The sequence below is a fragment of the Felis catus genome, chromosome A1 (genome assembly GCF_018350175.1).
Source record: "Felis catus isolate Fca126 chromosome A1, F.catus_Fca126_mat1.0, whole genome shotgun sequence".
Lineage (NCBI taxonomy): Eukaryota > Metazoa > Chordata > Mammalia > Carnivora > Felidae > Felis > Felis catus.
Genome location: NC_058368.1, coordinates 23,121,331 through 23,265,509, shown reverse-complemented (window position 1 = coordinate 23,265,509; position 144,179 = coordinate 23,121,331). Strand labels below are relative to the sequence as shown.

The window sequence follows — 144,179 nt, the reverse complement described above, 5'->3', positions numbered from 1 at the left end:
TATCTACACAGTTAATCACATGATATGAACACTGTTAACAGTTAAATATCAACTGTTCTAAGCAATGAACAAAAGCCTGATACATACACACACAAGGACACAAAGGAAAACATGTTTGTGTTTTTTTTTTTAAAGAAAGTACTAGATGATTCACACATAAATATCAGAATTCAAGGGAAATATTTGTAGGTAGCTCCATAATATGTAATGTCATGCCCCAGTACGTGATCTACAAATCAGTTCCTTGGAGATGTTTAGTGCAATGATGAACACATCACCGTCTACTGTGTTTACTTAGAAAAGGAAAAAGAAAAAAAAAAAACATTAATCCGAGTTACACTGAGAGATTTTTATTAACTTAAACTGACATTATTAATTTTGTCTGCCAAGTCCTTAGTGAATATACCTTTTATTTGATATAAACCTACAGGTTCTTATCAATACCACAGGATCATGAAAACATACAGTAATCAGTGTTTTGTAATGGTTAAAACAATGTTCAAATAACAAGTTACTTCACTGAAATACTTAAAAAGAATATTTTGGGGAGTGTTTGAAGGCTCTGTTTATAAATAGTAATTGATATATTTAGATAGGTATTTGGTTCTGAAGATAAACACTTCTTATATAAAACATTGTTTTAATACATTGCTCTACTAATGAGGCTAAATTACATATATTTCTAGAGCTAAAGAATAAAGCTTTATCTTCATATTTATTTTATTCATAGGACTCTTATCAATGAAGAATGTTGTATCTAACAATAAACTGGCATACTGCAAGTGACATTCCATAGAAGTAAAAAAGAAGGTTGCAACAAAAAAAAGAGATCACTGCGTTACACATTCTTTACACAAAGAGCCCACTCTGAACAGAGAATTAAATGCAGAGCAAATGCTTTTAAAAGTTTTTGTGCCGAGCTGGCAATTACAATCTCCACACAATCAAGAGAAAAGGAACAATAATAATACAGAACACAGTATTTTTAACGATTATATCACATTTAAAACCTTCAGCCATCCTCTGGGTTCTCGGATCAGATTGGCAACTGAAATTTCACGTCCACTTGGGCTTGCTTGGCTAAGGTCACTATTTCAGAGAGCTTTACAACCTGAAAGGAAAATACAAAGCATCTTTTATCTCTTCACGAAACCATAAAATGAGAACTACTGATGAATGTGAAATTAATGCACATTAAGTCTTTTTCATTTAAAACATCTGGGCTATTCTGACATTGTTATAAATCACTTCACACTCTTACAAGCATTTGCCACTCTTGAAGGATAGTCAAATCTGACACTATTCACAACTCATGCCTCAGTTCAATACTTACTGATTTTATATATATTCTAATTGAAGATGTATATATATTTTATACATATTCCAATTGAATATATATGTGTGATATATGTATATAAATCTTTTTTATTGCTTAAATTTTTTTCTCTTTTAAAGATAGAAACTGTAATTGTCTTAGCTGGACGCCACACAGTGCAAAGCACATCTCAATAAAAATCTGTTTAAATAATATGTACACACCTTAACTTGCAATATTGGGATAGGAGCTTGGGTTTAGGGAGTTAGTTAGTATTTTACTTTTCATCAAGCTGAATTGCAATGTTGTCTCTATAATCTAAGACTAACCAGCTGGTACCATACAAAACATTACACAAAATAAACATGTCAAAAAACAAACAACAAATTCAGCTTCTCTCCTGCCCAAGAGAGTAGTAAAGAGAAGGTTTTGAAGTTAGGCCCCTTGGGTTCAGATCCCATTCCGATACGTATGATGTGATCTTGATGAATAATTTATTTAGCCTCTGTTTCCACATCTATAAAACCAGAAATTATATAACCACATTTGTAATGAGACAATACCTGTAGAGGAAGCTTAGCATTGCATGCACAAAAAGCAATAAATGGCAGCAGCTGCTACTATCATCATCATCACCATATTATCATCTATATTATTATAACCTCCATAATCTCATAGTCAGAAGAAAAACACTAGTCACAAATTAAACCACCTGCTCACTTTTATCTGTCAGGGGTCTATTTAATCAAGATTCTATTGATTCTTCTACTTTCTTTCCATGTCCACAAAGCTTTCTGGAACACCTTCTACCATTTCTTTGCTCAAAATCTTAAACTCAAGATTAAGTGTAAGTCCCTGTGTCACTAAAGTGCAATTGATTTTTATTTACCAGTGAGTACTTTCCCAAAGTATGTCCCAAAGAAGGACAAAAGACCTTTATTATTTTTACAAAATGGTAACATACTAACTTAGCAAATCTCAAAAGCCTATTGCTGATTAAACCATATAGCCCCAGAGTATTCCGTAAAATGTCTATAAACAAAGGTAGCAAAGAATCAAAAGTTCTCATTTTCAAAACACCTTTATGTCTACTATGGAGTGTGCTTCAAGATAGGTTATTAAGTAAAAAAAGTGAGGTAAAATACATATTACCATCAAATAATGTGAGAAATGTAGACAGACAGATAAACACACACAGATACATACATACACACACACACACACACACATATACACACACATTATTTGCTTATCATTTTAAAAATTGGAAGGATGAACTAAAGACCTCTTTTAAAAAGTGGTTATGTGTGGGGAAAGAAGAAACAGGGAATGAGTATAAAAGCTAGATTCTCTGAATATACCTTGTTTTATAGTTTTGACTTTAGAACCACGCAATATCTATATAATATAAAACAAAAAATCCTTTAAAAATAAATTAATTATGGGTGCCTGGGTGGTTCAGTCAGTTAAGCATCCAACTCGACTTCAGCTCAGGTCATGAACCAGTGCTGTGGGATTGAGCCCTGGGCTGGCTGAGGCTCAGTGCTGAGCGTGGTGCCTGTTTAAGACTCTCTCTCTCCTGCTCCCTCTACCCCTCCCCACCCCCACCTTCCACGTGCATATATGTGCGCACTCTCTGTCAAATAAATAAATAAATAAATAAATAAATAAAACTTAGATTCTAAAATGAACAGGCTAATATTGCTAATAATGAGTGTTTTAGCTGCATATTAGGAGCACTGGACCCCTTACACCTATCATCCATCTTACACACTTCGCAAATCTGTCCCTAGATTATCATAGCCTGCTTACCATTTTAGCAGCTTCATCCAAGTCATCACAAGCAAGAATTTTAAGTCCACTGTCTGTTATCAGGGCCTTAGCATCATCAACTCTTGTACCTGGAAATGATTTATGCAAATATAAAGATGTTTTCAATATTTACACAAAATCATTTAAAATGTCTGTCACAATATGAAATTTCAACATAGGAGTACTTCCATTATTTAATATAAGTGCTTCTAAAACCAAAGAAAATACTGTAAAAGTCCAGAGTTACCTCATGAAATATCTTGGTTTACCATGTCAATGGTAACTCAGGAAAGTCAGAATTCAAAACAAAGCACAACGAATAAATCATGTGCCAAATTATACCAAGCAAAACTACAAATATTTTTGCCCCAATGTCAGAATTTTTTTTAAACCCACATTTAAAAAAATTCCTATTACATAACATTTTTATTTGAAAGACATAGCTATTTGAAAACTGTATTTTAAATGAACTGAACTCCTTGGAATTAGGAACTTTTAAACAATTCGAGTTCAAGGAACAACTGCAAGATATCTTTTACACTCACCTTGTAACCGTACCACGATTGGTATTTTAATTTCCAAATCCTTTACTGCCATAACGATACCCTGTGCAATAACATCACACCGCATGATTCCTCCAAAAATGTTAACCAGAATAGCCAGTACCTGTGAATAAAATGCTTTTTGTAGATTAAAACTTAAAAACCAAGGAGTAGGTATCCTTCCTTCCCAAGAAAATACTAGTGTCTGTGCCTTAGGATACAAATTAATTCCATGGTAACATTTTCAGATCAAACCATCATACTCTCCGTACTCTCATCACTAAAATTTATGCAGCCCACCACTCACCAGAACTTATTCTCCCCAAGCTGGGTAATTTCAATGCCTGGCTCATATTCTCTAGTCTCCTCCCATATGACAAAGACTTCCGGACTGCATTTACTCGTTTTCTATTAAGCATAGCCATACACCACACCAACAAGACTGCCCCAGATCATGATTTAAGATAATGTCACATGCAAGATCTCCAATTTAGTGTTCACTACCTGACTATCATTCGTTCTTCATTTATCCCCATCAACTCCACCAATTTCTCACACAAAGCAGAACCTCAAAATCACTCAACTTCTCCTGAATACCCACTCCTGGCTACACTTCACATCCAAACCTCAAGGCCCGTCTGGATCAGCATTCTTTCATCATCCCTGATAAGTCTGAATCACTGTTCTTTGATCATTTCCTCCCCCCAAATCTTTTTTATTTCTTAAAGAGTCTTAGTTCAGGAATACCTGGGTGGCTCAGTTGATTGAGTGCCAGACTCTTGGTTTCAGCTGAGGTCACGATCTCACAGTTCATGAGTTCAAGCCCCCCATCGGGCTCGCTGCTGTCAGCATGGAGCCTGCTTCAGATCCCGTGTCCCCTCTCTCTCTACCCCTCTCCCACCCATGCTCTCTCTCTCTCTCTCAAAAATAAAACATTAGAAAAAAAAAAAAAAAAAAAGTCTTCATTCACCTATACCAGAGCTTCCCACTAGCGAGCTACAAATGATACAAATGGGTTACAGACATACCAAGATATTGTTCCCCTCTACCCTTTGGGCAGCTAGGAAGGTTCTGGGACAGCTACTGCCTCTGGGCCAGTGGTCTCTGACTATAAGCAACCTTCTCTATTTATCGCCTATACCCCTTTGAAATATCATCTTCTGTGAATGACAGGACATTAAAAAGGTTGAAAAACACTGAACAATGCTATCCATTCCTTATCTTTACCACTCTTATTTCTAGACCTTTAAGAAATGAAGAAACAGACTAGAATTCATAATGACCTTGGCACCCTCTTATCTCCCTCCCTCCCACCTCATCCTGCATAGCTTCATTGCATACCACAAGCATCATCTAACACTCTGGACTTGAAGTTATTAGATCTCTACCATGTCACTTTTACCTCCAGTCCATTTCAACTAATTACCACCAAAGCCAAATCCTTGACTTGACCAGAATGAATGTTTCTAGAATATCAGCTATGTAAATCACACTATGCTTAACCTCCTCTCCTTGTGCCTATTATCTCTAACTCCATCAAAACCCAGTCTTTTCCTCTTAAAAGCCTCTACTCCCTGAACCTTGTTCTAATTCCCAGACTCTCAGCAGATCTGACTTTTCTTCACTACCGAGCCCAGAACCTGTGGCTGAGCAATACAATGATACTGTTAGCTGCATGCTTAATTCCTCCATACCCTACCTCTGTTGAGACCAGTATGCCTCTGCCATCCCTTCAAAGAGTGCACCATTGGATGATTTCAACCAATCAGTTTACTCATTCCAACTTCAAGGAAAAGCAAAAAAATGAGAACAACAACAACAACCCCGATACACTAGCATAACCTGAAGGGCGGCACAATCATGACTCTTCATCAGCAACCCTTTCTCTAGTGGTCTGTCTCATACATCTCACTTCCCTCATAAGTCTCCTATCCCACTTCAAGGACTCTAATTTTTAACATGTGATCTTCCTTTCTCCAATGACACCTCAAGGAGAGAGTCGAAAACTAATCTCATCCCCTAATTACTGTGTTGTATCTCCCCAGGCCTTCACTCTGTTGACTATACTCACTCTCTTCTTCATCCTCAAATCTCTTCTCTCTCCAGCTAGAAACAGCTCATCTTCCTGGTCTTCTAAACAAACAAGCAAACAAACACACACTAAATAGCTCTCCTCGACCCCACCTCCATTCAACTGCTAACACTATGTTCTTCTGTGCCTTCAGAAAAAGTACCCTGAAAACGTAATCTCGCCTGGATGTCTCCATTCCCTCAATTCCTGACCACAGTTCAACCCATTACAACCTGGTCTCTGCCCCCTTCTCCCCTACTGTTCTTGCTAGGGTTCCCAATCATCAGTTCAATCCTTACTCTGCCTGATCACTCCTACAGATGGACACTACTGCCCATCCCTTACTTCTCAAAACCCTCCACCTTGCCCTTGGATGTCACCGCTTTCTCCTGATCAGCAACTATCTGTCGGTTTCTTTTTTCTCTTTTATTGGGTCTTCCTTCTCTATTCAATCCTTCATCCAGGAGGGTAGGGAGGGGAGGAGAAGGGGAGAAGGTTCCACTCTTGGTTTCCTCATCTCACTCACATGGGTCACGTTACCAACTCCTAACACTTCAACTTTTCTCACAGTGCTGAGGACTGTCAAATATACATCCAATCGTTATAGGAAGTATAGTATCCTTACCACTGCCTGCTAGATACAGTCATCACAACCCAAACTTAACACATTCATTCAGAAATACCTATTTCTCTACTTTGCCTCTGACAGCACAAAAGGTATCACCACCCAATGATTCCCTCCAACCAAAAGTCCTAAAGTTAACCTAACCAACCCTTCTCCATGGCCTCCCAACACAAAAAGGGGGAAAAATGAATTTAATGATTCTATTTCAGAAATGCCTCTAAATCAGGTTTCTTTGCTGTATTCTTACTGACACTGCCTTTGTCCAGGACTTCTTAATATTTTTGAACAAGTAGGTATAACAACCAAATTGATCTCTCCTGACAGTGCCTCTCTTCTCTCCATTTCACCCTATAGTAGCAGAGTTACTTTCTTTTAAACATATATTAATATTACATGTTTAATATAATTATTACATATTATATAACTATAACATATAATATATAATAATTATATAATTATAATTAAATATATATTAAGTCATATATACAATTAATAAATAAAGAGGAAGGGGACGGAGATATATACATACACACACACACACACATATATATGATATATATATGATATATATGGACTAGGGTAAGGGGGTTAAAATCCAAATTCCCTAACTACAGATAACAGAGATCTTTACAGTGTGGTCTCAATTGCCAACATTAATCATTCATTCCAATAATGCTATATTCTTATGCATAAGCATCTTCCCATTCCATAAACACAGTGGTCTTCTTTGGACTCTACATGCCTTTGTATATTCTTCCTCTTGCCTAACTCATTCAGTTTCTCAAGACAGCTCAAGGAATCATTCATTCAGTGAAGGCCACCCTGATTCTCCCAGTTACTGGCTCAGTCTTCTGTTCTTCCACAGCACTACACTCACTTTATCACCCCAGTCAGACTATAAATGCCTTGAGCAAAGTAACCATGTATTCCCAAATGCCAAGTACAGTGTCCAACACAAAGAGACATGGTAAGTATACAGCTACTTCAATGCTATCTACATTGTCTCCCTAGGTTCCTGGCCTGTTTCCAACTCCAATGCCCTTCCTGTCAGCCCACAACACTGGAAGTCTTCATATGCTTTATTCTTGTCCCTAGGCCCTAAAAGCCATACCTAGAAAAGTAATTAGAATTTTAGTTCACGTTAGTAAGTATTCAACAGTTAAATAATTAGATAATACTCTGCTTTTTAGAGTTTATGCCAAAAGAAGCTACAGAAATATAGTTCTAATAAGATTTGTTTACTTTTTTGAACAGTTATTAAACAAGGGAAATAAAGCACTTTTATTTCTCATTTTAGTTCAATGCTTTTTGTAAAACTAAATATGGCAAATAATTCTATAGGCTCAAAGAATGGTAAATTAAATTTTTAAAAACAATTCTAGAGTCTAACATCACAAGTAAAATGTACATTGTCGGCATCATCAATAACAAATATTTATCAATGACCTCTGTGTACTAAGCATTATTCCAGCCACAGGAAAAGGAAAGAGTAAGAAATTATCCTTACCAATGAGGAATTCTCAGTTCTAAATTCAGTAAAACTAGTTCTAAGGTAGCCACTATCTTATTTTTCTATTAAGTCTTACAAAACCCACATTGGTCACATAGTAGATATACTTCTTTAAAAAATGATTGATAATATGTCTATCTTTTGGATCATGTTTCACATCTCTTGTGTTCTGATAATCATTTATAAAGTCAGAGTTCTAACTTATGGCATATCTACATATGACAGATTTATGCAAACATTAAAATGAGTGTTTTACAAGCACACCATAGTAAATGGAAAAAGTGGCTCAAAATATGTTAGCCAAAAAATTCAAAATATGTATTTTGAAAGATATATATGAATGAGTGAACTTGATGGCATGTGAATTATATCTTAATAAAGTTTTTTCTATAAAAATATATATGCAAATAAAGTTGTTTCTATAAAAATATATATGCAAACAGGAAGAGAGAGAAAGGAAAATAGGAAGTGTGTGTATGAGAAATTTTGTGTGTGTGTGTGTGTGTGTGTGTGTGTGTGTGTGTGCGTGCGCATGCGTGTGAAATATACAAAAATTAACAAGTCAAGAAAAAATGATCAAGTCAATAGTAACAAAAATTACCTGTGAATAGAATTTAAAATAATTTTAATTTTCTTGTTTGTAGCTTTGTAGATTTTTGAGATTTCTGGGCTTTTATGGTGAACTAGCATCTCCAGAATTTTTCCACAGGAATGGCTTCTACACCAGATCACTACCATTTATAGTATTACCTAATACCATCTAATATATCTTCATCTTGTTTTCTAAATTAGAGTGGGAATCTTTATCTTTTTTTTCTAGTTAACTTTTATTGCATTGATTTCAGGAGCTTTTTACAAACTAGTGATGTCTTTTTGAATTATAACGGTATACTCTTGTAATGACCACATCTACTAATTAATCAAGTTAGTTCTCGTCATTCGAATTTACCTTTTTATCTGAAGTGATGAGCTTAAATGCTTCTGTTACTTGATGGACTGTAGCACCACCACCAACATCAAGAAAGTTCGCTGGAGTCCCTCCATGAAGTTTTATTATATCCATTGTGGCCATAGCCAAACCAGCACCATTTACTATCAAGAGGGGAAAATGATTTGTATAAGCAACAGACCCAGAGAAAACAAACAAAGCTCAGCCAATCCAACTTTAACATAAAAACACACAGTACCTAGACAGCCTATATTTCCGTCAAGGCCAATGTAGTTCAGATCTGCCTTAGCTGCATCTTTGTCCCTTTCGTCTTCCTGGGTCCAGTCCTGTAAGTCAAAGATTTTCTTCTGACGATAAGCTGAATTAGAATCAAAATTAATCTTTGCATCCATGCACAGCACTGTGAAAGGAAGAAAAAGAAAGTGATCTTAATTTCAAGACAGACACAATAAACTAACCAATAATAGTTCTTAGTTTAGTTAATTAGGTTTTGTTATTTATTGAAAGTATTTCAATTTATGTTCACAATGCATTCAAACTGTTTATTAAAAAAGAATATTTGGGAATTAAAACTGCCCCATCAAAGTTAGTAGTTCCACACCCACCCTAGGCAGATGATAACAGATAAAAGAGAAAAAAAAGTCCACTTCAAAAACACTTAAAATTTGTTTTAAAATTGCCAAAAATTAACCATCCATGCACCTGGCTAACCCCGTCACTTGCACCCTGGACCCCACTCCCTCTCACTTACTCAGACACATTGTTCTGGCAATTCTACCTTTCCTGCATTATAAAGTGCCCCCTGTTTACCTACTGGCTAAATCCCAACAACTTGCAAAAATGCTGTTATTTTTCCCACCTTAAAGAAAGAAAAATATATTTTGCAACCTCTTCCCCCTTACCCTTCACTTCATGTACAGCAAAAGTCCTTGAACAAATTGTCTGTTTAAACCAAGGGTCAGCAAAAAAACAATATGGCCCATGGCCCAGATATTGCCTATGCCTATTTGGTATTGCCTGTAAGCAAAGAATGGGTTTCACATTTTTACATATTTTTAATGGGTTGTGAAGAACAAAGAAGGGAAAAGAAAGAAGGAGAAGAACAAAAATATGAAGAAAAGCACCATTCGTGGCCTACAAAACCTAAAATATTTACATCTGCCAGCCCCTTTGCCTAAACTCATCGTACAAATTTTTCTCCTGCAATCCTCCCTTAAACCCATTCTAATCAGGTTTTACTTCCAGCAGTCTACCAAAATGACTCATATGAAGGTCAATTCTCCCAACTTCACCTTTCAGTGCTTTATCCCTTCCTCACCCCAATATAACTGCAACATTCTCCTTGCTGTACTTGATAAAAGGCTGAAAGCAGTGATCGGTTTCAGCCCAGAAGCCTGCCCAACATGAGACAAAGTTTCAAGTCCTGCTAAGTTAACTACAAATAACAATAAAAATCAACATTCTTCCAGAGGAAAATAAAAGAATTTCGTCTCTACACCATATTTTACAAAATGTCCAGTATGCAACTAAAAATTACTGTATCCATGAAAGAAAAATAGGAAAATGTGACCAATGGTAAAGAGAAAAAGGAGACAAGAAAAACCAAACCCAACATGATCCAGATTTAAAATCAGAGGACTGTGAAAGTTATTTTAAATATGCTTAAGGATTTAAAGAAAAATATGGCCATAATAAAGGACTAGATAGGTACCTCAGTAGCAAATAAAACTATAAAAAAAAAAAAATCTAGAACTACAAAGCACAACACCTAAAATGATAAATTCACTAGGTGGGCTTAACAACATATTTATTAGAGATGGGTCAATGGACTTTAAGATAGATAAACAGAAGTTATCCAATCTGGAGGGGGGTGGAAAGTGACCTGTTAAACAGTATCATGTTATCTAACATGTAATATTGGAAGTAGAAAGAAGAATGGGGCAGGAGAAAGTATTTGAAAGGACAAAAAAAGACACAGCAACCTAGATTTCTATGTCCAGTTTGTAGTAATTTGTTACAGCAACCACTGGGAACTAACACAGCTGCCAAAGGACATCAACAGAAACTTTGCAGTCTACTGAGGAAAATGTATGTCCGATAAACATGAAAAATTCTCAACATCACAAATAATCAAAGAATTGAAAAATAAGATACCATGTCCTGATTAGCAGTTTGACAGAGTTTAAAACCAAGATAACAGCCACTTCTGGCACAAGTAGGCATTGAAATGGACACTCTGTAAGTTAGAACAACTTTTCCAGACAACAATCTGGCAAAATACATCTCAAAATGTTATTATCCTGGCCCAATAATCAAACATGTTAAAATATCATTACTCTTCAATCCCAAAATTCTACTTCTAAGAATCTATGCAAAAGCTAATCAAGGCTGCAAAGACTTATATACAAATAATATACAAGCCTTTAAAAACTGAAAAATATTTAACATCAAAAATTTTATTATGTAGTCTTAAGTTTAAAAAGGGAAAGATATAAACTGAATAGACAATATGATCCCAATTACAGAACAGGCTGAAATGAACTAAAATATTAAAAAGGATGTTTGTGGCAGGGTGGGGGGGGATCTGGGTGGCTCAGTCAGCTAAGCATCCAAGTCTTGATCCTGGCTCAGGCCATAAATTTCACGGTTCGTGAGATCAAGCCCTATGTCAGGCTCTGTGCTGACAGTGTGGAGCCTGCTTGGGATTTTCTCTCCCTCTCTCTCTGTCCCTCCCTGCTTTCTCTACCTCTTGCTCCCAAAATAAATAATAAATAAACTTTAAGGAAAAAAAAAAAAAACAAAAAAACAAAAAAAAACGATGGTAGGTAATGAGGTTATAGGAAGTTTTTCCAACCTACCTATGTTTCTTGGTACTTTGCAAATTTTCTGTAAATACAATGCCCTTAATCAGAAAAGGAAAAAAAAAAAAAAAAACTCCTTCAAAATATATAGAAATGCATACAAAGAAAAGAAAAAATAAACTAAAATACAAAGGGAAAAAAATTAGTTTTTAAGAGAACAAAGACATTCCCTCACCAACAGAATATGGCTGTAGAATTTCACAGCTGAAAGTAATTCAGGAGTCTTGCTTTCAATGTTATTATTACAGAAGCAAAACAAAACAAAAAAACTTTTATACAAATAATTCTCCTTCACTGAACATTTCATTTTGAAAATGTGCATCAGCCTTTACTCTTTATAAAAAATTTTTTTAGTTTTATAAATGACCTCTATGATCACAAGAGAATTTACTCATTCTTCTTTACACAATCAGATAAATGACCAACTAAAAATCCATTTCTATAATAAAGAATGTACCTAATTAAAAGTATACAAGGGAAAGATGATCTACAAATGCTTAAGAGATTAAAATATCCAAAGTGACTTGAAACAAAATCAAGTAATACAGTTAATATAAAGTATCAAGAAAAATTTAGGCTACAATAATGCAACTTATATTTTTAAAATGGCTATACATGGAAGGTATGATCATTCAGAATCTGATTTTCCTTTAAATACATGCAAAAGAAAAGGTGTCAAAGTGAGAAGCTAATCTTACTTCTCTGTTGGATAGAAATATTAAAAGGAAGCAAGTACCAGACTCTACCCTTTGTATAATAAAGACCCATGACAACTCTAAAGTCTGGAACTTGTGGGAGACTAAGAGGGCTAGTTCCTCAAAACTACTGCCATTGACTCACTACCACACTAATTACTCTCATCAGCACTGCCCAAAAGAACTTTCTGCAATGATGGCAATATTCTGTATGTGTGCTATCTGATAAGGTAACCACATGTGGCTACTGAGCAGTTGCAATGTGACTAGTTCGACTGAGGAATATTCTAATAAATTTTAATTGCCACGTGTGGCTGGTAGCCCCCATACTGGACAGTGCAGCTTTAACCTCCCTGTGTGTACATAAATATACATTTTAAGTGTTTGTTTTAATAGGTATTTATCCTTCATATTTGTTCACATTCAATTTATTATAAAATAAGTTTCTACATAGGAAAGAGTTCACTTCCTTATGAATTCAACTTCCTTACTGAAGCATACAATTGGTGGATAAATACAGAATCAGTGTTTGGTAAAAAGGAAAAGATCCCTTACCGGCTCCATCCGAATCCTCTACCATTGGATTTATTTCTACCATAGTTGCATCATATTTCAGGAAAAGGTTGTAAAGCTTGATCATATTTTCTGCTGCAGAGTCCACAATATTAGGTGGAAATCCCATCTTCTGTGCAAGCTGAAATCAATTTGTCTCTTTATTATATGAATGTTGCGTATGTCCAATCAACATTAAGTTACTGTAAATAAAAACCTTCTAGCTTATCACTTAAATAATAAGTATGAATTGTTTGTAGTCAAACATGAATGACTGAAATAGCAGCCACTACTACTAAATGGTTCAATAAAACTTTTTATTCAAAATTCCCACAAGACAAGTAGTATGGCCATTTTACAAATGAGAAAGATTCAGAGAAGTTAAGTCCTGACTAGACTCCAGTTCCAGTGTTTATTCCATTGCCTTCATATTGCCTCTAAGCCGTATGGCAAACCTAAACTGAAAGAGGCTTATATTTTATTAAAAGACATATAAAAGGTGGACTGACAATCCCAATGGTCCAAATGACGGCAAAAATATTAAATCACTTGATTTTACCTTTTAAGTAATTTATGAACAGTGTCTACCAAGCAATTAGGACACATTCAGTCAAACCAGTATAACTGCATTCATTCAGAAATCTACTGAGTATCTAATATAAGACAGGCCCAAAAGATACAGTTACTTAAGCTTCTATTCTAATAGAGGGGTGTATAGTCTTGAGCAGAGATTCCTAACTAGATATATACCTGAAGAGCTTTTTAAAAAATATACATACCAAAGTTCCAAACTAGAAGTTCTGGTTTACAAGTCCTACAGTGGACCAAGCCTTTCATAATTTTTGAAGTTCCATAAGCAATTCTGAACCACTGATATAGAAGCTACATGTCTATATATTTATTCTAACTGCTGCAATTGGTCAAGAACACTATGAAGGAGGTTTTCCTCTTTTCTAACTACTATCTAAGGCTGCAATACATTTGAATTTTAATTACAGAAAATCTTAAATTCTTTAAGGGTGAATATGATTTTTGCAAAAAGTCAAATACCAGTAAGTAAAGAGGATAATCAGCCAAAAAAAAAATGGCATTTTCAATTAAGACTTATTTCATATAGAGAATAATATGAAATAAATGAGAAATAATTAAATATTATTTCATTAAGAAAGATTTTCACTAGGTTATAATCTACCATTTTAGATCTAAATATTTGAGAATTGCAACAGAATTCTGATCAACCCAGAAAGACATTAATTTGCCAAACACTGTGCTAGGTAGCATTTCTGCTCTTCACTCAAAAAGCTATAACCTGAGTAGATTATTCCTTCAAGTGTTATTCGAAATCAAGTATTCTTTCTCATCTAAATTTAACTGTCCAGTCATCATTCTCACATAACTACCTAATGAATCAAGTCTCTCTCTGTCCCCTTTAAACCTTTATACCATTATCTTGCTTCAATGACTTTACCAAGTTAATTGCGCTATCTCCTTTAAACTTTTGTGCTAGTCAAAAATTCTTGCTCTACTGTACTTCAATATCATAAAGCTTATTTTGACAGAGTTTCCCACTAATACACATTAATTTCATTCAAACTTTAACATTCAAACTTTTCTTTTAAGATGAGTCACTTATTTTTCATATCCAAACTAAACAATTTAATAGCAGTATTCCAACCTTACCAGTCAACTCTCACAGGCTATGGTTTTAAACTTCACGGTTGGGTTTCTTTTTGTTTTTTTGTTTTTTTTTTGTTTTTGTTTTTGTTTTTTTTGGAGAAGGTGGTGGACAGAAAGTGGGGAAGAAGCACACAAAAAAGGACAGTACAGAAGACTAAAGTATAGGCAAAAATTATTGTTTATGTGCAGACACTAAAAGCCCATAGCTTTCATCAGATTCTCAAAAGTATCCATCAACCACTTCCCTCCAAAAAAATCAGATTATAGGAATATATAAGACAGGGTCCCTACCATTCCATACAATTTACAGGAAACAAGGGGGAGATTGGAACACATTAAATGCCACCATGGGTATGTAAAATCCAGGCTATGATAAACAATAAACCATAATCACCCCAGTTGCTTCAACAAACGAAAGAAGGATGAAGAGAGTGAGGGAAAGAAAACCTACAAATTAGAAAAAGACCTATGAGACAATAACCAATAGCAATGAAAGACCTTATATGGATCCCAACTCAAACAAATTATAATTCTCATACAAATCTTAAATTCTTTAAGGGTGAATATGATTTTTGCAAAAAGTCAAATACCAATAAGTAGAGGATAATCAGCCTGAGAAATTATATACAAATTACAAAAGAAAAAAAAAATGAAAAACTTAAGACAAGGGAATTTGAATGAATGGGTAGGTAATGATTATAAAGAATTATTAATTTTACTAGGTATGACAATGGTATAGGGGCTAATTAAAATAATCCTTGCCTTTTAAAGACAAGTATTAAGATACTTAAGGAAAATATTGTAGATACTTCTAAAATATTTTTTTAATATTTCTTTATTTTTGAGAGACAGAGCATGAGTGGGGGAGGGGCAGAGAGAGAGAGGGAGACACAAAATCTGAAGCAGGCTCCAGGCTCTGAACTGTCAGCACAGAGCCCGATGCGGGGCTTGAACTCACAAACTGTGAGATCATGACCTGAGCATAAGTTGGATGCTTAACCGACTGAGCCATCCAGGCACCCCTACTGTAGATACTTTAAAGGCTTCAATTTCAAACAAGATATTAACATGCATTGACACTAAAAAAGTTTTTTAAAAAAGTTTTGTCAATCACTTAACTTATACAAAGTTAATTCTCTTTCTTTTTTTAAGTATTACAATTATCCAATAAAGCTAGGTAGAAATTCTTCAGAATACAACATACCCGGACAGCTTGTTCCTTTTTAATGCCTTCTACAATATCAATAGGTTCTTTAACTATGGCCTCAGGAGTCTCAGCAGCAACATCTTCAATGTTGACACCACCTTGAGAACTTCCTATTAATACAGGACCCTGGCAAGAGGAGAAACAGCCAAAACATCTAGATTTTATTTTTGGACCCATCAATAAAATTTTAAAACCTATTTATGCACACTATCAGATTTATGTATCTATCACTCCCCACTCCTATCTTTAAATTTCCTTGAGAATTTATCCTTACATCTCCTGCACAGTACCCCTTTATAAATGTTCAACTGAAATAATGGAAAAGAAGCGAAAAAATAGAGGAAGACAAGAGCTCACCTGTGAGACAAAAAGATTAAAAATATACACAAAACTTATACCAAATTAAGTTAATATAAATATGTACATATAAAATATAACCTACAAATTTTTCCTAAGAACTAAAGGACAACTATTGTTTAAAGGACATTTTTAAAAATCATTTAAAAAGATACTGATATTTTCAAAAAGTCTAATAAATAAAAGTCAATTTTGTAAGCTCTAGCCCTACTGCAAGTCAGTAAAAATTACTTGAAACAATAGTTCTATGATCATGAATGATATAAGATAAAAATAATAAATAATTAACTTTTAAGTCTCTTAAAATCAATCAAGAAAAAAACCTTAAAGCAAAATAATCTAATAGATTTGTTAATTTATGCACAAAACTGGAAACATGCAAAAACAAGGAAATGGTAAAACTATATTACTGAAGATTATTTAAGGTATAGGAAAATGATCTCAGTAGTGTTATACAGGAAAAAATGATATAAAACTCTAGATTCTATTCTCAACTGTGTGAGTTTTTTTTTTTTCTAGTAGATTTACATTTTTAGAGGTTTTATGTAAATCTTTTTTATTTTTATTTTTATTTTATTTTTTATTTTTAAAAATTTACATCCAAATTAGTTAGCATGTAGTGCAACAATGATTTCAGGAGTAGATTCCTTAGTTCCCCCTTACCCATTTAGCCCATCCCCCCCCCCCACAACCCCTCCAGTAACCCTCAGTTTGTTCTCCATATTTATGAGTCTCTTCTGTTTTGTTCCCCTCCCTGTTTTTATATTATTTTTGTTTCCCTTCCTTTATGTTCATCTGTTTTGTATCTGAAAAGTCCTCATATGAGTGAAGTCATATGATTTTTGTCTTTCTCTAATTTCACTTAGCGTAATACCCTCCAGTTCCATCCATGCAGTTGCAAATGGCATGATTTCATTCTTTTTGATTGCCAAGTAATACTCCATTGTATATATATACCACATCTTCCTTATCCATTCATCCATCGAAGGACATTTGGGCTCTTTCCAAACTTTGGCTATTGTTGATAGTGCTGCTATAAACATGGGGGTGCATGTGTCCCTTCTAAACAGCACACCTGTATCCCGTGGATAAATGCCTAGTAGTGCAACTGCTGGGTCATAGGGTAGTTCTATTTTTAGTTTTTTGAGGAACCTGCATACTGTTTTCCAAAACTATGTGAAGTTTTTTAACATAAAGTATGTTTAAATGTGCAACCACTCAATAATCACACAAACTGCAAAAAAAGATGGGAAAACATTAAATGGTAAGACTTTTGTTACCCTATGTGTCACTATTCTCCCCCCTCAAATTTTTTTACAATGAACATAGTATTCTTAATCCAGGAGAAAAGAAAGCATGACTTTCATGGAGAAAAAAAACAAAAGCAAAAGATTATTTTCACTTTTCTATCCCAGGAACTAGTGTGTTTCAGTAACAAACTCATTTCAAGATTTAAAGTAAAGGATTCATTCACATAAATGTATTCATTACTGTTTGGAGAACAAAACAGTCCTTCAAATCGTCAAAATAAGCAATAGCCAAAGGGGGGAAAAACTTACTACTTTTTATGGGAATTAACTGTTACTTAGGTGAAAAAAAAATGATTTAAAAAATAGTACCAGCCTCCATGGAGAAAAACTGGGGGGCTGAGAAACAGGGGTGGGTGGAAGACTGATATTTCCTTGTACATCTTCGCACCCTTTAAATTTTACATTATGTGATTAGATTTCAATATGCATGTGTAATAAAGAATTTGGCTGGCCTTTATCCCCAATGTCTGAAAAGCACCTTTAAACCATCCAGTACAACTTAGAGTTTATGCTAATGAGGTGACTCATGGTAGGCCCAAGTTAATACAAAGGAGATGACTCAGGTAGGCAGAAGGCATGCAAAGGACAGAAAGGCAAACACTGTGATTAGAGGTTTGGAGCTTTGAGCCACATGATATCAGCCCAACCTTCTGGAAGGAAAGGGGTCCTGGTGTTTAAGTTCAACAAAGTAGTCAATGATTTAATCCACCATACCTATTTACTAAAGCACCCCCAAAAAACTGTGGACATCAGATTCACCAAGATGGTTGAACAGGAAGCCCTAGACTCATTCTCCCACAGAAACACTAACTTAATATTATATGATCTGAATTTTTTATTCCTTTTTAGGAGAGTAAATCTCTTTATAGGAATGCCAGAAACCAGTTAGGAAACTGTAGTACCTTAGGTTCAACTGCAATGAAACAGGTAAAAAAAAAAAAAAAAAAAAAAAAAGCCATTTCATTTCATCCAAGTCAGCCCCTCCCCTAGATTGACTGACACAGCTTAAGATCAACAGAAATAGCCCAATGCTGTGCTTCTTCCTTGGGAAGGAAAAGGGAAAGTCAAATATGCATCCAACATTCTTGCTTTTCAGAGGACTATTGAAGGAACTGATTTCTGTCTTACCTAACTTAGAAAACTGACTGGGAAAAGCATATTGTAATTGCCTGTGAGAGCTCAGCAGTTAGGGTACCACCACAGAACATATAACACTGAAGAAAGAAGCCAACATAGCTCTCACAAATTGGGGAAAAGCAGCCAGCTCATGGATTTTTTTTAATAACTCAAGGAACTAGAAAAAGAACAAACTAAACCCGAAGTTAGCAGAGAGAAATAATAAAGATTAGAGCAGAAATAAATAAAAGAAAATAGAACAGAAATAACTAATAAAACTAAAATCTGGTTTGTTGAAGAGATCAACAAAATTTACAAATCCTTAGGTAAACTAAGAAAAGAAAAAACACAGTAACAAAAATTAGAAGTGAAAAAGAAGACATTACAAATGGATGCCACAGAAACAAAAAGGATAAGAGACTACAATGAATAATTACATGCCAACCAATTGGATAACCTAGAAGAAATGGATAAATTCCTAGACACACAAAATAGACCAAAAATGAGTACTGAAGAAAAAAAAAATCTGGATATATTACAAGGAGATTAAATGAGTAATTAAAAACTTCCCAACAAAGAAAAGCCCAGTACCAAATGACCTCACTAAAGAATTTCACCAAATATTTAAAGAACTAATAGCAATCTTTCTCAAACTTTTCCAAAAAATTAAAGAGGGAGGAACACTTCCAAACGCATTCAGCGAGGTCAGCATTGATACCAAAACCAGACAAAGATACCACAAGAAAACTACTAACCAACATCCCTGATGAATATTGATGCAAAAACTCTCAACAAAACACTAGTAACCAATTTCAGTAACACACTGACAGGATTATATATCATGAGCAAATGGGATTTATTCCTGGAAAGCAATGATGTTTCAACCTATAAAAATCAAAATAATTCACCACATTAACAGAATCAAATTCAAAAACCACATGATCATCTCCACTGATGCAGAAAAAGCATTTCAAAAACGTCAACATCCTTTTATAAAAACACTCAACAAACTAGGAATACAAAGAATTACCTCAACATAATAAAGGCCATATATAAACAACCCACAACCAACATACTCAATGGCAAACAACTGAAAGCTGCCTTCTAAGATCAGGAAAAAGGCAAAGATGCTCATTCTTGTCACTTTATTCACTATGATATTTGGAAGTCTTGGCCAGAGCAATCAGGCAAGAAAAAGAAATAAAAGGTATCCAAACAGGGAAGGAAGAAGTAAAATTACCTCTGTTTACAATGTGGTCTTGGATATAGAAACTCTAAAGAACCTCCAAAAAACTGTTTAAGAACTAATAAATGAGATCAGCAAAGTCACAGGATACAAAATCAACATACAAATATATCTTGCATTTCTATACACTAACAATGAACAATCTGAAAAGGAAATTAAGAAAACGATCCCGGGGCTCCTGGGTGGCTCAGTCAGTTGGGCATCCAACTTCGGCCCAGGTCATGATCTCACAGTTTGTGAGTTCGAGCCCTGTGTCGGGTTCTGTGCTGACAGCTCAGGGCATGGAGCCTGCTTCAGATTCTGTGCCTCCCCCTCTCTCTGCCCCTCACATGCTCATGCTCTGTCTCTTAATAATAAATAAACGTTAAAAAAAAAATTTGTTTAAAGAAAATGATCCCATTTACAATAGCATCAAAAAGAATAAAATAGGATAAATTTAATCAGAAAGATAAAAGACTTGTACAAGGAAAACTGTATCACAGTGCTGAATGAAACTAAACAGGACACAATAAACAGAAAGACAGTGACTGGAAGACTTAATATTATTAAAATGTCCAATACTACCCATGGCAATCTACAGATTAAATGCAATCCCTACTAGCACTTTCTCCCAATACGGTATTTTTCCATTGTCCCTTGTTTGAAAAAATAGAAAAAAAAAAAAAAAAGAAAGAAAAAAAAGAAAAGAAAGAAACTTAAAATTCATATGAACTCTCTGAGGATCCTGAATAACCAAAATAATCTTGAAAAAGAAAAACAAAGCTGGAGCCTCATAATTCCCAGTTTCAAACACATAACAAAGCTATAGTAATCAAAACAGTATGGTTCTGGCATAAAGACAGACATATAAACCAATGAAACAGAAAACACAGAAATAAATCCTCATATATAGTCAAACGGTCTCTGACAAATGTGCCACAGCTACACAATGGGGAAAGGATAGTCTCTTCAACAATGGTGTTGGAGAAATTGAATATCCACGTGCAAATTAATGAAGATGATCCTTACTTTACACTATAAACAAAAATTAACTCAAAATGGATTAAAGACCAAAATGGAAGATCTAAAACAGCAAAACTCCTAGAAGAAAACAGGGGGAAGACTTCATGACATTAGATTGGGCAATAATTTCTTGGATAAGACATCAAATCACAAGCAATAAAAGCAGAAAGAGACAAACTGGACTAAATCAAACTCAAAACTTCAACACTGTAAAAGAAACAATCAAGAGAGTGAAAAGGCAACCTACAGAGCGGGAGAATATCTGCAATCCATATGCACGATAAGAGATTAATATTCAGGATATATAAAGAACCACAATTCAATAACTAAAACCCAAACAATCCAATTTAAAAATGTGCAAAGGACTTGAATAGACATTTCTTCAGAGAAGATGCAGATCTTCATCAGCTTATGGTAGCATAACAAAGTACAGTAAACTGGGTGATTTAAACAACAGGCATTTATTTCTCACAGTTCATGGTTCATACTCATACTAATCTCCTTATCAAATGGTTTTTCAGCCACATCCTTCATATTCTTTTCCAAATAGCTTTCTTAGTTTTTGGAGTTTAGGCAGGCTGAGAATTTTCCAAATCTTTAAATTCTGATATCTTCTTGCTTCGCTTAACAATCCCTTGTTCAATTTGTTTCTCTCTTCTCAAAGTTTACTATAAGTAGTCAGAAGGAACCAAGCTGCTTCCTCAATACGATGCTTAAAAATCTCCTCAGCTAAACATTCATCCCTCCCAAGTTCTACCTTCCACAAAACGCTAGAACATAAACACAATTCAGCCAAGTTCTTTGCCAATTGTGAGAAGGATCACCTTTTTTCCATCATTCATCATTTCAGTCTGAGACCGCAAAAGAATGATCTTTCCATATCTATATCTACCCATATTTCTACCAACATTCTATTCGTGACTATTTATATATTCTCTAAGAAGATGGAGGTTTTCTCTATAGCTCTTTTCTTTCTGAGTCCTCACCAGAATCACCTTCCAAAGTCCCTCCACAATAACCCCAGCTTTTTCTACCACATACTTCAAGACTCTTTCAGCTTCCATCCATTACCCAGTTCCAAAGCCACTTCAGCATTTTTATCTATTTGTTATAGCAGCATTCCACCTCATAGTCGCAACGTGACCTCACATAAACCTAATTACCAAAGGCTCACTTCCATATATCATCACATTAGGGCTTAGGGCTTCAAAATATGAATTGGGGTGGGGGGGATAAACAGTCAGTTCATAACAATATACAAATGGCCAACAAGTATATGAAAGGGTGCTCATTATCAGTAATCATTAAAGAAATGCAAATCAAAACCACAGTGAGATATTACTTCACACCCGTTAGAATAACTTCTGTCAAAAAAAAAAAAAAAAAGCATTTAGTGAGGATGTGGAAAAATTGAACTCCTGTGCCCTGTTGGTAGAAATGTACAATAGTAGAACCACTGTGAAAAACAGTATCAAGGTTCCTCAAAAAATTAAACACCATATTACTATATGATCCAGCAATCCCACTTTGAGGTATATATCCAATGGAACTGAAAATGGTATCTCAATAGACATCTGCATACCTACATTAACTGCAACATTATTCACAATAGTCAGAATGAAGAAACCTGAATGTCCATCAAGAGATGAAAAATAAAGAAAATAAGAAAAACTATATGTATGCACATACAATGGAATACATTCAGCCTTTAAAAAAATAGAAATCGGGAGGCACCTGGGTGGCTCAGTCAGTTAAGTATCCTGACTATTGATTTCAGCTCTGGTCATGATCTCAGCAGTTCATGGGACTGAGCCCCACATCAGGCTTGGCACTGACAGCATGAAGCCCACTTGGGATTCTCTCTCTCCTCTCTCTCTGCCCCTTCCCCACTCACACATGTACTCTTTCTTTTTTTTTTTTTAATTTTTTTTTTAATCTTTACTTATTTTTGAGAGAGAGACAGCATGTGAGCAGGGGAAGAGCAGAGAGAGAGGGAAATACAGAATCCGAAGCAGGATCCAGGCTCTGAACTGTCAGCACAGAGCCTGACGTGAGGCTCGAACTCACAAACTGAGATCATGATCTGAGCCGAAGTCGGACACTCAACCGACTGAGCCACCCAGGTGCCCCACATGTGTACTCTTTCAAAATAAACTTCAAAAATATAAAAAATAAAAATAAATAAAATTTTAAAAAGGAAATCCTGACACATGCTGCAACATGGATGAACCTTGAAGACATTACACTAAGTAAAATTAACAAGTCACAAAAAAGACAAATACTGCATGATTCCACTTACATGAGGTTTGACTATATCTACAACAGTCAAACTCTTAAAAACAGAAAGTAGATCTCTAGCCAGCTAGTGGGCATTAAGAGTAACCCAAGGAACCCAAAACTTGAGGCTGGTGTCTGAAGAGAACACAGGCATGTGGAGGACTATACCCTTAACCTGTGAGGTTTGGCCCAATTCTGGGTACTTGGTGTCAGAACTCACTACAACATATACAGCAGACAAATTTTTAATGAAAGAATTAATTGTGCCTTCTCAGCCTCAAGAAAAGTAGTAAGCTTAAGTAAAGAGAAATGTTTGAAATTATACTCTAATTTTTAGTTCTTCTATAAGCTTCAAATGAAAAGGTATTCTTCATATCCTCTCTAGCAAGGCTAGAGCTTTTACAAAGATCTAAAGTGGGAGGGGGAAGACAACTCATTTATGAAGAGCTTGTTCAACTAATACCAAACTAACAGCATGCTACTGAAGTAGAATATAGGTAAATTTAACTATAGATAACCCTAAAATGTAATTTTTTTCAACAAAAGAGGTAGAAACCAACAAACATTTAAAATATTTGAACATTTTATTTTAGTTTTACTTTTTCTTTAATATATACTGATAAGAGAAATAAAAAGCCACATAAAAGTCTGGGGGAAAAAAGATAATATTAAATCCTCATTAAAGTAATGATTAGGTCTCCAAGAGTTAGCTGTAAGTTGGGGGGCGGCGGGGGTAAGGCTAAAAAAAAACCATATGAAATAATAACATAAAATAAAGTGAACAGCCCTTCTCTGTACTAATTCCCAACCAATTAGAAAGAAACCCCCAAACTGTAGACAGCTGGTCAGAAGAAAGCTTACAAAAGTAAATATAAATCAGTTAAAATAATGACTATAGTTTTGCATTTGGTCGTGACTGCTGAATGAATGCTGTTTGTTTAAGTGATTTGGTTTTAACTTTTAAATTTTAGTAATAAACGTTCAGAATAATTAAATTCTAGCAAATAGCTGTAATTTCAAATAAATGAATAATGCTATTTTCTCCTTCTTAACCTAAATTCCTCTTCTCATTAGTACCACAAAAACAATTTTGCCTTAAAATAGGTCTGAATTTTAAATAAGTCACTTAATAAAATAAAGACCTTTTTTAAAAACAATATAAGTATGCGAAATAAAATTTGGAATTCTTGTGGCACATTTTATATCTATTCCAAGGAAAGTAAAAACAACTTGACATAGTTAAATGTGCCATTCATTTACAGCAGATTCCAATATTTTACTAGAAAAATAAATGAAAATATTTTGCAAATGTGATTTGTTAAATTAGATTTGTCTCAGCCCAAAAGTACCCAACAGGCACTGGGTAAATGCTAAGAAATCTAATTTTTAACAAGTGCCAAAACAGAGGAGCTACTTAAATTGATTTTTTGGCATACCAAATCTGGTAAATATGATATATATCTGCCCAAGCTTCCTGATTTCACACATACTAAAGAAGACCAATAGAGCCTATGACTCACTCCTAAAAACAGATAAGGAACAAAATCAATATTTTATAATCAGTTGACTCCTATACACAGAATTTTAATTCAATCAAAAATGCTCTTCTCTTTTCAGTTTAAATAGCTGATTTTTTGTTATTTAATAGAGATTCCCACAAGAGCTTGTCATAACCCAAAAAGTAACACCAGCCAACTCTTACACTGGTCTAATATGACAGCATCAAAGAACATCTGACCAAATGGTTTTACTGGTACTATCAAATTTTTAATCTGAATTGTTACAACTATGTAATATAAATGAAAACATCTTTCTGAATGAGACTCAAATAATTCTCTAAAAATTCAAGTTCTTAAAATGAATTCAAATTTGGTTCTTTTCCCCAATGCTATATCTTTATAAAATATAGTCAGTGTATTATATTTAGATCTTTAATAATACATATTCAGTTTGCTATATTTACTCCAATCAAAATGAGGTACTCTGAATGTGCAACATTATAGGACTCCTATCTCTATAACAAAAAGTAAAAACAAAATAACAAAATGAAAGATGTTGATATAAAACATCAATGGAAAAGAAAACGTAATGAAAATAACTGAATTTATAAAAGTGTAATTTTTATAAATGTGTAAAATATATTAGGTTATTGTCATGAGATTTCTAAAATAACTTACAAATCTAAATTCTACCATATAGAGAAACCTATAATGGTAAACATATTACTTACAAATAAAACAATGTCTTTTATCTTATATCCTGAGTGGGTTTTTACTACCATCTAGTGTTATACCTTAAGAAATACTTTCTTGTAAAAATTAAGTTATGAAAGACACTTTATAGTATCACTCAAACATTACCAGAACATGTAATTAACTATAAGAAAAAAAAATCACAGTATGGAAAATAGCTTTTTAAAAAGATGTTTTATATACAAAAACTAATTGCATTATTCTTAAAATTTTTGTTGTATTACTCATTGTGTGATTGTGTAATTTACATCAAATCCTTACTAGGACTTCCAAATATGTACTCAACTTGCCTGGAAAAACAAGGTATACAGCACAAAGATTCAGCCCATTTAGTGTAACTAATGTACTCAAAAAGCCAAATAATTAGAGTATAAAATGATTATCAATGCTCTCTCCATGGCAACGGGTCTATGAAAGGTCTTCTTCTTCCCCGGGTGCCTTAAATGCTAGCATTTTAGGTTCCATAAAGAGAGGAGAGCAGAGCTAGGGTTATCGCTCCCTAGAATCATATTGTTTGCTAGTGAATGTCACCCTTCAACTTGCCAAATACCAAATCAGCTAGTGAAATAAACCCCAAACTGTAAAAAAACACCAAAAGGTTGAAAAAGAAGATGAAGCCATGGAAACACATTCTTTTAATGGGTTCAGAAACTGTCTTTATTAGATTTTACTCTGCTAGAAATTATTTTCTCAGTCTAGGGAATCTGGAGATGAATCCGAGAGCATTTAAGTTGCTCTTAGCACATTAACAATTTAGAAGTCCTGTGGATTCTATTTCAGCAAAGTTTTGCCTATAGCTTTTATCACCACAATATTATATATTAAATTTTATGGCATTAACCATGCTTTTTTTTAATGACACAAAAATAAAAATTGTGCTCATGACACATACAAATAGATTATGGATTATACCTTTTTTAATCGTTCCCATAGAAATAGCAATAATCAACTTTTGAAACTGAATGTAATAAAATCATCCTAAAGTATCATGTCTACAATTACTCACTTGAAATGACCTTTCCATTGTTATTGCAAAGTAGTATTCTCTCCGGGGATATCTTCGCTCACAAACCAACACTTGATTGCATATTCTGCCCTTTTCTCCCGTTTGCTTGGTAAACAACTTCTTCCCAATCATTTGTGAGGAAACAGCTTTTGCTTCTTCTGGACTGAAATAAGAAAAAGAACTCAAATTCTTTTCCCCTCCAACTGAGGAAAACAAAAGCACATGACAGCCAAATTTTTATCTCATTTAATATTTAAATTTCAGCATTTTCATCAGTTCAATAATAACGGGCAATTTTTACAATGTATCTTTTTCTTTAATAATGATTTTGCTTTAAAAAAACATGACTTACGAGAAAACTATCTTCACTCCTCCTTTGAGGCCACTCTCAAATGTTCCTTTTCCTCTACCACCAGCTAAAACCTGTGCCTTTATCACAACATCTTTTGAACCTAGAAGAAAAACACTTCTGTTAGATAAGCAGCACGTAACAGCATTCAAGACAGTATTTTGTTATTAAGCATACATATTAAGTGATATTATCAAATGTAGTAGTCTCATTTACCCACAGTGTCAAAAAATGAAGTATTCCACGTGTATAAATTTTCTAGATTAGAACATTAAAACATCCATCATCTAAAGATCCACAACTTAAACTAGCCACTCATATGACACCATTCCTTAAAGTACACTGAAAATAATTTTCCTTTTCTATAACACTTTAAGTATCCAGTGCTTTGGAAGATATTAAAAGTACAAAATTGAGACTCAAATGTCTTCCCAACATTTCCTTCCCTTTCTATTCACATGTAAAATTGCTATTCTGTGAACATTTGAGTTAAAAATGCTACTTCGTGCAGAAATACACCATGACTTTAGGGGTGAGTGCCAATATTGATACCACACTGTTCCTCTAACAGAGAGACCTATTAATATACACATTCTTGAGCTATACTATTATGAGGAGTATTATCAGGAATTAAATTATATTTATCAAAAGATTCAGGGGTGTTATGTTTATAACATTAAAAAAATAAATAATCTTTTAAATAAATACTCTGAATTTTTCTTAACAGGTAGATTGATTTCTCTTCTATCTTCCTCTTTCTAAAGTGCTGAAGGAAATCAGCAAACCAGCTGTTTAGCCTAGGTACCACACTCATCATTCATGATCCAGAGCTATAGCTCTTGGAGGGGCAGTCTCAGTCTCCCTGAGAATGAGGGAGAATTTCAGAACCTGCTCATTTTCCCTCTTACAGCATTTTGCCTATAGTAGCAGTGAAACACTAGTATTACATTATGGCAAAATAAGCCTTGAGGTCAGGGTTAGGGACACTTTTATCCTTATTCCTTATAAGCCCAAAGCAGTCTCTGGGATATAACTACCAATCCATGCCCACACCATGCAGAATGAGAGGGGACTCCCACCTAATCAGATAAAGCAACCAAATCAAAGAGGTAACAAATGCAGTTTGTGATAAAACCAGTAAGAAATGACTTAAAGTTTACACTTAAACTATTACAAAAGAATATTTAGAAAATTAATGATGTAAATGAGTGTACATTTAGAAGCCAGAAGATGGCTCTTTGAGTCAGTCAAGGCAGTATTTAAAAGAACCCTCTTTCTCACACTCCATATCCATTCAGTCAGGAAATCATACTGATTCTATCTTCAAAATTTATCCAGAATCTTGACCACTCCTCATCACCTCATTTGGATCCTGGTCCCAGCCACCATTATATCTCACCTAGATTACCCTTGTCCCTGACAGAGCATTCTCAAAGCAGCAAAGTGAGCACATCACTCCTCTATTTAAAACCTTGCAATGTCCTTTTTACTCAGAGTAAAATTCACACTCCTTACAATGGCCTAAAGGCCCTATAGAATCTCCCAGTACTCTTCCTATAACCTCCCCATTGCTCACTCCACTCCAGCAACACTAGTCTCTGCTGTTTCCAGGCATGTTCCTGCCTACAGGACTTGGCTCTAATGCTCCTGCCACCTGGAATATTGGTCATCCAAGTACAAGAATCCCCTGTTTTTCAAAAGTTCGCATTACATCACTTTGCTTTTACAAAAGACCTACATCAGTATGTTTTCACTAACCAAAAGAAATCCGAAAATGATTTTCACTTCTATAAGAACAATGTTCAGTGCTTGTTTTGCAGAGCCATTACAGAGGCAGCATGCACCCCAAACAGCAAGAGTGGCCCCACCAAGCTCCTTACCCAGGAACTAAATTCAGTGCCTCAGCATCAAGCCACCATAGCTTTGAACTGTGTCTCTGAGCGTCTGTGCTTTATCTTGACTTATTTTGTGCATCTCTGTTAGCAAGATGTGTTCTAAGGAATCAGAAAAGCCTAGGAGGGGTCATCTGTTGGGTCTGGGAATGCTTGAAAACATTTCCATATAAATTGTTGGTAGGTGCTCTTTTGCTTTATGCCATTTTGGCTTACAAAATGTTTCACAAGAATGCTCTACCTTCAGATATAAGAAGATACCTATATCCACTTGAGAAAGGTCCTCATTCCCTTCAAGCTTTTTCTTCTTACATATCACTGTCCATGATGCTTACCCTGATCACTCTACTTAATACTATGATCTGCCTGTGACCAATCCCCCTTACCCTGCCCTTTTTTTCCCCATAGAATTCATCACCTTCAAACATAATACATAATTTTCTCATGTTTATCATTTATTGTTTTGCTCGCCCACTAGAATATAGACCAGAAGGGCAAAATCTGGGTTGTGGTTATTGATGTTCTCAAGCTCCTGGGAGGGTTCCTAGCATATATTTTCTGAATGTTGAATAAAAGAACATTTAAAGATGGAACAAATTTGGGGCGCCTGGGTGGCTCAGTCAGTTAAGCATCCAACTTCAGCTCAGGTTCATGATCTCACAGTTCATGAGTTCAAGCCCTGCATGGGGCTCTCGGTTGTCAGCACAGAGCCTGTTTCTGATCCTCTCTCTCTCTCTCTCTGTCAGCACAGAGCCTGTTTCTGATCCTCTCTCTCTCTCTCTCTCTCTCTCTCTCTCTCTCTCTCTGCCCCTCCCCCAACTGTGCTCATACTCTCTCAAAAATAAACATTAAAAAAAAATGGAACGAATTCGTAAAAAATCTAGATTTTCCACTGCTCTTTAAAAAACTCAAAACTGGGGGCACCTTGGTGGCTCAGTCAGTTAAGTGACTGACTTTGGCTCAGGTCATGATCTCACAATTTTTGAGTTCAAGCCCCACATCAGGCTCTGTGCTGACAGCTCAGAGCCTAGAGCCTGCTTCAGATTCTGTGTCTCCCTCTCTCTCTCTGCCCCTCCCCTGCTCATGCTCTGTCTCTCATAAAATGAATACACCTTAAAAAATAAAAAAATAAAAAACTGAGAACTGGAAATACTGGGCCCTGCAACTAAAGCTGATTAGAAGTGCCTTGTTTACACAGATAGACCCTTTTCTATCTGCCACAGTCCCCACCATTCCCAAGTGAAAACAATTTAATATTAGATAAAAAAACTAGAGAAAACTTAAGAAATTTCCTTAAAACTAACAATAATTTTCCTACGGGAAGACAACAGGTAGCCTCAGGGACAAAGGCAAATTACAGAGTTCATGCCCAAACTAAAAGAAGCAGCTACTAGTCATTTTACCTTTTTCTGGTTACCTGCCAAGTCCTGGTTTTCTGGTACTTTAGAAATATTCATTTATATCCAAAGAGGATAAATGTAATCCCAACAGTGTAAATATCATGTAAAAATGGTCAAGAGTTAAACTGATGCTTTGCTGGGCTAAATTCAAATATTCACACATTAAACTGAGGATTTAAAATATTGACCTATTTGAGTAGTAAAGCTCTACTTTTTCAAAAATATTTTATAAGACAGAAGACTCTTCCCCCAAGTGCCAACTTCCTTTCTTCCTTGGGGGAAGAGCCTTCTGTCTTATAAAATTTATAAGAATGTAAATTCCTTAAGGGCAGAGATGATTCTTCAAAAGTTCCTTCTATAAAAGCCTTTCACAACAAAAGAAAAGCCAAAAAAAGTTAATGAATACAGTTTCATCAATTATCAAGAGAAGGAGAAGGATTACAAGAGACATCTGAGGACAATTGATTGAAACAAGATTTTATTCAATTCCATTAATTCATTTAAAAATTACATCTATATACCAGTTACTGTGTTGGAATTGTAGACACAACAATGATCAAAAGGGACCTACCCTGCCCTTAGAGAGCTTACAGTCTTTATTTTATTAGATTTGGCCCTTTGCTCTAGTCAGACAAGAGCTTTTATGGATTCCAAGATTTATTTAAAATATATTCACTATCCCTGCTAGCTTCAGTTATTCACAAACGTTTTAAGCATTCTTCTATATAGTCATCCAACAAAACACTAGGAAGAAGAAAAAAGAAGGCAAAGCACTATTGTCTGCCATTAGAAGTCTCCCTCCAGGCTGGCATTCATCAATTGGCAACCTTTGTACATGTTTATTCAACCGGACAGAAATTCCATCTTAATTATACTAGAATCCTAAACACTAGGACTAAGACATGGAGTGACTGAATAAATTAAAAAACAAGACTCATGCATGCTGCAAGAGACTCACTTTTAGATGGAAGGAAACAGAGTGAAAGTGAAAGGATGAAAAAAGATATTCCACACAAACAGAAACCAAAAGAAAGCCAGAGTAGCTATACTTATTTCAGACAAAATCAACTTCATAACAAAGACTATAATAAGAGACAAGAGTGTTAAATAATGATAGAGGCGTCAATCCAACAAGATGATATATCATTTGTAAATATTTATGCACCCAACATAGAAGCACCTAAATATATAAAGCAAATCTTAACAGACCGAAGGGGGAAAGAGACAGTAATAGAATAGTAGTAGGTGACTTTAACACTCACTTACATCAGTGGATAGATCATCCAGACAGAAAATCAAAAAGCAAACATAAGCCTTAAATAACAAATTCAATCATGGTCTAAATATATATATAACATATACATACATATTTAAATATATATGAATATATATATTGAATGACATCCCATCCAAAATCAACAATATATATTTTTCTCAAGTGCACATGGAACATACTCCAGGACAGATGATATGATAAATCACAAAACAAGTCTTAATAATTTAAGAGGACTGAAATCATATCAAGCATCTTTTCCAAACACAGTGGTATGAAACTAGAAATCAATTAAAGAAACTGGAAAATTCACAAATACGTGGAGATTAAACAACATGCTACCAATGGGTCAAAGAAAAAAATCAAAAAAGAAATTAAAAAAATACACTGAGACAAACAAAATGGAAATACACCAAAATTTATGGGATGCAGAAAGAGCAGTTTGAATTCACAGTAATAAATGCCTATTTTAAGAAATAAGAAAAGTCTCAAACAAATTAACTATGCACCTCAAGGAACTAAGAAAGAACAAAGCCCAAAGTTAGTAGAAGGAAGGAAATAATGAGGTTAGAACAGAAATAAAGGAAAAACAGTGGAAAAGATCAATGAAAATAAGAGCTGCTTCTTCAAAATGACAAACTTTCAGCTAGGCTCACCAAAAAAAGAAAAAAGAGTGGACTCAAATAAATAAAATCAGACAAAAAGATATTACAACTGATAACTCAGAAATGCAAAAGATAAGAGACTATTATGAGCAATTAATGACAACGAACTAGACAACCAAGAAGAAATGAATTCCTAGAAACATACAACCTACCAAGACTAGATCATGAACAAACAGAAAATCTGAACAGATTACTGGTAAGGATATTGAATCAGTAATCAAAAACCTTCCAATAAATTAAAGTCTAGGACCAGATGGCTTTATTGGTGAATTCTACCAACATTAAAAAAAGAATACCAATCCTTCTCAAACTCTTTGGAAAAAAAAAAAAAAAATAGAAGAGAACATTTGCAGTTCACTTTACAGGGACAGAATTACCCTGATACCCAAACCAGACAAGGATGCCAAAGGGAAAGAAAATTACAGGGTAATAACCCTGATCAACACACATGCAAACATCCTTAACAAAATATTAGGAAACTGCATGCAACAACACATTAAAAGAATCAATACCATAAAAAAAAAAAAAAAATCATATACCAACATCAAATAGGATTTATTCCAGGAATCAAAGGCTACTTAAATATCCACAAATCAGTGAATGTGATATTAACAAAATGAAGGGTAAAAAATCATATGATCATCTCAAAAAATGCAGAAAAAGCATATGGCAAAATTCAGCATCTAATTATGTAAAAAACTCCACAAAGCAGGTAGAGAAGGAACATATTTCAACATAATAAAGGCCATATATGATAAGCCCACAGTTAAGATCTTATTCAATAGTGAAAATTTGAAAGCTTTGGCCCTAAGATCAGCAAGACAAGGATGTCCACTCTTGCCACTTTAATTCAATATAGTTCTACCCACAGCAATTAGGCAAGAAAAAGAAATAAAAAGCATCCAAATTAAAAAGGAAGAAGTAAAACTCTCACTGTTTGCATTTAACATAGTGTTATATACAGAAAACCCTAAAGACTCCATCAAAAAACTATTAGAACTAGGGGCACCTGGGTGGCTCAGTTAAGCATGAGTTCAAGCCCTGTGGCCGGCTCTGTGCTGACAGCTCAGAGCCTAGAGCCTGCTTCAGATTCTGTCTCCCTCTCTCCCTCCCCTCCCCCCCACCCCGTCCCTCCCCAACTTGTGCTTTCTCCCTCTCAAAAATAAATAAACTTAAAAAAAAATTATTAGAATAAATGAATTCACTAATGCTGCAGGATATAAAATCAATACAAAAATTGATTACATTTATATACATTCATAACTATCAGAGAAATTTTTTTAAAAATCCCATTTACAACTGCCTCAAAATGAACAAAATACATACGAATAAATTTAACCAACGAGTAAAAGACCTGTACACTGAACTATAAGGCACTGATTAAAGAAACTGAAGAAGACACAAACAAATGGAAAGATATTCTGGACTGTTATAATACAGTTAAAATGTCCATAGCAATCTAAAGATTCAATGCAACCCCTATCAAAATTCTAATGGCAGTTTTCACAGAAATAGAAAAAACAATTCTAAAATTTGTATGGAACCACAAAAACAATGCCAAGTAGCCAAAGCAAACTTGGAAAAGAAGAAAAAAGCTGAAGGCATCACACTCCCGTATTTCAAACTATATTACAAAGCTAAAGTAATCAAAATAGTATAGTACTGACATACAAGTAGACACATAAAACAATAGAACAAAACTGGGAGGCCAGAAATAATCCATGTATATATGGTTAATTTATCAAAAAGAAACCAAGAATATACAATGGGGAAAGGACAGTCTCTTCAATAAATGGTGTTGGAAAACCTGGGCAGGTTTTCCTGGGCAGTTTCATGTGCAAAAGCATGAAACTTAACCACTATTTTATACCATACACAAAAATTAACTTGAAGTGCTTTAAAGATGTGAACATAAGACTTAAAAAACCATAAAACTCCTAGAAGAAAACATAGGCGACAAGATCTTTGACAAAGGTCTTGGTAATGATTTTTTTTAATGTGACACGAAAAGTAAAAGCAACAAAAGCAAAAATAAATAAGCAGGACTATATCAAATTGAAACACTTCTGCACAGCAAAGGAAACCTTTAACAAAACAAAAAGGCAACCTACTGAATGGGAGAAAATATTTGCAAACCATATATCTGATAAGGAGTTAATATCCAAAACATAAAGAACTCACAAAACTCAATTGTGAAAAAGAATCTGGTTAAACAACAAGCAGAAAATGTGAACACACATTTTTTCAAAGACATACAGATGGCCAATAAACACACAAAAAGATGCTCAAAATCACTATTCATCAGGGAAATGCAAATCAAAACCACAATGAGCTATCATCTCACACCTGTTAGAATGGCTATTAAAAAAAACAAGGAATAACAAGTGTTGGTGAGGATGGAAGAAAAGGGAACGCTCATGCACTGTTGGAAATATAAATTGGTGCAGCCACTAGGGAAAATAGTAAAGGCATTCCTCAAAAAAATTAAAAATAGAACTACCAGGGGCGCCTGGGTGGCTCAGTCAGTTAAACACCTGACTTTGGCTCAGGTTGTGATCTCTCAGCTCATGAATTCGAGCCCGACGTCCAGCTCTGTACTGACAGCTCAGAGCCCGGAGCCTGTTTCAGATTCTGTGTCTCCTTCCCCTCATTCCTCTGCTTGTTCCTCTCTCTCTCTCAAAAATAAATAAATAAACATTTTAAAAAATGAAATAATCTCAAAAAAAAAAAAAAAGAAAGAAAGAAAGAACTACTATATGATCCAGCAATTCCACTTCTGGGTATTTACCTGAAGAAAACACTAACTTGAAAAAATACATGTACCCCATGTTGATTGCAGCACTATTTACAATAACCAAGATATGGAAACAATCAAAGTATCCATTGATGGATAAATGGGTAAAGAAATTATGGTATATGCATGTACGTGTGTGTGTGTACTCAGCCATAAAAAAGAATGAAATTTTCCCATTTCCAACAACATGAATAGACCTGAAGGGCTAAGTGAAATAAGTCAAAGAAAGACATTCCATATGAACACTCTTATATATTAAATTAGAAAAAAAACAAAAACAAAACAAAACAAAAACCTAAGCTCATAGATACATAGAACAGATTGGTAGCTGCCAGAGGCAGTGGGTGGGGGAGAGAAAAAAACGGATGAAAGGGGTGAAAATTAAAGAAAAAAAGAAAACAAATGGGACCTAAGACCCATTTCAAACTCCTAACCTCATTAAATGTAAGAATAAATTTATGTTTAAGCAATTAAAAAAAAATGTAGCAGATATAAGTACTATTATCAATGAAATTAAAGTATACTCTAAAAATGGTCATCAAAATATGCAATAAAAAGACTAGTCAGACAACATAAATTTCACTAGGTTGAACAATTTTCAAGCAGCAAAATAATTACATTGTAATCTCAAACATAGAAAGCCAATACAGATGCAATTCTATTTACAGTAATAGGGGAACTAAGATGTATTTGTATTTGAGCTATGTACTAGGGTTTCTGCTCTTAAAATTCTATGAAGCACAGCTTTTTTTTTTAAACATTTATTTATTTTCAAGAGACAGACACAGTGTGAATGGGGAGCTGCAGAGAGAGAGGGAGACAGAATCTGAAGCAATCTTCAGGCTCTGAGCTATTAGCTCAGTGGGGCTTGAACCCACTAACGGTGAGATCACGACCTGAGCTGAAGTCGGGCACTCAACCGACTGAGCCACCCAGGCACCCCTATGAAGCACAGCTTTTATAGTTCCTCTGAAAGTTAGAACAAAAGGGAGAAACTTCCCAAGCCTAAAAGATATTATTCTTGGCAATACAGAACGATGAAATTAATGAGCTGTCTACCAAAGGCCTATCATTAAAAAAGGATATGAGAAAACCAGTCTACAAACAAACTAGAATTAGATTTCCTTCCAACCACTCTTCCATCCCCAACTTCAATTATTCACAACAGGCAAAACTTGCCTCCAGAACAGGTGTTTCCAGCTTTTCTCATATCATGATGTACAAAGAAAATTATAGAACTTGAAGGGAATACTGGGGAAAGAGGCCAGGGCTATTTCAGGAGGAGTCACCAGCTTTAAGGCTCAGTGGCCCCAGTCCCCCTGCCACCCACAGAACTGAGGGGAAGCAAGTTTAGCCCACCTGTAATGCATTTGTATCTCTCTATATTGGTTGGTGATTTAAGAGCTTTTTAATAAATGGAATTAATACTCTGTGAATTTTTCAGTAATGCAAAAAACAAAGTAGCCAAAATCAGCGTTAGGAATTGCTAGCTAGACAGACAGAACCAGGTGTATTTCTAAGGCAATTAGATCCCATAATCAATACCTTTTGATATTAATGACTCCCAACAAAAGACAAAACTGCCCTCAACATCTTCATAGTAGTTACCAAACATGTCTTTAAAAAGTAGCATTTCTGATCCTCTAAATTTAAAAGTCCTCATTAGTCACTAATCCCACTTCCACACTGTAATCATCATCTGCTGTGTTATTTGACAAAAACATACTTTCTAGACGAACAAGACACCTTCTGTTCCAATGGGCTCATAATCAGAGCTGCCTACCTGCTCCTTATTTCATAGAAGTCCTGGTCCCAGAGACCTTGCCAGGTCTCATAGTATATCAATACTCATAGTATATCCTACACATATTAACTATTTTTTCTTCTTTTAATCATTTAAGTGCCATTAAAGATTTTTACAAGGAATAAAGAAATCAAGAAACTGGCATCCAAATAAATCCTACTTGTTTTATGAAAAAGTTTCTACATAGATTTTTTTTTTCTGACAAAACAACGAACTTTGACTAAATGAGAAAATATATGAAGACAGAAAAACCAGTTATAATAATTTGGAAATAGAAAAATATAGCTTTTACTGACCTCATTATATATAAAACAGGCCTTACCAACACTGGCATGAAAAACATTTTATGGTTCAGCATTATTACAAATGAATGAATTGGTAAACAAAAAATCATCTCTCAAGAGATCAGACTAACAAAATTAAAAGAACGAAGTCAAACCGGTCTAAGTGTCATCCTTGAGAAGGGAACAGCAGAATAAGAAAACCTTACACTTTCTCAACTGCATTTCAAAGTCTTCCCTCCTACTTAGCTGGGTCTTCTTTAGAAATTAAAGTTTAGGTCACATAGATAAGATCAATTCTCAAGGGAGTAGTTATTAGAAAGAAATCTTTCCAAGAAATATTACAGAAATACAAAGTACAATCACAAGTTTTGTTTAAACTTGACCTTTAAGAGCCTCTAATATACATTGTTTTGAGGGTAAAATTGAGGCACATTTTTTGTCATGCACAAGTTCAAAGTACAGGTCACCATTAATTAACAAAAATTTCACCAAAATTAATACCATTTTACACAAGGCTTTCAATAAATAAAAAGAAGTTTGCTTATAATCTGAATAAAAAGTATTTTTTTCTGATTAACAAAAAATTAAACTATAAAAAATCATGTTTCCAGGTCAACTTGTCAAAAACATAGCTTTAATATAGGATATACTTCTGAACTTGTCTATGCCCCCACTTTTGAAAGAAAAACCCATTCTAGAAACAAGTACAAAATGAGTAAACTTTAAAATTTTTAAACATTTTTAAATGCTCCATAGCCTTCTTAAAAAACTAATAAAACAGGGGCGCCTGGGTGGCGTAGTCGGTTAAGCGTCCGACTTCAGCCAGGTCACGATCTCAAGGTCCGTGAGTTCGAGCCCCGCGTCAGGCTCTGGGCTGACGGCTCAGAGCCTGGAGCCTGCTTCCGATTCTGTGTCTCCCTCTCTCTGCCCCTCCCCCGTTCATGCTCTGTCTCTCTCTGTCCCAAAAATAAATAAACGTTGAAAAAAAATTAAAAAAAAAAAAAAAAAAACTAATAAAACAAAGTCTTCATCAAAGCACATTTAAAGCTATATTAATCAAGTATACATACAGGAGAGATTGTGCTAATCTCCATAAAATTGCTGGGATCTTAAATACCACTAAAAATAAAATGTAGTGTACAGCTAGTACATGACTATTATGGCCCCATATTAAATCATTAAAAATGTAAAGTGAAGGACTTCTTCTAAAGTCAAAATTTATTTTTTAATTAAGAGATTAATATAAATTAACAGAATTCACATTAACAAAAGCTATTAAGGTTTCTCTTATCAATAAAAGAATCTATTAATAAACATACACAATATTTAGTTCATTTAAAATATAACAACAGTTATTGATTACCTACGTGACAGGTACTCTCCTAAGAGTCTGGAATATATCAGTGGACAAAAGAAGACAAAGAAACCCTGCTCTCATGGAGCTTACAGTCTAGCGCTCAGCTTCTTTTTCCCTCCCTTTGGTTCCATACTTTTCCCATCAAACCATATAAACAGCTAAGATTTCCTTCACCATTTCCTTGAAGAATCATCACAAGCACCAATCTTTTCAGCTTCAGAATATTAAGCAGAACTTCCTTCCTCATAATTATATTCCAACTAAAAACAAGACTTTAGATTCCTAATGCCAATGTAATTGATTCTTAAGTTACTAGCACTATGGGAGCTCATAATAATCTCATAATAATTTTAGAATGCCAACAATCATAAAGTTCCATCTTCTCTTTTAAGTAAAATTTATTTTAAAAAAAATAAAATAAAATAAAAACTGTAAGTTGTTATAAACCAAAAGTTCACATCTTATCAGAGTGCCCATGTCAAAGTGGCAAAAGTTTTTCTTAAGTTAGTACCTAATTTTTTGGCAACTGCATAAGCTTCATCTGGTGACTTTGCCACATGTCCTTTGGGAATGGAGACACCAGCTTCTTGCAACAATTCCATACTCATGTATTCATGTAGTGAGAGATTCCTTTTTTGCTGCTGCTGTATTTGGAGTCCATGGTTATTAAACAATCCAGAACTTCCCAGAACCTAGAGATATTGGAGACATATTATACATGATAGATATTTGGAAGTTATTATTAAAAACACCTTCTCAAAATATGTTTTTATATAGAATATTTGGCTCTTCATAACTATAATAAAACTGTTACATTAAATCATCAAAGTATAATATTCAGGCTACCTAAATTATAACCTAAGAGCTAACCTACCTGCTAAATATCAAACATTACCCTTTAGTTTTAACTATTTCCTCATCATGTCTAGTCCTTATCTTTTATTTGAGCTTTACCACCATATCTCTAATGACCTACAGATTTCTACCTCAGTGCCAAATTCAGCAGATCTAAAACCAACCTCATCCTTCCCTTTCTTGTCTCCACCATTCTTTAAGCACCTAACAAATTGCTTGGCACTAGATAGGCAGTAGTTGAACGATCTAGTACCATTACTCTTTCATACGCTCGAGACTCAAAACCCTGGTTTCACCTGTAGTGGTCACCGTAGTGTGCTGCTCAGATTCTCCTTTCAGAGCCCCAACTGCTGGGAGTGTTGGCTGCTGATAGCTCTCAGCTGAGTTCTTTCATTAGCACTTCCTTGCCCAAAGTCACACCTTCACATTGCAGCCTACATCCATGACTGGTCAATGGAGGTTAAGGTAAGGATATAAAGTCCTAGCACCTCGCCCCAATTTGGGATAATTCTGAAGGACCATCTTAGTTCCAGATCTCCCACAGGAAAGGCAAAGGCTCCTACTGCAACCACATGACAGTTCTACTTCTCCCTCTACTCAACCCTCCTGCCTTCACTCTCCCACAGGGGTTGATCCAGATGTCACTCTCCAGTTGACTTCCTCCATGAAACTCTTAATTTCACAGCCTGCAAATATCATTCAAATTCCTCAATCCTACCAACCTTATATGGTAATATGTAGAACAAATTAAGTGCTATGAAAGCTCTGAAAGAGTGAATTGAAATTACACATTTAATTATCACCCATACATTTCCATTCTCTATTCACAGAAGGCAGAATACTGAAATATGGTTCATATGAAACACAAAATATCGTAAGAATTGAAGTTAAAGGAATTGTATATAAACAGTCTACTTCTTAAAGGGGATTCATGAACTATTTGCATCAAAATGCAAATGTACCTGGGATGTGTCTAAAACTGCCGATTCTGGGGCCCCACTCACATCCAAAAAGTCAGAATCTCTGGAATGGGCCTCAGGAAAGCTGCATTCGTAACAAGTCATTCCCCTGATAGTTAAGCACCCTACAGTTTGAGAACCACTAGTCTAAAAAGCCAATCACATCTAGTAACCACTTATTTCTGATTCATCTGGTAAGCCAAAATCCTAGATAACATTTCACCAGGGTAGCTCAACTCCCTGATTTAGTGTCACTTCAATATTAAAACCCAGCAACATCCCAAACTGCTCAGCACACATCTACTTTCTGAAATCCCATTCCTGGCTATAAAGGCAACAGAAATTAGTGTTCAGTCTACCAAAAGGCAAATATATATTCAGGGACACCTGGGTGGCTCAGTTGGTTAAGCGTCCGACTCTTGATTTCGGCTCAGGTCATGATCTGATTCATGAGATACAGCCGTGCCTGGGGCTTTTGCACAAGAGCCTGCTTGGGATTTTCTTTTTCTCTCTCTCTGTCCCTCCCCTACCCACACTGGCGCTGTGGTGCTCATGCACACTCTCTCAAAATAAATATTTTAAAAACTTAAAAAAAAAAAAAAAAGAAAGCTCATAGCAGGCTTATTCATAATAAATAAAAAATGAAAATGACCCAAATGCCCATCAATAAGATAATAAAATGTTATATTCATATACTAGGATACTACAGTGCAATTTAAAAAAAAAAAAAACACCTATTGCTCACAATACAGGGCAGTAATCTCAAAAACACAACTTTGAGGAAAAGAAACCACACACAAGAACATATACTTGTATTTTTTATATAGTTCAAAACCAGTCAAAATTGGTGATAGAATTAGTGGTCACCTTCTGTTAGGGAGTATTAATAGGGAGAGAGGACATGGGTGTTTTGGAGGGCTGCAAATATGACATACCATGATCAGAATGGTGGCTACACAGATGTATACATACATAAAAATTAATCTAGCTACCCAAATTGTACACTTTATATAAATTATACCTCAAAATAATAATAAAAATAAGGGGGAAAGGGAGTTTTTAGCACAGCTTGGTAAATTAGTTATACAAACATTTTTTGAATGCCTATATACCAGCACTGTGCTAGGGATGCTAAAAGAATAAAGCCAACTTGGCGTCAGCTGCAGAATTCATGTAGTATATATGAACATATAAATGAACAACTATAGCACATATAACAGCATTAACAGACTCATTAGGCAGCACCTAATTAACGAACAGACTAGAAAAAATGCTACAGAGGCGTGATCTCAGTTTAAAAAAAAAAAAAACCTAACAGCTATAAGGAACACTTTGGGAACAACTTGGGAAATCTGAATCTAAATTTCCTAAGTATGATAACTATAGGTTTCCTAAGTATATAATAACTATATTGTGGTTATTTAGGAGAACGTCCTCATTTTTAAAAGGCATATGCTAAAACATCTAGGGATAAAGTGCCATGCTACCTGCTACTTACTCTCAAATGGTTGAGCAAAAATAGACGGAATGGAATTTTATACACACACACACACACACACACACACACACACACACACACACACACACGAATACAATTTTATAAAGATGAAGCAAATGTGGCAAAATGTTACATTTAGGTGAAGGCAATTATGTGCTCACTGTACTACTGCTGGCACATTTCTATCAGTTTGAAATTTTTCCCCAAAAAGTTCAAGGTAAACCAGTGAGTGACACAAAGCTCTGAGTATATTTTTACAGTTTCTTTCAAGTACCTATATTCACAAAGAATCAGTAGTATTCATAAAGTAATGCTGATTGCTTTTATACTACCTTAAAGGTTTTTTAATATGTACGGTATTGATAATCCTTTCCTTGCACCACTAGAAGTTATGACTTGAAATATCAGTTTTTAATTTCACTGGCAATACAAATCCCTGCATAATCACAAGGATTCCCACATTTAAGTCTTTGTCTTTCCTGACATCATCACTCAGAAGATTCCTACTGCCAAAAGGCCACCAATTCCTGGCTAAATTCCTAACCCACCACCCATTCGATGATTTACCTAGTTTAAATAATATGTATTCAAAAGTGGGTAAATGTAGTTACTGGGGAATGTGATTCACGACAACTAAGAAAATATCTTAAATTAGTTCATCTGCTTATAACCTGAACTATTTTATCAGAAATGTACTGATAAGGAAGATGCAGAAACTAGAAGGGGTCAGAGAATTAAAACATTTAAGAGCATTAGCTAAACTCAGTGTGTGACGGTGAACAAGTTTTCTAGGACACTGCACCTCTGTGTTCTCATCTACAAAAGCAAGGGGTTAGACTAAGGGCCTTCCAAATTCTAAATATGTATTATTTAATGTGAGAGTGGAAGAAAAGAGATATTAAGACAACATGCTAGGCATCTCCATATGGAGAGACAAAAGCTTTTAAAACAATTTCCAAAAGGATAAAAATTATGACGAAAACATATTTGTTCACCAAATCCACATTTTCTGAAAACTAGACAGCACTTTTTAAGACTCATAAGAAGGAAGTTCAAGGCCAAAAAAAAATCACTTCTCTTATTAAGAAGCATACTCATAGCATTTACCATCTCCAAGTTTTAAGTATGAACAGCTTCCAAAAAGAATAAAAGTCTAAATCAATTTATTTTTGTCATGTCTAAGGACTTAATTTCTGAACATCATCGAAAACACTGAAATTGACTTATGAAACCAATCATGCCCTTTCACAAGTATGTATCAACTTTGGAAAACACAGGCCAAGTTTTTCCGAAAAAAGCGAAGAAAAAAGTGAAGAGCAGATTCAAGCACACAAGCTTTGGAGCCAGCCAGTCTGGAATTAGGCCTTAGCTTTGACCTTACCTGCTTCCCGACCTGGCCCCAATTACTTGTTCTCTTAGCCACAGTTTCATCAATGATGAGTATATTAGTGACGCCCTTAGAGCGTTGCTTAAAAGCCTAACGAGACGTAAAATGCCTATTTATTTAGCACAGTACCTGGAAACGGTAAACACTCCAAAACAAAACACCAACGAAACAAAAACCCGTGCTTATTATGCTATACTCTCTACAGAAATGAAGTGATCCAAAAGATAACTGTCTTCCCCAGTTGGTAAGCTAACAAACATCATCTTATTCCCACGGTTAACACCAACAGTACACAACTCCTTGGGAGAGGTGGGAAACTTCTTGCCTCGTCCCAAAAAAGGCCAGTCAGCAAGCTGGTCCTGTGAAGTCATTCCCACCTATGACAGCTCCCAAGGGACACGAAAGTACATGTGAAGGGCATTTCCCCCTCCCCACAGAAGGGCCGCAGAAGCCTCGGCCCACCTTGCGGGGCACAGAAAAAGGAGCAGAAACTGCCCAGGCACCTCCACCTCCACTTGGAAGCGCCCTCCACCCGCCTCCCTGCGGCCCCTCGGCAACTGGGTGAGCAGCCGCAGCCAGATGGCCCGGGAGCAGAGCAGCGCAAACATGGGCCCGCTCTCTGTCACGGCAGGCAGCACTCCAGGGCACGCCGCCCGCGGGCCCGGCTGGGCACCCCACGTCACGCAATGTCACCTACTGCGAAGTGACCCCGAGCCGGGCCTCAGATCCCCTCACACCTCGCCCACAGGAACCAGGTCTCCCACCTCGCCCTTTCTCCTGCCGGCCCTCCAAGCGAGAGCCGGCTGGGCCGCAATACCTGGGCGGCGGCCCGCAGCGCCGGCCGGGACCCGCAGCTTCTAAGGGCGGCTGTGGCCAATAGCCGGCTGTAGAACATGGAGGCCGCCATTTCTGAGCCCGACCCCGTCCCCTCGGCGCCGTGCGCAGGCGCAGAGGCGCAAGGCGGCCGGCGACCCAGCTGCTTGCGACGCGCACTCCACCCCTCGCCCCACCCTTCGCGGGCGGGACCTCGGTTAACTCTGCAGATGCGGACTTTCTTAGCAGGGATTACCAGCTCAAGCAAAGTTGGGCTTGGCGGGCACGGAGCAAACTTTGACCCTTAGAAGTCAGCACCGCAGCCTTAATAGCCAACCTGTGGCCAGAAGGCAACCTGACCACTTCCTAGTAAAGTGGTAAGATGTGGTATTGGAAAGACGACCATCGCCACCGTCTGTGAGATCTTAACTTCTCTGGGTCTTAGTTACCTTATCTGTAGGATGGGGTTCATTTAAAAAATAAGTACTCTATGTCTGCGTTCATAGAGCAGTGAGGGGGGAAAAAAGGCGATTCTGCCTTCAAAAAAAAAAAAAAATCAGTCACTACTTACCAATCCAGATGGCACACCAGCATCACCTGGGAAGCTTTAGAAAATTTCCTTCACCAGGCCCATCTGAGGAGTAGAGTCTTATGTGTATCTCTTATGTGTATCTCTTAATGAGATACACACATTGACAATTGAAAACTCTGATGACGTGTGCCCCATCAAGAATTGACCATTGGACGGATGACTGGGCGCTTGTTCACTGGATATCTAGCTATAAAATGTGTCAAAGCTTTCAGTATAAGATGTTAACCCAGGAATGGATGGGTGTGGCTGACAAGTATCATCCAGACTCTGGCACCTGCTTCTGAAGTGCAGTGGCGCAATGCACCGAACAGCGATGTATAAAGAAAAAAGTGAATCCGAAACAAGCAGCCTCTCCGCTTATGGAATGGAAAGGGGCTTTTTGCAGCCCCCAGAATCTCTGAGCTTCTAAAGGCAAGACATTCTCAAGGACTTTTTCATTTCATTGGCACTCATGAAGGACTGTCCTCAAGGCTCCTTTCATCACTAAAAGACACCATGTGCAGTTAGAAGCAGGGAAGGGAAAAACAGACACTGGTAGTTCAAATGTCTCTTCTTCCACCCTTCTACTGCCCATCATTGCCAATCAAATAAAATCTGGGGAATGATCTGGGGCTCCTGGGAGGCTCAGTCTCTTAAATGTTCTACTCTTGATTTCGGCCCAGGTCATGATCTCACGTTTCATGAGATAGAGCCCCCAGTTGGGTTCTGTGCTGACAGCCCAGAGCCTGTTTAGGATTCTCTTTCTCCCTCTCTCTGTTCCTCCCCTACTTGCACTTTCCCCCCGCCCCTCTCTCAAAATACATAAATCAATAAACATTTTTTTAAAAATCTGGATAATCTGTCTAAAAAGCTGTGGCTGGGACCTACCAGTTTCTGTTAGGAACACATATCCCATCAGCTATGAATAGGATGTACTTATTTTCAAGCCATTTCTATTTAATTGCTAGTAACACAGAAGCTGAGCTACCAGATCAAACCAGCCATCTGAGTCTAAGGCCGCTTACTTAAAGGGTAAACTCAGAATAAGTTCCCATGGGTAAACACAGAACAAGTCCATGAACTTAAATAAGATGTAGGGCTAGAATTCTTCTAGGAGCCTTACTGGCTTCACACCCTTCCAGTCCACGTTACAGGTGATCCATTAAACATGTCTCCTGGTGTGTCTTTTTCGATACTAGCTTAAAAACAGGCAAAGCAGCAGCAAAAATATGGGATAAGCCGAGGAATGAGAAAGAGAACATGCAGATCTTGTGGGGCCGGCTCCTTTGGAAGCCTAAGCAAGGGGGCAGAGGTGCACTTCTTCCTCAGCACTCCTTGACTGTGACCAGAGCTCTGTATGTCTTCATACCTCACTAAAAGAATTCAGTGAGGTGAAATGATGGGACTCCTACCTGCTAACCTTGTTTTGTTTTTAGACAATCAGCCTTAAAAAATGAAACTGCTTTACTAAGAAACTACTTTTTCCACAACAAAAACTTTTGTAATTCTTATCTGCAAGGATCTCAGAAACCAGTAGTAGGCGGAATGTAGAAGGTAGAACATGTTAAGGTGGAGGGTAGAGCAAGAGTATATGAGGAAGAAGGGAAAAAGGAATTATTCTTCACATACAATGGCCTGAGGTCTCCCACTGTGTCTATTTCTGCCTTCTACTTGGAGATTAAGGACTGAGGTGGTGTGCAGGGAAAGCGGGGGATGTCCTAAGGAAGAGAAGACTTTAATTTTTTCACAGTCCTTTAAAATAATTAAAGTTTTTTACCCTGCACATTTTATTGCCCAGAGCAAGGCCTATTGGTTAGGTGATGGGGGTTAAGGAGTGCACTTGATGAGCACCGAGTGATATATGGAATTGTGGAATTACTATATTGTACACCTGAAACTAATATAACACTGTATGTTAACTAACTAGAATTAAAATAAAAACTTAAAAAAATTCTTTAACTCAACAAATAACTTTGCAGTATGTGAGTCAAATGTAAATAGAGCCATAGAAGAAAGAGCTGACTTAGATAGGCACTGCCTATCAGTGTTAACACTAACTAGATTTAAGAGACTCTAGATATACAGCCAATTAGTGAGTGCAGACTTATCGACACAGACGAGAAAAGTGGCTGTCGCGTGTGACTTTGAAAATTCAATGGATAAAATGGAGGCTAATTCAAACTTAGAAACAAATATGAAAATTCAACGAGTCACAGAAAAGACGCTTGGTTTGTATTGTAAGTCACGAAAAGAAGGAGGAAAGTTTGAAATGTAGTTCAAATTACTCTTGCTAAATTTTTTTTACAGAGAAATGAAATGTGAAATTCTCAAAAGAAATAATAAACTTTCCTATTGTTAACTATGGAATTAATAGAATTACAAAGTGCTACAGAAACAACTTCCAATATATTTGCTTACCCTGAACTTCTACTGAGGGCTGAGTGAATAACAGCTATTTACTGAACACTTAGTTTTTGCCAGATCCTTACATTTTTTTTCTATCCTTTATGGTGCCATAAGACATTTTCAGAATTCTCTGATTTTCATCTTATTTTATTTTACCCATCCAACCTCTGTCACAGAAACAGTTACCAGATCTATATAGGTTCTTGAACTAAAGTTTAGGGGTGAAGAAAGATGAGTAACAGAGTATGCAACAGCTGTATGTTTACACAGGATTTCTCTTAGTTCTCTTAAAGCCTCAGAAATAATAGTAGAAACACTTATCTAGACCAACCTAGAACGGCAGTGGCAAAGGGCAAAGAGAAATACATCTTCTTAGTAATTCTCACAATCCTGCATTTTACAGAAGGAAAAACAGAGGCTCAGAAGCAGTGAGTAATTTGCCCAGAGTCACAGCTTTTACCAGCACAAAATCTGAACCCAATTCTGTATTGACCAGATGAGAATTTGAGATAATAACTGAGATTCATATCATCTTATCATTTTATTTAACCTTTTACCTTTTACTCCACTTAGTTAATAGTATTCACCACCTAAAGGAAAGAATGATGGTACAGATCATCAGAGGACGGGTTTTGAGATGTAAATGCAAGCGCTTGGAATTGCAAGGGACTGAACTTCAAGTTTCAAAAGCCAGAACCAAGAAGGGCTCTAGGAAAGTTGATGCTTTAGAACTGGAATTATCTTGTCCCTAAAGAAGACAGAGAGAGGAAAGTGGGAGGGAAGCAAGGAACAGTGGTGGTTCCTTGAAGAGGTCCCCTATGTTTTGCACTCTCCAAGGCCACTGTCTCCAGGATAAAGGGTAATTCCACCCCCAAAGAGATTTGGGGATCTAAAACAAGGAGTATTGGAAGGAGACACAAAATCCCTTGAGCACAGTGGCTGCACAGGTGTGGAATCCTCTGGCAGGCCAGTATACCCCTTTAGAAGGAGCTGAATCATATTCTTAGGATAGGTACCCATCCTACCAAAGCTGGGGAAGCCTGCCAAGGCTTGCAGAACCCTCAAGAGCTATTTAGATAAGCATTGAGAGATGACAGGTAGAAACATGGAAGGATAGATTTGTAAAGAACAATGACACAGAGCATATGGGAAGAGGGATGTGACAATAAATGTCAGATAACAATACCAAAGGCTAGATGTTCCCTGTTCATCTGTCACTGCATATATATCTCCTGGATCGAAGAAGGCAGGAGGGGGATAGATCCTGATTTAACAGAGATTAAGATTCTGGCACTTGAGGTAATAAGGTTAATGATGAGAATTCAACTTCAGATATAGAAAAATAGTCATATTTCTCCCACACATGAAAATATGAAATGAACGTGTACCACTGCTCCACTGCTCCATTGTTGAGGTAGAAGAAGATTCTTTTGTCCTGCCCCAGCCTTGTCATACTTCCATTTTGAGGCTCTGAGAGGACATTGACTTGAAGAGTCTCCTGAACCAGTCTCAACTTTGGCTGCACCCAAGAATCACCTGGAGAACTTTTAAAAATACCTTTGCTTAGGCCCCACCACCAAAGAGTCTAATTCAATTGTCTGGAGTGGGACCTAGAGTGGTATTCTATAAGAGTTCCCCTAATGTTTCTAATAAGCACCCAGTAATGACAATCATTCCTGTCTTGCTCCTTCCGCCACTATCCTCTCTGTCTCACTGGAGAACTCAGTAAGGAAAAAGGCAACCACTATGGGTGAGCACTGGATTTAACATCAGTAGACTTGGATTAAACTCTAGTTCTGCCACATGCTAGTTGTATGGTCTTTTTTTCTTTTTTAAGTTCATTTATTTATTTTGAGACAGATGGCGAGAGACAGAATCCCAAGCAGTCTCCTTGCTGTGAGCACAGAGCCTGATGTAGGGCTCAAACTCACAAACTGTGAGATCATGACCTGAACTGGAGTCTAGCTCTCTACCAACTGAGCCACCCAGGCACCCCTAGCTATATGGTCTAAAGCAAGTCGCATATTCTGAGTCCCAGGTTCCATGTTTGTAAAAATAAGTGTGTTCATCTTCAACAGCTGTTGTAACAAATTGCCACAAACTTGATGGTTTTAAAACAACATAAATCGGGGCGCCTGGGTGGCGCAGTCGGTTGGGCGTCCGACTTCAGCCAGGTCACGATCTCGCGGTCCGTGAGTTCCAGCCCCGCGTCGGGCTCTGGGCTGACGGCTCTGGGCTGACGGCTCTGGGCTGACGGCTCGGAGCCTGGAGCCTGTTTCCGATTCTGTGTCTCCCTCTCTCTCTGCCCCTCCCCCGTTCATGCTCTGTCTCTCTCTGTCCCAAAAATAAATAAACGTTGAAAAAAAAAATTAAAACAACATAAATCTATTCTCTCTCAGTTCTGGAAGCCGTAAGTCCAAAATCATTATCACTGGGCTGAATTCAAGGTGTCAACACTCCTTCTTTAGGGGAAAATCTGCTCCTTGCCTTTTCCAGGTGGCTCCTGGCACTCCTTAGCCTGTGGCTACTTCACTCAAATCTCTACCTCCTTCTCTTCTGTGTCAAATCTTTCCATTTATAAGGATATGTGTACATTTAGAGCCTACTATAATCCATGATAATCTTCCCAACTCAAGATCCTTAGTTTAATCACGAAGAGAGAGAAAGACTCGTTTTAAGGAATTAGCTCATGGAATTAGGAAGCCTGACAAATCTAAAATCTGCAGTGGGGCGCCTGGGTGGCGCAGTCGGTTAAAGCGTCCGACTTCAGCCAGGTCACGATCTCGCGGTCCGTGAGGTCGAGCCCCACGTCAGGCTCTGGGCTGATGGCTCAGAGCCTGGAGCCTGTTTCCGATTCTGTGTCTCCCTCTCTCTCTGCCCCTCCCCCGTTCATGCTCTGTCTCTCTGTCCCAAAAATAAATAAACGTTGAAAAAAAAATTAAAAAAAAATAAAATAAAATCTGCAGGATGAACTGTCAGGCTAGAAACCCAGGGAAAAGCTGATGTTGCAGTCCAAGTCCAAAGGCCATCAGGCGGGAGACACAGGAAGAGATGCTGTTTCCTTCAAATCTGAAGCCAATCAGGCTGGAAATTCTTTCTTTCGGGAGAGGCCAGTCTTTTGTTCTATGTGGGTCTTCAACCGATTGGGTGAGGCCCACCCATGTCATAGCAATCTGTTTTACTAAAAAGTTCAATGTTTTAATGTAAATCTCATACAAAAACACCTTCATAGAAATACCCACCATAATGTTTGACCAAATATCTGGGCACCATGGCCCAGCCAAATTGACACATGAAATTAACCATCACAGGTATAAATATGTGTGTTTGCATGTGCTGTCCACCAGGGAGGCCTGGGAGCAGCAACATCCAATAACAATATGCACTAAAGGTATTAAAGGTTCCAGAGGTACTTTTAGCAGTGGCACCGTAATTGTGAAGAATCAATACCTAGTAAATTTAATAAAATGAAAGCTGTTGGGAAAACAGATAACATGCAAATCACCAGGTATTAGCGACTTACTATTGATACTTATCACAAAACACCATCTATATTATATTAGAGGAAAATTCAAGGCTGCAAGAAAGCTTGCTACTATAATGGGAGGAAGACACATTTTAGGAAATCAGCATGGCAAGCTACTAAAGTAGAGGTAACTCTTATTGTCTAATTGTCTCAGAGGGATATTACTTTGAAACTAGATGAGAAACTTTTAAACATAATTGTCCCTTACCTGAAGCATCTACAAGGATATATGCTTTCTTTCAACACAACTAAGAACTAGAAATGTGTATTTGTCTGCTTTAGCTAGACTATGCTGCAGTAACAAACAGCCCCCCAACATCTCAATGGCTTACAACAGTAGTTTATTTCTCATTCATGTTCCATGTCAGGGGTTTCACATTGGCTGCAACTCTGCTCCATATTTCCTCTCATTCTAGGACCCAGATTGAAGGAACAATTCCCATCTGGATATGACATTCTTACAGCAGACAAAAATGTTGACCTTGTGGGAAATAGCAATGGCTCTTAAAGCTTCTGCTAAGAGCTGGCATATTGTAATCTCTCTCTCGTTAAAGGAAGTGAAATGGCTAAACCTAATAATAAGCCAGAGACTTATATTCCTTCCAAGGATGTGCCACAAATCACACGGCAATGGGTAGGGATATGCAATCATTTTTTGTAGGGAAGGGGGTCAGTGAATATTTGGGAATAATAATGCAATCTATCACAAAGTGCATTCACTTACTGAGCAATTACTATGGTGGTAAGCACTGGAAAAATGCAGTGAAGACGAAAGACATTGTATCCTTAGTTGCTTAGGGGATAACTACCAGAGAATGCCTGCTATGGGGCATACACTACACTAGACCTTCTACTTACGGTGTCCCATTTAAGTCTTTTCATAACCCTCTAAGCTATTATAGATACTCATCACTCTCATTTTAAGAGAAAACTGTGGTTGGCTAATGGATCCAAGATCTCTGTGATAGTTTGTAAAAATGGCCACAAATTCTTCTGCTCCCTGCATCCATACTTTGCAATGGAACATGGCAGATCTTCCCATCAAGAAGCAGAAACTATTGCTCCGCTCTTAAATCTGAGTTGGCCACGTGACTTGCTTCGGCCAATGAGACATTAACAAATGTGACAAGCAGAGGTGTGCACACTGGGGCTTGCCCTTTTGCTGTTCCTGAATCGTGCCACTATAAGAACAAGTCCAGGCTACTCTGACCTGCCCTGCCCTTAAGGATAGTTGTAAATAGAGAGGCAAGAGGTGAGTGAAACGTCAGTTTTTCTTTTCTGTGATCTTCAGCCTGGAAAAGGAAGGCTCATAGATGAGCAAGGGCAGTATTGAAGGCAGAAGAAGATTCTTTTGTTCTGCCCCAGCCTTGTCACCCTTCCATTTTGAGGCTCTGAGAGGATATCGCCTCTTAGAGAGTCTCCTGAAGCAGAACACACTTGGTAACATGGTATAGTCAGGCAGAGGTTGGCTAATAGCCAACTTTGGTTGTTACGTGGGGACTCCACATTTCCTGCCTGCCAGATCCCTAGGCACATGTTAAGCCTACATAGATTCAAGGAAACTGTCTTCCAAAAGTGTTACAAGCCACCTATATCAACTTCATACATCTGGACATCTTAAGCAAAAATAAGGAGGAGAAAGGTGACTGAAAGGCCAAGAGAGACTGAATGTGATTTAAGGGGCCTGACTAAATTATTAGACTGGACTCTTTTGAACCAGATTGAATATTTAATAAATTCTCTACAGACCCATATCCCAACTAATGACAAAGAATTTGGGGAGAAAAAATTGGAAGGAGGGAAGGAAGGAAGGAAGGAGGAAGAGAGAAAGAGAGTCATTATTTTTGTACATCTGAGTTATGATGTGAATTAAATTGTGATTCTGCTATAATGCATACAATGCCATACTACATAAAACCATAAGGTGGGTTCTTGAGTTATTTACAACTCTGAATATCAAACACGGATCAGGCTGCGAGGGAAACAGTCCTCTCCTGGTAAAGTCCTGGAATCCGGCAGGGGAAGGGCCCTTGTGTGTCTGGCTACCTACCCTTCAGCTGGGAATCTGGATAAACTAGGAAGGAGATGTGGCAATAAGAAGCTGTGTTAGGTTCTCACGCTTCAATAACTACTAGTATACCCTGTTCAACGAGTAGGGAACTCTCCAAAAGGGAATTGTGGATTCTCTAGAAAAGACTTAAGTATCAACTAAGTGGGTTGATTTACACTTGTTTTGTGTGATTCATAAACATATGAATGGTGTCTTTTTCCCGTCATAACTATTTGTATTTCATGTGGATCATGCCACTGTTTTACATACAGCATAAATGTGTCAGGGAAAACTGTTTTCTAGTTTGCTCAAATACACTGAAATTATTTTGTTATACTGATAATTGACGTGAAATGTTGCAGTTTGGGAGCTAATAATGGTCAAGGAAGAATTCTTGAGAACTCTTTGGTGAAAAATGGTGGTTTTATTAAAACATGGGGACAAGACTTATGAGCAGAAAGAGCTGCACCGAAGTTGTGAAAAGTGGCTGATTCTATACTTTCAAGTTGGGAGGAGGAATTTGGAAGAAGGGTTTCTAGGACCATGAGGGGCTAGCTGCTGTTGGGGAAAGGTCGTTTACTACTGTCTAGTAAAACCTTAGTCATGAGACCCTTCAGATATGTATCAGTGGGCCATATGTTTGAAGGATAATTGCTAACATGTATCTTGGGAGGGTAAGGGGCAGAGATAAAGGAAGTTTCCAAAGGGATTATCACACGTTTAAGTAAACTTACAGGAACCTGGAAATCAGGCTAAGGTCAGGCTAAGGTTCCCTTTTGCCTCTCTCTAGCAATGTATTAACATCGAAGCAATTGAGTTCCCAGAGGAAGGTTACCCTGCCTGTCCCACATACTTGTCAATGGGCTGTAAGTTATAAGAAAATCTAATTTTTTTTTTCTTTTGCTGTTGGTTCTCCACATCAGTAATGAGGAGAGAAGCTTCTGTTTAAGTATTCGTCTATAGGGCACTTACAGGTGAGTCACTGCTCTGAGTCCCCAGGACACCAAGATCAAAGACATTCTCCTTGACCTTAGTGCTTCTCTGGGCTGATGCTATTCTTTTTTCACATCTTTACAAGATTCTTCAAAGTGTAGGCAAGACCAGGCTGTGACATACAACCAGACTTTATTGAAGGCTTCAGGATGGTAAAATGAAATTATAAACCCAAAAGAGAAAACTTTAAACTGGCTACTAAATGTGACTTCTGAATATCACAGGCTGTCCTCACCTACCACTCCTTTAGCCCCTGACTTCCTACTACGTGTTAGGAGTGGCCTACTCTCCTTAACAGGAATGCGTGACCTAGAACATACCCACCCCTCCCCTTCCCCCAGCTCAGGCTCCAGCCTAAGACTAGCTTCCAGGAAACACTACAATCTTCAGAAAACAGCTCCACACACAAGGATGACAACTTTTGACATTGGTAAATAGAGCAGTTTAGCTCTGTGCTGCCTTGAACCTCTGCACCGCTGAATTGCAACTCAACTTTTTCTTTCTACAAGTTCATATTGCATTTTTCTTTTTTGGTTTCTTTTTTCAAAGTCAGATTTATTGAGGTGTAATATACATATAGTAAAATTCATTTCAGTGCATAGTTCTATGAGTTTTAACAAACACATGGTCATGTTACCGCTGCCACAATCAAAATATAGAACAGTTCCTTCATCCATAAACATCCCTTGTGCCCTTATAGTCAGCCCCTTCACAAGCTCAGCCCCAGGAAAAACTGACCTGTTTGCTATGTCTGTAGTTCCATCTGTTCTAGAGTGTCACATAAATGAAATCATATACATGGCAGTTCTTTATATCTGATTTCTTTCACTTAATATAATGTAAATTTATCCATGTTAAATGTATCAGAAGTTTATTCCTTTATATTGCTGAGTAGTTTTCTATTGTACGAACTTACTACATTGTATGAATGTACTACAGCTGATTTATCCATTTGCCAATAGAAGACCATTTGAATTATTTCCAGTTTTTGATAATTATGAATAAAGCCACTATAATATTTGCATATAGGTCTTTGAACATAAGTTTTCATTTCTTCTGGGTAAGTTTCTAAGAATGGGATTGCTCAGTTGTAGGATAAACCTATGCTTAACATTATACAAAATAGTAAATTGCTTTCCAAAGTGGCTGTACCACTTTGCATTCCCACTGATGTGGAAATAAATGTTGGGGTTTAGAGCCGATGACCAAGAAAGAATTCTTGAGACCTCTTTGTTACAAAAAGGTGGTTTTATTAAAGTGCAGGGACAGGACGCATGGGCAGAAAGAGCTGCACTGGGGTTGTGAGGGGTGACTGATTATACACTTTGAAGTTGGGAGGGGGATATGGATAGTATTAAATCTCTAAGGAATTTTGGAAGCAAGGTTCCCAGGACCTTGAGAGGGCTAACTATTGTTAGCAAAAGGTCATTTATTAATGATTAGTAAAAGCTGAGTAATGAGACCCTTCAGATGTGTATCAGCAGGCCATATTCTTGGAGGATGATTGCTAACATAGATCTTGAGGGGGTAGAGATAAAGCAAGTTTCCAAAGGAATTTTTATATGTCATAGACTTACAGGATCCCGGAGCTGGGGATAATGTTAAGCTAAGGTTCCCTTTGGCCCCTTAGCAAAGTATCATCACTGAGGCATCTGAGTTCCTAGAGGAATGCCACTCTGCCTGTTTCAAGGACTTGTCAGTGGGCTGTAGGCAGTAAGGAAATTTAATTTTTTTCTTTTGCTTTTGTTTCCCAGATCCCCTGCCAACAATGTATGAGAATTCTAACTGGACTGCCAGCACTTGGTATTACCAGTTTTTTGTGGTTAAAAAAAAAAAAAAAAAAAAAAAAAAAAAAAAAATCTTATTCATTCCAGTAGATCTATACAGGTGCCTCAGTGTAGTTTAAATTTTTAATGACTCATTATGTTGCACATATTTATATGTGTTTATTTGCCACTCATATCTCTTTTTGGTGAAATCTCAGCTCAATCATTTTGCCCATTTATTTATCGGGTTGTTAGCTTTATTGTTTTTGGTCTTGAGGATTCCTTACATATTCTAGATCCAAATCCTTTGTCAGAAATGTGATTTGCAAATTTTTCTCCAAAGTCTGCAGCTTATCTTTTCATTTTTAAAAATACTGTATGTCTTAGTTACCTCAGGCTTCTAAAATCAAATATCTACCATGCGCTGGGTGTCTTAAACAACAGACATTTGTTTCTAACAGTCCTGGAGGCTGTGAAGTCCAAGATCAAGGTGCCAGCAGATTCTTGTGAGAGCCATCTTTCCAGTGTGCAGTCACCTTCTTCTTATGTCCTCACATGTCCATCAGCTCTCTGGTCTCTGATAAAGGCACTGATCCCATCATGAGGATCTCACCTTTATGACCTCATCTAAATCCCAAAGTCCCCGTAATCAAATATATTTGGGGGTTCGACTTCAACATATAAAGTTGGGGAGGGGTGAAATACAATTCAGTCCATAATAGTGTCTCTCAAAGAGAGTGAGTTAAGTCCAAATTATCAATTTTTTTTAACAGATCAGACCTTTGGTGTCATATCTAACAAATCTATGTCTACCCAGATCACAAAGATATGCTCTTATATTTTTTTATAGAAAATATATACTTTTAGGTGTTTTCATTTAGGAATAGTCTTTTATGAATGACCTGTTTGTTATACGTGGCACCAAGTATAAATTAAATGATCCTTTGTTGTTGTTCTAACACCATCTGTTAAAAAAGGCCTATTTCTGGCCTCTCCATTCTGTCCATTGATTTATGTGTCTATGCTTTTATAAATACCATATTTTTTAAATTAGTGTGGCTTTATCCTCGGTCTTGAAATCAGGTAGTAAGAATCCTTCAAATTTCTCCTTTTTAAAACTTGTTTTGATTATTCTATTCCTTTGCATTTCTAAATAAAATTTAAAATCAGTCCATTTCTACTGGGGGAAAAAAAAGCCTCCTGGAATTTTGGTTGGGGTATCATTGAATCCATATAAATTAATTTGAAGAGATTTGTCAGATTAACAATATGGAGTCCTCTGGGGCACCCATAGGGCTCAGTTCGATAGGCATCTGACTCTTGATTTCAGCTCATGGTCTCATGGTTCAAGCCCTGCATCGGGCTCTGTGCTGACAGCACGGAACCTGCTTGGGATCCTCTCTCTCTCCCTTTCTCTGCCCCTCCCCCACTGGTGTGTGTTCTCTCAAAATAAATAAATTAACTTAAAAAAAACCAATATGGAGACTTCTGGTCCATGACCACGTATTTTCCTCCTTTTATTTAATTTCCCTCAGTGATTTTCAATAGTTTTCGGTATACAGGTTTTGCACATCTTTTGCCGGGTTTATCCCCTAGTATTTTATATTTTCTAGGATATTGGTTTTGAACTCAGTTTCTGAATTTATTAAATATTATTTATTATTTACTTATTTTATAATGAGGCATTGAATACCTCATGTAATTTACTGAATGCTGTACTGAGTGGAAAACAGAATGGTTGCATGGGTACTGGCACCGACGGCTCACTACTGCTGCCCAGCATCACAACCTGCTGCCCACATGCCATGCCACCACCCTGGGAAAACATCGGAATTCTAAATTCAAATCATGGTTTCTACTGATTGTGTATTGCTTTTACACCATCATAAAGTAAAAAAAAATCATAAATAGAACCATCGTAAATTGGGACTACCCATATATCGAAATATAATTGATTTGAATCCTAGAAACTTGCTAAATTTGTTTCAGTAGCTTTTTTGTGGACTTCTCAGGATTGTCTGTGAATGGAGACAGTTACTTCTTCCTTCCTGATTTAACAGGCTTTTACTGATATTTCTTGATTTTATTGGTTGCACTTACTAGAATCTCCAGCAATGTGATGACTTAAAGTGATATCCTTGCTTCTTTCAAATCTTAGTCTTTCACCAATGTATTAGACAGCTAGGGCTGCCATAAGGAAGTACCCCAGCCTAACTGGCTTAAATAACATGTATTTTCACACAATTCTGGAGTCTAGAAGTCTAAGATCAAGATGTCAGTGGGACTGGCTTTTCCTGAGGCCTCTCTTCTTAGCCTGTCTTCTCCCTGTGTTTTTACATGTTTTTTCCTCTGTCTGTGTTTGTGCCTTAATCTCCTTTTCTTTAAGGACACCAGTCATATTGGATTAGGAGTCACCCTAATGACCTCATTTTAACTCAATTACCTCTTTAAAGGCCCTGTCTCTGAATACAGCTATAATCTGAGGTACTGGGGGTTAGGACTCCAACAGACAAATTTAGTGGGGGGACCTAACTGAGACCATAACAACTATTAAATATGTTAGTTGTAGGTCTTTGTAGATACCCTATTGTCAGGTTGTTAAAATTCTTTTAAATTTTTTTGCTTAAATCTTTTTAAAATCATAAATAAGTCTTGAATTTTCTCAAGTTTTTTTTCTGCATCTATTAGGATGATTATATGTGTTTCCTCTTTCTCTCTTTTAACACAGTAAATTACATTGATTGATTTTTCAAATATTAAGCCCACCCTGTATTTTACCCTTGTCCAGTGGTGACATATTATCCTTTCTATATGTTGCCAATTTTTATTTGGGAAAATATTACAGAATATCTTTCTGATACCTAACTTATTAAAGGATGCATTTGTGGGTGGAAGGACAGATGCTGTACAAGTGTTTAGTCACTCACCTGAACATAAATAATAAGCTTATTACTTTGAAATACAAAGGTAAATGTCAGAAATAATAGTTCAAAGAGCTAAAAGTGAATGAAAGGAGTACTAGTGGGTAAAGTTTTCCCTACCCATCCTTACTTCATTTTCTACCATTTGACTTTTTAAATTATATGTACATTATTTTGGTAGAAGTAAAACTTATTTTAATTTTTTTTAATGTTTTACTTATTCTTAGAGGGAGACAGAGCATGAGCGGGTGAAGGGCTGAGCGAGAGGGACACAGAATCTGAAGCAGGCTCCAGGCTCTGAGCTGTCAGCACAGAGCCTGACACCGGGTTTGAACTCACAGGCTGCGAGATCATGACCTGAGCCGAAGTCGGACGCCCAACAAACTGAGCCACCCAGGCTCCCCAAACTTAATTTATTTTAATGAAAAAAAAATTAAATGCTCCCCATCCGAAGTCTAGTTATTTGCTCGTTTTTAGTTCACTTTCATTACAATCCTGTTTCAGGTGGGATTATTTTGCCAGTGCATGGTGTGCAAACAACTGGAACAGTGGCTCTCTTTCCTCTCAAATATCTAGCTCCTTCCAGCACAATTTATTGTTTGTCCTTAATTTTTTCCCATGTTGTGTTAATACTCTCAATTATTTATACTAGGTTGTTTCTATACTATCCGTCCTTGTCCTGGTCCAACACTGACTGGAGTTATAATTAGAATTAATTTACTGTGGTGGTGAAGTTCACCCAAACACAAAGAAATGGGAAGTGCAAAGGCCCAGAGGTTTATAAAAGCGTGTGGCTGGTAAACGCATGATGGAGAAATCTGAGAATAGAGAATAATAAACGTTGAAAGTACAACAGTAAGTGGCATTACTTAAAACGAAACCTTGACGGGCAGTCCTGGGGTAGGCAACGCGACACTTCTCAAGCTGGGATCCCCACGTGAGGCAGAGACACCACGCACGAAGGTTACGTCCCAGGGACTCGGGCTTTGATTTCAGGGACCCGCGCAGGCTCAGCGACACTGGTCGTGGCCCATGGGGCGGAGCGAACGTCACTTCCCGCAGCCTCTGCCGGGTCTCGCGCGCTATGACGGCCCGCGCGGAGCCGCAGGGTAGGCGGCTTGGAGTCGCGGTAGGAGTAGTGGTGACTAGCAGCAAGCATCCTCGTTGCGTCCTCCTGGGGAAGAGGAAAGGGATTATAGGAGCCGGCAGTTATCAACTCCCCGGGGGCCATTTGGAATTCGGGTGAGCAACCACCGAGGCAGTTATCAACTCCCCGGGGGCCATTTGGAATTCGGGTGAGCTACCACCGAGCCCACCGAAGGAGAGCCAAACTTGCACGGGAAGGACGAGCTCTCCCCGTGCGTTGCGTCTTTCCGACGCTGCGTCATCTCGCGCGTTCCTCTGTTCTCTCCTCGGGCCGCCGCGCTCCTGGGTGCAAGCGCCGGCCGGGAGGGGGCGCTGAGCTGCGGAGGGCTGGCGAAGGGTCTGTGGTCGGCCTGAGCCCCGCCAGCCCAGTCCTTTTTCTGCCGGCAGCCTTCTATCCGCGCCTGCGGGCTGATGTGTAGGGTGTGTTTTTCTTAATGTTTACATATAAGAGGCGGAAAGTGGGTCTTTATGAAGATCTAGCCCAGTTGTGGCAGTTCAGGCACTTGCACGGTTCGGGCTGTGCACTAAACGTACACGGATGGACGGCCTGTGTCCTGCCCCCGCAGGTTTGGCTGCGCCGTGACCAAGCACATGGGCTAGTGAAACTCTGGGCCTCAGTGTCTTCATCTATACAGTGGGGGGGTTGGACGGAGCACTCTTTAACGTGGCATTCTGTGTTTGATGGCGGATCAGACCGATAAAGGAAGTTGGACAGTTAAGGGTCAGATCTACCCAATGGTGCGGAAAGCCGGGGATTTTGCTAAAAGGTGGGTTCTGAAGTGAGAATAGGTTAAAGTCAACGGTGGATGAACAGTATCTAAAGCGATCAGAGCCAGCGCTTGTTTTTGCATTAGTGTGAAAGTGCAAACATACATGAAAGTAAACAGTTGGTGAATCCTCATATACTTACTACTTGGCTTGTTCTTGTTTCATCTTTACTGCTCCATCCCAACAGACATACAGATCCCTTGTTTTCTAGACTCTTCTGAAGGAAAACGCGGACATTTATTATACCGCCCATAAACAGTTCGTTATGTACCTGTCATAGGCTTTTTTAAAAAATGTAACTCCATTTTCACACCTTAAGAAAATACGTTTTCACACCTTAACAAGATAATTCTTTAATAACCTGTGATATAGTCAGTCTGTACCACTTTCCCCATTTGTCTTGAAAATGTATTGTTTTCTACCAATCAAGATCAAAGGAAGATTGTACTTTGGGATTGATTGTAATTTGGGATTGATAAATTTAAGTCTCCAAATCTAACAGTAATCCCTCTTTCCCTTTTTTTACCATCCCATGTTGAAGAGTATGGGTCATTAGAATTTCTTACATTCTGACTATATTCTTGTAATCTACCTATTTGTTATAAAGTGCTAGTTAGAGACTTGATGCAGGTGCCTTTTAATCAGACTTTGTCTTTGATAAAACATGGAATTCCTATGATCTTTTAGCACATGGAATTTTTTAAATGGTTTTCAGGATTTTAAAAAACATCAAGTTTATCATTTTTAGATAATTAAGATAAAACATTTAAAAATTTTTTTTTCATGTTTATTTTTGAGAGAGAGACAGAGTGCGAGCAGGGGAGGGGCAGAGAGAGAGGGAGACACAGAATCCGGAGCAGGCTCCAGGCTCCAGGCTCCGAGCTGTCAGCACAGAGCCCGATGCGGGGCTTGATCTCATGAACTGCAAGATCATGACCTGAGCCGAAGTCAGCCACTTAACCAACTGAGCCACCCAGGTGCCCCTAGATAATTAAGATAAACCTTCAGTTAATAACTAATAAAATTTCCAGGTTAAGGGTCACATTGCCCAGAGGGACACACTGTATTGTACTTTGTCAATTGCAATGGCTAGAGATAGATATCTTAATGCTAACACAATAAAGTATTGGAATCTTTACTCAGATATCCAATGATAATAGGCAAAATTGTCCTTTAATGAGCTTTTTACTGAGTGCTAGATATTATGCCAAGCTCTTCACATATATGCTTTCACTTATCTTTATATGACTGGTATACTGAATGGGCTAAGTTTGAGAGGAGACAAATAGAAAATGGCTTTATTTTCTCCTTCCCTTGTCTTTGTAATTTTTTTTTAAGCTTATTTATTTTGAGATAGGCAGAGACACTGCCAGTGGGGTAGGGGCAGAGAGAGAGGGAGAGAGAATGAATCCCAAGCAGGCTCCACATTGCCAGTGCAGAGCCTGACATGGGGCTAAAACCCACAAAACCAAGAGATCATGACCTGAGTGGAAACCAAGAGTTGGAGGCTTAACTGACTAAGCCACCCAAGCACCCCTCCTTCTGTTGTCTTTCCCTTTTCTGCTGTTCTCTGACATTTCCTGCAAATTCTACAGTTTTCCTGTCACTTGATTAGAAAAATAAATCACGTTTGGTCATTATGATCCACTTCCAAGCATTTGTCTGTAGTGGGGAAAGGAGAGAGGAGGAAGACCTCCTCCTTTTCTCACTGTTTCTGGTTTCCTTCCCTCTCCAGGATGTTGGGGAGGGAGAGGGTGGGCCAAACTTTTTACATGACTAGTGCTGCTGTGATCCATCCATTGGTGCCCTCTGGGTGTTGTGCCCTCTTCCTCAGGGTATGTCTGTTGGTTGTTTGGAAATCCCACAAGGATGTCTCTCCTGCACAGTTCTCAGACATAGGTGGCTGATTTAGCTCTTGCTTATTAGAACACCATCTTGCTTTTTCTTTCTGCTGGGATCCCCAGCAGTCTCTTGTAGCATCTACTGGACCCAGAAGAAAATTCACAATGGGAGTAATGCCCTCACTGTCACCCTTTCTCCTTGCTCATTCATGGTGGGCTTCTGTAGCCAGTCTCCTGCTTTCCAGATTCTCAAAGTGGGAATAAACGTCAGCTTCTCTATTCACGTACATCCCTAAACACCGAGGGACACACTTTAGACTTGCCCAAGAGCTCTTACCTTTGTACCACCTCTACTCTGAATCACAGGCCTGTGAGTTTCTGTAGCTCGATATGACTTTAGCAGGGGAGGAACACACCAGTATCTCCTTGGGAATCACACTCAATCTCTGTGATCAGTTTTCTTGAAGCACCTCTCACTTGGCTTCAGGCAGAGTTGTCCTTTCATCAGGATGAAGGGAAACGTTGCTACTATGCTTGAAAATTCATAACTTTCCTCCCTGCCCTAAATCTCCTTATTATGTAGGCTGGGTAGGGTGAAGGTCAAGAGACTTGCAAGCCTTTCGATGGCATCTGTTTGCTCTCTTGCCATACTCTTTAGAATTTGAGGTGTTTATTGCCTATTGTCCTGAATTTTAAGGCTTCAACGAAAATTCTGAGACTGCAGGAAAAGACATCATCCACTTATTGATACACTTGCAACAACCCCGTTGGAAAGTAGTAATACTTCTTTTTATTAGGTTTAGCTGACTCCAAAGCCTGTGCTCTTAACTGTATCCTTAACTGTCTCCTGATTGCATACAGTTGCCAGGCACGTGAACTAGTGCTGAATTGGCTAAATGTTCTTTTTTTCTCAATAGGAAGTCCTTTTGGTCTTCAGATAACTTCAGATACTTTATAGTTGAGATAAAGAGAATGTCCAAAGGCAGGGTTGTTGATTGATTGTTAGAAAGCAAGAGCCAATTACAGGGTTTTTTGTTTTTTGCTTTAGACTAGAAATTTCTAGGCAGGAATTTCATGGCAAAAAAATAATAAGTTATGTAACTAAAATTGAATACAGTGCTGTGCTTCTGTTTTCCAGGGAAACGTGGGAAGAATGTGCTCAAAGGGAAACCTGGGAAGAAGCAGCTCTTCGCTTGAAAAATGTTCGCTTTGCCTCAGTCGTGAATTCCTTTGATAAGAAAGAAAATTACCATTATGTGACAATACTAATGAAAGGGGAAGTGGACATGACTTATGATTCAGAACCAAAGAACACAGAGCCTGAAAAAAATGAAAGTAAGAGAATTATGTGTAATAATTCCTGATCTTTGAGGAGTTTATCATCTGAGTATTACATTATGTTTGCCATGCAAAGAGAATTAGGCTTTTCATACAGAAGTGTAAATACATATACTTAAATCCTGGAGACATAAGCATATAGCAGGAAACAGAACTGGCCTGGAGCCAGACTACTTGACTTGCATGCTGGTTTTTCCACGTAGAGGTTTGTAACCTTGGGCGAGTTATTTCATGTCTCTGGGTCTCTTTTCTCCTCTGTGATAATAGCAACTACCTCCGATGGGTTGTTGTAGGGATAAAATTAGTTAATACATATAAAGAACCAAATGAACACTGTAAGTACTCAGTAAGTCTTAGTTTTATTTTTAGCATTTAATTTTGCTTCAGACTGATTTTAAGCAAAACGTTGAAGGTGCCATCCTCAGTTTTCTCACATGTGTAAGAAAGATACAAATTTCCTTGCATGGAGAGTGACTAACCTGACAAAACAATTATCCTCGGTGTTGAGTCGAGTGCTCTGAAAGCTTTAACAACATTGATGTGATTTACTGTGTGCTAAGCATTGTCCTAAGGGCTTTGCATGGATCATCTCTCTTCAAATTTCATAAAACTCCATGAGAAGGAATAAAATATCAAACTTACCAAATATATTCTTTGCCTTGTGAAACCTTATCCAAGCGGTCTTGTGTACTGGACCTCCCCTATAAACATTTAATTTATTCTCCACTATGGAAGAATCTTGTCATTCAACAAATGCTTACTGAGTACTGCATGCCAGGTACCATTCTAGGCGCTAAAGAAACAGTGGTGTGTGGAACAAAGTCCCTCCCCTCTCAGGTTTTACATTTTTTTTAATCCGGGGGAAAGGCAACACATTAGCAGATACTTTACAATGTAATGATAAGGAATAAGAATAAAAGTAAAACGGTGTAAAGGATAGTGACCCATGGGTGCTGCATCAGACAGGGTGGTCATGGAGGGCCTCTGAGGAGAGGGCATATGTGCCAAGGCCTGGAAGAAGTGAAATTTCTAGAATGGATAAATCATGAGTTAAGTGGTTTGCAGATTGAATTCATTGACTGAACAGAAGGGCATGTTCTACCCGAAGGCCTGTTGAGTCATATACGACTGTTTATAAAACAGGTAATGACTTGGAATCATCTAAAGTGAACTAGCAACATCTGAGCTATTTTTACTCACTACACTCCAACACCAAACCTGTGGCTCTTTTCTTCACATCAAATAGTTCTCCGGACATCAATTGGATGCCCTGTAATTCAGTTACATTCTTGCACTGTCTACTTGGAGTCAGTGTCAGATCCCAAACATTACAGAGTCCGTCCCACAAGACTGCACCCACTTCAAATACCAGTCGCTAAGTCCTGGCCTCCTGTACTTCTGGTCACCTGGCTATAAATTGGGGTTCCCACAACCTCCTCCTCAGGTTCAGTAATTTGCTAGAATGGCCTTCAGAACTCAGGAAACCACTTTACTTACATTACCAGTTTGTTATAGAGGAAGCAGCTCAGAAACAGCCACATGGAAGACGCACTGGGCAAGGTGGGCAGAGGGAGGGACGCAGAGCATCCGTACTCTCAATGAGCACCTTGACGTGTTCACCTCCCAGAAAACTCTCTGAATCCTGTTGTGTGGGGTTTTCATAGAGGTTCGTATGTAATGGGATTGGTACATATTATCATAGTCTCTATGATTGATTAAATCATTATCTGCTGGTGATTAATTCAATCTCCAGCTCCTCTCCTCTCTCCTCAGGTGGGATGTATCTTTCTGGTCACCAGCCCCCAGTTCTGAACCTATCTAAGGATAGGTTCAGCCCAGCCACCCATCAGCTTATTAGCATAAACTCAGGTACGGTTGAAAGAGGCTTATTATGGATAGCAAGTGTTCCTCTCGTCCCTATCTCTTAGGAAAATACAAAGGTTTCGGGAACTCTGTGCCAGAAAACAGGGAGGAAAGCTATATATAGATTATGATATAAGGAATATATCATATATATTCCTTATATATATATTCCTTATATCACAGCGACACACACATCAATACCCAAGAAGTATCCAAAGGCTTTCAGTTGGCCTAAGGTACAACTAAAATCATTCATGCCTTAAGAAGGGCAGGTGAGAAAATGTACCAGGTTCACTGGGGGCGCTGTCTACAAGTTCTTCTATCTCTCACATCCCCAATGATCCTGGATAAAAGGAGGAATAGGAGAGAGGGGAGTCCAGAGTAACAGTGGAAACACAACTCAGTAGTCTTGACATCCTGAAGCTGTGGGGAGGAACAGTTACTTGTCTTTTTAATATTAACTTGCAGTGTAAATATGTATATTTCCACTTTAATACTTTTTGTAGGACTCAATTTACTTTTTTTCTTTAAAGCACAGTTCCCATAACTGAATTTTTAAAAATTAGTTCGAGGTGTCATATATTCAGGCAGTAAGCACAGATTATTATTGTTCTCTTAAAAGAGAGCCCTAAACTTGGAAGGAATGACCATATCCTTATTTTTCTCTTTTCTACCAGCAGCAAAAACCTGACACAAGACGAGACAAAATGATGAAATACTTTGGTTTTGCATACTTAGCGTCCTTCACAAGGAGCAGACATAGTATTCATTTGTGGAGAAGGGCTGAGGGGAAAACAGCAGAGCCACTGACTGTCCCATCAGTTCTGACCAATCTCCAGCCGGCTGCCTCTGCCTCCCCGCCTCCGCCTCTGTTGGGGTTGGGGTTGCTGAAGCCTGGTGCAAGGCACGACTTCCTGTCCTGCTCTGCACTGTAGGCCTGTATTTCTAGTTTTCTTCCCCTGACGTTAGAAGGCATCTCAGGTTCAGTTGGGGTGTTCAGCTTCAAATCGTACTCGCTAGTTTTCCTTTACTGAACTTTGAATGCATAAAGAGCAGATGTTTGGGCTCATTCACCTTTGACTCTCCCGTGCCTGGCTCCTATTCAGAGTATATTGTTCAGACCATGTTGAAGGAAGAAGGGAACAAGGGGATGAGGTTCTTCAGTATAGTATCTAGACCGGCCTACATTTAAACAACTTCTAAAAGATTATTATCCTATGTTATAAAGTTCTGTGTTAGAGTTTTTGTTACTATGTTATGGTATGTAATGTTTTTCCCTTCCTAGAATCTGGTAGTTTTGACTCATTTTTACATGCCTTGTGATTTTTTTTCATTTATATAACTTTTTTTGAGCTTGTCCACCTTCATTTTGTTGACCTTCTCACAGGCTAGTAATCTAAGGTCACACAGTATGATTTTATAAGGCCCAAGGTTACTAGCACCAAGTCAGATTTGATCAGAAACACTGATTCCTCAAAAAAAAAAAAAAAAAAAAGAAAAAGAAAAAGAAAAAGAAAAAGAAAAAAAGAAACACTGATTCCTCTCTAGCCCTTCATGACAACATAGCAGGAGTTATTTTCACTTGCTGGGTAGCCAGCTGCACCACAGCCAGGGTGCAGCAGCTCTGTGGTGGTGGTTTTATTTATAGCATAAAGATGCATTTTCTCTCCCATGTTTGTCAGATCCTGGATCTGGATCACCTGCTTCAGGTTACTGGTTATGACATCTTTTCTCCAGCCATCCAATTATAATCAGGAGGATCAGCCAGATGCTTCATTTTCTCGCAGACAGGATAAACTTTACAGACAGCTCCCTTGAGACTGTTAATTCCGCATCTTGCAACACACTGTTGGGTGACACCTCTCTCCCTCTCTCTCTCTCTGTCTCTCTTTCTTTCTCCCTCCTTCTGTCCTACTCTCTTTCTCTTAGACTCTTAGGTCACAGTTGCTGATCACTCCTTCCTGAACTTGTTCTAATTTCATGGATTCTTTGTCCCCTGTCCCAGAGTGAAACTGCATACCTGTATCTTACAGGCAGAGAAACACTTAGTGGAAGAAACTGCATTTAAACATAAGTATATGCGTGTGACCATGAAGAAACTTAGAACATGGAGTGTACATCTTAGTAATATAGTATTTATATATTCACCTGTTATGAGCATCTGTGCTTTCATGTTCCTTACATTTAAGTCATCAAAGAGAATACTGTTGCCTAGAGCATTTTTCTAGGATTTTGTGTATTTCACAATAGATACTGTTAAATCTTTCCTTTTTCAATGGATTTTTGAAAATCAGTCCCATCCATATTGTCTTTCTATCTAAAGTGTACCACAGCCAGAGAATATTTTTATTCTCTGCACAGCTTCCATTACTTTTTAACAAGATGGAGGATAGCTTAGAAATGTAACTTACCTTATTCTATAGGTGGGGCAGCTGGTTTGTTTTCATGTAGTGTTACCACCTGTCATGTGTAAAGTTCTGTATGTTTTGTTCAGCCAAATATTCAAGCAAAAATTGAATTTTCTTAAATCTGGATTTTACTATCATGGGGCCCTTGTAAGCTTGGTCTCATGTTGAAATAACAGCATGTTTTAAATGATCCCCCTTCTGTTAAGACCTTCATTCTAAAGGCAAATGATGTTGGTACAGCTGAGCTAATGCATGGCATCACTGTGATTAGTAGCATGTTATTATTAGTTGCAAGTCATTTTTATATTTAATTAATTTTTTCGAAGTATAGGTTAACTTGCCAAAATAAATATTCTTTGTTTCCTTCCAGCTAAATAAACTGATTTGGTATCTTTCTTTTCTAGGTTGGGAATGGGTTCCCTGGGAAGAATTTCCTCCACTGGCCCAGCTTTTCTGCGCACTGCGGTGTTTAAAGGAACAAGGCTACAATCCATTTAAAGAAGATTTAGATCACCTGTTAGCATACAAAGGTCATCATCTCTAGGGGAAGAAGAAGATAACCTGATATACTTTGAAAAAACAAAATAAGGTTCTGTGAGAGACTGAAAAATACCTACATTTCAGAACAACTCCATCTTACGTAAAAATTTCTATATGCTTGCCAGTTGATTTGCCGCCTTTTAATATACCCACCACCCTTTCAGCCAGTACTTATGAAAAATTTGCTGGCATGATGTCATCAATTGCATTTCAGACTCAGAAAATGTGATGAATGGTGATATTGTGGCAATTCTGCTTTCTGTATTTTTCTGTGATATTTACTGTGCAGTTTGTCATTACCAGCCTGCCTGGCATGGAGGGCTATAGAATTTGCCCTAGTGTTTCTGTTCAAATAAAGATCCTAATTCAGATGCTAACACAGTATGCCTGTTGCGGAATTTATCACGTTTGTTGACTTTCCTTGTCTGTTTTATTTAAAACAAAATTTTTGGTACTATAGTGTGACAGTCTTTGCAACTGGAGTGATAGGACAGGTCATTAGGGTATATTTCCCAGGTTTCTGATTCAGAAGCTACCTCAAGAGAAGTGAGACAAACTGTCTGAGATACTATACTGTCATTAACAGGCCATGGACTTTTGGATTTCTCACATAATCTTTGTGAGATCCAGCTTCCTTATAGGTAAAATGAGATTAGACTAGGGCAGTGGTCCTCCAGGTGACATCTGGGGAGGTCCATGAGACCCTTTCAAGGGCACTCAAGGTCAAATATGTTTTCATAATAGGCAGGACATTATTTTCCTTTCTCATTGTCATTCTTTCATGAGTGTACAGAGAAGCTGTCCAGAGTCTAAGTGATGTGTGGTACTGTAACAGATTGAATTTAAGAGGAAACCAGGCAAGCCTTATGGATGAAACCGTTCCATAGGTTTATCTCAAATATAGTTGATTGGGAATTCATTGATTCTTCAGGTTAGTGATTATCCAAGCAGATGTCTTATAGCTTCAAAAACTTACCACAAAGTAGAGTTTTTCCATATCTGCTACTTTAAATTCTTAATGGACAGGTTCATTAGGAGCTTATGAGATTGTTTTTTTGTTTTTGTTTTTGTTTTACATACACATAATTAGATACGAAGGTTTATGGAAAGAAAAAAACTAACCTGGGCTATATGTGGAATTTGAGAAACTCAACAGATGAACATAGGGGAAAGGAAGAAAAAATAAGATAAAAACAAAGAGAGAGGCAAATCATAAGAGACACTTAAATACAGAGAACAAACTGAGGGTTGTTGGAGGGGGGTCTGAGGGAGAGGTGGATTAAATGGGTGATGGGCATTAAGGAGGGCATTTTGCAGGATGAGCACTGAGTGTTACATGTAAGAGATGAATCACTGGGTTCTACTTCTGAAGCCAAGACTATACTGTATATTAAATAGCTTGAATTTAAATAAAAATAAAATGAGATGAAATTTAAAAAATAAGTATTTTCAATAAGATGGTGAAAAAAATTTTTTTAAGTTTCATGTTAGAAGGGGATTGCATTTTCCCCAGCACCTAATATGCTCCGTTGGCATCCGTAATCACTCAGTAAATATTTCTCTAAATAAGCAGATGACTGGAGGAGGATTTAGAACTCTTAGGTAAGCAGTTAATTCTTAGATGGTTTGAGAATTACCTTTAATGGAAAAAAACTAATGCTGACTACTAGCAATATTCTCATACAATTAAATGTCCTCTACAGTTTCTGAAGTATGCCTCGCTCTGCCAGGACACTGGGGAGTCTGAAATATCTCTTCCTTCATCTGTGTGCCAGGTCAATCCCTGAGGTGTCCTGTATCCCCTGATAAGCAAGTGCAGTATCCTAGCAAAAACCCTCCCAGTGGAGCATGTGGTGAATTCAGCCTCCCTTGGAGAAACAGTTCTTTAATAGCTATCCAAATAAGGCAAATGCTTTCAAATAAAATACTGTCTTTGGGGCAGCAAGAATCACATTAACTGAGAACTGTGGAGAAGGAAAGCTCAGGGAATCATCTACGGGGGAGAAAACAAAGTCTTCTTCCAACATAATATCAGTCATATCAATGCTGCCTTTTTAAAAAATAATTCGACTATTCATGTTGTACTTAGAAGCCAGTGCTTTGCTTGAGTAGCCTTTGTGAAGAATGCAAATAAAGATAACAGCACACAATGACTGAGAGGCATGGACCAAGCCTTCCGCTTTATGGACTTGACAAAGTGAACACGTGAGTCCATAGTTAAGATCCTCCATAAGCATTTAGTTTATACCTACAGTGTGTCAAGTACTATTATAGGTTCTTAATTATATTGTAAGTTGAATCTATCACATTTAATCCCAAATTTCCATTCTAGATTTCCCATTTTTAGTATGCTATGTTTAAGTATTTGGCTTTTTGCCTAATAATAATGCTCAGTAGCTCTGTATGCAATGACATAGGACTCCTCATTTTACTTATCAGAACAGATCATGGGCAGAAGGAACAAAGTAGCAGGCGGGCAAGCCAAGCTGTTCACCAGCTTTTTTGACTTCATCCTCCTGTCCTCTGTTCTTTTCCTTCTTTACAGATTCACTTTCCACCCATTGTTGAGGACTCTCCAAAAGACATTATGTATAGCTCGGACCTTTTTCCTAAGCTTCAGACCCAACCACACACCACCCATCTCTACCTGAGCTTTTCCGTCCTTCTCATTTGTTATGTTCCAAACTGAAGTTGCCTTTGTATTCCTCTCCAGGAATGACTCCATCACCTGCTGAATTGCTCAAATTAGACTCCCTTCCCCCACGTAAAGCAGCCACCATCTCTTGTCCATTCTGTTTCTTTCATGTCTTCTGAATCCATGTCCCGTGAGGTTGTCCCAGCTGCCTCTCCTCTAGTGTAGGGATGCTTGTCCTCTTTTTCCCAGACTGCACCTGCAGTTTTTATCCCTCCAACTAACTGATTAAGGTCAAATACACATGACATAAAATTTATCCTGACTTATTTTTGACAGTACGCCTAGAGAGCCTTTTCAGGAAATTAAATCTCATGGTCATTTGGCTCGTTTCCAATTGAGGCTGTTACAAATAAGGCTGCTATGAGCATGTGTGCATGCTTTCTTTAGGGTTCACGTGTGTACTGATTTCTGTCGGATGTAAACCTACGAATGGGAAGGCTGGGTCACAGAGTATACAAATCTTTGCTAAAGAGATCTTTTTCATGTTATTTATTTATGTATTTATTTAAGTAGGGGAGGGGCAGGAGACAGAGATGGAGAATCTTTTTTTCTTAAGATTTTATTTTTTAATTTACATCCAGGTTAGTTAGCATACAGTGCAGTAATGATTTCAGTAGATTCTAGTGATTCATCCTCTACATATAATACCCAGTGCTCATCCCAACAGGTGTCTTCCTTAATGCCCCTTACCCACTTAGCCCATCCCCTCACCTACACCCCTCCAGCAACCCTCAGTTTGTTTTCTGTATTTGAGTCTCTTATGTTTTGTCCCCCTCCCTGTTTTTATATTATTTTTGCTTCCCTTCCCTTATGTTCATCTGTTTTGTATCTTAAATTCCACATAAGTGAAGTCATATGATATTTGTCTTTCTCTGACTAATTTTGTTTGGCATAATACCCTCTAGTTCCATCCACTTTGTTGCAAATGGCAAGATTTCATTCTTTTTGATTGCTGAGTAATACTCCATTTCATATATATACCACTTCTTCTTTATCCATTCATCTGTTGATGGACATTTGGGCTCTTTCCGTACTTTGGCTATTGTCGATAGTGCTGCTGTATACATTGAGGTGTACGTGCCCCTTTGAAACAGCACACCTGTATCCCTTAGATAAATACCTACTAGTGCAGGTGGGTTGTAGGGTCGTTCTATTTTTAACTTTTTGAGGAACTGCCATACTGTTTTCCAGAATGGTTGCACCAGCTTGCATTCCCACCAGCAGTACAAAAGAGATCCTCTTTCTCTGCATCCTCGCCAACATCTGTTGTTGCCTGAGTTGTTAATATTAGCCATTCTGACTGGTGTGAGGTGGTATCTCATTGTGGTTTGGATTTGTATTTCCCTGATGATGAGCCATGTTAAGCATTTTTTCATGTGTCTGTTAGCCATCTGGATGTCTTCTTTGGAAAATTGTCTATTCACGTCTTTTGCCCATTGACTGCATTCTGCTTTTCGGGTATTGAGTTTGAGAAGTTCTATATAGATTTTGGATACTAACCCTTTATCGGATATGTCATTTGCAAATATCTTCTCCCATTCCATTGGTTGCCTTTTAGTTTTGCTGATTGTTTCTTTCCTTCATTATGCAGAAGCTTTTTATCTTGATGAGGTCCCAGTTCATTTTTGCTTTTGTTTCCCTTGCCTCGAGACATGTTGAGTGAGAAGCTGCTGCACCTGAGATCAAAGAGGCTTTTACCTGCTTTTTCCTGGCAGATTTTGGCGGCTTTCTATCTTATGTTTAAGTCTTTCATCCATTTTGAGTTTATTTTTGTGTATGGTGTAAGAAAGTGGTCCAGGTTCATTCTGCTGCAGGTCACTATCCAGTTTTCCCAACACCATTTGCTGAAGAGAATATTTTTATTTTATTGGATATTCTTTCCTGCTTTGTCAAAGATTAGTTGGCCATGTTTGTGGATTCACTTCTGAATTCTCTATTCTGTTCCACTCATCTAAGTGTCTGTTTTTGTGCCAGTACCATACTGTCTTGATTACAGCTTTGTAATACAAGTCCCAGATTGTGATGCCTCCAGCTTTAGTTTTCTTTTTCAGGATTGCTTTGGCTATTCAGGGTCTTTTCTGGTTTCATACAAATTTTAGGATTGTTTGTTCTAGCTCTGTGAAGAATGCTGGTGTTATTTTGATAGGAATTGCATTGAATATGTAGATTGCTTTGGGTTGTATCGACATTTTAACAATATTTGTTCTTCCAATTCAGGAGCATGGAATATTTTTTCATTTTTTAAGTGTCTTCTTCAATTTCTTTCATAAGCTTTCTATAGTTTTCAGTGTATAGATTTTTCACTTCTTTGGTTAGGTTTATTCCTAGGTATTTTATGATTTTTGGTGCAATTGCAAATGGGATCGATTCCTTGATTTCTCTGTTGCCTCATTATTGGCGTATAGAAATGCAACTGATTTCTGTGCAGATTTTATATCCTGCGACCTTGCTGAATTCACATATCAGTTCTAGGAGGTTTTTGGTGGAATCTCTGGGTTTTCCATAGAATATCATGTCAGAGAGACAGAGAATCTTAAGCAGGCTCTGTGGGGCTTGATCTCACAACCATGAGATGTCTTGAGCCAAAATCAAGAGCCACTTAACCAACTGAGCCATCCAGGCACCCCACTAAAGAAATCTTAAGTGCTCTCTTTATAAGGTGCCTCTTCAGACCTTGTTGGGGGTATTACATAACATATGATATATAGAGAGATATAGACATAACATATGATATGTGGATATATCTATATATATCCTGCTTTCTAAAATATTTTTAAAAATCCAAATTGTGAAATACACTTAGACCCCAGGGTTTTGGATGAGAGGTCATAGAACTGCATACATAAATTTAAGGTGAGTCTGTAGATAGCAGTTTGATGTCACATGAGAACACAGAAAGAAGGCAAGCCAATGAGAGACTTGCCAAACCTCCCTACACCTTGAGCTTGGACTTCTAACCTCTGGAACTGTGTGAAAATAAATTCCCATTTAAGTCATGATTCTGTTTTTGTTGTAGCATACCTAACAAACTAAGCTAACAGGTGGCCTAAATCTCAAAGCTTAAGGAACTGTAACAGAATCAATGAACATTTGCTATTGTGGATTCCCACACTTTCCATGCCTGCCATCCTTGAATTGGAACTTTGGCAGCAACAAAGGCATCTCGTATAACAGGGTCCAGAGTGTGAAGTTCACTTTTGATGTGGAAAACAAAAAATGTTAATATGAAAATTTTCAAATATATCAGAAGTAGAGAATAGTACAATGAACTTCCATACATGCTATACTCAGAGTCAGCAGGTACCAAGATTTTGCCTTATTTGGTTCAGCTCTCTCCTTTCCACCTCCTTCTTTTCCTTGGCTGCAGTATATATATATTTTAATTAGACAACCAATATTTTGTTATACTGTATAATAGACACTGTTATAACCGCAATTTATGTATAGTGGTATGCCATTGGATTCACATTAATACAAAAGTAAAGAAATTGAACTGTGAGGTAATTTATACTTTCAGTTAGAATTCCAAACTAGGATACTCATTTCATTCCATGTATTATTAAAGATATCCTTCTAAAAAATGTACTTTGTTCCCAGGAAATTGCAAAAGTTGGAAGACAAATGTTTTTCTATAGGTCATGTTTCATTTAAATATTAAAAAGGAAAAAAAGCTAGAAAAATCGAATTTGCAGTTCATTGCAAGGATGTGATTAAAAACTATATAGCACCTCAGGAAATACATTCTCATTTAAAAAAAATGTATATATATGTGGATTTTTAAATCCATCCCATCTTTTATCTTTAAAAAAGATAAAGAACCAAAATGTTAATTTCTATGATCTCTAGATAGAATGTTAGTTTTATTTTCTTTGTACTTTACTATACTTGCTAAATGTTCCACTATGGATGTTGTATTACTTTTGCAAATCAGAAACAAAAATTTTTTTTTAAGTACACTAAAACTAATAAATCAAAATGTAGTTGTGTAAGCACATTATTTAAACATGGAGATTAACCATCAGAATTTAAAACTGCTTAAAAGTGATTCCTTGTGAAAACTGCAGTAAGAGGGAAGGTGAAGACAAGACAGTGCTTTCCATTCTAAACACTTTCAGCCAATCTGTTAGTCTTAAAATCAGACATTATTATGGTAAGTTTTTTCGAAAGAAAGAAATGAAGGAAGGAAGAAAAGAAAGAAAGGAGGGGAAGGGAGGGAGGGAAGGAAGGAGACAGGAGGGAAGGAAGGAAAGAAAGAAGTGAGGAGAGGGAGGGAGGAAGAAAGGGAGAGAGGAAAGAAGGGAGAAAGAAGGAAATCAGAAGTAAAGAAAAGGAAAAGAAAGGGGGAGGGAAGGGGAGGGGAGGGGAGGGGAGGGGAGGGGAGGGGAGGGGAGGGGAGGGGAGGAAAAGAAAGGGGGAAGGGAAGGGAAGGGAAGGGAAGGGAAGGGAAGGGAAGGGAAGGGAAGGGGAGGGGAGGGGAGGGGAGGGGAGGGGAGGGGAGGGGAGGGGAGGGGAGGGGAGGGGAGGGGAGGGGAGGGGAGGGGAGGGGAGGGGAGGGGAGGGGAGGGGAGGGGAGGGGAGGGGAGGGGAGGGAAGGGGAGGGAGGAAATAAACTAGTGGGAAGACTAATGGGAAAAAAAGAAGAAAGCAACAACTTCATTTTATTTCTTCTGAGACTGTCATTATGGGCCTTTGTGAAACCTACCAGTTGTGATTACTAGTTCAGCTGAATGCATTACATCATGTTCATTCACACTCCAGAATTCTACTTAAGTATGTATAAAATCAAACTGGATTTACAGAAATAATTTCCTACCTACACTAAAGGAATATTTAAATTTAAAAAAATCATACAGAGTACAAACAAAAATATGTTTATTTACACATATTACAATAATTACAGACAGTAAAATTAAGACAACTTCCCGTTACTGTGACAGAAGCTACCAGCCTTCACTTTCAAATGAGGGTTTTGTTATTTTGAGATATGATGCACAGTGATCCACTGCCCTTATTTAAAATGCTTCTCTAAATAATTCCAGGGGCTGATTAGTGATATGTACATGGGTTATTTCCCTCAACTTTTATTTCCAGAAATACTATGTACAAGTCCAACATAACTGGAACATAACAGGATAGGGCAGCACTGAAATGAGTAATTTTTTTTCCAACAATAAATTTTGATTATTCTTTAAATATTCACTTAGTGGTTTAGAACTGAAACGATAATTTTTGGCTTAAAAAAGAAAGTCCAGTGATTTTTAATGGGCTGCACGGTTCCACTATAGGCAGTATTACCTGGCTTTTTTTATAGGCTTGCTATTGTGTAAGAAACAGAATTCCACAGTATTCAATTCTGATGAATTTTGTCTTTTATGTTTTTTAATCAGAGTCACTACTACTGCTTGAGGAGTCTGTTGACATAACTTCTACATCATCTTCATTTTCTTTATTATGCCCTGGAGGTTCCAGCAAAAAGTCATTACTGTGATTCGGTGGTAACATATTCATTGACATGTCATTTGACTGCCATGGATATTGTGGAGCAAGGACATCTGGAGAAAACAAAGCATATATAACAACACTTCTACTATTAATTTACTACTTGATTACTCTTCCCTTCATGCACACAACCTGAAGTAAGTATTCTTTTTAAGGCCAGGAATCAAAATATACATTTGGCTAAATTAAGAAAAAGCAAATTTATCAAGGAAAAGCATGATATTTTAATAACTAGAACCTGTGTTTTATTTTTTAGGAAATCATGCTTCCATCTGAGTAACTTTATAGAGTCAGTTGACTAATTTTTCTTTTGTAAGACATTCACAATTACAAATCAAATGTTTTCATATATATGCATATATATGTAAATTATATGCAGATTATATCATTCTCTGTCTATTCTCTCTGTAGATTTTAAATAGCTAATATGTACTATACTAAGTATTACAAGTTTAAACTACCTGTTAAGCTTTAAATCCACTCTTCTCCCTGAACCCTGAAAACATCTCCTTTGCCAGCAGCTGCAATGTTAATCTTTGTCAGCAGAGGGCACTGGAGGGACTCTGCAAGGGGAACAGGCCTCTAAGGGATCAGATGTGATGTTTTCCTTCTCACTGCGCAGTGCCTGGCTGGCGTGCAGGACATCAAGTGGTGCTCACCACCTAGCAAGTTGCCGTGGCGTTAAGTCTCACATTACACCAAAGGTGGCTTCCCAGCAAGGCTCCCTGCAACCCTAGTGGATCACCTCCTGCTTGCCAGCTCTGGCCTGACCTCATCCATCTAACGTCTCTGCCAGCCAGTGGGCCACAGCTATACCCTCTCCACCCAGGGCGCCATGATATGAACAAACAGCCTTGGGATGGGGGTGGGAGGAGCCTCTTCTCAGTTGGGCCCTTCTTTGGGTACTCTATCCTGATCTTAGATGTAGCAGCTGCTCCCACATTTATTACTACTGTATTTTTAAAAAATAGTTCTCTTTACCCTTTAGTAGTATCATCTTGTTACTAGTTAATAATTCTTTAAATTTTCCTTGTTCATACTGCTGATGTCCCTTCTGCCTCCTGACTGGGCTGTGACTGGCATATAATACAGTATAATCAAAATGAGGAAAATGAAAAGATATCAAGGTAAATTAATGCACAGTGAGTTCTCAGTTTGTACGTTAGATAAACATGATGTTTACATAGCATTTTCAGTAACACAGGAACATCCTTACAATAAAATATGAAGCAGAAAGCATTATCTAGGGCATGTTTTAAACACTGTAAAAAATACAAGGAAAAAAATGAAATAGGTAAAATATTAAAAGTGATTGCTCAAAAAAACCCATAGTTTTTGGTTTTTATAACCTTTTTTATTAAAACTTATTAAGTGTTCTACCAAATAAAAACAAAAGTCACCTACAAAAAATAAACGTTGGGTAACATAAATAAAGGTTAAGAATAACACAAAACTATACGCAAAACTTGAGGAAGGATGAAATTCAGAATAAACTGAGTCACACAAGAGTGCTGTTTTATTTAGTTATTAAAAGTCTGTAAAAAGCTTTGTTATTCATTTGGTTAATTTGGAGTTTTTCAGGAGTGGGTTCACTTTGTATTCTTTAAAATGAACATATATATTTCTTATTCTGTTTATATACCATATTTCACAATTTTATTTAAAAAGCTATGTTTAGATCCTAATAATAATAAAAGAGAGGCCTAATGCCCAAGGAAAATAACCTATTAAAAAATGAGAGAAAAGTCAATTTATTGTAGTTTCATAAACTCAAGCTAGAACAATCTTTAAACTAGAGTAAGCAGAGAGCAGGATAATTGGCAGAAAACTTAGCTATTAAAATGAGTTGGGTCAGATGCCTGAACGGCTCACTAGGTCAAACATCCGCCTCTAGATTTAGGCTCAGGTTATGATCTCACGATGTGAGTTCAAGTCCTGAGTCATGCTCCATGGTGACCATGCAGAGCCTGCTTGAGATTCCCGCTCTTCCTCTCTCTCTCAAAATAAATAAACAAACTTAAAAAATAAAATAAAATAAATAAAACAACTTGGGTCTAGAATCTCAAACTTGTTCAACAGCCAGATATTCCATCACCATGTCTGAAAAACTTCAGTCTGTTCGAAAGCATTTTTCTGATCAACATTACCTGGCAATCTGCCTGCTGCAAGTGCATCTCCTGGTAAATGACCATTTACACCATTAGTGGAAGGATTGTTCATTTGACCCAATAATCCACTTCTCATCTCTAAATCAGTTGGGTATGGTCTCCGTGGGTCCCCTAAAAAAACAGACTGCTTTTAATTCAATCATATAAAAAATAAGCATTGATACCTTCTCTAAAGAAGTATTGATTTTCCTTGGTTCACTCTGAAAAACTCAAACTACATTTCAATTTTGGAACAAGAAGGTCATCTTATCAACTGTTACTAAGAGCATAATATATTTAAAAATACATGCATTTTGTCTCTGAACCTGCATAGAAATATACTACTCTTTATACAAAAAGAGAGAGAGAGAGAGAGAGAGAGAAAAGTCTGTCATTTTAGCAATTCCAGATGACAAATTAAGAAAATTATAACAGTCTTGATTCTTGTAATTTACCTGCATTTCCTAGTAAGGTAACAAATGATACATACTCTTGAGGGAGAATAAGTAGATCATGACACACTTCTGTTTATAAGACAGAAAGGACTGACTGGAATGCTTATTTGAAGGACTGTCTAAATTAAAACTTTTTCTAACCGACCTCTTTGATCTTGTCATTTAAAGACTAATTCCTAGAACCTTCCAGGAGAGTATCTAGAGCCAATGTTCATTTCCAATCATGAAGGCATACGGTTTAGTTTGGGGATGATGAAAATTTGGCAGATTTGGACTTTTTGGTAATACTTCTTACTCGCTCCAGATCACTTACCCCCCCAAACTAGTCATTGGTAAAATACCGTTCACAAGTTACTGATGTTGAGAGATTTATCTCCTACTCCTCCCAGAAGACTACTGCTCTACATTAGGTCCCTGTCTTATGTACTGTCAATGTATGTTGCAGTTCATTGCTCTTTGCTGTTTCTAATTACTCCTGTTCTTTCCAGTCCCATGTATTTGCTGTTGGGTGCTCAGTGCTTCATCTTTATCACCAAAGAGCTGGAATTATCTGCTTCCAAGGCCAGAACCCTTGAGGAAACTCCAATTGTTCTAAAAGGTGGGCTTCTGGCCAGCCTGGGTATTACAGGCATATAAATCTATAGGTTTCGAATCATCACGTATCATCTTGTACTTTTAAACATGAATTTATTATTTTTCTTTAAAAAGGAAAGAAACACATTTCCTGTGGCAACAGCTTTGTAGAAAATCAAACTGATAAAACCCATGGCCCATATTATTCCTTCTAAGATATTAAAGACGTGAAAATCACCTAAGATTTAAAACCACATATGTCTATTTTAAAAAGAGAAGTATTTTACCTGGAACCCAGGTCAGTGGGGCACATACAGCATTACTCGCACTAATCCTATGTGCGTATTTAATTATTTCTTCAGAGGAGATGGCACCTGAGAGTCGAGAGCATAACATGTTAGTCTAGTAACTTAAAAGGGCATAAACACGTGCCTCATAGTCACACATCATACTTTATTTTTTATTATCTGTATACAAGATAATCTGAGTTACCTACCTTCCCTAATAAAGCTAATAATACGTATATTGTTAAACTTAAATCATAGAGATTTCCCAACTAAAGAACAAAACGTCCAGAAAAATCATCTGACAAAGTGTCAAACTTGGGACATTAGCATGATAATGCTCACTATCTCAATTATTAGCTACCATTAAATAGTCTTACTGTTCTGAAAGCAACAGTGAACACAAAGAAAATAGAGGCAGGAGTGTTTTGTCTCCCAATGACAAAGCTATTAAACTAGAACAGCAGTTCACACTATATCACTCAATTGTTGGCTTACTGTGCCACTAAGGATATAAGTAGATCTAAGTAGAAACAAATCCACAATACGTTCATTAGATTAAAAAAGGTAAGCCACTAAATAACATGTACAGCATGACCTGGTTTTTGTTTTAGAATATATGCACATATATACTTGTATTGTTCCCATTCTATCTGTATTAAACATCTTTTTAAAAAAAAAAAAAAAGTGGACACACACCAAACATTAGCAGTAGTTATCTGAAACAGGAAAAGAAGAAGAAAGTTAGACAACTCTGAGGTGACTAAAGGTAAATCATCTATGAAACCATTAAAGTAACCAAAGTTTGGGGCACCTTGGTTGGTTGAGCTCAGTTGGCTGAGCTTCTGATTTCGGCTCAGGTCATGATCCCACAGTTTGTGGGTTTGAGCCCTGTGTTGGGCTCTGTGCTGACAGCTCAGAGCCTGGAGCCTGCTTTGGATCTGTGTCTCCCTCTCTCTCTGCCACCCCCCACCCCCCGACTCACACACTGTCTCTCTCTCCTTCAAAAATAAACATTAAAAAAAAAAATTAAAAAAACAAAAGTAACCACATTTTCATTGTAACTATACTTTTAGTACACAAACTAAAAAAATCCAAAATGGAAGTCTTTTAAGGAGAGGAGGAGGACAGGAAAAGAAGGTCTGCTGGGCTTCTACACCATTAAATGTGCACACACCCCAAAGCCACATCTAGTTCTGACTTCATGACACTCTAGTCCTGCTCCATTTGTCCACTGCACATTCTCTTTCACTTTTGCAAGATCCATCTTTTCCAAGATCTATCTCAAATCCCACTTGCTTCCAGATCACAGTTCTTTTCCCTTCTCCCAACAACTTTATACACTCATTGTCATTACTGTGCATTTGGATACAAAGTCATAACTTGCCATATGTTACTGCTTCTTATAACCTGAGAAAGGTGTGATGTCTCCTCAGTAATTAATACATAGCTCAGTGCTAGAACCTAGCACTTTACAATAAAAATTTATTGGAACCATTTCAAAAGTAGCAAATGATTACCAGTTAACACTCTCATCTGCTTCTTCAAACAAAAACTTGGATTTTTCAGAAAGTCATTCAGTGTTTCCCACTGTACTAACCTTTTCTTGCTTTTTCTATTGATTTGAGTTTTTCTTTTGCTTGGTAAACAGCTGTTGCCTAATTTGAACATTAAAAAAAGAAATACGGTTTATTCTTAACTATATCAAACAGTTTTTGGCTTAATTCACAAAATCATTAATTCCATATGAACAACATGCAAAATTTAGAAATCCCCACAATTTATCTGTAATGTTCTCAAACATGTGGGTATCATTTGTATCAGTTAATGAAAGAAATAATATATGTTCATGAATCAGTCTCCATTCACAAATTCTATCACAAACATGCAAAAGAGATTCTGACCACATACCACCCCAAGAGCATTCGGGTTCAAGGATAAAATATCAAAATGTTTTTTTAGTTTGTAAGATACATTCTTGGATTGATGATCTTATTCATTTATACATTACCACTATCTCTAAGCTTAATGACTACTATAATGAAAACACCCACAACCACCCCCCACTCCCACTGGAAAGATACATGAAAGGGTAAAATGAAGTTAAGCTAGTATGTATATGCATCTTCAACTGTAACACAGTGGTTAGGAGTATGGAGACAGAACTAGGTTTAAGTTCCATCTCCCTACTTTTCACTCTCCCTGGGCAAAGTAGTTATCAATTTAAAATCTCAGTTTCTTCATCTGTAAAATGGAATGGTACTAACCTCGCATAATTATTAAGAAGATTAAGTTAAAACATTTAAAGTGCAAGCAAGCACAAGGCCTGATGCACAAGTGCTCAATGTTAGTTTCTATTACCTAAATCATAAAATTCAGTCTTTTTATGGTCCTTGTGTCAACTCTATTTAACTCCATAATTATATTTTTGGAAATCTAAAGAATATAATCTGAAATGCAGAAGAAAGACAAAGTTTTTTTGCAATGATATTCATCAAAGTATTATTTTGTAACAGTAAATTGGAAAACTAAACAAAATGGATACAATATACAAAAAATTCCCTCAGTTTTAACAAATGGTAATAGAACACCAGTTGGTATCCTACTAATTACAAGATACAAAATGAATTCCTCAGAGGGGGAAAAAAAACTATGTTGTACACCTGAAACTAAAGTAACATGGTGTATCAACTATACTTTGATTTAAAAAAAAATTATAAGCCTACTGGGAAATTAAAACAAATAAAAGAATACACCTGAGACTGAAATGAAAAGCAAAAAACTATGAATAACAGCACAGAGGGACTGACGGCATTTTTTCCCTCCTCTTTCTACTTTTCTGTATTCTCTGAGTATCTTTTGATAAGCAAGTATTACTTTCCTAATGGAAAATAGATTTTACTTTTTTTTTTTTTTTTTAAGCATTTACTTGGGGTCATTTTTTCAGCAGGAATGGTTAATTTACCCTGAACCACTCAGGTTTCTATTTATTGGAGCCCATTTGGACACATTTTGAAGATTCATCAGGGATAAGGATTCCAGCAGTGTCTGGTCCATATGAGAATCAAACTCAGCTGTTTCTGTAATATCACCATATAACAATTACATTAGTTAGTATTTAGTGAAATAACTGGGTAAATATGAGCAAAGAAATTGCTTTTTTGAAATAGTAGCCAAGAACTAGAGTCCTGGGGACATATGCCCAAATCCACCTAGTTTAGAATGGAGGATGAAATAAGTTAATGTCAGTTTTAATCAATTTATAAAATTGGTACATATTTCTACTGATTTCAAAATATTTTTAAAGTTGAAGTAAAGATTTAGATTACTAATAACTGAAAACTTCTATCAGGACAGGATAAAAGTACAACTTCTATTAATTCAATTCAATTCCATTAGTTCTATTAATTCAACACTGTGAAATCTTTAAATGATGAAAATATGGTTCAAAAGTAATGCAGACTACCTTAAAACATTAAGTTAAAAAGGGATGACAATGGCCTTTCATTCAAACTGTCAAGTTCTCATTTTTACACTTAGGAACTTAAGTTTTCTGCCAATCAAAATACTTTAAAACAGATTTATTTTTCAGAAATAAATTAAACAATATCCTTTTTTTTTTTTTTTACCTCCTCTTCTATGAACTTACCAGTATTTGCTCTGCTTCCTTTAGCTGTTTTTGTAGTTGTTGAATATCACTGTCTCTCTTCTCTACTTCCTTTTCTAAAACTTGCATTTCATGATGAATTTTTCCCTGATTAAGTGCCAATTTCATCAGTTCTTGAAATTCCCCATCTCTGTGAATTAACAACTCCAGGACCTATCAGATATTGATTAAAGCAGACAACAGAATATTGAAAAGTGACATTCCAATGAAACAAAGAGTCTACATGTAAATTGGCTAGGCTATAAAATGTTAACACCTCCAAGTATTATTCTAATCAATGTTAAGAATAAAAATAGCCTACTTCTGATTATTTTGGAAAAAAGATTATCAAGACTTTTTACTTTTTCTCATTACATGCTATTCTTTCATGCAAATAAGAACTACCAATATGCCAAAATGAGGTTTATTCACTTCCCAGGAAAGATAAAATTTTTGTGTATCCTTAAAAATACAAAATAAACAGCCTGACTTAAAAAATGAGCAAAGGAAAACTGATGCAAGCCACCCTGGAAAACACTATGGAGGTTCCTCAAAAAATTAAAAATAGAACCCTACAACTCAGCAATTGCACTACTAGGTATTTATCCAAGGGATACAGGTATGCTGTTTCGAGGGGGCACACGCACCCCAATGTTTATAGCAGCACTATTAACAATGGCCAAAGTATGGAAAGAGCCCAAATGTCCATTGACGGATGAACGGATACAGACGATGTGGTATACATATACAATGGAGTTATTACTCGGCAATCAAAAAGAACGAAATCTCGTCATTTGCAACTATGTGGATGGAACTAGAGGGTATTATGCTAAGCGAAATTAGTCAGAGATAGACAAATATTATATGACTTCCCTCATATGAGGACTTTAAGACACAGAACAGATGAACACAAGGGAAGGGAAGCAAAAATATAAAAACAAGGAGGGGGACAAAACATAAGACTCTTTAATATGGAGAACAAACAGAGGGTTATGGGAAGGGTTGTGGGAGGGGGGATGGGCTAAATGGGTAAGAGGCATTAAGGAATCTATTCTTGAAGTCACTGTTGCACTATATGCTAACTAATTTGGATGTGAATTTTTTAAAAAATTTAATTTAAATTTTTAAAAAAGTGCAAAGGAAATGAATAGACCTTTTTCTAAAGACAAATGAACAAAGGTACATGAAAAGGTGCTCAACATCACTAATTACCAGGGAAATGCAAATCAAAACCACAACTGGATATCACCTCAAACCAGTTATAACAGTTGTAATAAAAAAAAAAAAAAAAAAAAGATAACAAACGTTGGTGAGGAGGTGGAGAAAATGGAACCTTCATGCACTAGTGGTGGGAAACCCACTGTGGGAAACAGTATAGAAGTTATTAAAGAGTTAAAAGAGAACTACCAGATGATCCAGCAATTCTACTTCTGGTTACTTACCTGAAGAAAATGAAATTATTATCTCAAAAAGATATCTGCACTCCTATATTCACTGCAGCATTATTTACAATAGTCAATATAGAAAGCAAACTAACTATCCATCGATATATGAATGGATTAAGGACATGTTGTATGTAAGTTTTTATTTAAGTTCCAGCAAGTTAACATACACTGTAATATTAGTTTCAGGTGTACAATATAGTGATTCAACCTTCACATACAATGTCTGGTGCTCATCACAAGTGCCCTCCTTAATCCCCACTCACTTAACAACCACTCCTCTGGTAACCATCAGTTTGCTCTCCAAAGCTAAGAGCCTGTTTCTTGGTTTTCCTCTTTTTTTCTTCCCTATGATTGTTTGTTTTATGTCTTAAATTCCATCTGAGTGAAATTACGTGGTAATTGTCTTTCTGACTTATTTTCCTTAGCATAATACTCTCTAGCTCCATCCATGTCGTTACAAATGGCAAGATTTCATCCCCCATTTTTAAAAAATTTTTTAAAAAACATTTATTCATTTTTTGACAGAGAGAGATAGTGTGAGTGGGGGAAGGACTGAGAGAGGGAGACACAGAATCCAAAGCAGGCTCCAGGCTCTGAGCACCCCTTGGGGCTTGAACCCATGAACTGTGAGATTATGACCTGAGCTAAAGTAGGATGCTTAACCGACCCGCATTCCTTTTTTATGGCTGAGTAATATTCCTGTGTGTGTATATGTGTGTGTGTGTGTGTGTGTGTGTGTGTGTCTGTCTTCTTTACCCATTCATCAACTGATGGACATTTGGGCTTTTTCCAGAATTTGGCTATTGTTGATAATGGTGCTGTAAACACCAGGGGAATGTATCCCTTTACATTAGTAGAAAATGTGTGGATGTACACACAAAGATAGAGAAATACTATTCAGCCATAAAAAAGAAGGAAATCTTATCATTTGTGACCATAAGGATAGACCTTGAAGCCATTCATAGTAAGTGAAAAAAGTCAGCAAGAGAAAGACAAATACTGCTCGATCTCATTTGTATGTGGAATCTACAAGAGACAAACTCAGAAAAAGAAATCCGATTGGTAGTTGCCACAGGTGGGGGTGGGTAAAATGGGTGAAGATGATCAAAAGGTACAAACTTACGCTTATAAGACAAATAAGTTCTGGGATGCAATGTACAGAAATGGTGACTATAGTTAACAATATTACATTGTATACTTGAAAGTTGCTAAGACAGAAAATTTTTGCAACTTAAAGTTTGTAAAAATGTACAGAGAAATGGGGCACCTGGTTGGCTCAGTTGGTTAAGTGTATGACTTTTAATTTCAGCTCAGGTCACAATCTCACAGTTTGTGAGATCAAACCCCGCATCAGCCTGCTTGGGATTCTCTCCCTCTCTCTCTTCCCCTTCTCCACACACACACACTCTCAAATAAACTTAAAACATATATATATAAAACTCACACTAAACCTGTGATTTCATTCACAGTATTGCTTTACAATGAAGATGGTTAAAAAAGAGCAATTTCCAAAAATAGTAAATAGGTGGTATGTAGATACAACCTTTGACCTATGAAGGTTAAAAAGCATAAAACAGAAAGTCTGGGCCCAAATCTCTAGTCTTTCGTTTACCAGGGATATAGTAACAGCACCTTATCACATAAGGTTATTGTGAGGATTTATGATATAATGCATGTAAAGTACACACAGGAAGAGCCCAATAAAGGCTAGCTATCATCATCACTACCCCACTACAGAATTAAGATGCAATCTTACCTAAATACCCTTACTTAACTGTGCGAAGTGGGGAATAATACTTCAAGAAAGGAAATGGCTATCAAAATTCAGAACCAATTTTAAAACTGTTAACAAAAATTTGTTAAAGAGTAAAAAGTATAGACCTGCCTCTTCAAGTTCCTTTCGATATGAAGTTCTCCTCATTTTTATAGGCCTCAGACAAAAGACTGAGCTATATCCTCTGTCCATGTATTAAAAGTATTTACTTTGAATAATAGTTTCTTCTATAAAAAGTAGTATATTCTACTTAATAAAGCTACAGTCCCTATTCTTCTCAAGTCACAAGAGAAAGCAGGGTTTCCACTTTTATAAAAGTATATTTAAAAAGTTATTAACCAACTTGTTGTTTCACAACACGTTTCAAGAAGTTTCCAGTTTGACCTATATTGTATACTACCATAGAGCAGTAAAGATTCTTTGGAGATTTTATTGTTGAGTAGAGAAAAATTATTCAACTGAAGTCAGACCTCGATTCTAGTTCTATTCATCCATCAACCTCTAGTTCACTTATCCACTCTGGAACTCAAGCTCTTTTATAACACAGGAGGTTATAGAGACCATTAATGTCCCTTCTAAGTAAAATTCTACATACATGAAAATACAAATATTCAAATAAAATGGAAGCTAGAAAATTTTCAAATGGGCACATCACACTAATATTTAACAGTTTCAATGAAAATTCACAGTACTAAGTATAACGTTTAATTCTGTTCCAGAGTGGTGATGATAACTATCCACCATTACTAAGCTCTCCCTATGTATACTTAAGAATGCAGTATAATACATCCTCACAACAACCTTATATGACAAGGTACTGTTATTTTTAAGGACAGAACTGTTAGTTTTTAAAAAGTGTAAGAAATATTAGTGCTGATAAGACAGGTGTTAGTTATGACCTACTGAATCAATCATCTGTGTGCCTGGCTCATAGCAAGCATATAATTGCCTAGGAAGTAAAGTTAGAACTTATATTTCATTTTGCTTATTTTGTAATTCTTAGTTGGCTTCACAGGTATTTACGAATAAAGTATCTGAGACTAGCATTCTTTTATTACCATATTTCTCTATAAGCTTTTTCTAAAAACAAAATAAGCAATATACAAAGAACAACTTTAATATCCCTAAAATCACCAACTTACACTACCTGTAGCCTTATCTAATTCCCCCCTCTCTTCCTGAGGGCATTAATCCTTGAGGAAAACAGTTTTCTGACACTTCACTATTGACAATCAACCCAATTTCTCTGCCCTCAAAACATATGATAAAACTAAAATGATGAAGGGGTGGAAAGTAAAGAGAAAAGATCTATTAGATTTCTCCTGTCTCACATCATTAAATAGGCTAATTCTTCCTATCTGTTTCCTCTTAATTTTTTTTTTTTAATTATGGCAAAAAAACACAAAGTGACATTTACCCTCTTCTTTAAAAAGTTTCTGGGTCAGAAAATCAATCTCACTGTAGAAGATTACAAAGCACAGAAAGGAATAAAGAAAATAAAAACTACTTATAAACTTAAAATCTACAAAATAACTTCTATTAATAGTTGTATACTCTTTTATTTCTATTCATTTTCAAGATTGCATTAGGGGGACAAGCCTATAATAAAAGGTTTATGGGAGCATTAACTTTCTTTATTCCAAATATTGTTTTAATATCCATTTAACAGGCCTTTGCTGGTTATTTCAAAAGACAAAAATGAATAAATGTGTAACTACAACTATAAGAGAAAATACTATTCACCCTTAGACAACTATTTGCATCTTAAGCAGTATGACCTTACATAAGAGATTCAAAGAAAGTATCAATTTAAAAGTTGTAATTAATAATGTAATAGAATTCAATCTTCCTATTTTCAAACAAAGTAAATGTAAGTAGGAAAACTTCAGTAAATAATGGGGATTTCTTGTTTGTAATTTAAAAAGAAGCCACTTACCTGGTTTTCCTCATCAGGCGGCAACAACTTTTGGTTTCTTGAAATTGCCAGCATTTCTATAAGTTCTCTAGAAAAAGAAAAAAAACAAAACACCTTCGCAAAGCAAATACAGTAGAAGCCTTCTCAACTATCTCTACCTAACTGACTTGCTGAATTCATGGTACCCACAGTACGCTGAGTATTCACAGCCACTGCTCCACGGTGACTATGCGCTTGGGCTCTCACCAGCTTCAAGACTCAGTTTTGATTGTTACCAGATGCATCTATGCAAGTTTTACTTACTAGTGTAATTACATAAATACCAATGAAATATGACTGCCAACAGAGAAGAGCTGTTTCTATAAAAACCTAAGCTGAATGCTGGGGAAAGACTCAAGAGATGTCTGCAAAGGCCTACTTCAAAGAAGCAGGGAAAGTCATACAAATTCAGCAAGAGTCTGCCCTAAGACTGTTTGATGAGCATCTAAGTTCTCATTTCACTTTATCATTCATTTAAAGTAATCTCTACACCCAACATGGGGCTCGAATCCACAATCCTGAGATCAAGAATTGCATGCTCTACTGATTGAGCCAGCCAGGCACCCCTCATTTCACTTTAAAGAAACAAACTAGAGGGGCGCCTGGGTGGCGCAGTCCGTTAAGCCTCCGACTTCAGCCAGGTCACGATCTTGCAGTCCGCGAGTTCGAGCCCCGCGTCAGGCTCTGGGCTGATGGCTCAGAGCCTGGAGCCTGCTTCCGATTCTGTGTCTCCCTCTCTCTCTGCCCTCCCCTGTTCATGCTCTGTCTCTCTCTGTCCCAAAAATAAATAAACGTTGAAAAAATAAAGAAACAAACTAGAAACTGGTAGACTTTGCATTATGGGTGGTTTATGCAAGAAAAACTCCTACATTCAGCACATTGGCCATGCCCCTTCATTTACATATCATCCAGGGCTGTTTTCCCACTCTAATGGCAGAATAGGGTAGTTGCAGCAGAAAATTTACAGCTTGCAAAAATCAAAAATATTTATTATCTGGCCCTTCCTCTACAGAAAAAGTTCTCTGACGCCTGTCTTAGATGAAAAGATTAGTGAAAACATAAGCTTATATGCTTTAAGGTAAAATAAAACAATTAAGGAGTAGATGAATCATTTTTTTAATCATTTTCTACTTTAATTGAATTTTTTTATAAAGTTTATTTCTTTTAAGAGCATATGCACATGCGTGGGAGAGAGGCAGAGAGAAGGGGAGAGAGAGAGAGAATCCCAAGCAGTGGGGCTCGAACTCACAAACCACGAGATCATGACCCTGAGCTGAAATCAAGAGCTGGACGCTTAACCAACTGAGCCACGCAGGTGCTCCTAATTGAATTTTCAAAAAATTTTTTGACGTTTATTTATTTATCGAGAGAAAGAGAGAGAGAGAGAGAGAGAGAGAGAGAGCGCGCGCGCGCGAGCGAGCGAGCAGGGGAGAGGCGGAGAGGGAGTCATAGAATCCGAAGCAGGTTCCAGGCTCTGAGATGTCAGCACAGAGCCGACACGGGGCTCGAACCCACAAACCGTGAGATCGTGACCTGAGCTGAAGTTGGACGTTTAACTGACTGAGCCATCCAGGAGCCCTTGAATATTTTAATTAACCCAACAGGTTATCAACTAAGAGGGATTCTTACATATAATAAAATCCTATCTTTCTGGAATGAGCATTTACTAGATATACCAATTTTCCTATATGAAACTTGGTATAAACATAATATACACATTATAAAATATATCACAGTATTAAAAAGTATATCACAGTATAAAATATGTCACAGGTAGTATCTATGTATTAGCTTCAAACTTGCTGACAGATGGACTCCAGAAATTATGCAAGAGGCACAGCTGCACAATTAGCTACCTGACACCACCAGTCAGCCCCAGTGTTTGTACCTTCTTGCTGGCTGCTAGGCTATCTTCACCTTCCTATTTCCATCTTCCTACTCCTACCTTCACACGGTTTTCCTGGATGGTGCCAATTGGACCCAACCTTCCCCACTACTAGGTTCTAGTACCACTGTGTATGAATTTGCTAATTAATGAAGAAGGGGGATATGGCAATGGAAAGTCTTCATTCACCCATTCATTAAATATTTCTTGAGTGCCTCTTACGTGCCAGGCACTTTCTAGATGCTTGAGTTATAAAAGCAAACAATGGAGGGGTGCCTGGGTGGCTCAGTTGGTTGAGCATCTGACTCTTGGTTTCAGCTCAGGTCATAATCTCACAGTTTGTGGGATCAAGCCCCCAGTTGGGCTCTGTACTGACAGTGCAGAGCCTGCTTGAGATTCTCTCTCTTCCTCTTTCCTTGGCCATCCTCTCACTCACACATGTACACACACACTTTCTCTCTCTCTCTCTCTCTCTCTCAAAATACATAAATAGACATTAAAAAAAAAGTGAACAATGGACTTTAAATTCTAATACAGGAGACAAAAATAACCAAGAAAACAGGTAAATAAAACTAAGGTTATAAGGGTTGGGAAGAAAATAAAGCAGAGTGTCAGTGAGCTGGTCTGGCTACTTACACTGGGTAGGGTCAGGAAAGGATTCCCCAAGTGAGAGGAGCCAGCCATGAGGGAAGAATGCTTGTAAAAAGTCACAGCTAGTTCAGGAGCCCAAAGATGGTTTGAAGAAGTGTGGCCAGAACATAGTATGCCCTGGGGAGCAGGATACAAAATGAGGACAAGGAATGAGAAGCAACTGGATCATTTTAAGCTGGGAAATGATATGACCTGATTTATGTTTTAAAACAAGCTAAGCTATCTGGAGAACAGATTGTAAGAGGGCTAGAATGGAAATGAAGCTAGGTGGCTTCTGCAATGTTCCAGGCAAAAAATGACATTGGCTTTGACTGGGTCCGAGCCACTAGGATTTAGTAATGGTAATAGTTCGTGAAACATGTACAGACTCAGAATATATTTTGGAGGTAGAGCTGGCAAGACAATGATGGATTAAACAAACATTTCATGAAAGTAGCATGTTATATTAATCATTTTCTGTACCCCATAGAGGAGATATAAACACTTGAGAATCTCTGATCTATATAAAGGCTGGTTTCGGGGTGGGAGAGGTGGGCACTGGGGGGGGGGGGTATGGTGGGAGATGTGGAATGAGCCTTTTCTGCCTTTCTTGCAAATCTGGGAGTATAAATCCACAGAGAACCATAAAAGGGCTTGCCCTAGGCACAGAACTACAGGGGGAAGGAGAAAGCTGTAAGACAGTACGTTCAGTAACCATCTAGAACAAAGTGGAAACTTCTGTCTTCCCCAATGGTAAAAAGAGGCTGAAGGAAGCCCTGAGCCCACTCTCTGGTTACAGGTGTGGGAGACAGAGCCCCGTCCTCGTATAGAAAAAATTAGAATCCATCCACAATTCCCCTTAGAAATATAATTTAGATGGGGGTTAGGTTGGGTATTAGTGATATTACAGTTCAGGTAAATTATAGGTAAACAGAGTTAATAGGCTGCTGTGGAAACCTCAAGACTCCTATCAACATGGTTTGTGAGGGACAATGAGTTCTGAGTTACAAACACGTTAAGAAAAACTTTTAGGGACGTCTAGATGGCTCAGTCGGTTAAGCATCCAACTTTGGCTCAGGTCATGAACTTGCCATCCATGAATCCAAGCCCCACGTTGGGCTCTGTGCTGACAGCTCAGAACCTGGAGCCTATCTCCCCATCTCTCTGTCCTTCCCCTACTCACACTGTCTCTCTCTCTCTTTCTCTCTCAAAAATAATTAAAAATAAAAAAAAAAAACCAACTTTTAGACAATTTATTTAAATTTTTTTTTAATGTTTAATTTTGAGAGAGAGGGAGAGAGAGAGAGAGAGACAGAGCACGAGCAGGGGAGGAGCAGAGAGAGAGGAAGACACAGAATCTGAAACAGGTTCCAGGCTCTGAGCCATCAGCACAGAGCCTGACGCGGGGCTCGAACTCACAAACTGCGAGATCATGACCTGAGCCGAAGCTGGACGCTCAACCGACTGAGCCACCCAGGCACCCCAGACTACAATTTGTTGTGTTTTTTTTTTTTTAATTCATCTAAAGACTACCTCATTCTATCATATTTTCCAAAGTAATAAAATACACTAAAAAGCTATATAATCAGGTAACAGTAAAAGATACGTCCTAGGCGCGCCTGGGTGGCGCAGTCAGTTAAGCGTCCGACTTCAGCCAGGTCACGATCTCGCGGTCCGTGAGTTCGAGCCCCGCGTCAGGCTCTGGGCTGATGGCTCAGAGCCTGGAGCCTGTTTCCGATTCTGTGTCTCCCTCTCTCTCTGCCCCTCCCCCGTTCATGCTCTGTCTCTCTCTGTCCCAAAAAATAAATAAACGTTGGAAAAAAAAAAAAAAGATACGTCCTAAATTTCAAACTTACTATTTTCTAAAAGCCAAGAAGTTATACTAGTGAGTTTTCTTTTCATTTTTTTCATAACAAATGCAAACATGAGAAAAATTTCATTAAGAGGATAATGACAAATTTCAGATTACAGAATCAGCATGTGTAACTATACGATTGCTAACAAAATGGGATTTTTTTCAAAAGCCAACCACACTGGAACAACCTTACTCTGTGAAGTCTCAATGAATCCTAGGTGGCAAACTACAAAGTGACATCTCTTCCACTGCCACCACCATCCATCTCCAGGGTCATAAAAGATAAATTTTCACTTACTGTCACTCAGTCTTTCTTTAGAGATGAATAAATAAAAGAACAGCAGAGTAAGTCAGGAGAAAATCAGAGGAAAAGAAAAACTTTTAAGGCAATTATTCATTACCAGGGTGCAGAGCACCTCAAGAAAGAAGCAGCTTATCTCCAATTTGTCACAAGACTCAGTGGAGGCTACAAATCAACCAGAAATCAAAGTGGCATTCCTGGGGAAAGGGCAATAGAAAAACGACAGCTTCTTTTAAAGAATTCAAAAGAGAACTCAGCGCCTCAACTAATCATGCACAACTAGAAAGCTGAAGGGGGAAGGTTTCAGAAATGCTGAGATTCTTTTTTTTTTTTTTTTTTTGGTCTCATAGTAAACTCATTTTGTGCTTTTTTGAAAGATTGTGCTGTGAAGATGCACACATTGCTGGGACTTAAGAAATGTATTCAGGAATATGCCGGTCTAATGGATGGTGGTACAGCAGACTGTTTGCAACTTACAATCAGTTTTTACTAAAAGTTAGGGTTAAGAATTCTAGTTAATGTAGTGGTTGAAGCTACTAGAATAAATAAGGGAAACAACTCTGCAAAAAAAAAAGTAGGATTCATGTTTTCAATAAAAGAAAAGAAGATGCAACTTTCTCTTGAGGAAAAAAGAAGTAATGGTATCTTAAAGTGAGGTTGATTATATAATGCGAGAAAACCTAGGGTTGCCTGGGGGCGCTGAGTGGGTTGGGCGTCCAACTTCACCTCAGGTCATGATCTCATGGTTTGTGGGTTCCAGCCTCGCATTGGGCTCTGCTGTCAGCACAGAGCCCGCGAAGGATCCTCAATCTGCCTCTCTCTTTGCCCCTCCCCCACGGTTCTCTCCCTCTCCCTCTCTCTCTCCATAATAAAGAAAGTAAAACAAGAAAGAAAAAATAAAGAGGGAAAATCCAGGACAAGAGAGAACTCCACACTCAAAGTCTGCTACAGACTGTGACCCTGACGTGACTAGAAGCCAATGTGGCCAGAAGCTGATGGGACTCAAGGACTGCAGAGCCCTGTGGAATGACTGAAGAGCTCTACAAAGAATGCATCGGATTTCAACCTCTTCCTGACGAGGTCAGAGAAAAGCAAAACTACATTAGGATCTGCTGCTGTGCAACTTTTGAAACACTGAGATTCTTGAGGACAACTGAAATGATCCACTACTCCAGCAGGTCAACACATTTCACCAGGCAGAAAATGCTATATACTCAGTAATCAAGGAAACAAGCAAATAGGGAGAGAGAGAAACTGGTCAATCCTAGCTAGATACAAGAGAATTCCAATTTAGTCGCAAATTTAACACAGCTGGTAAATTACTTAATTATGCTATCTCAGGTGAAGACTACATGACTATCATGTATATGCACTCCTGCAGGTACCGACATCGTCAGGAAAACGCACCTCAGATATATGGCCAAATAATCCCGGAACAAGATCTTAAGAGTGACTACGGAGTCGTCCAATGTCAGAAGAAATGTTCAAATACCATTATCCTGGATGAGTAGGTTCAAAAAAACCATAGTTCCCGAACTTGCAGAGTATGAAATACACACTAGGGTCACAAAACAGACGAATTATGTTACAGCAAGTGAGCTCAGAAAAGAAATGAATTTACTGGGCTCCAGAGTAAAACGGTGGGAATAATTCACTGACTATATACTAGGGCAAAGATTTGAAATTCTAAGACCAAGACTTGGAGCAAAAGGCAGCAGCCACTACTTCCCAAAGGGGGTGTCACTTCTTCAGAAGTCAACATAGTCACAGGAAAGTGGCACACTAAGCTAGACATTTGGTTTCTACCTCACCGGGCGGTGGGAACTTACCAAGTATTTCAAAGCAGAAAAGTAATACGAGATGCCTTTTAAAAAGATAGCTCTGACCCTGGGCAATACAGTAAGATGAAGTGCAGAAGCATAAAGACAAGTAAAACTTTCCGGAGACTGCATTAAAAAATAGTTAACGACAGTGGGGGTGGGAACAAGACGTCAAATCTGCGCAAGGTTTTAGGGGGAAGAATCAAAACAATTTTAACATCCAAGTGAATGTGAGGGAGTTAAAGAAGGCTTCAACTTGACAAACAGCCACGAACCATGGTAGACTAAGGAGAAAGGCATCCAATTTCTCCTACCTCTTCCACACGCTGCACGCCTGCCCTCCCAAACTTGCAAGTATGTAAGCACCACCGAGTCGTGCGTGCTCATGCTTCCAGGCTTTTGCACATGCTGTTCCAGCTACCTGCCGCCTACTGAGTCTGGTGAACTCATTCTTCCCATGCAGTCCTTTCTCCAGGAAGCCTACCCTGACTACAACCATGACAGGCACCCTGAGTCCTCGGGTTCCAGTATCCCGCAGCGCACGACTCTGTAAAAACAGGCTCTGCACCACGGTCGCTGTTTACGTCTGTCTCTTCCCCCTGACACTGGGCTCCTCTACGTCGGGACCTAGTCCCCCACCCCCTTCACTACAGTCTCCCAGCGCTTGGGACCCAGGGGGAGTTCCTTAAGTGTCTGTCGAGTGTCCGTGGACGACGGTACTCACACCGGGCGATCTCTAAGGTCCTCTACAGTTCTGACCGTGTCGGGGTTCCAGAGTCACTGTCATTATTAAAACGTCTTCTAAGGCGGGGGGCGGGGGGATCCCATGTCGGCGTCTCGGAGAGTTGCAGACCTCAAGTGCCAACACCTGTGTATCGTCTCTGGGAGCGCGGCCTCCCCACCGAGCCCCGGGAACCCCGGGAACCGGGAACGAACACCCCGGCAGGCCCGGCCGATGCAGAGTCAGTCCTCCGGGCCCAGCCCTCTCAGGCCTTCAGGCCGACGGCATTACCTTGACAAGACCTCCAGATCTTCCAGCGCAGACAGGAGCCGCTCTCGCGTGCTGTTACCGCCTGCCGCTCCAGAGCCGCCTGCCGGCCGCTCCTTCTCCTTCTCTCCACTCGAAGACGCCGCCATGCTCCCCACAGGCCCGTTTCCGCGACTGCGCAGCTGAGCCCTGGGAGCCGAGGCGGGCTCCGGAGGCGGAAGCAAGAGTCACCGAGGCGGGGGAAAAGAGGCCAGTACACAGCGCCCCCTATACTCTTGGAGATGCACTGAGGGCGGCGGCGCCATCTGATGGGCGAGCGAGAGTTTCTCAGTCTAACCTAGGGAGAGAGCCGGAGAACAGGGAGGAGCAAGGCGGTCAGGTTCTCCTGCGCCTTGTCGTTTTCACAAGGAATGGGAAGTTCAACGGATTTCAAGCATTTGCGGAAATTGCATAATGACCCACCTGTTGTATCTGGTTCTTTGTGAAATGGACTGGTCTCAATATTAACCTATCTTTAATCTGCATCCCTATGATGCTAACCCCGCCTTGGCTGTACCTCAGACCCTCTCCGCTGTCCTGGACAAAATTTCACACCATTTCCTGTCTCTCCAAACCTCCAACACCTCTTTCCCCCAATTCCCACTCTCAACTTAGGACCTTGCTTTCTAACTCACTGGGAAAGAGGAGAAATCTGAAAATAGGACTCCCACACACTGCGGCCCCCATGAGTGTCTGCCCGCCAGCACCGTGCCCCCCCTCCCCCCCCCCCAGCTGCTGCCCGTGCACTTGCCTTGCTCCTAGCCAGAGAAATTCTCTGCCAATAGCTGTATCTTTCTGAAGGCACCGTAGTCCTCCTACCTCCCAAATGACAATGTTTCATCCTGTACTTATTCCTATCGCCATACCTGCTACTTTCCTAGTTTTAGAATATTCTTACCCCACTTTCCCCACCAGCAACCACTTTACTTCTTTGTTCCCCTCTGCAGCAAAACACCTACAAGGAGTTACCTAAACACTTTGTTTCCAATTCCATTTCTTCCTTATACCCATTTCAGTTAGTTTTCATCCTCATTTTCCCACCAAAACTCAGATTGTAAAGGTCATTGAAGACTGCCATGCTGCTAAATGTAATGGTCAGCACTCACCGAGCTTGGTGGCTCCTAGGCCCTGGACCTGTTAACATCCTCCTTTATCCTGGAGAACACTTTCTCCACTTGGGTTCTAGCATGCTGGTCTCTCTTTGTTGTTCTCCTTCCTCTCTGATCTCCCCTCTCCATCTCTCTGGCTGATTCCTCCACTCAACCTTGACCTCTAGACAGAGGAATGGTTGGGAGACACTTCTAAGTCCTCACCTCCCCAGCTCACTTTTGATCATCTCACCCAGTCCAGGGGCTTTAAACACTGTCTGTATGCTGACTCCAAAATTTGTATTTCCCACCCCAACCTGTCCTCTGAATTCAGGCTTGTATGCCCAGTTCTTACTAGATCCTTCTGTTACTGCACAGAGAACCGGTTCTGAGCTCAGGTGGGGCTACACCTCTGCTGGAAAATCAATATTCGAAAGACAGGTAATGGGGGGAAAGGAAAGTTTACTTTATTCAGGAAGCTGGTAACCTAAGACAGTGGGTTAATGTCCCAAACACTATCTTCCCTGTCTAGGTGAAGCTGGACGGTTTTAAAGGGAAAGACTTGGGAAACGGAGGAAGGTGCTCCAGGCAGGAGAAGCAGGTGCCCTGGCGGTTAGTCCGAGGTGGACCTGACCCTGAACAGACTTGCTGGCATCAGCCGCAGCTGTTTGGAGATACAGTCAGGACTTACCTTCTGGGGAAGCTTCGTCCTTCACTCCTCTAGGCCAGCGGTCTTCAGGTCTCAAGGCAAGTGGGTTGGTTCTGCTACACACCAGGGAACTTTGGTCAGCAAGCGAGGAGTGTGTAAGACTGAAGCAAGTTAGTCCTTAAGAGCAGCTGGAGGGCTGTTACAGTTCCCACTGGGTGTCTCAAATATATGGGCAAACCCGAATTCCTGATCTACGTCCCCTCTCGCCCAACACACATATCACACTACCTGCAGCCCCAGCCCCCCACCCCCACCCCAGTTGATGGCAGCTTCTTCACTTTGATTTTTCAGGCAAAAGACATAGGGTTTTCCTTGTTTCTCATACATCACGTCCATCAGGAATCCAGATAGTTCTGCCTTCAGGACATGCCCAGAAGTTGTCCATGTCTCATCTTTCCGCTTCTTTTTTTTTTTTTGTGATGTTTATTTATTTTTGACAAAGAGACAGAGTGTGCATGGGAGAGGAGCAGAGAGAGAGGGAGACACAATCTGAAGCAGTTTCCAGGCTCTGAGCTGTCAGCAGAACCTGACGTGGGACTCAAACTCATGAACCTTGAGATCATAACCTGAGCTGAAGTCAGACGCTTAACCAACTGAGCCACCCAGCTGCCCCTCATCTTTCCATTTCTAATCTCAGCTCCACATCTCCATCATGCCTCAGCTGCATTTACTGGGATTGCCTTTGCGCTGTTCTCTCTGCTTCTCCCCTCACATCTGTAGGCACAGCCCTTTCTCAAAGAAGCCCACCTGGCCACCCTTTTCCCTACTTGCAATCTACCCCCACATCCTATACCCTTTCCCCTGCTCTACTTTTTTCCATAGCATTTGTCCTTTTCTAACCTTCTATATAAGTTAGTTGGTGGGGACACCTTCCCTGAGGGGACACCTCAGTTGGCTGAGCATTCCAATTCAGCTCAGGTCATGATCTCATGGTTTGTGAGTTCAAGCTCTGCCTTGGGCTCTCTGATGTCAGTGCAGAGCCTGCTTCAGATCCTCTGTCTCCTTCTCTCTCTGCCCCTCCCATGCTCATTCTCTCCCTCTGTCTCAAAATAAATAAACTTAAAAAAAAAAGCTAGTTGATGTGTGTTTTGCTAATTATCTCTTCTGCTGGGATGTAGGCTACATGAAGCCAGAATTTCTGGTCTTTTGCTCAGTGATATTGCTCCAGTGCCAGAAGGCTGCCTGACAGAGTGGGCACCGATGACTATTACTGGATTTGTTGTTGACAGAGGTGCTAAAATCACCAAAGATGCTGAAAACAAAAGGTAGATATGTGTAGTTTTGCCTCTAAATGGTAAAGCCTTATTTTCTGTCTTTTCTGTCCACATTCTCCTTAAGGATTCTCAAAAGCAACTCCAAATATTTATAATATCCTCAACCAGAAATGCAATATTCTGCAGCATAGTAGTAGACACTCATGGTTACTTTGCAACCCAACAAACACTAGTCCGGAAGCTTATTTCCCCAGCCAGTCACCGAAGTAAGTTTGAAGGCTCATGTTCAAGATCACACTCACTAAGAGTGGGGTAGAGAGTCAGACTCAGGCAATTCTCTCCCCGTAGTCAGGCAGTGAGAAAAGGAAAACAGACCAAATACATTCATTAACTGTCTTTAAGAAGCAAAAAACCTTGACATTCTATTTCAGAGCCCCTAATCCCAGGTAAAAATACCACTCAATTCAGGATCAAGCTTCCATCTCAAAAACACCATTTATAGTTTTTGAAACCATGAATTACCTCTCAGAAAGCTACTGGGGGGAAGGGGTGGGTTCCCAGCAATTTGCTGGCTTTTAAGACAGCAATTTCAGTTTTTGTGGGTTTTTTAAAAGGTTTATTTATTTTTGAGAGCGAGAGTGTGAGCAGGGGAGGGGCAGGAGAGAGAGAGAGAGAGAGAGAGAGAGAGAGAGAGAGACAGCGAATCTGAAGCAGTTTCCATGCTGTCAGTGCAAAACCCCGACGTGGGGCTCAAACCCACAAATCATGAGACCATGACCTAAGCCGAAGTCAGACACTCAACTGACTGAGCCACCCAGACACCCCAGCAACATCAGTTTTTAAATCAATTATAAAGCCTCAAATGTGCCATTTAAATTGCTTTTAACAAGTCAAGTTATCTCTGGAATATCTAACTGGGGCTGCTCTACATCAAGAGAAGTTTCACAGTCTGAATAAAGCCTCTTATCTCCTTCACACCCCTGTCCTAGTTACATCGTGAAACCTTCATCAGAACTCATCCTCCACATTCCAAAGCACAAAAGCTCCCACTGCCCCAAACTGCTCAGTGTTCGTTAAAATTATCAGCCCTGTGGAAAGCATGGCATTTGTCTTTAACTCCCTACATTCCTGTGCCTTGAGAATAAAAAAACAGGTTAGGTTGCACATCTTATTCCCTTTAAATATTTGTGGTGTGGTTTCAATGGAAAGGCCTTCTGGAATGAACAGACTTTTTGTAAAGAAAGTTTCATCTTCTCCCTGAAATTCCCCAGGTGTCTCTGAAAACTAACCGCTTCTCAGTAACTCAATAGAAAGGTGGGCAGCATTACTGGCCTCCTTTCATAGATGCACTTGTTTTTTCAATAAATGTTTACCAAGCTGTGTTTATATGCCAGGGACTACACTAAATGCTGGGCCTGTAAAGGTGAACAAGACAACAGTGGTCAAGGAAGTCTTCCTGGAGGAAGTGAAAGCAGAAACTCCTAAGAAAGCCGATGGGGCAGGAAGACTGGCAGGGATAGAGGAAGGAAAAATTAGAGTAAGGAGTTAATGTCAGATAGAGAATGGTTAAAATATTTCACTGACTTCTTTTTTAAGTATGTTTTTAAGTTTATTTATTTTGAGAGAGAGAGAGAGTAAGCATGAGAGTGGGGAGGGGCAGAGAGAGCGAGAGAGAATCCCAAGCAGTCTCTGTGCTGCCACGGCAGAGCAAGAAAGCGACCCTGGGCTTGAACCCACGAAACGTGAGATGGTGACCTGAGCCAAAATCAAGAGGTGGACGCTTAACTGACTGAGCCACCAGGCGCCCTGTAACTCAGATGCATAGTGGATTGAATGGTAGACCTCCAAAAAGATATGTCCACATTCCAGAACCTGCAAACATGACCTTATTTGGAGAAAGGGTCTTCGGAGAATTAATTAAATTAAGGACCTCAAAATGTGATGACCCTGGGTTATTCAAGTGGACCTTAGATCCAGTTTCAAGTGTCCTTATGTGAGACACAGAGAGGAGACCCTGGAAGAAGGGAAGGCCATGTGAGGACAGAGGCAGAGATTAAAGTGATGCAGCCACAAACCAAGGAACGCCCGCAGACACCAGGGCCAGGGAGAAGCAAGGAAGAGCACTCTCCTAGACCCTTCGAGGGAGACAGCTCTGCCAGCGATTTGGGGCTTCTGGCCCAGAATGAATGTCTGTTGTTTTTAGCTACCCAGTTTATGCCAATTTATTACAGCAGCCCTAGGAAACTAATACAAACTGGTTTGAATGAGTAGACATTCTAAATTAGATTCTGGGGCTCCTGGGTGGCTCAGTTGGTTGAGGATCTGACTTCGGCTCAGGTCATGATCTCACGATTCATGAGTTCCAGCCCTTCGTGGGCTCTGTGCTGACAGCTCAGAGCCTGGAGCCTGCTTTGGATTCTGTGTCTCCCTCTCTCTGCCCCTCCTCCACTCACACTCTGTTTCTCTCTCACTCTATCAAAAATAAATAAACATTTTAAAAAATTTAATTAGATTCTAAGGAAATACAGGTTCATTTCTTCTCATAAGTAAAACAAATTGCTAAGTGTTTCTTGGGTGCCTGAAGATTAATAAACTAAATGCATTAATATTAGCAGCATCAATTTCTTGTGTCATGAGCTAAAACAATTAAAGACATCTTGGGCTCAGGGCAGTGGCGGGGTGGGGGTGAGGGGGTCCTGGGTTGCTCAGTTGGTTAAGCATCCAACTCTTGATTTAGGCTCAGGTCACGATCTTGTGGTTTGTGAGTTTGAGCCCTGTGTCAGGCTCTGCACTGGCCTCTCTCTCATCCTTTCTCTCTCTCTCTCTCTCTCTCTCTCTCTCTCTCTCTCTCTCAAAATAAATAAATAAACTTCAAAAAGTCTTGTGCTTGGGGCACCTGGGTGGCTCAGTCAATTAAGTGTCTGACTTCAGCTCAGGTCATGATTTCACGGTTGGTGGGTTCAAGCCCTGTGCTGGGCTCTGTGCTGACAGCTCGGAACCTGGTACCTGCTTAGGATTCTGTATCTCCTTCTGTCTCTCTCTTCTTCTGTCTCTCTCTTTCTCTCTCTCATTCAAAGATAAATAAATAAACTTAAGAAATCTTGTGCTCGTTAGTAGAAGTCCAGGTTATGGATTAAACGCTGAAAGAGATCTCGGAGGTCATCTGCTCTAGTCTGACCCCAGCCTGTGATTAAACATTTTCTGCTAGAGGAAAGCTAGCTTCCTCAACCGTCAGTCATTTTCATTTATTTTGAGCCCAAAGTACATGCTGATAATTTTCACACATTGGACCCAAACTGTCTTCTGAGGCCATAAGTAATACATTTAATCTGTCTTTCACAGAACAGGCTGTCAAGGTTTTCTTTTTTCTTTTTTTCTTCTCAGTGTGAACTGTATTTATAGAATTAACAAGGGAAAAAGTGGTTATGTTTTCAAATATATATTTCAAAATCTCAGTTTTAGATTTCAAAATAAAACCTGAATAATTCATTTTTTAAAAAGGGGCTAAGTATTATGCTGGATATTTATATATAACCATTATTTTGTTATAGTTTCATTGAGATGCAATTGACATATAATACTGTATAATTGAAGCTATACAACATAATGGTTTGATATGTGTGTATATTATTAAATGATTACCAGAGTAAGTTTAGTTAACTTCCATCACTCAAGTTTTTCTCTTAACTATGATTTGTTAATGTTTTTTCTTATTATAAAAAGTATAAAAAATAAAGGCAAACCAAAAGAAAAGCATGTTCATCTTTAAAAATCTAGGAAATATAAAGAAAAAATAAAATCACCTTTTAACCTTTCATTAAGAAACACATATTGTTTCCATTTTATTGTAATTTCTTCCCAGCTTTTTACTTTCCATACCAATCATCCCTAGTTCCTTCAGTAGCACCTCATTTAAAAGGGTTTCTAGATGTTTCATTACTCTATCATCTCTTTCACACATTCTAGTTGGTCCTTCATAATATACGGCAACTCAACGTGAAGGTACAGTTTGTCTACAGCTAAATAAAAGGGGATTTTTCTTGTGTTCTCGAGAATCACTGCAGTCAAATTAAAAGATCGGAGCCTTTGCAATATTGTAGACTGCAGTTTAAGTCTTGATTCCATTGACTTATGGCCTCTGTGTTTCAGATTCTCCGTCTACAAATGGGGATAATCATACTCCTTTGAAAGGTTCTCGGAAGACATAAAATAATATATATAACGTGCTTGTTACATGATATGTGGAAATATTATATGTTATAATGATAGCTAATATTTATCGAGCCAAGTACTGCTGAATGCTCTATAAGTACAATTATTCTCCCTGTTTACAGACAAGGACACTGAGGCCCAGAAAGTTTAGGCAATCTAGCCCAGCTCACACATCTTGGGAGGTGACAATCTGAATTCCAAAACTGTGTTTTTCACCACTACACTATGTTGTACAGCAACTAACATTATAACTGCTTTACTTTCCTCAATGCATCCTAGTATTACAGTAACTTTTTGGAAGTCATGTAATTTTTGCTGATTTATTTTAAGTTTGCAATTTATTAAAGCAATTCCTAAATGGAAGCAACCAATATATCTTTCAATATGTTGGAAGAGTAATAGAATAAACAAACATTAGTATGTCCATGTAATATGTTACTATTCATCAATAAAAAAGAATGAGTTATCTGGGGCACCTGGGTGGCTTAGTTGGTTAAACGTCCAACTTCGGCTTGATCTTGATCTTATGGTTCATGGGTTCAAGCCCCGAGTTGGGCTCTGTGCTGACAGTGTGGAGCCTGCTTGAGATTCTCTCTCTCCCACTCTCTCTGCTCCCCCTCCACTCTCTCTCTCTCTCTCTCTCTCTCTCTCTCTCTCTTTCTCTCTCTCTCTCTCTCTCAAAATAAATAAATAAACGTTAAAAAAAAGAGCTATCAAGCCATGCAATGACATGAAAAAATATTAAACACATATTGTTAAGTGAAAGAAGTCAGTCTGAAAAGGCTACATTCTGCATGATTCCGTTTATATTACATTCTAAAAGAGGCTTAACCCATTGAGATGGAAAACAGATCGTGGTTGCCAGAGGCTCAGGAAGTAGGAAGAGTTGAAAAGGTGAAACACAGGATTTTTTAGGTGGTGAAACTATTCTATACAATGTTGCAGTGGTGGATACATGACACTATGCTTTTGTAAAAACCCATAGACCTTTGCAGCACAAAGAGTGAACCTTAATGTATGCAAATTAAAAAATTATTTAGGAGGTCAGAATACCCTAGGGAATGTGACAAAATCAACTTACTATATTATAAATGTATGAATCAACCTCGCTGAAAGGGGTGAGTATAAAAGGTGCTGATCTAAGTAACTTTCATCTGTAAGACTAAAGGCAAAATAAATGATATATAAATACTGTAGTCTAGGTAATAAAGTTTTTTCCCAATGGAGTATAGGTTAACAATTCTGAAACTACTATACATATATGCTGGAATTGAACAGTTAAATAAATAGATGGCAGGTGTGGGAGCCAGATTTCTCCCTATTGGGGTAAGATATTATAAACAAGCAAGGTGAGAAGGCTAGAATAATCCATGTGGTAGTGGATTAGAGTTGGACACATCAGTATGAACTCATGTTTACTTAATGGAGATACAGATGGTTACAAAGAGAAATATTTATATGCGTGTGTGTGTGTGTGTGTGTGTGTGTGTGTATCCTGATTAGTACATACACATATATTTCCTTGATCCATCTTCTTGAGAGGGCCTAGAAGCAACAATCCCTGTCCCCTCATAGCAACAAGCACACTTAGGGTCTTGATCTTGGTTCTTGGTTTCTAATACCATTCTTCATTTCCTTGGAGAAATGGCTGATTTGAGCACTGGGACAAGAAATATACAAGATGAACCTGGGGCATCTTGTAGCTCCAGCAAGTAAGAAATGTTAAAAGAAAAAAATCTACAATGGTGGGGTATGTCAAAGGGTCATCAGGGCCAATGAAAGAATTCCTAATGATGAAAGGTAGAACAAGCTGAATAACAAAATAAATAACACAGTGCTGAATCATAACCTAAAATACAAAATAAGTATCCATGAGTACATGCTGATGTAAATAAGTGATTGGATAAATCAATAAATTGGGGAGAATAGACAAATCTCTCATGTAGAATTCTACATAATTTATGTAGGTGCTCAACACACAAGGAGTTGGTGCATAAACTCCCTGCTCCCCTAAATGTATGCTGCTCATGGTAACTTCCTTCCAAAGGGTGCAGTATGTATGGAAAGGTTAGGGGGAGAAACCTTACAGTGGAGAAATCTAACAAATACTACCTCAGCCATGTGATCAAAATTAATATCAACAGAAATAAGTCAATCATAAGTGTCCTTGATATAATGTGATGAGAATAGCACTTTACTGTTCTGATCTTCCTCCAAACTCATAATCTCATCAGACAAATCCCAACTGAGGAACATTCTACAAAGCAGCTGACTTCTCCAAAATGTCAAGGTCATCAAAACCAAGGAAAGTCTGAGAAACTGGTGCAATCAAGAGAAGGAGCCCTAGGAGTCATGACAACCAAATGTAACGTGGTATCCTGGATGGATTCTGGGACAGAAAAAGAATATGAGGTAAAAACTAAGGAAATCTGAAGAAACCATGGGCTTTAGTTAATAATAATGTATTAGAATTGGTTCATTAATTTTGACAAATGAACCATATTAATATGTCAATAATAGAGGAAACTGGTGTAGAGTATATGGGAATCTTTCTACTATCTTCATAATTTTTTCTGTTAGTCTAAAACTATTCTAAAATAGAAGTCTATTTTAAAAATTCCGGGGGCACCTGGGTGGCGCAGTCGGTTAAGCGTCCGACTTCAGCCAGGTCACGATCTCGCGGTCCCGTGAGTTCGAGCCCCGCGTCAGGCTCTGGGCTGATGGCTGGAGCCTGGAGCCTGTTTCCGATTCTGTGTCTCCCTCTCTCTCTGCCCCTCCCCCGTTCATGCTCTGTCTCTCTCTGTCCCAAAAATAAATAAACGTTGAAAAAAAAAAATTTAAAAAATTCTGATGTTTTTCAGGAAAATTACCATTAAACCATGTTAAATTGCTCAACGATGTTTACAATATTATAATTTATATAATTGTTGCTCGGGGAAGAACAAAGTAGGATATTAATATCATAATCCCTTGCTATACAACTGTTAGTTTTTATAGTAGTTTCTATTCTCTTTCTTCTCTTAATCTCCTACAATAATTCTTCATTTATTTTTCCAAAAGTTCCAAAATATCAGGAAGTTTTCATGCCCCTTGTTTTCTGGAAGCCTTGCCTCCTAGAGTGCTCTGGGTCCAGTGAGGATGATTTTGTGAGAGGCTAATTTACTGTTGTGCAGGCATATAGTCTTCTGGTGATATAACCTGATTTGAGGATAGAATTTAAGGTAGTTGGAAGAAGGAATGAATTGCATACACTGTAAATGTTCTTTTCTGTTTTTCTCTGCTAGTGTTTGCCGAATGAAGTCAATACAGTTCCAATCCAAAGCAAACATATGTGATGTTTCAGTTAGCCCCAATAGCTTTAGTGCCTTTAAGAATCTTCTGGGATGCAGCAGCCATCATTCAACAATCAATGCAGCTGGGATATGGTCAATTAACCAAATACAAATCCACGTAATTATACCTTTACCCACATTGCTTCGGTTGACACATAAGGCATCCATAATAGATTGTGCCAAATTCATGAGCTTCAAATACAATATTTAAAAAAAATTTTTCTACGTTTAACATCCTTAAACAACAACCAAAATAAATAAATAAATAAAAGTTTGAGGACAAAAGAACTTTGTTTTGCATGGAATAACACATGTTTAAATTTGTCCTCATGAATGTTGGCCATGTCTTTTTAATTTCATATAACCACTACCTACCACATAGTAAAGGTTCAGCATTTTTATTGAAGTTGGTTGACTTTCCTCGCATCTTAATGTGAAGATCAGTTTTACATTCATTTTAACTTTTGTTTTCTCTGAGATCTAAATATTTATTTTGGCTAGATTGAGGGAGATTTCCCAGAAAAGTTTCCTTTTTGGCTGCTAGAAAGTTAGTTCCCTTCCTGTCTCTAACTGTGGACACAATTCAGAAAAGATTAACTATAATCTCCATGCTGCTGGTTTGTTTTTCATTTCCTTGCATTTCAAATCCTGTTCATTTTCGTGTGTTAGCCTCTCACACGATACGCAGATGCCTGATAAATGTTTACTGATTTGATTTAATTTAGAAAAACACCTTGTGAGAGCTAAACACTATAGTTCAATTGGCAAAATTGGCCTCAGATCACCTTAATCTTGTCTCTCTGAATGTTTATCATAATCCAAAAAGTACTGTATGACCCTGTGTGCAAATGAGTCACTGTATCCCCTGCAAAAGCAGAGATAAATATTGAAGTGCCAGGAAATGAAGAATTGAACCCACCTCAAAACCACCAAATTCCCAGACCATTTATATTCCCTTAGTATAATGACATCATCATTCTTTCCCATTTTTCCATTTACTTTCAAATACGTCCATCCTCGTGTTATCTGATTTCGACCCCAACCAGAAGATTTTTCCCATTAAAGACATAAGGATGAGTTTCCTGCTAAGTGTTTGAATAAAAGCAATGAGGTTAAAGGAGGTATCTTGGCACTCATCAGGGCAGAACAGTGGCTTCTTTGTCTTTTCAGATTCTCTGGTGCTTGGCCCTTGCCTCTTCTTGGATAACTTGTTGCTCTTTGACATGCTGGGCTTCGGCCAGGTCTGGTCCTCCAACCAACCCGCAAGTTATTCCCTTCAGGCCGCCCCAAGCCAGCAGTGAGCACAGTGACTCTCTGTCCTCAGCAATCAGGCTTCCAGAGACTGGCCTGCCCATTTTGTGAATCTAACACCTGATATAAAATTTCTAATTACAGACACCAATTTCTCCCTCCTAGGAGATCTGAAAATGCAAGCTCCACTCTTTGTTAGGACCTTTTATTTTCATTGGAAAGCCCCTGCCAAACGTTGGCCACATTTCACTCTGTCTGATCCATGCTTTTTTATCTCTTCTCAACCAGACAAGCGCATAATGCTTCATTTGCTGGATGACCAGGCAATCCATTTCCAAGATTGACTTGTACACAATGCTCCTGCTGGGCCAATGTGCTGTGCACAGCGCTCCAAAGGTATTTCTTGGGCTCTGGCGGGACTACTGTGTGGTTCCTCAACAAAGGCCTTACAATTTCTGAGTGAATTTAGATCATTCAGTTTTAGCTGCATCGGTGGTTCTTCCCTGAGTCTTTGGACACCAGTCCTGCTGTGGGTGTAATGCTGGATTTAGAGGTGAAATGGTGGAATTGTGGAACATAAACATTTGACAAGTGACCATTCTGACAGAGGCATATTTAAATCTTTTGCAAAATTATGTCTTTTTGGCTTGCTTGCATCCTAAGATATTGGTCAGTCAACTTTACAGCCACAGTCCTACTGGAGAGCCTGGCCCTGTCGGTGCCTCAAGTAAGGTGAAATGGGGAGAAGTCCAGGGATTATAAAGCTCTAACTAATCCTCTTTCTTATTCCAAGTAATACTTGATATTCACACGGTTTCTGTTGGGTATGCATGCACCCCAGGGACCTGGGTAGTACTCACAATGGCCCCAGGGGGTAGGGAAAAAGAGACTGCTGAGGTCTGACACTGCCCTGGGCTGTCGGTACAAGACAAAGGGTCAAGGTCAGAAGGGATCAGGGAGAGATGAGGAATCCTGGACTAGTCTGCAGGGAAGAGCAGATAGTGCACAGGCCTCTGTCAGGGACAGTTGGCAAACATTTGGCTAGACTGTCTCCTTCTCGCATTTCTTTCAGGAAATAATACAGTAGTGGAAAACTGAAGAGGGTTAGGTTAAAAAAAAAAAAATCTTGTGTCAACTCTGGGCCCAGGCCTTCCTGTTCATTCATTCATTCAGTGATATTTTTTTAAGTTTTAATTAATTAATTAATTAATTAATTTTTGAAAGAGAGTGCTAGAGACAGCGCATGTCCAAGTGGGGGAGGGGCAGAGAGAGAAGGGGACAGAGGACCCAAAGCGGGCTTCATGCGCACAGCAGAAAGCCCAATGTGGGGCTTGGACCCAAGAATGGTGAGATCATGACCCAAATCGAAGGCAGACACTTAACCGACTGAGCCACCCAGGTGCCCCCATTAGTGATTTATTGAGCAGTGATAGTAAGTACTGTTCCAGATTCTTACAATACAGCAGAGGATGAACCAAGTAAGTTCCCTGCCCTTTTAGAGCTCACCTTCTAAATGGGGATGGAAGATAATTAATGAACAAACATGCCAGGTAATTTTAGTTTATGATAAATATTATGAAGGAGTGGGGGCCATTTTACATAGAGTGGCCAGTGAAGGCCTCTCTGAGGAGGGTGATATTTTAGGTAAGAGCTAAAGGATAAAAAGGGGGACCTCACCGTGCAGCGATCTAGGGAAGATAGTTCCAAGCAGAATGAACAGCAAGTACAAAGGGCCTGTTTCCTAACACCTGGAATTATATGAGGCCCTGAGGAGGCTGGAGCATAGTGAGTGAAGCAGTGGGTTCGATGAGCTGAGCATGTCACACAGAGGCCTCATCATGTGTCCTGTAGAGCTCTTGCAGGTCATGCAGGGAGTTAGTATTTTAGTTTTGTTACAATGGGAGTGTAGAGGGCAGTCATTAGGTTGCTTTAAGGTGAGCATCACAAGATTCCAACAACCTAGTAGTCACTTGATCTTCAAGGTCACAGAGACCAATCAGATTTTGAGTAACTGTGTTAAACATTTCAATTATGTTGTCTATCAGGATTACAGCCCCTACGAAGGGAAGCTTCTCTTCTGACAGATCTGCTTAAGATATATCAATTAGAACAAAGGTACATCCAACAAAGTCATGAACTGCCCCTGCTCCCAATATCTAATAGTATCAGTGACCTAAGGTTGGGCCACACTCATTTGTCATCTTTTTTTTTTTTTTTTTTTTTTTTGAGAGACAGAGGGCACAAGTGAGCAAGAGTCAGAGAAAGAGGGAGAGAGAGAATCCCACGAGGGGCAGAGAGAGGGAGACAGAGAAGTGGGGCTCATGTTCACCCAAAGTGGGGCTTGTGCTCTCCTGATGTAGGACATGAACTCGTGAACCATAAGATCATGACCTGAGTGGAAGTCAGATGCTTAAGTGACTGAGCCACCCAGGTGCCCTTTATCAAATATTTATGAAGTGACTGTTATGCGCCAGGGATATATATAATGGTGAGCAAAACAGACACCTTCCTTGCTACCCTCAAGCTTACACTCTACCTAGAAAGACTGACAATTAAATAGGCAAACATAAGTTATTTTGCTAAGATAGGGAAAGTGCAGTGCTATGGGAGCATATAACAGCATAGTCAAGTAACCTGATCAAGGAAGACTTCCTGGAAGAAGTGGTGTTTAAGCTGAGAGCTGAAGACTAAGTAAGAGAAGTCCAGTTCTAGAAGAGGAAGAGCTCTCCTAATGAAGGAACAGCATATAACCAGAGGTGAGGGAAAACATAGCATATTTTAAGCAACTTAAATAATTTCAGTATGATGGGAGGTAGAGTACAAGATTGAGAAGTAAGAAATGAGGCTGGTGAAGTACCTAGGGACCAGGTCATGAGGCTACAACATGAAGTGTATTATAAGAATGTTAAGGGGCGCCTGGGTGGCTCAGTCGGTTAAGCGGCCGACTTCGGCTCAGGTCATGATCTTGCGGTCCGTGAGTTCGAGCCCCGCGTCGGGCTCTGTGCTGACAGCTCAGAGCCTGGAGCCTGTTTCAGATTCTGTGTCTCCCTCTCTCTAACCCTCCCCTGTTCATGCTCTGTCTCTCTCTGTCTCAAAAATAAACGTTAAAAAAAAAAAGAATGTTAAAATATCTGTACTTTATCATGTAAGCAATGGGAAATCTCTGAAGTGTATGGAAAATGGATTGGGAGGGGAGGAAGACAGTGGTAGTAAAATCATCGTAGTGATTCAGGTGAGAAATGGTAGTCATTTGACCAATAGTAGCCGTAGAGATGGAGGAAGGTTGACTGATTACAGATACATTTATCCACAGTTTGAAAAGATAACCTGGCATCAACTCTCTTTGTGAAAAATTAAGGAGAGAGAGAGAATGAAATTAACACAGAGAAAAGCCAAAGAGGCCATGATAAATTGTGTAAGCCAGATTTATAAGGCGGTAAGGATATGTAGATGCTGTGAGGAAAAGGAAAGGTATGCAGAGTACAGGGAAAGAAAAGGGTAGTGGGAAAGAAGAGTACATGTGGCCCATGAGAGAGGGAGGGGAGCGAGTGTCAGTCCCTAGCAGCCCAGTTCCTGACAGTTTTCCAGGTTCAATTCCCAAAAGGTTCAGTCAGCTTTATCCTGTGCTCTGTTCATAAATTCCCATGATCTCTTGTCTCCCTTATTGCTGCATCAAAAGGATCCTACCCCTGCTCCATTACACAAGCTAGTTTGATTGAGTTTTATTTCTTGCAACCTAAGGACTTTGAATAAAACAGTAATGGTTATACAAGTGAATTCTTCAAGAAGTGAATTAATTAAAACGGAATGCAAATTAATGCAGTTATAATGAAAAATATAACTCCTGAGTGATCATAGATGTTCGGGTTTATGGATCAACTACTTTTCAATGTGGTTAGTCCAGCTACGATCCAAAAGTAGCTTCAAGAGCATAGATTCAGAACAAAAAGTATTGAATGGCCTCATGTCTGATGGACCCGTTTCTCTCCCACTCAGTCTCTAGGGGGTGATGCTGAACGGCAAGAAACCACTTCTGAGGCAAGACAGCAAAAACCCTGAGGTGGTTACTCTTGGAAGATGTGGCAAAAGAACCTGGAAGAGAAGCTACCTCCTGGTGAAGAGGTAAAGAGCCAGGGGGAAGTGAAGGGATGACAGAAACCCAGGTTGATCAATCATGTTGGACATCAGGAAGATGGGGCGGAATGGGACAAGGCTCCCAAGTGTGATGACCATTGGGAGATCAGTTTGGCTGGGTACAGTACAAGAAAATTAAGCAACCTATTATGTTTCAGGCCTTGTGTAGGAGCAAAACAAATGACGATCTGGCCCATGTTCTCAGGGACTTACAGTCTAGTGAGAAACACAGACATGTACACAGGTAACATAAGGTGGAAAGGGAGAAGACAGGTAAGCACAGGCGCTATGGGTTTACAAAGAGGTTCAAGATATAACAGCTGAGCTCAGACATAAAGGTCAAGTTATAGTTACACAGGAATGTCAGGAAGAGCAAAATTACAAGTGTATTTGAAGGAGCTGAAGTACCAGAAGCAGGCTGTATTAGTAGAATATAAAGAGAAAAGTAGGGAATAGCAGAAGAAAAGTCTGGAGGGTTAAAGGAAAGTCATATCATGAAAGACATTTTTATTTCCAAGACTTAAAAAAAAATGGTAAAAGTTTTTTCAACAAAAATGTTTTCCTAACTGCAAAAATGAGTACACTAATTATATCTTCCAATTATAAAAACAAAAACAAACCCCAACAAACTAGAAACATAAGGAAACTGACAAAACACCATTATAATATAGCCATTGGTAAGTAGATTTTTAAATTCCAGATATCAAATAAACACAAAATAACATTCTATGGAAAAATTTAATCAAGCTCAATTTAGTAGAAACATGTTAGGATATGGACACTACAAAAGGTGAATATAGACCTTTCTCTTTGTGAGATAGAAACAAGCACCATATATTCTTTTCTATTTTGATGAAGCATCTACTAATATGGGTCATGTATTTAGCTACAAAGAAAATCTTAACAAGAGATCTTAGAGATTTTATAAAGTTTTTCTGATTAGATTCAATTAAGCTAGAAATCAATAAAATTTGACTTGGTTTTATAAGAGGTCACCGAGTGCTTTTTAAGCAAGAGAACAACACAATCATGTAGCAAATGGGTTGAAGGGGAGTTGGGAGAGACAGGAGGAAGGAAACCAGGTAAAGAAATATTGCAACAGTCCCGGGAAGTAGTAATGTGGGTCTGAACCAAGATAGGAAGAGTGGGGAATGAAAAGGAGTAGACAACTTCAAATATATTTAGTAGATAAATAACAAGGGCTGACTAATTGAATTTAGATGAGAGGGAAGTGTGGGTAGGGGGATGGAGAAGAGTTAAATGATTAAATTAGGTGGTGATGTGGGGAAGGTAGTATCATCAGTTTAGTGAAGAAGACATGAGAAGGAACAGGTCTGGAGAAATGGGGAGTTCATCTTTGAGCTTGATGAATTTGAGGAACATGGCCCAAAATCCAGTTTAAGGATATAAAGAGAACTGTATACATTGCTATTACCAGGATGATTATTCTTTTTTTTGTAGAAATTCAGAAGCTCCTCTTCTATTTGGTGCCCAGAAGGGAATGAGAGTGGCTTATCAAGAGTACTTAGTAGAACTTTCACCACATACTTCTTACACCCAGGAACAATTAAGACAGGTTTAGGAGTATCTTAGATGGGACAGAATGAAATCTTGCCATTTGCAACAACATAGATAGAATTAGAAAGTATTACGCTAAGTAAGTCAGTCAGAGAAATACAAATATCATATGATTTCACTCATTTGTGGAATTTAAAATACAAAACAGATGAACATAAGGGAAGGGAAGCAAACATAATACAAAAACAAAGAGGGAGACAAACCATAAGAGACTCTTAAATACAGAGAACAAACTGAGGCCTGCTGGAGTGGTCAGGTGGAGGGTGGACTAAATGGGCAAGGGGCGTTAAGGAGGACACTTGCGATGAGCACTCGGTGTTATATGTAAGTGATGAATCACTAAATTCTATTCCTGAAATCATTATTAGACTATATCTTAACTAACTTGGATTTAAATTAAAAAAAAAAAAAAAAGACGGGGCAAAAAATGTCCAATCCAATTGGGAAGATAATACTAAGGACTATATAGCCAGTGCCACAAATGTCCACTAAAGCAATTGTCCACTATTGGAAGAGGAGGCAGACTGTATGTGAAATAAGAATGGCCTTACTTTTAATAAGTCATGGGAAAACACCCCCCCCCCACACACACACACACCACATACACAAAGTCCTAGGAGACACAGAAGTCTTTAGGGTGCAGGATGGATCATAAATAATGGCTCACAGATAGGAATAAGCTGAGAGGTGGGAGGGAGCCGTGGAAGTCTCAGGACGCAGAGGAGCACTCTGGGGAGCAGAAGGGAGAGAGAGGGAACCCAAAGTATGGAAAGGAGTTGGAGCTCATCAGGGCAGACAAAGGGCGATGTGGCAAAGACTGTGTCAAGAAGCTAGTGTTACTTCATGGCTCTTGTGTAAATTAAAGCCATTAAAATTAATTTTGCCCCGTGAATTTTCCTGAGAATTTCTCTACACTTCTTTGGATAATTGATATCCAAGACCAATGAGGTTCAAGAGAAACTTTTATTTAACACGGACATAAAGATAAAGCCTTACTTTTTGTTTTCACATTTGAGGATTAAAGGATTTTGAGTACTTGAGGGGGCTTAGTAAGTGTTGATTACAATGATTTAGAAAATCCTTAGGGCGTCAAGTGGTGACGAAGCATAAGCCTTCTCAGAGAGTGTATTTAACCCTTACAGGCCCGAAGTCACATGGTACAGAGGGCATGGCCAGGGAAGAGGCAGACCTGCTTGGCCAAGTGGTCTCAAGAAAATGATATGATCTGTTTCATCTGTGGTTTTCTAGACTGTAAGATAGGAATTGTAATTTCTTCACTCATTCACCAAGTGTTTCATGAGTGCCCACTATGTACCAACTACTGCTCTACCTGCCTTGTAATATTAGTTTGAGAGTTAAATGAAATAATACAAATGAAAATACCTAGCATGGTGTCTAGAATCTATCAGGTTCTAATTATATTCACTCTTCTAACCAAGAGGATTTTTGGGGTATTTGAGTCATTATTGGGTCAGGCCAACAAAGGGCCAAGACACTCAGGGTGTTTGTAACAAATATCAGGGTGTTTTGTGGAGCAAAAGAATTGACTGAATTGTGAATCAAGAATGTGAAGACCTTTAATTTAATACATTTTTGAAGCAGTAGGATGGAGGGCAAAATGTTGCCTTCAGGGAAGTGAAGAAGGTCTAAGCCATGGTTATTCTAGGAAGCCTGTAGAGGGTGTGATGGAGCAGCAGGGGTGTTCCAAGTTAAGATCCATTGGAAATATGAATGTCCTCCTGGGTCTAGAACATTTAGAAAGAACTACAAGGTAGTTTGCTTCATCAACATGTTCAGAGTTAAGGTGCATGACAAAATAATTGTTCTGAGACATCTTTAACTGTAAACACTGCAGTGCACCCACTGAAGCCTAGAAAGTGAATTTGTAATTCAGGATAAATATTTTGAATTGACTGGATAAGGGCCTTGATAACTTAGACATTCCTGTTTTCCAGTGCTTCAAAGCTTCAAGTAATTCATTTGAAAAAAAGAAAGGAAGAAAGCTGACCCAAGCTGCAAAACATGTTTTCTCTCAGTATTACTTTTGCTTCTGAAGTGGGCTGGTTTCATTATCAAAGGGTGTGGCATTTTCCACTTGTCTTTTATAAATTGAACTTTAGCCCAGACCCTGAAGAGCCTAATGAGGTTGGTCAGAGGTCACAATGAGATGGAATATGCCTGACCCAAAGAGAAAATGGAAAGATCAAGGCCATTTGCAGGTGCCCCCTTAGTGCTCAGAAAGGCCATCACATTACTTATAACAATGTGTGATTAACTGTAACCGCCCTTAAGGAGCTTCTAGTCTATTGGAAAAGATTGAGAGATAAATGGGCAGTTACACCCTTTGATACACCCTGTCCATGGAGTAGCAATCCTGAGAGGCAACGGCTCTATCTATTTGACACAGAATGGGTTATGGGTTTCTTGGGCCACTGAGCAGTCCTCATAATGGATAGACTTGTGGGGGAATGAGGGGTGGAGGAGATTTGGGAATGCAGTCAGTGTGGCCTTGCTTGCAAGCTTCAGTGTGGCAGTGGTGAGTTCCAGGGAACCATTTGTTGCTATTGAAGGATTTGGTCAGGTCACCCACAGCAAAACCTGTATCCCTCCATGGCAACTCAGACACTGACAAAATGGAATAATAAGAGAACAGTAATCCGTTGATCCCTCCAAGAAATGGAGAAATGGCCTCCTCATGAAGGCCCCTGCAGACCTATAAGCAGCCATGAGGAGGCAGTCTCCAAAAACAGCATGCCCAGGAACTGAAGGAGCTGGGGGCATGGAAGGCCTGTAGTTCCCCTCCCTGAGCAATGCTGACCTTTGGGAGGAGGTTGTGCCATAAGAAGGGTCATCGGATAACAGAGTCTTTGCCATTCTCCTGGCCTGTGGAACTTGGGAACATAGACTCTCAACTAACTGCATGGAAAACAGCTCTGGGACTCTCTTACACAAGGGTGCCCCTTGGTAGATGATTCACACAAATGCCAAGCTTATAATTCATACGTTCATCAAGGGGGGTATGTTGGAGAGGAGGGCCAAACATACCATACAAAGGGAAAGCTTGATTTGTAGATTATTCTGCAGCAATTGCCTCTATTAAGGAGGTAACAGAGCAGGGTGTTTAAAGAGCATGGACTTGGGAGCTAAATGCTAGGGTTTCAGTCTTGACCTGATTTCTTTTTCTCTGAGACTTTGAGCAAGTTTCCTCATCTCCTAAGTCTCTGCTTCTTCATCTGTTGAAGGGGATAATAAGGGGACCTATGTCACAGAGTTGTTAAGACTAATGTGAATAATCCAAGTCAATGCTGGCATATAATACATACTTGATAAATAGCAAACATAAAGTATGACCTGACTTATAAAATGTGAATTGTAACCTATTTGTCCAAACATAAGCAAGATTTCTACTTAATTGCTCATAGAGTAGTAACTGGTCACGGGGTGGTGATTGGAAAAGATGAACTGGGACACAAATCAAAAGCATATTCTGCGATATGCCCTTTTTTTCTAAGACGCTCAAAAATCCCTCACTGATCTAAAGTTTTTATGGAACATAGTTTGGAAACCATTGCATTATTGGACCAAAAATAAAAGCTATATTTCCTAGGGGCACCTGGCTAACTCAGTCAGTGGAGCATGTGGCTCTCGATCTCAGGGTTGTGGGTTCTGGCCCCATGATGGGTATGGAGAGTGCTTGAAAAATAAAATCTTAAACAACAACAACAACAGCACTGTATGTCCTAAACTGATTACAATGAGGTCAGGCATACTTCCCACTTGCGCTAGAAAAACAGAGGCAACGTTTAAAGTTGGGCCCGCTGAAGGCATTCCTTCTAACACTTGGTGTCTATGCTCACAAGTGTGATCTTGATTTTATTTGAAGGGTTTATGACTGACAGTGTCATGGGAAACAGTTAACAAGAGACCAGCTTCAAGGAAATAAAAATCTGTTATTTGGGGGGCACCTGGGTGGCTCAGTAGGCTAAGTGTCTGACTCTTAGTTTCAGCTCCAGCCATGATCTCCCAGTTTGTAGGTCTGAGCCCTACATTGGGCTCTGCACTGACAGTGTGGAGCCTGCTTGGGATTCTCTCTCTCCCTCTTTCTGTCTCTCCCTCTCCCTTGCTCACTCCCACTGTCTCTCTCAAAATAAATAAATTAAAAAAAATCCGTTATTTGGAGCTACTGTGAATATACACAGAAGCTTTTAAAACATGAATAATAGAACATTGGTGAGATAGTGAGTAAAAAATTTAAGTGCCTGTGTATTTCATATATTAATACAAATAATATTATTTTAAACAAAGGGCATAAAAAGCAGGTGAGAAAACTTTGACTAAGAAATTAACCACCTCGAATTTGCCTAGCACTCTAAGAAGAACTGGCCAGGGTTTTTGTTAAATTGCTTAAGTCATTTAAACATGTGATATGAACTGTAATTTCTATTTATGTTAAGAAAAAGGCTCTGAAATGTAGATTGTCATTCAAGGATGACTAGAGGTTAAATCTGAGATTCATTAATTTTTAAGGCTTGTGGTTTTCAGATATTACCTCTGGGTGGTGACATTGAGGGAAAGGCCCGGGGGAAAGTTATCCCTGGCTTCTGGGAGTTCTTTGTCTCACGTCTACCCTCCCCTGGGGTCCCTTCTCCTCTCCATTCCTCAGCCTTAGTCTCCCCCATGTAGCAAAGGGTTAGGAGTTGAATTTCATGTATTTAATTACACATGCCTGGCAGGAAAAATGCCGTGGACAAGGCTGTGATCAAATGATAAGGCTACAGACAGCGACTAATTAAGAACGCCAAGCATATGTGAACAGTTTTGTTATTTCAGAATAGAGATTAATAAAGTTAATGTTTTAGGGGCACCTGGGTGGCTCAGTTGGTTAAGCTCCGACTTCGGTTCAGGTCATGATCTTGCAGTTCGTGGGTTCGAGCCCCACATCGGGCTTTGTGCTGACAGCTCGGAGCCTGGAGCCTGCTTCGAATTCTGTGTCTCCCTCTCTCTCTGCCCCTCCCCCACTTGTGCTCTGTCTCTCTCTATCAAAAATAAATAAATGTAGGGGCGCCTGGGTGGCGCAGTCGGTTAAGCCTCCGACTTCAGCCAGGTCACGATCTCGCGGTCCCTGAGTTCGAGCCCCGCGTCGGGCTCTGGGCTGATGGCTCAGAGCCTGGAGCCTGTTTCCGATTCTGTGTCTCCCTCTCTCTCTGCCCCTCCCCCGTTCATGCTCTGTCTCTCTCTGTCCCCCAAAAAATAAATAAATGTTGAAAAAAAAATTTAAAAAAAATTAATAAATAAATGTAAATAAAAAAATAAAAAATAAAGTTAATGTTTTATATATTTAATAATACAAACTCTATATTATTATGCCAATAGACAATCAGGCATAACTGGTATATGCAAATTTTACTTTCATAGCTTAACTCTTCTCACTTTTGGTCCTCACAATAGTACCATCATGGCAAAGCAGGGTTGGGACAAAGAGAACCAAGGCCAGAAGTGGCTGATGGAGCAGAAGATGCGTGAAAACAGGCCCTGCATTCCTGGCATTTAAAGGTCTTGGTCTAAAGTGAGAGGAGAGAAGGATAAAATACTAAGGGTGAGGAAAGGGAAAGTTGTTCGTGTTGACATAGGAAGGAACAGAATAGGGATGGAGAGGGATTTTAGAAGAAGGAAGGGGTTCTGGGCAAGTAGGTAGACCTGCTCTTTAGCAGAAAAGGGGCCTGGTAAATACTTGAGCAGGTTCCTTCAGATATCTTTGAGGCTAATTGAGATTTTTCGTTCTCATCTCCCACTTTCCCCTACTACCTCAAAACATTTGTGGTACCCCAACTTCCTTAAACAGGGAATCAAGTTTTTCATTCCACAATTGGAGACAATGCTTGATAAGCAAACCAGCTGGTCTCACTAAAATGTTAATAGCTGATACTGGATCCTTTGCTGTTTTGATGGGAAGAGGAAGTAAGAGAATGTGAAGGCCCTGGAATGAAAAAGCTTCCCAGAAAAGGAAAGGAAGCATATTAAATAACAAGAGAAACAACTAATATTTATTGAGTACTTATGTGCCAGGTTCTGTTCTAAGTGCTTTACATGAATTAGCGTATTTGATCCCCACAGCACCCTGTCTGAGGTACATACTGTTACTAATCACCATTTTACAGATGATGAAACTGAGTCGTAGAGAGGTTAAGAAACTGGCCCAGGGTCATACTGGTAGGATCAAGGTTCGAACGCTGGCATTTCTAGTCCTAGCGTCCATACTCTTGGCCATGGCTGAAAGAAAATTGGCTCAGAGAGGGGATGGCCCAGGAAACAAGACTTCCCTACATGAATGATGTTGTCTGAAGTAGCTGGTTTTCTTCCAAGCATTAAGGATAAAGAGGAGTTCAGGCAGAGGTGCTTTATCTTGCCACAGATGCTGTCTCTGCCCCTCAAAGGAACACCGGCAGAGGTTGTTACTACATCCAACCCTATGGAACATTGTGATACGCTCTTGGTCCCATGTGTGTGCTGTTTTGCTGCTTGAATTAGTGATCCCGTTGCAGTTATTTAAGCTTTCTGTGCATTGGAGTCCACATTTGGAAATGGGGTTATTTCCACTTGTCAGCTCTCTGACTCAGAGGAATGCAGAGGGCTAATGGGCTGATACACACAAAGTGCTTTGAGCCATGAACCAGGACTGACTGAACTTTTAGAGAACAGTATGACTTGCCAGGGGTATTTAAACTGACATAAATGTTAGAATATTCTCCTAGTAGATACTTTGGATGTTCTTGGTTAAGCTGCCTGGTCCACCATGACTGCCTAAGTTCTTCTCTAGACTTTCACACTGAGCAGTGCTAATGGAGAACTGTCTGGTGGACCTAGGCAATGCCTGTATAGTCTGGGATTGTTCAAATTATGTAGAGATAAGGATTCCTAATTCAAAATAAGAATCTTCAAGCCAGGACCTTGAAAGCCATTGCTTATCAAAAAAGATAAAAAACAACTGGACCCATTCCAAGGAAACATTTAACCTAATTGCAAACACCATACCTTGGCATTTAATTCCAATGAGAGTGTTTTAACTGACACTACCAAGGGCAGAACCGATTGCAAATTAAAAAAAAATAATAATAATGATTTACAAAGAGATGTGGGTAAGAAGATACCAGAGACTAAAAGAATGGGGAGAAGAGTTTCAGCTGCAGCTATGATTAAGAACCAACAGGCACAGGAAGTAATGATCAAAGTAGGGTTTTTGTTTTTAAAGAAAAGTGTGTCTGATTAATCCACACCGTCTAATGGAATTTCCCTCCCATTTTTTACAGTACAGAAGTATCAGTTGTCAACCTATGTTTTCAAATAAAACAATGAAAGCAGAAAGATGATCCCAATATTTTTAATAGATGCAGTCATCAATTCAATGATATTTATGTCTTGTATCCATGCACCTTAGCACAGTCACACTTCTCCAGACCTGAGAAAGGAAGCAATCATTGTGAGCTAATAAATAAACACGACCACTGGGAACCAAGGGGGAAATTCAGGAGCAGAAATGGGACAGTTTAAAATAGTTTACAAAAGAGTTTGAGAGCAAAGGAAGGAAACTGAACAACGAAAGGGAGATGGTAGACCATGAAGACCATAGAGTATTAAAGAAGTACAAATCCAAAGCAAGGAAAATAAAAGACAGTTTTCCTGAATGCTGTTGTGATGCAACCCATTTCAGATAAAGGCTATAACAACTTTCCCCCAAAACAATTAGATGCAAAGAATTTGATTTTAAGATGCTAAGCCTTCTTTTTGGCAGCATTTTTTTATATTTACAGACACTTCTTTTTAAGCACTGAAGTCCCTACCTATTCCTCACCAAAGGGAAAGTACTGATGCAGTCTCTTTAGTGTGAGAGTAAAGACAGGCATAATCTTCCCAGGAGAATTTACAGATTAAAGCTCTTCTTTACATGAGCAGGAATTTTTAGCTGGAAAGCTGTGGAAGAGGTACAAGAACTTCCCTGGTGTCCCTCCTCCCAAATCTCACTGAAGGCACTTTCTGCTTTTGCCTCTGTCTTCCTTGGTCATCACCATTTATGATGACGGTTGTATCTGGTTCCCCAACACATCTTCACGTTGTCTTTGCCCAGATTGAAAGGGTTTCTTTTCAATAAAGAACAATGGGATTTGTGTAAGGCAAAGGTCATTTTGGTAAAATTGAGCTGTGATAATTTGCTACGTCCAGTCTATGATAAGGTCACTGAAAACCCACTAATGAGCATTACAGCGTAAGGGAGACCAGTAGTCCTTTAACAGCCCCATTTCACCTACAAATGTTCGCTGCTTTTGCTGAGAACTGGGGCGCAGGGGCTGGTGCTCCGAGTCTCTGTGCCAAAGCTTGTTTACAAGGGGGTGAAGGATAGTTTCCTTGGCCACACTCTGTGGTCCGCCCTACTCTGCGCTGGACTCAATAGGAGGAAGGGTGGAGTAGTCACACAGAGTTTTGACAATGCTCTGGTTCTTTGCACCCCAAATATTTACTGAGAAAGTCAGGTCATTCTTTACAGATGCCAGGCCTAACCTACAAAAGCTGGCGGAGGGACAGGAGGAAAAAGAAGGGCTCTCTCTGTTTGGTAAAGATGTACTCACTGGGTCTAGAGTAATTGCAAAAGCAGCAGTACAGAAATGCTAGAATGGTCCTACACCCCCTCCTCAAACTGATCACCCATTTGAAAACTCAGCTTCAGGGCAACTTGCCTATACAGATCCCACCCACACATTCCTGAGTCTACAGGCAGCTGTTTTCTTCTGCCTGGAATAGTCTTCTCATCTAGAGTCTACCTTTTCTTCCGGATTCCTCTCCAGTCCTCTCCACATCCCACTTCCTGTTTTAAGCCTCTCCCAGCATTAAGTCCCAGCCCACAGGAATCACTTTGTTCCTTAGCCTCCTACACCACTTGCCTAACACTGGTAACTCTGTGGCATTTATCTGTTTATCCATTCAGCTCCCCATTTCCCCAGCATCCGACATGGCACATAACAGTCAACCTTCACTCTGTGCCTAAAAATGATGATAAATTATTATGGTAGACTGGTGCAGGCATGCCTGTCTCAAGTTCATGTTTAGGTAATTTCTTTTTTTTTTTTTAATTTTTTTATTAGAAAAAAATTTTTAAGTTTGTTTTTGAGAGAGAAAGAGAAAGTACAAGTTGGGGAGGGACAGAGAGAGAGGAAGAGAAAGAATCCCAAACAGACTCCACACTGTTAGCACAGAGCCAGACATGGGGTCAAACTCATGAACTTTGAGATCATGACCTGACACGAAATCAAGAGTGGGACCCTTAACCAACTGAGACACCCAGGCACCTTTTTATGTGATTTTTAAACTCAAATGAAAGGTTTTCCATGGTTAACACACATGAAATGTAGTAAATCCTTAATATGTAATTGTTTTCAGACATCATGGGTTTTATTAGGACGCATAAGAAACAACACTTGGCAGATCTGTGGTAAAAGGAAGAACAATTAACTATAGAGAGAGACAGGAGCAAAGAAAGGATTCATACAGTCCTAAACCCATACTGGTATGACCAACCGGTCCAGTTTACCTGGAACTTTGCCAGTTTTAACACTGAAAGTCCCATGCCCTGGGCAACCCCTCAAACCCAGACAAATTGGCACAGTTGGTCACCTACCAGATGGCCAATGAGCATTTTGACAAGGAGCAAATGCAGGTTTTAAATAATGGGCTGAGCCCCCTTTCTCCTCTCTCACCTCAAATCCTGGTGCCACAAGCTTCTCCAAAGATACTTCACTCTTTGATGACAAGTGCCCAGTTCCCAGAAAGGAATCCTGGGTTTATTCAATTCTCTCCACTTCAGAAGCAATCTCAGGCTTGGGAGGACAAATGGTCAAGGGAAAAAGCTTTATACAGAGTTCTCACAAAACAGAAACTAAAAGGAGTATTTGGAACAGGAAACAGTGACCTTTATGGCATGATTCCCAAAGGGAAAGTCAAAGGCAGAGACTCAGAAAGGCAAATGTCCAGAGTCCACGGGAACTCCAACTTACTCTGAACATTCCATACCAGGCCTGCTAATTGCAGAGCAGAGCAGCTGGTGTGATAATGTCCCTGTGCAATCCACCTGACTGTGACAATTCAAGTGCGTAGATTAACAAGAACACTGGGACCTAGGATTATGACTATATCTGAATGTTGTCACATATAGCAGAACATAGTAATATGTTCTGAGAGACAAAAATCTATATGACACAATAGACACATTCTGAAAAACTGAAATGGACCTGAAATAAGCATAATGGTAACATCATAAATAATGGTATAGTCAAAAACCAACCCTAGCTCTGTAGTTTGTAGAATGATGGGAATTGTTTTCCTTAATAGAATGATAACAAACTTAAGAATTTTGATCTGCATGATGTTGAACACAGCAATAAAAGCAAACCTGGGAAATGGAAATTTTTACCGTTTGTATCTCTATATATCACTCAAGGGAAAGGTGGGGTTGATTTCTTTAAGGACAGATTTCTGGGATTGCCTGGCCGGCTCAGTCAGAAGAGCATGCCACTCTTGATCTCAGGGTTGTGGGTTCAAGCCCCACATTGGGTGTAGAGTTTACTAAAATAACAATAATAATAATAAGCTTTAAAAAAAAGTATAGATTCCTGTGACTAAAAATGTTCACATGTACTGTGGTACAAGTGCAGGTAAGGCAACTTGGCCTAAGGTTGAAATTTAGGGTACACGGTGCAGAATATAATGTTACCACCAGAGGGTATTGTTTCCTCTTCCGGATTGTTGGCAAGTTTATGTAACCACAAACTAACTCTAAACCAGCCCCCACTAAAAATGGGCCAGGCCAGATCCCAGCAAACTGGATTAATCTATAATAGTCCCACAAATTCCCTTTTTTCCTCCCATTTTCGATAGTGTTTGGTTTTCCTTCGGTTGAGAGAACCATGCTGGCAGCAAGCCAAACTATACAAACTGTACGGAGAAAACAGATCACGCCCCTCCTACTGGTCAAAACAAGAGAATGGCCACTTAGGAAATTAGCCCAGGTGGCTATTTCTGATTATCCCAGGAGGCAGGAGTTTCCAGGGACCGAGAGCTCAGCAGCTGAAAAGAGTGAGCAGAGAGATTTCAGGAGCAGCACGGCCTCCCACATGAATTTTGATGTAAGCTGATTTACAACTGAAAAAGGTCCATGTCTTGTTAGAGACCAAAAAGCCTAGGAAAGTTACCAGAGAGATTTTGACAACTTCCAAAGTCAGCCAGGGAATCTGTCCCAGCCCATTAGTATACCGAATTTAGAAACCAAGGCCCTGGAAAGGTGCCCCAGGAAGATGCCCAAGAGAGTCAGTTTGAATCGGGCTAAATGCTTACTCTTGAAAAAAGGAAGGCTTTGTCCCCTCCAGCTCGTTCAGTGCCAGAGGCTGTCAGGGAGACAGGCTGCAAAGCGCAGAAATATGGGATATTAGGTCATCTGCCTGACCGAAAGCAAGTTCAACAAATACAAACTTAAAGTCAATAAATAGTTTCCCTTTTTTTTTTTTTTGACCAAAAATAATACTTGCTCATTGCTAAAACTTCAAACAATACAAAGGTAAAAGTAACAAGTGAAGGACTTTCCTCTCAAAGCCAGCCCACTGACTGAGGGCTGAGGAGCCCCATTCACCAGGAATATTCACTGTTGATGATTTGCCCATATTTTTCAGGGCTTCCAATTTCTATGAATAATAAAAAAATTTGATTGGTCTGTCTAACTTTCTATCTATGTATTCATCCCAGGCATCTCTCAATCACCCATTGGTTTGTTTTTTGTGTTTTGTTTTTTTTTTTTTTTGCAAAAAAAGGAGATCCTAAAATATATTCTTATAATTGAGTTGTTCATTCCATAGATCATTGAATTTTTCCAAGTCTATCTCATTCTTTTTAACACTGACATGGTATCCCATTGTACGGATGTCTCATAACTTTATTTAGCCCTTGCCCTATAGATGGACATTGACGCTATTTCCAATTTCTTTTTCTATTATGAAACTGTTATAATAAAATTCGTAATTAAAAGAAATAGTTATTAATGGGTATGTTGTGTTAAGGATCACATACTGTGCTAAGTCCTCTTATAGGATTTTAAGATGAATAAAAAATATTTTTGCCTACTTGGAGTTTACTCTCTAGTGGGGAAGAACTATAAATATCTGACACATGAAAAAAAAGACTCAAATACTAAGTCATCATACAAAGAATATTTCCAAACAAATACCATTCGCTGACCAGGGAGCAGAGAGAAGGGAGGCATCCGATTCTAACAGTTGGATTGGGAAAGGTTTCATGAATTGATTTCATCTATGTAGGGATTTGCTTTCGTGTATTTGATGCAGGGAAGTTGAGCTGGAAGCTTGTAGAACTCTTAACAAAGTCACCCTTTTCACCATGCACTGAGATACGATTTTTGCTGTCTGAATTTCCTTTAACAAATATAATTCCAGAAAGGCCTGGGAATGCTTTGTCCTTCTAAGCTTGTTTTGTTACGTTTAATCTACAACTTTATCTGATAACCTGAAAACTCACTACAAATGTCCAACACGGTACTTTTTTAGATAAGAGTGTGCTCTCCAAAATCAAGCACGTCATAGACTGTTCCATTATTCTTGTTACATGTGGTGTGACTGTCCAGAGAAAGACATTTTTATCAGTAAACTAAGGCCAACGGCGTGTTTTAAAGGGAAAACATTCGAAATAACTCACTTGTGATAACAAATCTCTTTAAGTCCGAATCCTCCCAACAATCATGTGAGCCTGCTGAAAGGAGAGTTTTTCTTTTTAAGCAATCTTAATTAGCAGGTCTTTTTCTTATTAACATCTTCAAAGTGCTTTGAGCTCCTCCCTAGATGAAAGCTTCTATGTGAGTACAAATTATTATTATGCTCACAAAATACACACACTAAATGCAGGAAAAGTGCAAACAGTTTAACTCTGCAAGCCTGCAATGCCCTTGAGACACTTTGATCTGCCAATATAGCCATCAATTATTCTATATCCTTTACTCTCTAAATGCATGCATCAAAGCATTCTCATGCACACCCTTGTAAATCCAGCTGTTTATTCCAAAATAGTTCCTCTTAATTAACCCTTGTTTCCTTTCCCCTTTGTTGGCAGCTGCTGATTCAGCTTCTGTTGAGAAGGTATACACAACTTGGCTGTGGAATGGAAAAGAACTCCAATTTTTCTTTACCAAGATGGTCATGACATAAAAGAAGTGCATTAATAAAGATTCTTTGATGACCTGGGAAAATGCATATGACGCAGTAAGTGAAAAAAAACATGGTATAAAAATGTATGGAGTGTTATCTCAACTGTAATACTAAGGATTGCTAGCATGAATTGAATACAAACATTTAGCTCACTGACCTGAATGCCTTACCTACGCAATATACTTTAATTTTCACCATGAGGTGAATACTGTCGTCTCCCTTGTTGTCATAAAGACTGAAGCTCAGAAAGGTTAACTGATGAGGTTCTGTCTGGCACTGTCTGGTTCCAAAGCTCATTCCCTTAAGTGATGGTCATGCTGCCTTTTAACAGTGACTGCCCCTCGGTAGAGAGATTTGGGGTGATTTTTTCCTCCCAACGGTTTTTACACTTACACATTTTAAAAAGAAACAAAAATAACATATTAACCACATGAATTAATCAAATAAAAATAAAGAAGGCATTATTTATAGGCGTGCTGACTTGGGATAAATATAAGAAACATGTCATTAAGCTCAGAGTTCTCTGGGTCTTTACTTCTTCATCTTTAAATTTTTTTTTAATGTTTTATTTATTTTTGAGACAGAGAGAGACAGAGCATGAGCAGGGGAGGGGCAGAGAGGGAGGGAGACACAGAATCCAAAGCAGGCTTCAGGCTCTGAGCTGTCAGCACAGAGCCCAATACAGGGCTCGAACTCACGGACTGCGAGATCATGACCTGAGCCAAAGTCGGCCACTTAACTGACTGAGCCACCCAGGCACCCCTACTTCTTCACCTTTAAAATGAAGGGATTGAACCAAGAGATTTCAGAGGCACCTTTTAGTTCTAGTAACACTTCAGTCTTTTGGTTCCTGATTATGCCTCAGGGATGGCACTTTCCTTCAAAACTAAGTATGTTCTAGTTCCCTAAGTTTGCTCAAAGAGTTCTGTTAAGCACCAAAAGAAGAACCATAGTACTGTTAAATGAATCCAGGTGGTAATTCACCTTTGAACACCAGAGAATAATAAAGACTACTTTTGGTAGTGATGAATATTGAATAAGCATTAATGTAAAGTTATTATGTAATTAATAAATTACAATCATAAGTGAAGAATACGCACATTTTTCTGATCTCATTCCAGAGTAAAAGACAACAAGTTGCATTGAAAATCAGGGCCAGGTCTTTTTCTGACCAGGGTTTAGTTTGGACATGTCTGGAATGCAGGAGTATGAAACCCTTTGAAACAACACGGAGAGTGGGTGTTTCCAGCTGAGAGGAGCATTTGATCTTTTCTTGGAAAATAAGTACCTGCACTACAAAGGAGGGTTGCTATCCCCAGAGAAGGACACAGGAAGCATATGGGACCAACCATGAAGAAAGGACAGAACCATCTAAAATACTATAAATGTTAAGTTGTTTGGGAAGCATGAAGAATTTTTATTTCTGGCCACTGAGCATTCTATTTATTTATTACTTTTTTTTTTTTTCAAGAGTGGATGAGTCTTTACTTGGAACACTTTGAAACGCAGAGTCGCATTTTTCAACAAGAGAAATGTAAAGATTTAGCACATATGGGTGTTCAGTAAATTCTAACTCATTGAAGGAAGCATATTAATAATAAAGCTTTAGTTAAAAGTATAGGATTTTTTGTTTTGTTTGTTTTTTAAGATGAGACTTAGGAACAGTACCCTTTCCTCAATGAATGTCTAGAATTTCATCTTCTACAGATGGAAAAACTTTTCATACCATGTGGATCAAAAATTCAAATATAAAAAATGAAATCGTGATAAAGTTAACAATATAATACCTTAAAATTTCAGGGTACCCGGGTGGCTCAGTCAGTTAAGTGTCCGACTTCAGCTCAGGCAGGTTATGATCTTGCGGTTCGTGGGTTCGAGCCCTGTGTTGGACTCTGTGCTGACAGCTCAGAGCCTGGAGCCTGCTTTGAATTCTATGTCTCCTTTCTCTGCCCCTCCCCTGCTCTCACACTGTCTCTCTGTCTCTCTCTCTCTCTCAAAGGTAAATAAACATTTAAAACTTAAAAAAAAAAAAGAACTAGAACAAATTTTTGAAAATAATAAAATAAAAGAAATTTTCAGTCTGGCAGCAACAACAACAACTTACACACATGACAAGAAAAAATGGGTGAAATGGATCAAAGTTTACAAACTTCCTTTTGCAAAATAAGTCCTGGGGATATCATGTACAGCATGATGACTATAGTTAATAATACTGTATGGTATATCTGAAAGTTGCTAAGAGAGTAGATCTCAAAAGTCCTCATCTCAAGAAACAATTTTTGTCACTATGTATGCTCACAGGTATTTTTTAGTTAATTTATTTATTTTGAGAAAGAGGAAGGAGGGGCAGAGAGAGAGGCAGAGAGGGAATCCCAAGCAGGCTCAGAGCTCTCAACACAGACCCCAACATGGGGCTTAATCCCCTGAACTGTGAGATCACAACCTGAGCCACAATCAAGAGTTGGATGCGTAACCAATTGAGCCACTCAGGCACCCTGTATGGTGACAGATATTAACTAGACTAGTTGTAGTGGTCATTTTGCAAATGTACACAAATACCAAATCATTATGTTGTACACTTGAAACTAGTATAATGTGCCGATTATACCTCAACAAAAAATAATAATAAAGAATCTAAGAGATAATAAATAAATAAATAAATAAATAAATAAATAAATAAAGCAAACACATAAAAAGGATTTGCAATTCATATCAAGATAAAATGCATCTACCAATGCATAAAGAGTTCCTGCCAATCAAGAAGAAAAGGACTAACAACCCAATAGAAAAAAGAGGGGAAAAAATGAACTGAGAGTTCACAGAAGAAAAAACATATGGATCTTAAAGCTAAGAAAAAAATGCTCAACTTAACTCATAATTTGAGAAATGCAATATACAACTGTGCTAAGTTGTTTTGCCCTACCCATCAGGTTGGCAAAAATCTACAAATTTGGTAATGCTCTCTGCATTCAAGACCTTGGGAAAGGAAGCCTTTGCATTATGGGTAGAACAGTAACTTAGTATAACCTCTATGAAGGGCAATTTGGCAGATTTCCTTTGGAGCTAATGAAGCATAAACTTTGGGACTCCTCACTTGCACAGGCCCTTTTTGAGGCCCTGGGAAGATACCCAACAATTTTTCAACTTCTTATGTTGTTTTTGAGAACTTTGCAAAATAAGATATTTTAATCACAATTGGTTAAGACCATTGTTCTCTTTCCACTCGGAGGTCCTCTCCAACATGCTTTACTTTGTGAAGTGCAGCATTGGAATGGCATCATGAAATCCTTTTATTGTATTTTTTTTTAATATTTATTTTTTGGAAAGTGCAAGGGGGAGAGGGGCAGAGAGATTGGGACAGAGGATCCAAAGTGGACTCTGAGCTGATAGGCTGACAGCAGTGAGCCAGATGTGGGGCTCAAACTCAAGGAACCGCGAGATCATGACCTGAGCCAAAGTCAGACCCTCAACCTACTGAGCCACCCAGGTGCCCCAGGAACTCCTGAAATCAGGTAAAAGGAAGCTGACTTGGAGACACATTTAGATTGGATTTAGTGGGATGCATTCATGTGGTGTGCAGTCACCTCCATCAGAGCCAGGTTATTGGTAGGCCTCTGGTGTAGGAATGGTTTCCACAAATACTCCTACAACTTACTTTGCCAACCACCTGCTGATCTGACAACAAGCTGCAGGGCCAGAGATCACACTGAAATATGAACATGTCTTATGGTGCATGATATTAGAGTTATGTAGGTAGTGGGAAAGAAACAAGGCTCGAAATAAATGGAGCCAGAAGCCAATCTGTGGGAAATTATTTTAATTGTTAGGTATGCAAAATTATAAGAAGGATGCTTACTTTTTACAGATATCTGGTCAAAATGGCTATTCTTGCCTATTAGGACATATTTGATAAATTCACCATATATTTATAATCTTTTTTTTTAATGTGAATCATGTGAAATAGAATTTATCAGAGGTTCTGAGTTGTAGGACACAAACTTGTAGCAGTACTACATATCACATTGTGTGAAACTGAATGCTTTATGCATCCCAACTACCAAATTAAAAAAAAAAAAAGAATTTCAACCAACCATGCTAAAAAGAAGTCTGAATTATCTTTCTGCTCTCTGTCTTTAAAATTATATTATAAAGCTGTGGCCATAGAAGAGGTAATCAGGCGGTGCCTAGATGGCTCAGTTGGTTAAGCATCCGGCTCTTGATTTTGGCTCAGGTCATGATCTCACAGTTCGTGGGATCTATCCCTGTGTCTGGCTCTGTGCTGACAGTGCGGGGATTGCTTGGGATTTTCTCTCTCTTACTTTGCCCCTCCCCCACTCACCTGCTCCTCTCCTCAAAATAAATGAATAAACTTTAGAAGAGGTAACCACTGTATGCAACCAAAGAGAAAGAGAGACAGAGAGGGAGAGAGAGAAATGTAGACATGTGTCAGGTAGTTCGTTAGTAGAGATATTGTGTTCTTTTTCAAGATTCTGTGATATTCAGAATACATTTTTCAGCTTTTTAAAATTAGTAACCTATTGTGATTTCCTTTCATATTATATATATATATATATTCATTTTTCTACCTACCTTAAATTAGATAATTTTATAATATTTTTCTTAGTGAAAGCCTACAAAATTATGATCTGCAGGTTCCATACAATCAATACTTCATTCCTTGGGGTACCTGGGTACCTCAGTTGGTTAAGCATCTGATTGCAGCTCAAGTCATGATCTCACGGTTTTTGAGTTTGAGCCCTGCATCAAGCTCTGTGCTGACAGCTCAGAGCCTGGAGTATGCTCCAGATTCTGTGTCTCCCTCTCTCTCTGCCCCTCCCTCACTCATGCTCTCTCCCTCAAAAATAAATAATAAACACTAAAAAAATTAATTAAAAACTTCATTCCTTTTTATGGATGGATATTACTCCACTATATAGATATTTCATATTTTGATTTATCCATTCATCTGTTGACGGACACAGGTTATTTCCTCTTTTGGGCTATTGTGAACAGTGCTGCTATGACTTCCTACCTTTTTGATGGGCAGGTGAACTGGTACTGAATAGACTGACCACCAAGCCTGCTGGGTCCTTATCCAGAGATGATATCTAGCAGGGATACTCCATCATGACACATTGGCTGGGACTGACTGGTCAGTGCCTCTGCCATTGGTAGTTACATATTTTGAATCATTACAAGCAGATTATCACAAGTTCAATGAAGGAAGGTCACATTCTATTTTGCCTAACCCCACAAAGGATTGAGACAGAAACGAGCACTTAGCCGAGAATAACCAAATATAATCTGTCCAACTGACCAATGATGAAGTCTGAAGTAAAAATTCAGTCTCAATAAGTATGATGACTATTGGCTGAACCAGTTATTACTTCTGTGGTGAAAATGAATTGAAAATAGGAAAAGGAGTTGAGGAGTCGGTGATAGGAACAGAAGATGAAAGAGACCGGTTGTTAACAAGGGATCTCTAGGGCAGAGCCTCCTGGGCTGTGAGTGCTCATGGGTGACAAGTGACAAGCTGCTCCCCAGAGCTCCCTGCATCCTGACTGACCTTCAGTTGCAGCCTGCGAGGCTCAGATAATTCATTTTCACTCTGTGACATTACATGAGGCCTGGCTTTTATGGCTTGGATTCCTGCCTTAGGTTTTTCTCCAATTGCCATTCCTATAAACTTCCCAATGACCGAGGCAACCTGAATGACTCCTTCCATCCAAAGAAGCTTAAGGAAAACAGCTCTGAAAAGAAGTTAGGTTGTACATCAGGAGCTTTCTAATCATTCATACTCTATGATTTAGTAATTTCTCTCAGAAATCCTAGTCTAAGTCAATAATACCAAAGTCAGGAAAACCATATGCCCAGAGAAGTTAATCTCAATTTCAGTTTAATGCAAAAAGTTCGAAATACATGTCCAAATGTAGAATGATTTTAAAAAGGAAAAAATAAATGAAGTTACCTAAATTAGATTATTTATTCAAAATTATATAGTTTTGTATTAACATTGACATATTGTCATAGTGTAATCTTAGTTGAAAAAAAGCAAGAAATATATATTCATGAGAAGAATATTCATAGAAAGGAACAGGGCAAAACATGAATAGTGATTATTCCAAAAGTTGTTGGGTGATTTCTCCCCCATATTTACATTTTTTTAAAATGAAACTGTGCATATGTTGTTTTTATAATGGGAAAAAAAACTTTAAAAAAATAAAAGCAGAATATAACATGGATTTCAAACAAAATTAATCACTCTGAATATTCTAAATATTCTAAAGATATTTATTGAAAAAGAGGGAGGGACCTAGGCTTCAGTGCAAATAGAAAACTAAAAGAAAATGATCACGGATTCTTGCAGGATTTGCTTTCCACCATATTACTGGAGGAACCAGATGGGTCTCTGCTTTTCCAGGAGGCACAGGACACTGCCTTTTGCGGCAAGGACAAACAACGGTGGGGGTAGCTGAAAACACTATCACTCTGACAGTTCTAAGCCCTTAATGGCTGAGAAGGGCCAAGACACAGAGCTTATTAGAAAAAAGCTAGTGCTACTCCAGATGGCAGTTCCAACTGGCCAGATTTATAATTTTTTCCATGTGGGTCAGAAACATATGCCCAGGATATAGCATTGGCATTGTAGCAAGACTATAAGAATGCAGCCTATGGAAACGATTTGTTTTATATGGATTTTATTTACTTTTCACACATGCTACTAAAGAGTGCCCCTCAGCTGCTGAGCAAGCATTTGTAGCTGGTGGAGTGGGCAAACGGGCCAAAAGCTTAGTGTCGTGACTGGTTTTAAAAATAGTCTTGAAACAGTTTAAAAAGAAAACAAACAAACAATGGTAGCAGAGAGAGACTGAGTAATCAATTAATGGATTAAACACGCAGTTATTGAGTGTTTACTACGTAGCAGGCACTGTTGAGCCTTGGGGATATTAATTCCTGCCCCCGTGGTGCACACATTCGACTGTGTTGGGCTGCCAAGTGGAGAAAGGGGGATGCAACAAATGAAAAAAATAAGTAAGTTACGTAGCACGTTGGAGGGCTGTGGAGAAAATAAACAGTGGAAGAGGTTAAGGAAAGTCAGTTGTCAGGTTCTTAGAATTTAAACAAGGTGATTAGGAAAGGTGACACAAGGATATTTGAGCAAAGATGTGAAGACGAAGAGGAATAGAGCTCAGAAAAAGTTCTGGGCAAAGGGAACAGCAGGTGCAAAAGCCCTGGAGCAGGTTTGTGTCTGCCTGTTCAGGGACAGGCAAGGAGGCTGGTGGGCCGGGAGCACATAAGCAAAGGGAGAGCAGTGATGGAAGAGGAGTAGGAGGGGAGGGGCAAGGCACCTACAGTCTGGAAGGACATTGTAAAAAGAACAAAGGGGCCAGATGCATCAGCAGATGCTGATTAGCTGTGGAAGATAATAAAGACAGACGTGGCAAAGATCACTCCAAGATTTGTAGCCCAAGTGACTGGGAGTAAGCAGTGTCATCAGCCGAGACAGGGAACAAAAGAAGAGGAACATATTTGTGCCAGGCAGGGCATGAGAGGAGAGAAAGGGGAGAAAATATGAGTTTGTTTGGAAGGTAGTTCTTTTAAGCTGGAAAGTTTCTTTTGAGCTGCAACCTCAGGAAACAGGTCAGGTTAGAGATTCAATTGGTGAATTACCAACAGAGGAGCGTTCAAGTTATGAGAGCAAATGAGTGGGTGTGGCTAATGGTAAATGCTAAGAAATGGTTGTCGAATCAACCCAGTGAAACTGTGCAGTGAGGTGTTGGTTAGGTTCTTTGCCATGTGAGGAACAGATAAGCGACCTTGGATATAGAGGTTATTGTGAAACTGCACAGAAAGTTAGAAGCAGCAGGACTAATGGAGGACTAATGGAGCCTGAAAGGTCATCAAGATACAATGAAGTTGTGACTAGGCTACATGCTCATCTGCCCACTCCAGGCATCCTTGTAGTCACCAAGTATTCTCTGTCCCTGCTTCTCCTGCTCCCGATACAGTATCTCTCTATCTCGTGTGCTCCCTCTTACTCTGTTCATATTCCTCAGGAGAAATGAGCTCATTTATCTACTTAGCAATCACCCATCATAGAGAACATGTGGTTGGAGCTCTTGAGCCGGGGTAGCACCTAGGCCAATGAACAGACGCTGCCGTGGGACCAGGTGCTCGTCTCTTGTCCGGTCAGTTGTGGCCAAGCAATACGTGGTATCAGGCATGGAAAGAATAATTATGGAGTCATCAGATGAGGGTTGTGCCACAGAAGGTGTTCTGAGGCATTCCAAGGACAGCAGAACTAGAAGTGTATGGCATCAAAAAGGCCAGAAGAGGAGACAGTCTTCAGGAGGCAATGTTCACAATGATCAAATGCAGCAGAGACATGTAATAATTAATAGCAGTAGTAATAATAGCCGTTGTCATGTTTTTAGGGATTACTATACATCGAAAGCTATACTAAGTGCTTTACATAATCACCCCTCTTAAGTTTTATAATAGTCCTGTGACATTGGTATTCTAGGGACAAATTAAGTAACTTTCCCACTACATCTGGTAAGTAATGGAGCTGAAATTCAAAGCAAAGTCTTTCAATATCCAGAGATCAATTTATTGATTTATTCACTAACATCATTTGTTGATTGTATATTTTGCACTGTACATTGTTCTAGGCACTTTCATGGAGCTTCCGTACAAGAGGAAGACAGGCCATCAGTAAGTAAACAAATAATGTAATTTAAAATAGCAATAAAGGCCACATGAAATAAAACAGGATAATAGATTATGAATTGATTGAAGACAGATGGGGGGCACTTCTCCAGGTAGGATGAGCAGAGGAAGCTTCCCTGAGGAGGTGACATTTGTGGTAAGACTTGAGAATGAGAAGAAACCAGCCATACAAAGATCTGGGGGAACCCTTCCAGGCAGAAGGTATAGCCTAAGCACTAGAGTTAGGCAGGAATTACTCTGGTATTCAAAGGAACAAAATAAGGCAGGAGTGAGGGGAGAGAAGGCAGAGAGCTTAGAAAGGTACTCAGGAGTCAGGTCAAGTAGGTCTTAAAGAAGCCTGGATTCTAATCTAATCACAAAGAGATAATCACTGGAGGGTTTTAATTAAGGAGGTGATACAACATGGTTTAAATTTTTGAAAGAATAGTTTGATACTATGTGCAAAATGGAGAGTTAGAAGGAAGAATGCAGAACAAAAGTCTAGTTAAGGGTTGATAGTGGCTGAGATGGGATGGCATTGGAGAGAGTGAGGAGTGGCCAGAGAGTTGACATCACTTACTGATTGACTCTCTGTGGCGGATGAGGAAGAGAGGAGTAAAGAATTGTTCATTTTGAGAAGACTGGTGATAGTATCACAGATATACACAAAAATGCCTTTATGTTTTAGAGATGCCAACTGAAGAATTTGAGTTCAATGTCACAATGACTATACTTTACTTTTTTTGATGTTTATTTTTGCACAGAGAAAGAGAGACAGAGTGTGAGCAGAGGAGGGGCAGAGAGACAGAGACAGAATCCAAAGCAGGCTCCAGGCTCCGCACAGTCAGCACAGAGCCTGACAAGAGATCTTGACCTGAACCCAAGTCAGACGCTTAATCGACTGAGCCACCCAGGTGCCCCACAATGACTGTACTTTAAAATACTTCAGTTCAAAAAAAAAAAAAAAAAAGGTTAAACAAGCACAATAGATGCTGGATCTATTGGTGTTTTTTATACTATTTGCTCTACCTTTCAGTGTGTTTGAGTTTTCATAACAAAAGGTGCTTTTTTTTTTTTTAATGACTTTAGGTTTTTAGTTTGAACAATGAGGTGAAGCCGTTTACTGAAATGGAAAAGGCTGGGAGGAGCAGGTTTGAGGGTGGAGGGAATCAAGAGGTTTATCTAAGTTTAGTATGAAAAGCCCATTAGGCATCCAAATGGAGATGTTATGGACACAGAGACACATAAGCTCACAGCACAGGGAAGAGTCAGGGTTAGTGTGGCAGAGATTGCTAGATCTCTACCCAATACCCACTTTCCTCTTCTTCTCTGTAACAGAACCCTGATACTTAGCTAGGTGTATTGCTAACTGAAATAAAGACTGTATTTCCCAGCCTTCCTGGCAACTAAGTGTGGCCATATGACTAAGTTGTGGATAATGAGGTAGAAGTGGAAGTTTTGTGAAGAAACTAGAAAGCCTCCTTAAAGGGAATTAACTCACCTAGGAAATGAACATTTTGTCCTCTTGCTTTTCTCCTACCTGCAGTCTGGAATGTTTATGATATGGCTGGATCTCTAGCAGCCATCTTGAAATAATGAGGTGCTCCTTGAGAGTGGAAACCAAGGGCTGGGATAATGAAACACATAAAGGGAAGTCCTCTGGGTCTCTGATGGCAATCAAGCCACCACATAAGTCCTAGTTTGCTTTCCTTCAAACTTACACAGCAAATATGCTTCTTTATGGGGCACCTGGATAGCTCAGTCAGTTAAGCATCTGACTACAGCTCAGGTCATGATTTCATGGTTCATGGGTTCAAGCCCCATGTCTCTGACAGTGCAGAGCCTGCTTGGGATTCTTTCTTTCTCTCTTTCTCTCTCTCTGCCCCTCCCCCCCCCCCACACTCTCAAAATAAATAAACTTAAATATATATATATACATGTATATACATATATATACATATATCCATATGTATATATATGTATATATACATGTATATGTATATGTATGTATACATATGTATATGTATGTATACATATGTATATATACATATATACATATATATACATATATATATATTTCCTTGTATATTGAATAAATATCCTTGTATATATTTCCTTGTATATTGAATAAATATCCTTGAATTTCCTTAAGTACTGAACAAAAAGCGCAAACTTTTATTTTGTTTAAGCCACTATTGTTTGGCTTTTGCTGATACATGCAACCTAATGCAAACTAATCCTAGGGGCCAAAACTAGAGATAGAGATTTGAGAGTCAGTATCATATAGATGATATTTAAAACAGTGGGACTGGTGAAATTACCAAGGAGAGATTATAGAGAAAGGCCTGATATCAAGCCTCAGACTCAATCAATATTTCAAAGCCAGACATAGAAGGTGGGACCAAAAAAAGAGTGACAAGGAAGAGTGGAATAAATGGAAAACCAGCAGAGTGTGCTGTCAACAGAGACCAACAGCACAAGTTATTTCTGAAAGGAAGGAGACTGAACTACGTCAAATACCACTGAGAAGTGAAGATGAGGACCGAGACTTGACCATTAGATTTAGCAAGCTGGAAGTCACGGATGATCTTGATAAGAGTCTTTTCAGTAGGGTGAAGAGGACCCTACTGAAGCAAATCGAAGAGTGCCGGAGGGGAGAAGGTGGAGGAGGTAAACATAGATATCTCTTTTGAGATGTTTTACTATGAAGAGGAACAGAGAGGAGGTAATGGGTTTAAGGAAGAGTTTAAGATGTGCAATACTAAGACAGGTTTGCAGACTGGTGGGAGTCATCCACTAAAGGGGAGAACGAATAATGCAGGCAGAAGTGAATAATTACAGAAATGAAGTTCTTGAGAAGGAAGACGAGATGGAATCCAGAGCATACCAGGAAGGTCGCCTGTGACAGACATTGACCTATGGGAGCATAGTTCCAGGAAAATGGAGGAGGCAAAATCTAATTGTGTGAGGTTCAAGAGTGAATGCGGAGCTAAAAATTTACAGAAATGAAATGACATTAGGGGTTGCCTCGGTGTAATATAGGGTTTGGGGTGGCTTTTTTTTTCTGTGCTTCTTTCTGCATTTCTGTGACTTTCACATTTTCTAAGAGTACTTACCACTATCATAATGAGAAAAAACTTGGAAAAAGTGAAAAAAAAGGGAAATCAGCAAGCGTGTTCATTTCTATCTTTCTGGGAGGTAGGCCTCACCCTTGGGAATAGAGGAAGTATAGCAAAGGCAAGTAGACACAGAAGTGACCCTGCAAGAAAGCCTTATGCGTAATGAAATCATTCCTTCTGTTTTCATCTCTGGTCCCTCTCTGTGGAGAGCTATTAACCAGAAGTATTCCAGCTGGCAAAACACAATGTACAGTCATTGTAGTTGTTCAGTGTTGTGGCTGGCCCAGGCTTAGTAGGTGGGCAGAGGATAGGAATGGGACATCACAAGCAGGTGAGCCTTGGATGTTTAGGTAGATAGGCAGTTAGGACTAGAAATGTCTACCTGCAAACAGCCAGCCAACTCGAGTTCAAAAGCAGAATGGGTAGGGTTGGAAGCGGCTTGGAAAAACAAAGCTAAGCCCCAGTAGGGCCCATCATGGTGCTCCATTGCCAAAGGTCTCACATTAAGGAAGGGGCTCCATGCTGGTTATTGCCAAGTAAAGTTTCATGTACATTACAGAGATGCACTCAGAGAACTGAAGGAAGAAAACTCTCATCATGCAGCTTGGAACATGCCTCCCATTAGTAGACCATTCATCTGTCATGCATTATGCATTAAGATATTTATAATCCCTGATTAGACTGGAGTTAAAAAAAAAGATATTTATAATCCCACAATTACCTTGTGAGAAGCACAATTACATTGCATTATATTTTTGTTTGTTTTAAAAGCACTGAGTTTTTAAATGGAAATATTTAAAATAAACCACATTTAAAATGAACCCTATTTTAGTATTTATTTTTTATAATTAATAGACTACTTTCTAGAATAGTTTCAGATTTACAGAAAAATTGAGCAGATATTACAGAGTTCCCAAGTCCTGCCCTCCCTCATTTGCACACAGAGTTTTTCCTATTATTAATATTTTGTGTTGGTATGGTATATTTGTTACAATTGATGAATCAGTCGACTCATAATTACTGACTGAAGTCCATCATTTCCCTTAAGTTTCACTCTTTGTGTTGAACATATCTATGGGTTTTGGCACAAGGTCATATATCCACTGTACAGTATCATATGGACTAGCTTTGTTGCTTTAAAAATCCCCTATGTCTCACCTGTTCACTTCTTATTCCTTACCCTTGGGCTGTTGACAACCACTGATCTTTTTAGTGTCTCCATAGTTTTGCCTTTTCCAGAACGCCATGATGTTGGAATCATACACTATGTAGACTTTCCAGACTGACTTCCTTGACTTAGCAACATGCATTTAAGGTTCCTCCATGTCTTCCCCTGGTTGATGGCTCAATTTTTCATATCACAGAATAGTATTTCATTGTCTAGATGTACCACAATTTATCCATTCACCGAATGAAGGATACCTTCATTGCTTCCAAGTTTTAGCAATTATGAACAAAGCTGCTATAAACATCCATGTGCAGGTTTTGTGTGAACATAAGTTTTCAACTCATTTGGGTAAAATCAAATGGTAAGAGTATGCTTAGTTTTGCAAGAAACCACCAAAATGTCTTCTGAAGTGACTGTACCAGGGAGCCTGGGTGGCTCAGTCAGTTAAGTGTCCAACTCTTGGTTTGGGCTCAGGTCATGATCTCATGGTTTGTTAGTTGAGGCCTTGTGTCAGGCTCTGTGCTGACAGTGTGGATCTTGCTTGGGATCTTCTCTCTCCCTCTCTCTCTGCTCCTCCCCCGCTCACACATGTGCTTTCTCTCTCAAACTAATAAATAAACTTTAAAAAATCTGTAAAAAATGTTAAAAAGAAAGTGGTTGTACCATTTTGCATTTCATCAGCCATGAATGAGAGTTTCTTTTGCTCCGATCCTTACCAGCGTTTGGTGTTGCCAATGTTCCGGATTTTAGCCGTTCTAATAGTCATGTGCTGGTATATCTCATTTTAATTTGTAATTTCCTAATGGCATATTATTTTATGTTAAGGATCTTTTGATATGAGTGTTTATCATCTGTATATCTTTGTGAGGTATCTGCTCAGATCTTTTGCCCACTTTTTACTTTTTAATTGGGTTGTTTGTTTCCTTGTTTTGAGTTTTAAGTGTTTTGTTTTTTTTTTTTAATATATCTTGGATACAAGTCCTTTATCAGATATTTCTTTTTGCAAATATTTTCTTTGGTCTGAGTCTTAGTTTTTCATTCTTTTAACATTTATTTATATACAAAGAGCCTCAAAAATTGCAAATAACTCAGGCTTTTCCTGACTTCTAAGGATGCAGAGATGAGATAGGTCATCCAGAGAGAATTTCTGGACCTGTTTGGCCTTGAGATGCGTGGGGCTTTTAGCCACACAGACAAGGAGTCACTGGGGAACAAATAAGAAAAAAGAAACAGTAATATCTCCTTATGATAGGCCAAGCACAAGGCATTCTACATACATTATTCCACAACTACTTATGAAATAGGTCAGAACATTTTGATGGGAAGAAACCTATAAAATCTATTCAGGATCAAACCAGTTAAGCAAAACTTGATGATTTCACATCTATTACATGGAAGAATTGAGACACAAATAACCACATGATACCACATGTCCAGATGGAAGGCCAACCAGTTTTAAGGCAGGTCTTACAAAGGATGGACAATAGAGCAAACCACTACACTCTCAGGTGCTGAAGCTACTCTGGGCAGGTGTTGAGATCTAAGAGGCTCTCATCTAGTGGGAGATCTTATTCCATTAAAATGGATCCAGATGGTCTGGTTAGTTTGAAGCAGGGTCACAATGAGCAGCTGGGGATATAGAGAATGGGATCTAATCCTTGCATCAGAAGAAATGCTAACATGAAGAGAGAATTAAATTTTCAGACAAGCAGGCCAGGGCCCAGTTTAAGGCCACAAACAGACCCAGGGGTCTGGAACCAAAATGAAGAAAGCCCAGCACTGCAATGTCACTGGCATTCGAGAGAGCCCACTGTGAAGGGGGTGAAGATGGCCAGATCATCATAGGATCCTAATACAGGAGAACAAGTTCCTTCTCAAGCCACTGGTTGGTGGGTGTGAGCCTGTCTCTTCAGGGACAGTCTCAGGTTCTGCACGCATGGCTAAGGTTTCAAGTTAAATGTCCTGAGAGCCTGCCATGGAGAGGAGAAGTAAAAAGCTCCAAAGAAGGCAGACACCCCAAGCAGAAGCTCAAGCTATAGGCCAACACTTGGGAAAGAAAGCTGAAATCCCAATTATCAGAAGTGAGGACCAAGGTCAGGGCCATCTGATGCTTGTTCTCAGTGCTGAGCTAGGGATTCTGAAACTCCTGTGACTTTAGGAGTCATCCCAGGAATGAATACAGGGCTGAGCCTAAAGCTGGAGCTACGTGGGCTCGAATGCAGACAAGGGTGTGACCAAGCTAGCATACCTGGCCCTGGGACACCACAGAGAGGAAGACCTAGGCAATAGATTCCACAGACCAGTCAACTCTGTTTTTTCTTCCACTCAAATTCCTCAAACCACAAGCCCAACCTCATCAGGAGTCAGGTGCACCATGCTTGATGCACTAGAAATGTTCCTGAAAAACAATACACAAACTGAATTTTTGTGTATTGACTGGTATTTTAAGAGACCTAGAGGGAAATGTTGTTTAAAGGAAATAATACAATGAATTACTTTGTAATATAAATTATTACCGCCTAATTGTTTTTGTTATTATTTATAAATTTGGTTTCAGGCCATTGGATTTTCTTAAATAGAACATACTTTTAATCTGATTTTTTTCTATCAGAAAGTAATATATAACACTTCTATGTCATTAATATACATTAACATATCATAATATATATGCTATATAATATATAGATATAATATATGTAAAATATATAATATATTTTAATTGTATATAAGAATCTGACATTTCCCAAAAAGTAATAGTGCTACTAATAATCTTGATTTTGGCAAGGTTTCAGTTTTAATCTTTACAATATATTCATTAAACTAAAAAACATGGTCTAAACCCATAGTTCCTAACCCTGACAGTACACAGAATTAAACTGGAAATATTAAAGAATGCAGATTTCTGGGCCCCATCACTTGAGCTTCTGGTTCAATGGGGAATGCAGAAAGGCACCAGGGACTTCCCAGTGGAAACTTATGGCTTAGAATCCTTTGTGCAGCCATAGAGACTGAAAATGGATTGAAGTTAACCCAGGGATACTGTACTGCATGTTCCAAACCCACCCTGTACCAGTGCCCATGGGAGAGAGATTTTCAGCTTACACTGAACACAGTGATCCCACACTGGAGGCTGCTGGCCTAATGAGGTGGTCTCCAGAGTCAAGGTTAGGCAATAGTCCTGCAGCCTGATATGAGAGGCCCTGATCACAGCAGGTCCCTGGGCTCTAGGGATAGGCCTTTAGGTAGGAGGCAGGATGTGTCACTGTGCCCAGGGGGTTGTGAGCTTTGTGTAGAATTCTAAATGAAGAGTTAAGAGTTTATCTTATCTAAAAATTACTAAGAGAGGGGAGTATGGGTGGCCCAGTCAGTTAAGTGTCAGACTCTTGATCTCACCTCAGGTCATGATCTCATGGCCCCATGTCAGGCTCTGCAATGGCAACGAGGAGCCTGCTTGAGATTCTCTCTCTCTTCCTCTCTCTGCTCCTCTTCCCTTTGCACATGTGTTCTTTCTCTCTCCCAAAATAAAGAAAGAAAAAAAAAGAAACTACTAGGAGAAAACTGAATATGCTCCTGTGGTAAGCGGAATAATACCCCCTGCCCATAATAATGTCCATGTCCTACTCCCTGAAACTGTGACCATGTCAGGCTACATGGCAAAAACACACGATTTCTAATCAGCTGATTTTGAGATAGGGAGATTATCCTGGAATATCTGGGCAGGGCCAATGCAATAACAAGTTTCCTTAAAAGTGGAAAGAGGGAGGTAGGAGAGAGGGCCAGAGAGGTAACAGCATGTGTAGGACTCCACATCGCTGGAGAAATGGGGCCACAAGCCAAGGAATGTGGGTGGCTTCTGGAAGCAGGAAAAGGCAAGAAATAGAGCCAGAACAGCTCTGCTGACACCTTGATTTTACACCAGTGAGATTCATTTCAGACTTCCAACTTCCCAAACTGTAAGATAATCAATTTGTGTTATTTTAAGCCACTACATTTGTGGTAGTTTTTTTTGTTTTTGTTTTTTTTTTTACAACAGAAATAGAAAACTAATAGAGCACCCATGACCAAGTTAAATTTTTTTGCCCTTTAGAATTCAAGGAAAGGAAAACTAGAACTTAAAATTTGACAGCCTGTCACCTCTTTGTATTGCAAGGCCCTGAACGTCATCTCTAATATTTTACTTTTCTTCTCTTCAAACAGACGAAGAAGATTCTGTATCCAAGGTGACCAGGTTCATTTATTGGGCCTATTTTTAATATAGTATGATAGGATTGTTGTAAGATCTAGGATCCACATTTTAAAAATCTCCCTTGGTGTCTCTAGCATGCAACCAGGTTTTCAAACCACTGGTCTAAAATTTAAATTCTAAACCACATAATTACGAGTGGCTGCATGCCTAGAGAATGAATACTGTGGATTATTATTAACTTAGGAGGACATAACAAATGTGGTGTCCACAGAGACTGGGGCTGGTGATGTAACATTTCATCAGTGACCTGAATAATGGAATGGCCAGCATGCTCATTAAATGTGAATGTGGTACCAAAATGGAAAACAGGCGGAGGAGGGCATTTTA

General features: G+C 38.6%; 3 protein-coding genes across 11 annotated transcripts; 1 reads left to right on the top strand and 2 right to left on the bottom strand.

Moving 5' to 3' along the window:
- Positions 1–328: 328 nt before the first annotated feature.
- SUCLA2 (succinate-CoA ligase ADP-forming subunit beta) lies at positions 329–43,872 on the bottom strand. 3 transcript variants are annotated; one of them, XM_003980377.5, is made up of 11 exons: positions 43,717–43,872; positions 38,712–38,892; positions 26,735–26,834; positions 26,383–26,545; positions 15,814–15,942; positions 12,936–13,074; positions 9,063–9,224; positions 8,825–8,967; positions 3,673–3,793; positions 3,128–3,216; positions 329–1,111 (listed from the first exon to the last, which is right to left on the bottom strand). In XM_003980377.5, exons 1-11 carry the CDS (start codon positions 43,804–43,806, stop codon positions 1,037–1,039), a joined length of 1,392 nt encoding a protein of 463 aa, XP_003980426.1. In that variant the 5' UTR covers positions 43,807–43,872; the 3' UTR covers positions 329–1,036. The 3 variants fall into 3 exon arrangements, with proteins under 3 accessions (XP_003980426.1, XP_023107275.1, XP_023107278.1); XM_023251507.2 differs by lacking the exon at positions 43,717–43,872 and adding an exon at positions 43,597–43,616; XM_023251510.2 differs by lacking the exons at positions 38,712–38,892; positions 43,717–43,872 and adding an exon at positions 38,375–38,492.
- Positions 43,873–58,942: 15,070 nt separating this feature from the next.
- Positions 58,943–68,226, top strand: NUDT15 (nudix hydrolase 15). Of its 4 annotated transcripts, none has more exons than XR_002154501.2 (4): positions 58,943–59,187; positions 62,839–63,035; positions 64,792–64,907; positions 67,714–67,881. XR_002154501.2 is itself a non-coding variant. In XM_019826461.3 (4 exons), exons 1-4 carry the CDS (start codon positions 59,030–59,032, stop codon positions 67,851–67,853), a joined length of 591 nt encoding a protein of 196 aa, XP_019682020.1. In that variant the 5' UTR covers positions 58,944–59,029; the 3' UTR covers positions 67,854–68,226. The 4 variants fall into 4 exon arrangements, 3 of the variants coding, with proteins under 3 accessions (XP_019682020.1, XP_003980425.1, XP_019682027.1); XM_019826461.3 differs by having other exon boundaries at positions 58,944–59,187; positions 64,812–64,907; positions 67,714–68,226; XM_019826468.3 differs by lacking the exon at positions 58,943–59,187 and adding an exon at positions 59,530–59,858 and having other exon boundaries at positions 64,812–64,907; positions 67,714–68,226.
- Positions 68,227–75,399: 7,173 nt separating this feature from the next.
- Positions 75,400–123,247, bottom strand: MED4 (mediator complex subunit 4). Of its 4 annotated transcripts, none has more exons than XM_045052896.1 (9): positions 123,104–123,239; positions 97,619–97,692; positions 95,825–96,137; positions 88,304–88,370; positions 83,152–83,322; positions 81,103–81,160; positions 79,506–79,592; positions 78,191–78,322; positions 75,400–76,096 (listed from the first exon to the last, which is right to left on the bottom strand). In XM_045052896.1, exons 3-9 carry the CDS (start codon positions 95,947–95,949, stop codon positions 75,924–75,926), a joined length of 813 nt encoding a protein of 270 aa, XP_044908831.1. In that variant the 5' UTR covers positions 95,950–96,137; positions 97,619–97,692; positions 123,104–123,239; the 3' UTR covers positions 75,400–75,923. The 4 variants fall into 4 exon arrangements, with proteins under 4 accessions (XP_044908831.1, XP_044908835.1, XP_003980424.1 ...); XM_045052900.1 differs by having other exon boundaries at positions 97,619–97,689; positions 123,104–123,238; XM_003980375.6 differs by lacking the exon at positions 97,619–97,692 and having other exon boundaries at positions 123,104–123,247.
- Positions 123,248–144,179: the final 20,932 nt, after the last annotated feature.

What these genes read in the sequence shown, in the direction of transcription:
- SUCLA2 (XM_003980377.5), bottom strand. Translation starts at nt 43,806, where the DNA reads ATGGCGGCCTCCATGTTCTACAGCCGGCTATTGGCCACAGCCGCCCTT. An exon ending in TGCAGTTGCCAAAAAATTAG is followed by an intron (nt 26,835 to 38,711) that starts GTACTAACTTAA and finishes TTTTTCTTCTAG; the next exon opens with GTTCAAAAGATGTTGTGATA. An exon ending in GGAGTGAAGATAGTTTTCTC is followed by an intron (nt 26,546 to 26,734) that starts GTAAGTCATGTT and finishes TTCTTATTTCAG; the next exon opens with TCCAGAAGAAGCAAAAGCTG.
- NUDT15 (XM_019826461.3), top strand. Translation starts at nt 59,030, where the DNA reads ATGACGGCCCGCGCGGAGCCGCAGGGTAGGCGGCTTGGAGTCGCGGTA. An exon ending in AGAGCCTGAAAAAAATGAAA is followed by an intron (nt 63,036 to 64,811) that starts GTAAGAGAATTA and finishes CTCTCTCCTCAG; the next exon opens with GTGGGATGTATCTTTCTGGT. An exon ending in GCTTATTAGCATAAACTCAG is followed by an intron (nt 64,908 to 67,713) that starts GTACGGTTGAAA and finishes TTTCTTTTCTAG; the next exon opens with GTTGGGAATGGGTTCCCTGG.
- MED4 (XM_003980375.6), bottom strand. Translation starts at nt 95,949, where the DNA reads ATGGCGGCGTCTTCGAGTGGAGAGAAGGAGAAGGAGCGGCCGGCAGGC. An exon ending in CGCCTGATGAGGAAAACCAG is followed by an intron (nt 83,323 to 88,303) that starts GTAAGTGGCTTC and finishes AATATCTGATAG; the next exon opens with GTCCTGGAGTTGTTAATTCA. An exon ending in AGGAAGCAGAGCAAATACTG is followed by an intron (nt 81,161 to 83,151) that starts GTAAGTTCATAG and finishes TGTTCAAATTAG; the next exon opens with GCAACAGCTGTTTACCAAGC.